The sequence below is a fragment of the Mirounga angustirostris genome, unplaced genomic scaffold (assembly GCF_029215605.1).
Source record: "Mirounga angustirostris isolate CCGP_5_RB_7025 unplaced genomic scaffold, mMirAng1.0.hap1 SCAF_5, whole genome shotgun sequence".
NCBI lineage: Eukaryota > Metazoa > Chordata > Mammalia > Carnivora > Phocidae > Mirounga > Mirounga angustirostris.
Window position 1 is genome coordinate 84,386,250 of NW_026991713.1, and position 144,179 is coordinate 84,530,428.

Here is a 144,179-nt window from a genome sequence, read left to right on the forward strand (position 1 = left end):
GCAGTCTATTACTGAGGATGTGTATTGGGAGGAGGTACATGGAAGAAGGAGCCGTGGGCTCTGACAATCACAACTGCTAGTCTAAAATGGAGACAGAGTATAGTGAGGGATGGGACCACTGGATGGATTTCTAGATTCTCTGCTTACAAGGAAAGGAAATATTTAGGGGAAAAAAAGCTGTTTAGTCAAGATTCTTGGAAAAAGTAGGTGTAGATCAGTGCTCATTTTAGACAAAGGCTATTCTACGTCATAGCTGTAGTTTGGAAAATCAAGTGGACAGCCAGATGGATTTCCTTCTACTGCTTTCTCCTGAGGACTTTTTTTTTTTTTTTTTTTCTTTTTAAGAGAGAGAGTGCACAGGGAAGCGGAGAAAGGGGAAGTGGCTGGGGGGCGGGGGGGGGGGGGAGAGAGGATCTTAAGCAGTCTCTATGCCCAGGTGGGGCCTGACACAGGGCTCCATCCCATGACCCTGAGAACGTGACCTTAGCCCAAACCAAGAGTTAGATGCTAAACCAACTGAGCCACCCAGGCAACCATCTCCTGAGGACTTTTCTTAGGTGTTCTGTGTTGATAGGATTCAGGGTTGAGTAAAGGAGAGTAGAGAATTGTATGGGGAAGTAGAAAAATCGATTTTCACTGTTGACATCAATGTATCATATCACTTTCTAATCCCTTAATTGCATGCCCTTCTGGCTTTCCCAGGTCTCTTTCTGATTCCTGTTCAGAAATTCTCATTCTGATTTCTTCCTGGTAGTTCATCTAGTTTCTGAAGACCTCTAGAAGCAGAAGCTCAGGCTTTTCTGATTTGTCAAATTGACCATCTTGTTTTGTTGTGATAGGAATGTTAAGAATTTTGAAAGCTAGAATCTGACTCATGAATGAGGAAGGTTGCATTTAACTCTGTCTTCTCTGCAGTTATCCCAGAGGGACTAAGAAAAGGCACCTGTTCACAACCATCCCAGGATGATACTAGATAATATGGAGTCTCTACAACCTCTAGTGAAGCGCTGGTTATCTGCTTGTTTACCCAAATAATGGTGTAATTTTACTAGTGTAGGGTGTGCATGTTGCCGGGACTCCAGAGATATTGTGGGAAGGAAGCAAAATAGTTTTGGTCTCCATTTATGTAGATTTCAGTCTACGTACAGTTGGTCTGGTGTGTGTTAGTCTGCATCAGGATGGGTTTTCACTGATTTGGAATTCGGCCTCTGCCAGACTGGGATGGGATTTGGGAGGTGTAGTGCTGGGGGTGGTAGGGTAGGTAGGTGAGTTGGAGGAAGTGGCTGTGTTTCCTCTTGGTCTCATGAGCAGGTTTTTTGAGGGGAGGCATACCTTCAAATTCAAGTCTTGGTTGCACCTAGTAATATTTACTTGCAGAATTAGGATTTCTATCCTCATTGAGAAAACATGAAGCAGGTTCTACCTTGAGGAGGTTTTATTTTAGAAAGGGAGACAAAGGGCTTCTTCCAAGTAACATGCAAACAGAATACAGTACAAAGTAAGATCATAGGTGGGAGGATGCCTGTAAGTGATCCAGTTGGTGAAGTTCTCAGAAGACTCCTGGGAGCTAAGTTAGGATATTTATTTTTCTTTGGTATGAGCTGAATTTGGTTACTTCAGCTTTCTTTTCAACTTTTCAGGGAAACTATCTGACCTTCCCTTTTCTTTCCCCAGGAGAGAAGTTACACATTTATTACTATGGCAGTGGTTTTGCTCTACTGGCCTTTTCTGCACAGACCAAGACTGAGAATTATTGCTATTAATTATTATTAATATTATATCTTAGTATCTACATCTGTATCAATATCTGTAGCATATATTTACCTGGATCTGTCTAGCTGGGCAAACTGTATTTATTAGTTCAAGGTGTGTTGGAGTTTGTGTTCTTGGTGGTAGGGCAGGGAAGGACGGCCTAAAAGAGGCTCTATTTATTGGATCATGGCTCAAGCTGAAGATGTAGCTTGAACTGATGTTTTCCTGGGAAACATTTATACACAATGTCAAGATGGGGTATTTACACCTCTTCCATGCAGACTTCTCAGGCTGACCCACAGTGCATAGAAGATTCTCACTCAGTCTTGCCAACACTGGAAAATGGGGTCCTTCCTACTCTTATCTTCCATCAACTAGGAAGCCATCTGGGATCTTGACATGCCTTTGCCTTGACTGTTCATTTCTGATTGAGGAATACCCTTCTTGGTTCATAGTTCATGTACCTTTATTTATTTTGGCAGGTAGGCAGGTGTTCATGAAATGCCCTTAATTGTAAGTTCCCAGAGAGGGGAATTCTCTGTTTGCCACCATTGTCTTGCACTGTGTGTAACTGAGTGCGTGATGATTCGGGCGTAATAGTGGTGGTGTTGATAATTTAGGGGAAATAAAATGTTGCTTTTGGATGAGTTCTTTTGCACAAAGAATCAGTGTGGTGCCTGAATTTTCTATTTAGAATTTGCCTTTGTATTCATTTATACTTAGTTGAAATCTGAACTTTCATAGATTGAATCCAGTCTTTCTCACTTAGAAACTTTTCGTGGTTCCTACTTGAGGGGCCATCCAATTTCTCACTTTAGACCCAACCCAAAGTATACTGAACCCATCTGTGTGGGAATCTGAAGATGGTAAGGAAAAATGGTAGCAAATAGAGAATTTTTTTTTTCTTCTGGGAGCTTACTGTATAACGGCATTTCTCCAAATAAAGTAAAGCAGTGAAAGTAATAAAACTCTGTGTTGTCTTTTCAGTTGTCACACATCAAGGGGATGATAATGGAGCAAATCATAAATGTCACAGATAATGCACTTTGTCTGAACTGACTTGGGTTACTTCCCTTGTACTTTCACTTTGATGTGGTGAAAGAGACATGGACCTCAGTTCTTGTGCCAGATCTCTGACATCGCCAAACTGGGCTATAAAGCTTGGGGGTACTTCCTTGGCTGTGGCCAGTTAACTCTGTACCTCAGGCTTCAGATGGGGAAGGAAAGGCAAGCTGAAAGTGTCATCAGGCAGAAGCTCTGCTCCTGGACTCCACCTCATCACCTACTACTCCTGCCTTCTTCCCTAACTGCGATTGCTCCCAGTGCAAAGTTCTAGGCCCTGAGTTATGCCTCTGAACATTAATGAGGGGGAGAGCAGGGGACAAGGAGAGCATACTAGAGAGATCAGATATTTCTCTCTCGAGAAAGCTTGGGGGAAGGAGGGTCCTGTTGAACAGGGTTTGGAAAGAGTGTGTTCTAGGCAGAGAGGCTCAGTCCGTTTGAGGGCTGATGTTAATGCCAGCAAGATGTGCATGTGTGGGTAAAGATTTGTCCTGTTGAAGCAGGAGCCATGGAAAAGGTTAATGGTAGGCGTAAGTGGTAGAAGAACAGTGAAAAGAAAGACAGAAATATAATCTTAGAGATTTTGACTGAATAGAGAGCAGGAAACTGCAGGTTGGTTGGGAGTGTGTGTGTACTGGGTGGTGGTGGGGGGGGGTTTGTGTGTGGTTCTTTTTAAGACTTGAGGAAAGTGTCATTTTCCAGAAGGAAGGTAGAGAGCACTCACACTTCAGTTATCTGGGGCAGTGTAGTAGTCAGGAAGAATGTGATTTAGGGCTTTATCCTGCTTCAAGGAAGGTCAGCACTCTCATATGGCTGTTGGGTGAATCTAAGTGAGAGCTGAGAGGATCTCATTGTTCCGAGTTACCAATTTATGGACCGAGAGGGTGGACCAGGAAGGCTGACTGTGGATATGCAGTGTTTGTAAACTGTAGGAACCTACTAGATAGAGGTCTAGTGTGGACACAGTGCTAAGTGTCTAAGTGATTTCATGTCAGTTGAATTGAATTTAGGGCTAGGTTGGCAAACCACAAATATCTGATATCAATGAGTTCAGTTGTAGTTTCTTAGATTTGTTCCAAATTTATATGCAATTTCCCTGAATAAAGTCAGGAACCTTAGAGGCAGCTTTGTCAATCCCTTTTTTTCTGAACATATTTGTTTTTTTTTCCATTTGAAATTAAAACGTAAAGGCAATCCTTTATCTTCTCTGTTGATCTTCCTATAGTAATAGGAAGCATGTTCAGAATACCCATTATTCCTTATCTCATGTCCATATTCATTAATAACTTTAAAAAAATAAGGAGGGGTGCCTTGGTGGCTCAGTCGGTTTAAGTGTCCCAACACTTGATCTCAGCTCACGTCTTGATCTCAGGGTGGTAAGTTCAAGCCCCACGTTGGGCTCCATGCTAGGCATGGAGCCTACTTAAAAAAAATAATAATGAAGAGATCTAAAACAGACCGAGAGGTCTGTACTGATGTCTGATGTCCACTGGCCTTTGTGCTTATATCCATGGGTGATTAATAAATATTAACAATGCTCTAGGTGCCGCAAGCTCTGAGCTAGTCACAGACGAGGGTCACCTTGGGAAACACCAATGCCCATTTTTTTTTTTTTTATATTCTACTAGGCCAGGTCTCTGGTTGTCAACAATAACCAAGCTAGAATGATCAGTCTTACATAGCTGAAGTCCTATTACCAGCATCACTCTGGCATTTTAATCAACTGAGCCACCCAGGCGCCCCACACTCTGGCATTTTAGCTCTGGAAGGGAGTTAATCATATTTTGGATGGCTGGCGAGCTGACATTATTCTGGTACTGGTTTTTCTGGGTTAAGGATATAGAGGACATTGCCATTCTCTGGCAAACATTCCAAGTCTAGGGAGCAAAAGGCCAAGGGAATTAGAAGGCTTAAAAAGATGTTTTGTTGGGGTGCCTGGATGGCTCAGTTGGTTAAGCGTCTGCCTTCAGCTCGGGTCATGATCTCAGGGTCCTAGGATCCAGCCCCACCTCAAGATCCCTGTTCAGTGGAGAGTCTGCTTCTCCCTCTGCCTCTCCCCCCTCCCCCTGCTTGTGCTCTCTCACTTTCTCTCTGTCAAATAAATACATAAAAAATCTTTTTTAAAAAAAGTTTTGTTGAACTATCCTCATTAAGCTGGCACCATCTATCTGCCTTCCTACCCCCCTTTGTCCCAGTTGGGGCTGTCCTTTGTGACAGATGTTTCCTAATAGTATATACAGGCAGCCTTGGTATATAGTATATACTGGAAGCCTTGGATGATGGCTGAGGTTTGGGAAGACCAAACCTGGAGGCATCCACATTGTCAGGGAGATTGCAACCATCTTCCTGCCATTGGGCTCCCATTTTAGAAAATGCCTGCTCCCCATCCCCATCTTTTTTTACACAGTGAGAATCAAGGTTTCATTTTTTAGTCTAGCACTCCTTAAATGCACTGAACATGGGTTTTCATTCTTCTTTTTGGTGCTAGAGATCTTTTATGCTGTATTTACACTAAAAGCCAAGCAAAAGGAAATGGGCTAAAGTTGTGGGCAGGAATTACAATTACATGTAAAATCATATCTGAGAACTATTGGAATAGGTACAGGGATGCTTTGGAATCTTTCTTGGCATCTAAACAGATGGTCTGGAGACATTTAGGCCCAAGATTAGGTTTGGATTCTAGCAGGAAACAGTTTAGATAGAGCTCTCCGATTTAATGATCGCAGTACTTCTAGCTTTGGCCCATCAGTGTCTATTTGGGAGGAAATGGATGACATCGGCAGAAAGTGACCTAGGCACAAATATGAGAACTGGTTCAAATAGTCCTTTATTAGCCATGCCCTATAGTCTTAACTCTTTGTGGAGATAGGGTGCTGCAGGAGAAAGAACATGGTCTTTGAAGAAACAAAGAACCAGGTTGAAATTCCAGCTTTTCTTTGTACTGGCTATGAGCTTGGGGCAGTTGTCTAAGCTCTCAGTCTGTAAAGTGGAATAATACTTATGTCCTTGGGTTGTTATGCAGGTTAATGAAATAACATCTGTGCATTACTTGCGGCTCATCAAATTCTTTTTCACCCCTCTGTCCATGTAGCGCTAAGTCTTGCACATATATATGGTACCCCTATTTGCCAGAAACCATTTTTCTCTGCCTCCAGGCTTTGCACCTGTTCACCTCTTAGAGTTCAGGCCTAGGGCCCTGGTGTATTAGTTTGTGGTAGTCCCACAAAATGACAATAAAAATATGGAGTTGTTATAACCATACTAACATGAGCCAACGTGGTTTCTTTCCAGGCAGTTTTCTTGCTGACAGTTTTGGTTGTAAATCAAAGACAAAGGAGTTCTATCTTCCCACCCACTCCTCTGATCTAATGTTCCTGATTTGGGGCTAGATCATTCTGGGTGGAATTTCGTTCTAACCAAAAGTGATGGCAAGCTTGTTTATAAAGGACATTTAGGGAAGGAGAAACCATAACCTTTACTACTGGGACATTGTTGTTTTCCTCCTACCTTTTTAGGTTGATAAATATCAAACCTACAGAAAGTTTTAAGAATAGTAGTATTAACACTCCTTTATCTTTCAATGAGATTGAGCAGTTGTTACTATTTTGGCACAGTTACTTGCTCTCTCCAATGTATGTGTGTGTGTGTGTGTGTGTGTGTGTATGAAATATGGTCTGATTCAAAGTTTACTAATTCCCTTATTTTTTATCCTAAAATTTTTCTCCCTGATCCAGGTGCAATCCAGGGCTCTGCATTGCATCTCTGTCATTTCTCTTTATTCTCCTTTAATCCACAACAGTTCCTCAGCCTGCCATTCCTGACATTGACAGTTTTGAACAGCACAGGTCAATTGTTTTATAGAAAGTCAGCGTTCTGTGGAAACCTGTTTTGTAGACTGATCATTTTTTTTATTTCAAGTTCTTATTTAAATTCTAGTTAGTTAACACATATGGTAAAATTGGTTTCAGGTGTAGAATTTAGTGATTCATCACTTATATCTAACACCCAGGGCTCATCACAAGAGCCCTCCTTAAAACCCATCATCCCTTTAGCCCATCCCCCACCCACCTCCCTCCAGCAACCTTCAGTTTGTTCTCTACTATTAAGAGTCTCTTATGGTGGGGCGCCTGGGTGGCTCAGTCATTAAGCGTCTGCCTTCAGCTCAGGTCATGATCCCAGGGTCCCGGGATCGAGCCCCTCATCGGGCTCCCTGCTCTGCGGGAGGCCTGCTTCTCCCTCTCCCACTCCCCCTGCTTGTGTTCCCTCTCTCACTATCTCTCTCTCTGTCAAATAAATAAATAAAATCTTAAAAAAAAAAAAAAAGTCTTACAGTTTGCCGCTCTGTTTTCATCTTATTTTATTTTTCCTTCCCTTCCCCTATGTTCATCTGTTTTGTTTGTTAAATCCCACATATGAGTGAAATCACATAAAGTATTTGTCTTTCCTTGGGTTACTTATATCTTATAAGTATAAGGGAGGGAGAAGCAGACCCCCGCGGAGCAGGGAGCCCCATGCGGGGCTCGATCCCGGGACCCTGGATTCATGACCTGAGCCGAAGGCAGACGCTTAACGACTGAGCCATCCAAGTGCCCCAGTATTTGTCTTTCTCTGACTGACTTATTTCCCTTAGCATAATACGCTCTAGTTCCATCCACATTGTTGCAAATGGCAAGATTCCGTTCTTTTTGATGTTGGAGTAATATTCCATTGTGTATATATATACACACATCTTCTTAATCCATTTTTCAGTTGATGGACATTTGGACTCTTTCCATAATTTGGCTATTGTTGATAATACTGCTATAAACATCAGGGTGCATGTTCCCCTTCGAATCAGTATTTTTTTATCCTTTGGTAAATATCTAGTAGTACAATTGCTGGATAGAAGGGTAGTTCTATTGTTAACTTTTTGAGGAACCTCCATACTGTTCTCCAGAGTGGTTGCACCAGTTTGCATTCACACCGACAGTGCAAGAGGGTTCCCCTTTCTCCACATCCTAGGCAACACCGGTTGTTTTCTGTGTAGTTAATTTTAGCCATTCTGACAGGTGTGAGGTGGTATCTGATCGTGGTTTTGATTTGTAATTCACTGATGATGAGTGATGTTGAGCATCATTTCATGTGTCTTTTAGCCAATACTAACCCAGATATCAGATATGTCCTTTGTAAATATCTTCTCCCATTCCGTAGATTGTCTTTTATTTATTTATTTTTTTAATAAAGATTTTATTTATTTAGTTGACACAGAGAGATAGATAACGAGAGAGAGAGAAAGAGCACAAGCAGGGGGAGCGGCAGGCAGAGGGAGAAGCAGGCTTCCTGCATGAGCAGGGAGCCCGATGCGGGGCTCGATTCCAGGACTCTGGAGTCATGACCTGAGCTGAAGGCAGCGGTTTAACCAACTGAGCCACCCAGGCGCCCCTCCGTAGATTGTCTTTTAGTTTTTTTGTTTTTTTTTTAAGTCTTTATTCATTTATTTGAGAGATTGGGGGGGGAGCACACAAGTTGGGCAGGGAGAGGCAGAGGGAGAAACAGACTCTCCACTGAGCAGGGAGACTGATGCAGGACTTGATCCCAGGATGTTGAAATCATGACCAGAGCGGAAGGCAGCCACTTAACCAACTAAGCCACCCAGGCGACCTATGTCTTTTAGTTTTGTTGATTGTTTCCTTTGCTGTGCAGAAACTTTTTAACTTGATGAAGTCCCAATAGTTCATTCTCATTCCAAAAAGCAAAACAAAAAAACCCTTCTTCTAGGAATCTCAAGATATAGTAGCTAATCAATACAGCTATATATTCATTTTCTCTGTCCTAAATGCCTCTTTTGGTTGCTTGCTACAATTATGAGCAGATCCTTGTCCTGTGTAGTGAGGGTTGGAGATGGAAGTGTGGAATCCAGGGACGCCTGGGTGGCTCAGTCTCGGTTAAGCGTCTGCCTTCGGCTCAGGTCATGATCCCAGGGTCCTGGGATTGAGTCCCACCCACATCGGGCTCCTTGCTCAGTGGGGAGCCTGCTTCTCCCTCTGCCTGCCGCTCCCCCCTGCTTGTGTGCGTGCTCTCTCTCTCCCTCTGGCGAATAAATAAATAAAATATTAAAAAAAAAAAAAGGAAGTGTGGAATCCAGAATGAGGAGGCATATAGATCCTGGCCCAGCCTTCCAGAAGCTTTTAGACTATAAAGGAATTTAAGTGACACACCCAAGACACCACCAGATAGAAAGGGAAAATTAGTTTCAGCTGACCATCAGGACAGGCTGTGAATGCTGGTGGGAAGGGGAGGAAGGTTGGAGATGGGGATCAGTCAGGATGGCTTAGGAAAGGCTTCCTAGATGCGGCGGGGGGAAAGGTTGTAGAATAGGGCTGAGAAGAGCTAGAGGGTCAAGACTGCACAGGAGTGAGGAGGGCATCCCTGGCAGGACAGGTAACTTACCCAGGCCAAAGACTCATCCCAGAAAGGGTAAGTCAGGATATGAAGAGCTGAGTTGGGAAGGAGGTGTTGTATCTGAGGGTAGGGGAGAATTAGGGCGGGGCTTTGACAGCTGGGTCAGAGAGTCTGCTGAATATAAACCATTGGAATAATTGCAGATTATTGCACAGAAGAAGGGCATTTCGGGACATGGTGTTTGAGGACAATGTTCTCTTTTTTGTTATAGGCTGGATTTCTGGTAAGCTCTCTCAGGATTCCCAATCATGGATTTGCTTTCTCTTCTATATGTTTGGTTGATGTTCATTTGTTTGTTCTGCCTGCTCCTGTGGAGTCATAAAACATGATTATTTAATTCCCAGATGTTTTGTTTTTGGGTTGCATCTCTGGTATTTTCTTACTTTGTCTGTAGGCCCACTGTCCCTCATCTTCGGTAAAAGTGGAAAGAGCACAAGGACCACCCTGCACAACACAGTTGAGGAAAACAGAAATTATCATGCAACCCTTATCCCACACTGCCGTTCAGATGGTCCTCCTCTGGAATTCCTGCTCAGCGTCCATAGATGGACTTCAGAAGAGTGTATGACATTTTTTTTTTGAGGTGACCAACCTCAGGTGGGTCTGTGACTCAACAAATATGAAGAACCACTGTTGTGTCTTTGTTGAGAGGTGGTTGCTGGGGTGGTTCCCCAGAGAGAGAAACGTGGCAGAAGCATCCTTAGTGCCAACTGCAGGAGCCTCCAGGAAAGTTGAAGGGGCTGGAGAAGAATTGGGAAAAGGGAAATGGGTTCAGAGGGAACTAGTAGGTTCTTTCTTTGTATTCTCCATATCCTGGTGATTACAGGTTTCCGGTTCCCCTTCAACTTAAATCTACTGAGACCTTGTCATTTATCAGGCTCTGTACCAGGTGCTCTCACAACATTATCTCCTGCAATCCTGTGTTGAACCTGCAGTGCACAGAGTGGAGTCAGTCCCTCCCTCAGTCATGGTGTGTTTGCCCCATTGCTTTCTGTCAGGCCCCTTTTCTTTTTCTTTCTTTTTTTTTTTTTTTATCACGTTATGTTAATCACCATACATTACATCATTAGTTTTTGATGTAGTGTTCCATGATTCATTGTTTGCCTATAATACCCAGTGCTCCATGCAGAACGTGCCCTCTTTAATACCCATCACCAGGCTAACCCATCCCCCCCCCCCAGAACCCTCAGTTTGTTTCTCAGAGTCCATAGTCTCTCATGGTTCACCTCCCAGGCCCCTTTTCAATGCATTTTATTTTCCCCTTTCATCCTTATCTCTATTCTCATTTCCCCTCCTCACTGGAGGCACTTACTTCAGTATATTTAACAAATGTTCTTCCAGTCCATGTTCTACATTGGTTTTCGATACATTCACCCATTCAACAACTACAGTGCCCAATTGTGTGTGCATTCTTTTTTTTTTTTTTTTTCTTATTTCTTTATTTGACAGAGAGAGAGACACAGTGAGAAAGGGAACACAAGCAGGGGGAATGGTAGAGGGAGAAGCAGGCTTCCCGCGGAGCAGGGAGCCCGATGCGGGGCTCGATCCCAGGACCCCGGGATCATGACCCGAGCCGAAGGCAGATGCCTAACGACTGAGCCACCCAGGCGCCCCTGTGTGTGCATTCTTAATTCCACAAAGATTGCGCTTCAGGGTGGTCCCCAGTGACGCTCCCACCAGCAGTGTGTGATAGTTTGTCTCTTCTCATTGAATTCTCGTGTTGACCCAGTGAGGGAGGTCAAGTAAGGTTCCCAGTGGAAGAAGAGACTGAGGCTTAGAGAGATTAAGCAAATTACCCAAGTTCATGTAGTCACAAGGAAGGGCCAAGGCTCACATCCAGAATTGCTGACATAGTGTTCATTGATCTTATCTCTAGAGTACCCAGCACTGCCTGTTCCAGATGGGGCATCTGTAGACAAAGATAATAATAATAATAATGATAATAATAATAATAATAATAATAATTATTATTATTATATTGAGCCTTGCATTTCTCGATGCCTGGTCTAACACAGTAAGCCTAGGACCCCCTCATGTGTTAGCACCAGCATGGATGAGAGTGTCTAATTAGAGTCCTTAGCATTTCAAGGTGAATCATATGGAATAAAACTGTTTTCATTGTCTCATGAGAGTTGGCTAACAAGCTCAAGTTTTAATGGATGATTTTGAGCCTGCACATTTATAAAGACTGATTGATTTTCAGTGATTTCAATATTAAGTACTAGGTAGATAATATTAAATCCATATTGTTTGCTACGCTTTGAGCTAAGTGCTGTACAGACATCATTTCCCTTACTCCTCATAGCTGCCCTGTGAGGTATCTACTTTTACTCCCATTTGACTGTTGTGACAACTAAAGCCCCAAGAGGTGAACTAATTTGTCCAGAGTCACCAGGTGGGAGGTTGAGGTGCGATTTGAACCTGAACAGTCTACCTGCAGAGCCTTACTCCTAACTAGTAAACTGTACTGTCTTCCTGTGAAGGAAGCTTTTAGATTCTCTTCCCCTTGAACTTGAGGACAATTTCTTGTCAGTTAGGATGGTTTAGAACAATCATGGGAAGTACAGGGCTAGTGGACAAGAATCTCCAGAGGGAGAGGATCTGAAGTTTGAAAATGTCCCCAGGTGTCTTCATTATGCCTCCCTCTGTCCCCTGAAGTGAGAACCTCCGCCTTAGGACATCCCACCTGGATTATAGGGCTTGAGCACGATGCCTTCAAAAAAGTAGGGATTCTCGAACTGGGCGTGGGTGGTTCATTGCCTGTATTTTTAAACAAGTGTCCTCAAAGGCAAACAATTCTTATCACTTATGTGTGGTTTTTACCTGCCATGAATGATGTATGGTCAAGGTTTTATCACAGTTGGTTTCCCCTTCCCACTATCCATTTTGCTCGCCTTCCACAAGGAAGGTAATGCCACGTATGCCTTTACCTGAGCCAGGTTTATAAAGGTTGCTTGGCTACAAAGTATCTATCTATCTCCATGACCAGTAGATAGGAATTCTGGATTATGGCCTCTTTCAGGTTTCTCTTCTCAGCATGGTCATTTGTTCAACAAATATTTATTGAGCACCTAACTCACAGGCTAATGGAGGAGACAGGCAGCTGACCTGGAATTTGGATACATTAGGATCAGTGGCACATGGCGGAAGCCGGGTGCTAGGAGAGCACATGGGAAGGGCAACATAAGGGTCAGGGGAGGCTTCCTGGGAAAGCAACTGCGGAGCTGGGAACTGAATGAGAAGTGGGGGTAGCTAAGTGAAGGGGCCAAGGGGGCAGTAGAGGCAGGGGAACAGGGTGAATGTTGAATTTCTCAGCTGGAGCAGGAACTGGGCAGGGGATGAGGCTGGAGGAATAAGCACAGGTCAGATTATGAAGGAAGGAAGGAAGGTCTATGAAGGAAGGGCAGTGTGGAACCACGGAAGGGTTTGAAGCCTGGTCATGGGTCGGGGACACCTCAAATAGCGTAGAAAGATTCCATAAGTTAAGAATTCACCCTCCTTATCTTGTGTGCTTGTTGGTAAATCGTAACATTGGAACTGGTGAGTGGCAAATAAGGAATCTAGATGGATTTATAGACAGAAGGTCTGGCCCATAACCCAATGGTTCCTTTTGATCATCTATAGAGTAGACTTTCCAATTTTGACTTGATCTTTCTGTCTTTAAAAACCTCTGACAGCATTTCCTAAAATTTTCTCAAAACCAAAGGCTGAGTAGGAAGGAGAGTGGGGGCTGCATGACTTTGTTCTCTCTGTTGTCCACTTCTCATTTCTGGGCATTACTGTGAATTGTTCATCCAAAGCCTTGTTCCCCTTGTGGAGGGAGCCATTTGAATAGCAGCAGGGAGAAGGGGGAAGATGGAACTGCATGCAGGATTCTTTCATTAAGAAAACATTCAGCAGCAGTTTGAGTTAAAAATAACTCCTTGTGAAAAATTCATAGGGGGGGTCACAAGTGAGTGTTTTAATACAGGCTCACAGAGCAGGGCAGATTCTCCAGGCCCTGGCAGCTGACGTCCCAGATGGCTCAAGGTGTGTAGAGAGCACAGTGTGGCCAGTGAGGAGACTGTCTGCAGAAGTGCGCTCACCTCCTCTCCTGGAACCCAGAGAGGGAGGGGACAGAAGGAATTGTCTTGGTTGTGAACTACTGATCTAGGTGACTCATTTCTTTTCTCCCTACCCATCACACTTTCTCTTCATACCCATCACACTTTCATAAAAAAAGTTAGTGAATTTTTACCTGGTTGCTTTGGGTGAGGTGTACTGAATGTCAAAATTCACAAAATAGCTTTTCTGGCTCCTCTCCCTTCTCAGTCATGGACCCTGGGTTGGCCGCTGCCCCCATTTCTCTAGTGTTTCCTTCCCAGACAGCCTGGTCCTCTCCTTCTTGCAGGTGGTTATGAAGGTCCTGCCCCTTTCTCCCTCCTCTCTGTTCACAGCGCACCTGTGGGCCTAGGTGGGGAAAGGGAAGGGGTGGACTGTACATTCTTGGTTATCTGCACAGCTGAATGGATGATGCAGACTGAGGAAAAAGGGGACCAAATTGCCATCTGACCTTGGGTAGCAGATTTGGGGGCTAAGAGTTTCAAGACTGAGAGACCAATATTTGTATTTTAAACTCTGATGATATATTAAAAAATGGGTCTCTAATTGCAACGAAGCCCTCTAGTCCATGAATGAATGTGTCAAAACTCACGGTCAAGCACTGCACACACATCCTACCTGTGAATTCTTGCACAATACATTCATATCATGTTGTGTCTAACCATCTAATTGGTACATGAAGCTATATGACTTATGAATACAAAAGGGATTATGTCACGTTGTATGGAAAAAAGGGAATGTTGGGGTGCCTGGGTGGCTCAGTCAGTTGAGAGTCAACTCTTGATATCGGCTCAGGTCTTCATATTAGGGTTGTGAGTTAGGGCCCCGTGTTGGGCTCCTTGCTGGGCATTGAGCCTACTGAAAAATAAAATTAAAAGAAAAAATTGAATGTTGGGAGGTATTTGGTACCCTTTTTTTGGGGGGGGGGGAAGCAGGATTGATTTTTCTATGGTGTCTTTTGGTGTCAGTTTCTATGACACTTTGGCTGCAACAAGTTAATGTGACTTTTGAGTTTTGGTTGGTTGGTTGAACACATTGTTCAGTAAATATTTATTTTTTCTCTAGGCATTCTGGAAGGATAGCATTTACCAGATGAAAAATGAAGCAGCAGCTCTGAAGCCTGAGCATTGGACCTCGGCAGCCCCAACCCAACCTGGCTTAACTCAGCCTCACTGAACCAGATCCAACACTCTTGGCTCCCTGGGCTTGCTACAGCTCTCTGATCCTTAGAATCTTCTCAGTTCCAGCTAGAATGCTACATCAGGCACTTTGCAGATTTGGTCGAAAGCTGGTACGCAGACGTCCGCTGGAGAAAAAAGTGAATGAGTTTAAATCTGGCATAAAACTGAGCACTCTGGACTTAGTGGCCCTTGGTGTGGGCCACACAGTGGGTGTTAGTGTGTTTGTCCTGGCTACTGAGGTGGCCAGTAATCAAGCAGGACCATCCATTGTGATCAGCATTTTGGTGGCGGGCCTAACATCGTTGTTGGCTGGGCTGTGCTATGCAGAGTTTGGTGCCTGGCTTCCCCATTCTGGCTCTGCGTATCTCTACACCTATGTCACTATGGGTGAACTCTGGGCTTTCATCACTGGCTGGAACCTTATCCTCTCCCTTGTTGCTGATGCAGTTATTGTGATGAAGGCCTGGATCTTAACTTTTGACAACCTGATTGGGAACTGGTTCTATGCCACCCTGCATGAGAGAATCTCACAGCATGTTCCCCAAGTCTTCATAGACTGTCTAGGCTACTTGGCTATGAACCTTCTGTTTTGGCTCATAGAAATTCCAAGTCTGTTTTATCATGGGTTCTTCAGAGTTTTCAAACTGTTTACATTGGTAAAATTTTTGGTTGTCAGTTTTGTCATCATCTCTGGCTTCATGAAGGGGGACCTGCACAACTGGAACCTCACAGAAGAGGACTACATGCAGGCTGAAGTCAATGACACCTTTAGTTTGGGCCCTCTGGGCTCTGGTGGATTCATGCCTTTTGGCTTTGAGGGGATTCTCCGTGGAGTAGCTACCTGTTTCTATGCTTTTATAGGCTTCGACAGTATTGTTACCAGAGTTGAGGAAACCCAGACTCCCAAGCGTTCCATCCCCAAGAGCATTGTGATTTCACTGCTCATCTGCTTTTTGGTATATTTTGGTGTCTCTGTGGCAGTTACACTCATGGTGCCTTACTACCAGCTTACTACCTTGCCTGAGGTATTTCTCCATATTGGCTGGGCCCCTGCCTATTATGTTGTAGCTTTTGCAACTTTCTGTTGTATTTTTGTCAGCATCTATCAGAGCTTTCTCCTCCCCATACGGTGGGTGATAGACATGATGGCACTGGATGGCGTCCTGTTCCCTGTGCTTGCCAAGAAATGTGCCTGCATACACACCTGCATTTTGTTCTTTGAATTCATTTGTATTGTTTCAGTCATGCTATTATTTTTTGGATTCGCTGATCTCTTGGACCTCAGGTCTATTGTGACGCTGACATCTTATTCCCTGGTAGCTTTTTGTGTTCTCATCGTCAGGTATCAGCCTGAGTGGACGAATGAAGAAAACGAAGCACAGGTGCAGGAGAAGAATGGGGGAAATGAGGCGCAGGTGCAGGAGGAGGATGGATCTGCAGCAGAGAAGCTGACTCTACAGGGACTATTCTTTCCAGGCAGCCCCACCCCCACTCCGCTCTCTGGCCGGGTTGTCGTTGTTTGCTCCTCACTGCTTGTTCTGCTGCTGACTCTTCTCTGCCTGGTGCTGGCCCAGTGGCCAGGTCTGCTCTCTGGAGACCCAGCGCCGATCACAGTGGTTGTGCTGCTCCTGGTGCTCATCACTGGGATCACTGGGGTCATCTGGAGGCAGCCACAGAGCTCCACTCCCCTTCCCTTTAAGGTCCCTGCTGTGCCTCTCCTCCCACTCCTGAGCATCTTTGTGAATGTTTACCTTATGATGCAGATGACAGCTGCCACATGGGCCCAATTTGGTGTCTGGATGCTTATTGGGTTTGCTCTCTACTTCGGGTATGGGCTCTGGCACAGCCTGGGCCCTTAACCCCGCTTAAGGGCCCAAACTGTAGACCTTGAACTCAGCAGTGCCTGTATATATTTGGTTTGACATCATCACACCTGAATGCAGTCTGGTTCCCCTACACAATAATGGGGAGTACTCTTGAGTGTATGGAAATCTAGGTCTCCTTTGAGATATTTTTGGGGGAACACTAATAGAGCTCTGTATTTAAGGTATGGTGAAGGATGTGTCTTTTTGCTCTTTTTCCTTTTTTTTTTACGTTCTACTTTTCAATTGTGTCTATAGCTGCTCGCTGGCTTTTACAAAATCAGTATTAAAAGAAAATTGAAAAAGTATTTTCCTTTTCTTTGGTTAAATATCCACTAGTTAAGGAGGTGCCTAGCTGGCTCAGTCAGTAGAGCATGACTCTTGATATCAGGCTGGTGAGTTTGAGTCCCACATTGGCTGTAGAGATTACCTAAGAAAATACACAGTAGCAGAATTACTGGATCATATGGTTGTCCTGTTTTAAGTTTTTTGAGGAATCGCCATACTGTTTTTCACAATGCATGCGCGGTTGACATTCCCACCAACAGTGCATGAGGATTCCTTTTTCTCCGTATCTTCGCCAACACTTCTATTTCATGTCTTTTTGATTTTAGCCATCCTGACAGGTATAAAGTGATATCTGATTGCAGTTTTAATTTGTATTTCCCTGATGATTAGTGATGTTAAACATTTTTTCATGTGTCTCTTGGCCATCTGTATGTCTTCTGTAGATAAATATTCAGGTCTCTGCCTATCTTTTAATCGGATTGTTTTTCTGGTGTTGAGATACAACTGTAGATTCATGAAAGAATGGGACTCTTGTGAGGGATGTGTGTTTTCACATTTGAAGGGAATTTATGAGCGAGGTTTGTATTGTGTACTGTACCATGGAGTGAGATTCCTGAATCAGGAAGGGATGAGATATGATTCTCAGACAGATAGACTCTTCCTGGGAGACAGTTGTAGCAACTGCTACAGTCATGTAGGTCCTGCTCTTCAAAGTGTGGTCCATGGACCAGCAGCGAGGATGTCACATGGGAGCTTCTTAGAAATACAGAATCTCAGGCCCCAGTGCAGATGTGCTGAATCAGAATCTGCATTTTTAACAGGCTCCCAAGGGATTTGTATGCTCTTTCAGGTTTGAGAAGCACGGGCCTGAGATGATTGAGGATAGGTGTCTGGCCTCAGATGAGCACCACAGAAGGTGTGGAAACTTTGGAATTGGGAGCATAAGAGGAGGGGCTTAGGCTGGGAAGTTGCATTTGGGGAAGAGGGTGAAGTGTGGGGTCTGACTGCCCTCCTGTCCCCAGGCCTCCCTCACCAGTCACTATGGCAGGGTTTAGCACTCTGCCCACTGTGGGAAAAAGCCTGCGGTGCCCTCGCTCAAGTCTGCCTGATCCTCAGGGCCTCCCATGGTGCAAGCATTGGGGGGTGGGGACTGCTGCAAATTCTGTTACCCCTACTTCATATGATAGCCTGAAAGGGACTGGGGAGGTCATATTAGTCATGCCCCGCCTCAGGGCTATACTGTCCCTTAATCAAATGAGTGATAAAGTGATGACACTAATTGAGGAGGCTCTGGGGGTTGGGGGATGAAATAGTTCTTAACTATCTGTCCTGGAAATTAGGATACTTTCATCTTTCAAATGCTTCAGGAGAGACCAGATGTCTACATAAGGGGTTACACCCTGGTAGGGACCAAATTAATGCTTTTTAAGAGATCTTTTGATGATTTTTAATGGGTTAATAACAAACTATATGAGACCTATAACTCCAGAGACCTGGACTGATAGGCACTAGAACGATGTTACCAGGTGGGCATGCAAGAATTTTCTTAGGCTTTCGAGGGTTTGTGTGCCTCATCCCCTATAAAAATGGGTGATAAATAGAGGCCAGTATTAAAGGGAAACAGATGGAGATTGAACATGAGGAAGAATTTTCTGAGATTAGAGCGTGACCAGGGGAGATGGGAGGGCTCAGGCTCTCTGGCCGAGCGCATGGCTGTCTCACTTGGGTGTGGAATGTCTCAGATGGGCTTCTGCACAGAAACAGGGAAATGTACACAATGAACTCTCAAAATCTTTGTTATCCTAAGAATCCTCTAGTCAACTTCTTAAATGAGAGGCTGGGATGGATGTGTGGTGTATGTAAGGTGGTGAGGCATGGGGATGATGAATGACAGAAGAAAAAACACAATCTTATTAGAGCACTGAAATCTATCAATTCTAAATCTGTGGATTTAGGACATTATATTAGACATAGGACTCAAATAGAGTTTTAGGTTTACAGGTCCTTCCTCTCTCCATGTATTTATCTTGTGTCATAGAACCTCATTGAAAGTCATGTGTGTGTGTCTACTATATGGCTATATGTGTTTGAATTTGAGTGGAAATATGCATCAAGGAGTGAGGTATTTTTCTCTCGGTATGTCTACAAACATGGGCATATTTTTTAGACTTACTGGGTATGGTGTGTGTGTGTGTGTGTGTGTATGCATGTGTGTATGCATGTGCGTGTAGACAAATCCTGAAGGAGTTCAGTCAGCACTAAGGAACCAGATGCCTTCCACCCCTGGCCATGCTTGGTGTGTTTGTACCAAACCCAGGTATTTATTTTTCAGCACCTCTCAAGGAAACCTTAATGAGTTTCCTTCTGGGAAGTTCATGGCTAAGATGCTGGGCTGCTGTGGAGCCCTATACATCTGCTGTGATCAGAAGAGGTTTGCAGAGAAAGAGAAACAGCAGCTGCAAGGAAATCCCCTCCTGTTTTCTACCCTCTAACCTAATACACAGCTGCAGTTATATGTACACCACCCACATAACCACTTCCCCTCTCCTAGAACGCCCTCATGGAAGGTACTAAGAGAAGCCATTTTATTTACTTCTTCCCTTCTAAGTGGGACTCTGTATTTGAGCCACCCCAGAAAGAGGAGAATTAAAAATTATACTTATTAAAGAATCTAGAGTGGAGATTGTGAGAAACTGGTAATTTGTGGAACTAATTTCATAAAAATGCAATGACCACTGACAGAAGCAAGGATGGTAAGAGGAGTTGAATGTCTCTGTTACTTCTTTAGAAAACCTGAAGCAAAGCTCCTGGAAGCTGGAGGCAGGATGACCTGTAGGTGACTTGAAGGCAGACACAGCCCAGGAACCCCTCCTCCACCTTCCAATGCCAGTGCTTGGGAGACTATTTTAGGAGGATTTTTTAGAACAAACTTTAGTTTATATGTGACATTTCAGAGCATCTCTTGTCCAGAGAAGGAGAAAATACAGATAATTATTGACACAAAGTATCAAAAGATCTAGGAAAATTGAGTATGGAGATGGAAGGAAGAGGGGTTTCTCTCTTTCCCCAGGTATGCAAATTACCTAACTTAATTTGTGTAGTATATGCTTTTCTGCCCTTTCTGATGCTCTGGGTAAGGAGTTAAGAAATCCTTTCATTCTTATTAAAGAACTCAGTGGGCGGAAAGAGGTGATGAGAGATATTTAGATGGAGGCATAATGGGTATCCTGTCCCATTTGAACCATTACCCCTTCAAGAAGATCGAGTGCAAGAGAAGTGGGGATAAGTGGACCCTGACCTGGGACCCAGGTCCTGGCTCCCGTCTTCTGTATTCAAAGTGTCCAGCTTCTGCAGTTTTATTTTAAATTTCACTGGTCCTTGCATTTCACTCTCTCATGATGAACAGAAGTTTAATATCAAATGATGCCCAAAGTCAAGAACTCCTTCCCAGTAGCTATATCTTTCCTTGGAACTCTGTCCTCCCAATCTCTGACTGCTAAAATCCTACATAAATGTCAAGGTCCACTTTAAATGTTATCTCTGCCTATGCCTTCCTGGATTATCTGCCTCTGAAGAAATTTATTTTCTTTGATCTCCTCTACTCCTTTGTGTCACTCTTACCATGGCTGTCTCTCCGCACACTGTCTTCATTTGTAGTTACCCTGTGTCTTCTCTTTCTCCCTCACTCAAGTGTAAGCTTCTGGAGTGGGGAGACTGTGCCCTGCATATTTTTATGAATTCTCTACACTGTGCTTAACACAGAGCTGAAGAATTGCTAAGTAACTTTCATGTGTGGTATAAAATAGGGTGAAAGAGCCCATGAAGAGAGATGTAGAAGTAGAGGTATTATGCATACTGACAAAGGATATTACTGTGATTGTAGGTCAGCACATGATACTTTCAGGTATGGATCATCTTATTAGGAAATTTTTATCCCACCAGTAGATTTATTCCCATATTATATATTTATTCATCATTCATTCTTTCTCTCATTCAAATAAAAGTTTTTTCCTAGAGGAATATAGATAATAAGCAAGAGAACAAATGTTCAAATAATTCCAGAGTGTGATGAACCCTCAAAGGAAAGAAACAGGGTCTTGTGATCAAGAATAACAGGGAATTTTGTTTAGATAGGGAGGGAGGTTAGGAAAGGCCTTTATGGTCCCTGTCATATATTTACACTACTATGATTATGAGTTAATTCACTTTCTAACAAATAAAATCAGTAACAGAAAGGGAATAAAAACCTTCCCATCAGGGTGTGTGTTTGTCAACCCAAGCATAGGATTGGTTCCTCTTTGGTCCAACTTCCAAACCTCCCTCCTGCCTTGGCAAGAGGGGAAGTCAGGGCCGTCCCCTTGCCTCAGGAGGGACCCTGGCTACTAGGTTGACTGGGGGAGCTCAGGCAGCTTCAAGAGGTCCTCTAAGATCTGCCAAAATGGGGGCATTCAGGCTGGTGTGCAAGGTGATGGGTCAGAGATCTGGGAGCCCTGGCTGAAGAGGGTGTTTATGGTTGGTGGGGTGGGGCACAGTGGCTGGGCTCTTGCGGGTGGGTGTCCTGAGCTGAGCTGGGTAGAGGTGGATGGAGGGGAAGACACCCCCCTCAGCTTAGGGAGGACTCCAGGCTCAGGGCCTGTCTTAGAGCACATTCTCTCCAGGTGGCCCAGAGGGGAAGGGAAGAGAATGGGGAGCAGACACATCAGACCAGTCCAGCCTCATTCCTTCCCCTCTACCCTCCCTCACCTCCCTAAGCCCAGCTTCTCAATGGGCCATTTCATACTTACTACACATCTGCTGTGTGCACAGAGCTCCAAAGTGTTCTCTGGCCATTCTCACCCCAGTAATTGCTACCTTGCAGCCCACGAAGATACTCAGACTCCTCAGCCCCTGGGTTGACCTTCAAGCCCAGAAGGCTGCTCTGAAGCTCGGGATCTGGAACCTAGATATTTGGGACAAAGCATGGAGAAGCTGAAGAAGTGGGGAGAAGGGGAAGGTTGGGAGAGAGCCCCACAATTTCCCGGGACAGTATGATTACTTACAGCAGCAAGAACGATTAAAGCAAGAGGAGAGCAAGAACTTCCCAGGAGCAGACAGTGCTGCTTGTTTTCTGAAGCAGAAATCCTGGGCCTGATACAGGAAGGGACAGCATGAAAAGGCACCCATAGAGGGAGATCCTCTTCCCAGGAGTGTTGGGGTTCAGCAAGGTGTGGCGGGGGAAGGGGAGACCGCTTAGAGCAAACAGAAAACGAGGTGAGACTCTTGGGGGGACATCTTTTGGCTTCCACGTGGAGGTGCGAGTCCCTTCCTACACGCAGGGTCATTGCTAAAGCATGCGCCCTCTGCTGGCCTCTCAGACATCAGTGATCTGTGGGGAGAAAAGATGCAGAGGCTGTGCAGGGTCCGTTCCTGCAAACCTGCTCTAGGAGCTAAGGGGGAGTCTCTCTCCAACGGAGTGGAGGCCGAGGTGGTGGGACGACCCTATGGGGAACAGTCACCATTTGCCTCTTTCCTCTCTTGAGTTGGAGTGGCTTTGGGGTGACCAGGTCATCAGACCAGCCAGAGGTCCCAGGGCTGCCAAGGGTCCCTTCGGACCTGGGGCATAGCCAAGCTGTGGGGGACCCGGCTCCGCCGCCCCCCACCCCCAGTCAGGAGGGGCGTGGCTTGCCATGGTGCGCGGGGCTTCCCCCAGGTGGGAATGAAGTGCCTGGCAGGTTTCCCCTGGTCAACCTGTTCCTCTGTGCACCTCTGCGCATCACTTTGCTGATGGGGAGATGTCTCTTCAGCTCTCTTAACACCGGATCTTACCGGGTCTGCGCGCAGGAAGAGAGGGGAGAAGGCAGGCAGAGGGCAGGAGGAGAGAGAAAGGGGCAAATGTCCTTCCTTTCACTGGGCTGTGAGACCTGCTCTAGTCCCTAGATTCTGAAGGGTTGGAGAGGTGTGAAAACATGTAGAAATGACTCGAAATGGGGCAAAGTGGTAGGATGCAGCAGGCTGGAGAGATGGAGGTAATGGAAGGTGGAGCCCACTGGGAGGTGGGGTTGTCTGTGGAGGTGAGTCAGGAGGGGAGGGAGGCAGGCTGGGGAAGGTAGAAGGTTGTCCAGGTGGGAGGGGACGGAGTGGGAGGTGGGCAGTGGAGGGGTCAGAGGGATGGGGGTGGGCAGGGGGGGAGGTGGAGGCACCAGGATGGGGCAATTCCCGATGGAAACTCAGAGATGGTCAGGGCGACCAGTTGTCTGGAAGGAGGACTGGAGAAGGATCCCACTGGGAGGAGGGGAAGCAGACAGCTGTTCAGCAGCTGTCAGAGCCTGGGAGGATGTAGGGAGTCAAGGCTGTGGCAGGGAAACAAGGGTGTTTGTGGGTCCTTGGAGGGTCCCAGGAAGGTGAAGGTAAGACCTCCAGAGCCACTTCCCACTCAGGCTGAGGCCTGACCCTGGAGGGGAGCTGAGGAGGCCACCTGAGCAGCAGGGATTGATGCGAACCCATCTCTCCCTTAGCCCAAGGCACTTGCAGAGGGTGCCCATCTGGGAGGGAGCAGGCTGGGTGCCTTCCCAGCTCTGACCTCAGAATCTAGTGGGGTTTCTTTGGAGCGATTGTTTAGTAATCATGGGGTGACTCAATCTCCCACACCTGCCTAGCAATCCCTGTCATATAACTGTCTCCCACATTGTCCATTGAAGAATGTTTTAAAATTGGTGTAATTCAAAGAAGTAAAGTAGGACTTTCCATGGGACAGCTCTGTGGAGGCTGATTAACCCTTCATGGCCATCTTATGCGCAGATACAGTGCCCCATCAGGAACATTTAGGCTCTGGTCAAATAACATTAAAGGTTATTACGGCAAATGAACCCTGTAAAGGGGCAAGAGGCATGATGGAATGGGAGGGGAGAGATCAGTTTTAGGGCAGGGGAGTAGAATGGAGCTGGCCAAGTCTGAGATCAAGTTTCCCCAGGTTTGGGCACCTGGGGTCTGATGCTGAAGGAGATGGGGTTTCCATATCAGGGACAGCGGGACTGGAAGGGTGTTGGGGAGATGCTCACCACAGGGGCTGGACAATGGAGTGGGGTGGCTGTCCATGGTGGCCACATTGCTGATGGAAGGTTTACCTGTCTTAATCTCACACTTTAGGCAAATTTTATTAATCCCACTTTACAGGTGATAAAACTGAGGCTCATAGAGATAAGTTAAGAGCCCCAAGATAACAGAGGTTATTAAGAGGCAAAGCAGAATTTGAATTCAGGTCATTGATTCCTGAGCTCTTAATCTTTTCGACCACATTGTTGGGTAGAAGGTCCCACCTGGTGGGGGGTGGCAGGTAGATGCTCAAAAGTGTTTGTTGCGTGAAGGACTGAGTCATCTCTGCAGGTTGCATCCCCACAGCGTGGGCCACAGTCCTAGAGACCCTGGTAGCAGGAAGGGGGAATAGAGCGGAGGAGCTCCAGTGTGGGCCAGGAAAGTGGAAATAGGTTTCCTGTGGGTTTCCCTGCCTTCCCAAGACATTTAGATCTCTAGAATCTAGAGGACTGGGCTCCGCATCCATAGAAGAAACAAATAGAGTGGTGTGTATGTGTGCACAGGTGTGCCTGATGTGTGTGAGAGTGTGTAAGTCTGGGTGTGCATGCCTGTCTGTAAATGTATGAGTTTTAAGTGTATGAGCCTGCAGACTAATAGCTAAAGATGTCTTTGACTTGTGCACATTTCCAGCAGGTTCCAGGCTGTGCTATGGGGTGGGGGAGGGAGGAGGCCAGGAGAGGAAGGCTGTTAGTGCTGGGGTGTGGGGGATGGGAGCCTGAGCAGTGGGGGTCTCTGTCCTGCCAGGCACAGGGGGATGGCATCAGGGTCCTGGGTCTGAGGTTGGGTGGAGACTGGGTCCTGAGGCCTGTGCTCAGGGCTGCACGGGAAGAGCTCAGAGGCCCTGCTCTGACCAGGGAGGGCCATAAAGATGGGGGGCTAGGATAGGAGGGAGGCCAGACAGGGGAGGGTTCAGCCCTGCTCTCTCTCCACTCCCACCCCTGGATTTGGGAATGATGGAACCAGGCTGCAGTCCCTAACTCTAGACCACCCATTCTGCCTGAGGGCCTTAGAATCCCTAGAAGTCCTTGCATGCCACCTTCTGAGGCTGGGATGACCTGAATCACACTGGAAATTTCTGTCTCTACTCAGTACTACCCAGACAGGTCCAGAACAAGTCCTTGTCTCTTGGAGGCCTCTAGTGAGGCCCTGTGTGCATTCTTACTGAATGTCACACAAGCTGAGGCTTTCAGACCCATTGTGCTGGGAAGTTCTAACTCAAATCCTACTGTGGCACTTCATGCTCTATAACCCCAGGCTGAGTTTTTGATATTTGAACCCACATCCCCACCCCCAAGCATGGAAGTAGTTTCTTCTGGACAGGGAAGAGGGTCAGAGTGTGTGGATACTGAGAGGATGTGGGGTAAAGCCTGGTGGATCACAGATGGTCAGACCTTTCCTGGGCAGGAGGGCGACGATCAGCAGAGCAGATTCAGAGAAGAGAACTCAGAGACCTCCAGTTACAACACTCCTACTTTAGAGACAGGAGCCAGAGGCCCTCGGGGTGCGAACACTCAGTATCCCTTGCTCCGTGATGGCTGCCTCTGGAAATCCCAGGCCCCTGATTACCTGGTCTAGGAGTCCTTCTTGTGCCCCATTTGGAGGCCCGTAGACTCTGTTCCTATTTTCTTCGCTTTATGGGATGGCAAGAGGGGGAGGAATACTTCAGCTAGACTGGGGTGCTGTCCCCCTTCCTCTATTGACTCCTTTCCAGCCTTCCCAGCTGGGCTTCAGGGCCTCCCATCCACTGACACCTGTTCCTGGTCCTTTCCGCCCTCCCTCCACAGGCTCCCTGGATCTGGTCTCTCAGCTCCACCTGGGCAGACAGCCCAGTATTCAGCCTCCTGGCCCGCTCCTAGCCTCCTAGTCTGTCCCCAGTCTGACCCATCTTCTCTCCTCCTCTCCCTGCAAACTAGCCTCTCAATCCCTTGCAAAATTATCCCGTACTCTCCTCCTCTGGGAAGTCTTCCATGATTAATTCTCCTGGTTCTAGATCCTACACTATTTCTTTCTAAACCACTGCCAAGGTACCTGCAGGCCTGTCCTTGTTCTTCTGTCTTCTCTTTCCTGTCTGTGTGCCTTGTCCCTGCTCCCCGCTTTGATCGCCTCGTCCCAACATGGAGCTGTGCCCCCCACAGGCAAGGCTGGGTTTTCTCCTCACTCTCAGGACTCCCCAGGACCCTCACCAGGAGGGTGAGGACTGCACTGGAGAATTGCCTGAGCCCCTCCTCATTTCCTGTATTCTGGGAATAGCAGAGATAATGGTGTCCGACTGGGTCTCATCCCGAGGAGGGAGGTGGCAGTGCGGACCCTCCCCTGTCTCTATCCTAGTGTTTTATTCAGGTTTAGGCCTCAACCCAGCCCCCTGTCCTCCTCCTGTTCCTGGTGGCCTCTGACCCAGTGCCCAGGCCTCTGGAGACAGCTGCCCTGGAGCCCCTGGGCCTGGTTGGGGAGCGGCAGGCAGTCCACCGAGATTTCTCAACTTGGGCTTCACACCCTGACCACCTGCTTCCTGGTTGGGTCTCTGCACATCTGTTTTCTCTCGCAGGCTCCTCTCCCCCCTCCCTTTCCTTCCTCCACTCCCTCCTCACACAGCCCATCTCTCCCCACAGCCTGAGTTCTTTTGGCAAGCTCTGCCTTTCCTGAGATCCTTGGGGTTGGCGTCCTGGGTGGGGAAAATGTTGGGTGGGTGGAGATGTGGGTGGAGAGGGTCCTGGCTCTGGGGAGGCACCAGGTCTAGCTCTGGACCCGGCTATGCATTGGCCGCCACCTTGTGGCCATCCAAAGAACTGCAGGGTTGGGTTCTGCTGAGAGCGGGGGAAGGAGGGGAATGCCCCCCTGGGTGTGCTTTAGGAGGGGAGCAGGCCTCACTGACACTGGAGCCTTCCTCAGAGAGCCTTTGAATTCCTAACTGACAGGGAAATAGAAACCTGGGGGAAAATCCAAGTAGGAAGGACAGGTCTAGAGGGAGAGAGATCACTGAAACTCTGTTCTCAAGTCTCAAACCTACTAGTCAAATTTTCCCTCCCCAAAAGAGCCCTAAAAGGGAATCAATCTGAAACTAAAGCAGGAGGAGTTGACATCTGACCCGAGAAGAACTTCCCAAGCAATCCCGAATCTAATCTAATGTCTGCCTCAATAACACAGATAAATCTTGTATAAAACTTTCACATAATACATTTTAGCCCCATGTGGATTTTTGAAAGTTTATCAACAGTTTTGGATTATCTGTGCTGTTGTTCTCCATTTCCAGTGGTCACAGAATATAGGAATTTACAATCTGGGGTAGAAGTGGAATCTTACAGAGATTTATCCTGCATTATGGTCTTGGGCTATTTCTTATCCCATCTAGGGGGTTTGACAGTTTAGAGGAAGCTAGGGGTAGATTTTTCCATTCATTACTGTCTGGGGATACAGATCTACTCTCCGCTCTCTGCAGTGACCGTGTAGTTGTCCCTACACAGAGAGGTCCTGGCTTAAGTTTCCTAGAGCCATTTTAGACCAGACCTTAAGAAAGTTCTCAACCTGCTGCAGATAGGTTTAGTGAACCTAAAGCAAGAGCCTGGCATTTGGCCTCTCTCTTTGGGCACACATAGCAGGAGTGAGCTGTCCTACAGTGTTTGCTCCTATTGTTTTTTATGGGGTGAGTTCTCCAAGGATATTTAGTGGATGCATGTTTTGACGGAGAGATGTAAATAAACTCTTGTGGGTTTCTTGTCTTCAAAGTTCCTCACTTGGCAAAGAATACCCAGAGTGCTGAGTTTAGAAGGGGCTCAGAGATTTGACAATGTGGCTTGGGGCTTTTACAGTCAGTTTCTGGGGTACGTAAATGAAGAAGGGTCTTTCTTTTCTCCTTTTCCAAATAACAGGAAAAGAGATCTTTTAAAGCCGGATGTGCTGAGGTTAAACTTAGTAAAGCGCTTCCTGACAGCACAACATGGCCAACTCATTTAGTTTAGAGGCCATTCTGGCCTTCCTCCCTGGCCTTCATTTCTGCTGCCCTGCATCGGGTGTGAAGGCCAAGTGTCATTATGGCATCTCTTACTGCATCAACTTCCAGAGTTGACTATCTCCCTCTCCCTTCAAGTCCATCCCTCTTGCAGCTGTATCCTCAGGAAAAAAGAAAAAAAGGGGGGAAGTCCTTTTCTTTGGTTAGATAGAAGCAGTCTTCCCAAGCTCCAAACAAGTTCCCTTCGGGTTTTTTGTGCTTCTTCTTCTTCTTTTTAAAATATATTTATCTGAGAGAGAGAGAGAGAGAGAGAGCGCTCAAGTGAGAGTGAGCAGGAGGAGGGGCAGAGGAAGAGGGAGAGACTCCCAGATTCATCTTGAACCCAAACACGACATTCTAAACGAAGTTGTTCTCAATAGACTGTTTAATTTTTAAAATCTTGAAGATCAAAGTTAGTTAAACAGAATAAGAAACTCAGAGCGTGGCAGATAAAGCAAAAACAAAAAGACCATCATGGCCATTAAAAAAGACAGGACCCACATGCTTGGGCAGATATGTAAATACAAAAATTCTTAAGATCGACAAAACGGTAGAAAAGTGGAAATGTTATAATGAAAGAAATGTTAACAAATAGCAATGCTAACCTTAGAAATAAGATAGGCCCGGAGAACTCTGTGGTAGGCAGAAAGATGCTAAAATAATAAAACAAGCTACAAAGCACAATAGACAACATTAAGGAAAGAAATCGTTTAACTGAACACAAAGTGGCATTTTACTACTGCGGAAACAGGTGGTAGAAAAGTGAAGTCGTTTCAAGGACTTTTTGGAAAGCTGTTTCCAGGGGTGGCAAAAGGAAAATAATAAAAATATTTAAGTATACGCATTATTTATAAAAAATTCAAAACCTAGAACAGGTGGCATTTAAAATACCGTCTCCCAAAGAAACGGCCAGTAACTTGTAGAGGACCCCCGGTCTGTCATATGCACAAACGTTCGCAGAAGTGAACCACGGGCACCGCGCATCAAACTTTCTCTTGGGGCCACCTGCAGGAACAACGCGCCCATGTAACTGGGAGTGAGAGCTGCGCGACCCTGGTTCAAGACAGACGCTCACAAGGCTTCCCCCTCCCCAGATCCCACCGACCTCCTCCTCCCAGGCCAGGTCTGCCACTGCAAATCCAGCTCCCGCCCCCTCAAGGCAGCCCTCCGCGTCCCGCATCCCTAGCTCAGTCCCGCGGGCCGCCGCCCCCAACGCGAAGCTTCATTCGTTGATGACCGGGTCAGTGGGGCGGGCGAGACGAGCTCGAGCAACGAGGATCCAGGCGGGGATCCCGGGGCGAGCTTAGTCTGGGCGTCTGTTAAGGAGATCATGGCTGCAGTAGTGAGGGCAGCGGCGACAGCACCTCGGGGCGCCCAGGGCGTGAACCAAAGTCCGGAGTTTTTTGTTTTTTTTTATTCATGAGAGACAGAGAGAGGCAGAGGGAGAAGCAGGCTCCCAAGGAGCAGGGAGCCCGATGCGGGACTCGATCCCAGGACCCCGGGATCATGACTGAGCCGAAGGCAGTCGCCCAACCAACTGAGCCACCCAGGCGCCCCCAAAGTCCGGAGTTTTAAGAAGCCGGGGAACAGCCCCGGCGAGAGCCCACGGGTTTTCCCGAAACAGGCTCCGCCCCCAGCTTCAAAACCGCTTCCCATTGGCTAAGCCCGCCCCCAATATTGCCCACTCACCCGCAGTCGTTCGGGGACGCACATCGTGGCCACGCCCCTCCGCCAATTAGAGAAGCGTGTTACTTGCGGTTGGTTGAGGAGACCTACCCCGCGCGCCGCGGGAGGAAAGGAGAGGCTGGTGGCGGGAAGTTTTCATTGGCGAGCGGCTGGAAAGTGTAAGTAGTTGTCTCGATGGCCGGCGCTCCGAGGTCAGAGAGAGAGGCGGCTGGGCTGGGCTGGGGTGAAGGGGTTCTTTAACCCCCTGGGGAGAGGTTCTGGGGTAAATCTGCTTTGAAAGGCTAATGTTTTCTTCTCCTTCCTGAGGGTGAGGCCGGCCTATCGCGGATCACTTCCGTTCACCAGTATATCGGCAGGAGAGAACCGGGCGTTAATCGTCGCCCATCTCTGATGGAGCTTGGTCCTTTAGGGCCCGTCGGACTGCCTACCCCTCTCTTTTATCTCCAGCCTTTTCTATGCAGGAAGCTTGGTTACCAGAGTCTGTAGATAGGCAGTCACCATCGGGGGACGCATAAGCATAGTGGAGGGTAGTATTACATTGCTGTTGTTTTCTAAACGCAGGTGGTGGGGAGAGGGGGACGCGTGTCTGATTTAGCCTGTGGTACCTCAGTGGCATGTACTCCAGTGGGAATGACTGGCTGTGACTTCGTGGCATATTTGCTGTGGATGCTGTGAAAAGTTCAGAAATAGCAGAAGGAAAGCCATAGAATCACCGAAGTAGTAATTAGTAAAAGTCTGTTGTGCACCCACCAAAGAACAGCTGGGGAAGCAGGTGCACTCAAGCCAGAAGAGGGAATGAGGATCAGGGGTATGTTGTTACAAAGCAGCTTAGAGAGTAAGAAGTCAGTGACTGTTTCTTCACAGTGATTAGAATATTAACGTTTTCTTAGGCGATAGGGAATTGGTTAGTGGTTACCTCGTATCAACTTTGGGAAGCTGTTTTTGCTGATGTTTTCCAGAGGTATACACAAGTAATTATCCAGGTGAAGTTAGTCTTACAAAATAAGCTAAAGTAAGCTTTGTATGACTAAAGTGGTTTTCTCTGCTCAGGGAATTTTTAAGGCTGGTCTTTCTTAGTTTTTTTTTTTTTTTTAAACAATTCTCCCCTTTTGAACATTATCTCAGCAGGGTGAGAGAATGACCAAGCAGTATAGTATTATTTTTCAGTTTCCATCATTGATGTAGTCAGGCTGAAGAATCACATATTTGCTGTTGCCATTAGTTGAATCATCATGCTGAGGGCCATGTAGTCACCTTCTTCATCATTTATGTGGTTATTGTTGATTTCATCCACTTGTCTGATCCTGATGGATACCATTTGGCATATGAGTGGCTGCTGACAGGCCTTTAAAACCCTTAGGGTTAGACAACGTATTAGTAAATAAGATGACTGAAGTTAAATAGCCTAGGACTTAAAAATTCCCAGAGCAGATTCCCAGGTGCCAAGATTTAACCCACTAAATAAATCAAATGGATTTCAGTTTTTAAAAAGTTATTTACAGGGTGCCTGGGTGGCTCAGTTGGTTAAGTAACTGCCTTCGGCTCAGGTCATGATCCTGGAGTCCCGGGATCGAGTCCCGCATCGGGCTCCCTGCTCAGCAGGGAGTCTGCTTCTCCCTCTGACCCTCCCACCTCTCAAGTGTGCTCTCTCTCTCTCTCTCATTCTCTCTCTCAAATAAATAAATAAAATCTTTAAAAAAATAAAATAAATAAAAAGTTATTTATATTAGCGTAACATGATGTTTTAACAATCACTTCCTCATGATGACTTAGGACTGGTTGAAGGTGAGATTGATTTATTTTAGGAGGTCGTGTGACAGGTGAACTTCCACCCAAATTAGGCCTCCATATGGTGTGAGCAGTGAGGTAATTTAATGAGAGGCGTTTCTATGGAAACAAAAAGGTTAATAGTTCAAGCAAATTATAAATTCACTGAGTTTGGAGATCAGCTAGTTGAGATAATTTCTAAATATTGGGCTTAAAACATCTTCAGATGGAGTGAGGGCAAGAATGGCAATCTGACAGATTTTCCCAGTTTGCAGTTTGGATGTCTCGTGATCTTGCTGCATGGCCACAGAGCAACAGACACAAAGATTGCCCTCACATGGGTTGTTTTGGTGGTTTCTCAAGTTTATGTCAAGTTGTCCAGTTTTAGCTTGCATGGCTTTGGGAGAAGCGCAGTTTTATTTTCATAGTGATTCCAACTCAGAAGAGTGGGAGAAAATTGGAGATGTTAGTTCAGAGAATTCTAGCCAAATATTGGAAGAAGCTAGAATTCAGAATCCAGTCCAGTTTGTGGGTAGAAAACAAAACCTCAAGGACAGTTAACAGCAGTAGAATCTGATATCCACAAGGGTGTATTACTGAAACTTCATTTTTTTCTTTGGAATTGTCCCTGTTTTTATCAAAGAGGACCGCAGTCAGACTAACTTGTTTGTAAATTAAGTCTAGTTTCAAAAATTTGGCCTGATTATTTACATAAGTGCAGCAAGAATAGTGATTGACCAAATAGGTGCTTTTAAATCTGCTGTGCTGGAATTTGTGTCCTATTAAAAGGAGAACAGATCGAGCTTATGTAAATACATATATTGTCATGAAAAATAAGTATATTCAAAAAGAATTTCTGAATTCTGGAGGGATCAAGTAAGGAGAAAAAAATACTTGTTTCAACCTTTGTTTACAAAAGTGTATTTTACTGAAGTGCTGTAAGCTGTAGATAGCTTAAAACAGAGGAGAAAATAGGGCCCTTTAAATCTGGAAAACAAAACATTAAAGAACTAGCAATGTTTTAAATGAAGTCATAAAATTATAATCATCTTTAGTTCAGTCTCCTGTAATTCTTGTTTTGCTTCAACTTGGGTTAGCAACATTATGAATCAGTTTTCCGTTAGACTTTTAGAAATCCTTACCCGTTCAGTGTTATGATCTTAAAGTTATCAGAAACTTGTAGTTGTCAGTCTTTTCCATGACTTTCCTTACAGGTGAAGCACTTTTGTAGGAACACTTTTATGAAAATAACAGTAAAACAGTAACTGCCAATGAGTGAAAAAAAATTTAAAAATAGCCATGGTTAAAGATCTTGTGAGAGTTCACACAAACACACACACGCACACACAAATGGAATTGACAAATAAAATTGGTTATTTTTGTGATCTGTAGTATTTTAAGATAATAGCTGGAATTATGACTAGATAATATACCAGGACATGTCAAATTTTTAGGAATTTCATATAATCTTTGAATTAGTTATTTAATAATATACCCCATATAAATTATGATCTAAGATAAAACATTATTTTTGACAGTGTTTCCCATGCAAATTAATATATCAAATAAGTCTACATAAATTAACATATCTCTTTTTACTTCATTCAAAAGTTGATTTGGGGGCACCTGGGTGGCTCAGTCGGTAAGCGTCTGCCTTCGGCTCAGGTCATGATCCCAGGGTCCTGGGATCGAGTCCCACATCGGGCTCCCTGCTCGGCAGGAAGCCTGCTTCTCGCTCTCCCACTCCCCCTGCTTGTGTTCCTGCTCTCGCTATCTCTCTCTCTGTCAAATAAATAAATAAAATCTTAAAAAAAACCAAAAAACAAAAGTTGATTTGGGGAAGTTTGTTGAAAATGTCAAAAGATTTAAAACATTTGGTCAAATAGAATCATAGGTCACTCTTAAATAATACTTAGTTACCCATTCAACCAGAATGACAAAAGATTTCAAAGGCAGAGATTCCTGTGGTGCTCTCTGTAAGTAGTGCTCTCAGTGAGTGGCTGGAGTTGAAGAGAACCTGAGTGAGGAGGTCCTGGAGTCCTGCGCATTATGGTGTCCTAGCATGTTATCTGGAGCCAACGTGGTACAGGTCTGGATTATTCCAGGGTGCTTTGTGCCTGATGACTTTGGCAAGATGGCTGTTGCTGTAGCGAGCACTGACCAGGGGTGTTACAGCGTGCACTGCATTGGGGCTGTCTTGGTAGGTTGGCTTGGGATGATGTGGGTTAGGGAACCAGCGCTCACTGAGGCAGTAGGCCAGCTAGGGTGCCTGGACTGTGCTCCCATCCATGCTATGAAGGTAGAGGGGAATGTAGAATCTGGTACTCACCAGGCCCTCCAATCCAGAGAAATTTCCAGCAGCTTCCTTACCATTTGGTGGAGTTCTAGGGCTAGATACTATATTCTAGTTGCTCTTTTAAACTGTAGCTTTTTTTCTGTGCCCTGGGGGGTCCAAGTTTGATGTGGCTTAGAGGCCCAGGGCTCACTGAGGCAGCAGGCCAGCTGTGGCATCCATAACCTGCTCCTGTCTGTGCTGTCAAGATGTACTGGAAACAAACCATGGCACTTGCCAGCCTCTCAGATATGGAGAGAGTTCTAGTTGCTGTCCTGCCATTTGATAGGGTCCTAAGGCTGGTTCCTTTATATTCTAGTTTCCGTCTCAAAACTTTGGCTTTTTTTCTGTGTCCCAGGGCAGATGAATCTGCTCACAGCCCCTCAGTGCTATCCCTCCCACTGCAGTTCCACAGCATTCGGGGTGGTGGTGGGGGTTTCCTTTGTTAGAGTATGTCTGTCTGTCTTGTTTTCTTTATGTGATCTTTGTATCTTTTGTTGTGCTGAAGCTGTTCAGTCCATCCCCAGTTCTTCTTTAGGAGGAATTGCTCTAATAATAGGTGTAGATTTGTTGTGTCTGTGGAGGAGATGAGTTCAGGCTCTTCCTGTGTTGCCATCTTGAATCGGAAGCTCTCTGTCAGGTAGGGCTTGATCAGAGAAGCAGAGGCACTGTGAGTGATATAAGGGATTTACTTGAGGGATTTAACCTTATGTGATTATGTGAGGTGGTCGAGCTCTTCCCTTGCGTATGTTTGCCTGTGTGTCTGGCTCTGGGCCTGAAGTCAGCAGAGCCAGCAGTCAGGAAGAGAAGGCAGATACACAGTGGGGAATGCAAACACAAACTGCAGCCTGTGAAGATGAATCCTGTTTCTTAACAGAACCTGCATTAGTCTCATTGCCTCAAAGTCTCCAATTTGAACAATGCAAGAGACCTGTCAAAAAGCTGGTTGCATACTGCTCGGGTGAGGATTTAGAGAAGCTGAAGGAGAACCCACAGGGTCTGGAGCAGCTGCAAACTCTGCTGTTTCCCTGAGGATATATGGCAGCAGTCAGAGTTGCAGTTATTTGTTTGGAAAATAAGCCCACTGTTTCACTTCTGCCCTCCAAATCTCTGGCTGCCCAAGGAAGCACAACTGTCCCTTGTACAACCAAATATAAATTAATCCTCTCCCCAAAGGAGGGCACATGTTCTTGTTATACATCTTTGGATGCTGCTCATTCCTCTTCTTACTGAATCACATTCTTTTTGATAATCCTCTAACTTAAATCCTGAGATATGAAGTCAGCTATTATTAACATTTTATTTTAGATGTTGGAAGAATAGGAAAAGGGACCCAAATACATAGATATATACATACATACCCACCACCACCAACAACAAAATAAGTTAGAAATACTTATAGTTATTATAGTCCTGTTTCTCATCTGGTCATGTGGTTATTAGGTGTTATTTTATAACTATCTTCTTCAGTTTCCCATTCCTTCTTCCTTTGCTCTCAGCAGGCACCTCATCGAGTCACAAATGTCTGGTGTGTGGACTTGCCTTAGCAGTTTGCTTGTATTTGGCTTTTGAGTTTTCCGCTAACTTCAGTCACAGGACATGGGAATACCAGAAGGTATCCTAGGGGATCCCCTACATTTCAGACCTACTCCTCCGTACTTTAGTAGTGTCACAGCAATCCTATTTCTCTTGAATAGTCAGAATCACTCACCCCAGCCAGTACAGTAACCTGCTTCTTTGCCTGTTGATTCATTGGCATGAGGAGCTCAAAGTGGTCAAGAGGCAGTCCACTTCCATTTAAATGGAACCATTGCTTTTTCCCCTGGCGGAAGCATTCCTTCCTTGCTGAGACCTCTAAACCAGCAAAGTTCAAAAGTTTCAGGGAGGGAAAGCAACATTTCACTAGAGGATCACTAGAGGGTACAAATAAGAGGAGCCACTCCCATTTCCACCCCGATTCCTAGGCCCAAGAATCCTTCTGTGGGACAAACAGCCTATTTTGGTAGGTAAGGGCAGTTATACTGGCTTCCACTTGGTCTTTCTTACCATTATAGTCCTGACTTAATAGGCCAGGGGACCAATATGTGCATTTGGTTAGTTGCTGACTTTATCTGTTCTAATAATACAACCTGGAACTGGGGAAATAATCACAGAGTGGGTTAGAGAACCTTCTGAGCCCACTGTGTGATGGACTGAGCAAAACTGCCCTGATCACGTGACTTGCATAAATCCAGTCCCTGTTCTGACTGGTAGAGCACCATGGCATTTTAATCATCCAGGAACTGTCAGTTCTGAGTTAATGTCCAATAATTTCTGAGAAGTTATTTTCCTTTCCCAAATACACAATTACCCTGATAAGTTGCTCTGGAGAACACTAGTGTGAAGATTTCCTACATAATTTTTTAGTTGTGTAATAGAGGCCTTCCTCAAAGGGCCCCAACCTCCACTTTATTCAAGGGACTCTGGGTCTATAAATTGGCTCATTTCTGGGAACTGATTGAAGGACTATGACACTTGTAGTGATTCAAGTCAAACTTATGTGTACTGGAATCAGGGCTTTGTATTCTGCATTTTTAAATCAAGTAATCTGTTTCAGAGTCATCATGATCAACTAGCCAATGCCAGAATTCTCTTTGGATCAGACTATCCTGATTACTGTGTTGCTCTGTTGCATATTATAGCAACCACATGTACCTTTTCTTTGGTTGTAAACTGAATTGCTACCATTTAGCCCCCATACCTTGGAATCCATCATTCTCATTGATTCAGGTAGTTTAGTTCAAAGACAGTACTTCCCATTGTCATTCTTAGCTTACAGAAAACAGCCACTAAGAGCTCTTCAGGGATGCTGGGGCTCCCTCCTCTGGATCTTCCCTGGGGACAGCAAGAGAGTAGATGATCCGGTAGACTGAGACTCTGGCATTCCCATCTCCCTAAGCCTCTGGATTCCTCCTTTAGGGCATAGCCAGGGAGTTCTAGCCCTTCAATGTCTTTGGAATCTACCCCTGTGTCATTCCAGCCCAACTTTCTGATATTCATTTTTGGAGCCAGGTTTCTAGCAAGCAGCTAAATAAATTATTAGAGCCACTCCTGGCCACTATATTTAACACAATAAACCAGAATTTCATATTGAGTCCATATCAGTAAATTTAGGTTCATTCAAGATTTTATTCTGTTCACTCTGGCTTAGTACCCTTAGGATCTCTTCCCACAATTATGCCTTACTTTTTTGGTGATACAGGCATACCTCAGAGATCTTACAGTTTTGTTTCCAGCCACTACAATAAAGCCAGTATCACAGCAAAGCAAGCCAAAGAGTTATTTGGTTTCCCAGTACGTATAAAGATTATATTTACACTAAACTATGGTTTATTAAGTATGCATTAGAATGTCTTAACAATGTTTATACCTTAATTAAAACCATGTTATTGCTGAAGAATGCTAGCTATCATCTGAGCTTTCAGTGAGTGTGATGGTTTTTTTTTTTTTTTTTGAGTGTGATGTTTTTTGCTGCTGAAGAGTTGTGCCTTGATGTTGATGGCTGCTAGCTAATCAGGGTGGCGGTTGCTGAAAGTTGGGGTGGCTGTGGCAATTTCTTAAAACAATAAAGTTTGCCACATCATAAACTTTTCCTCCCATGATTTTTCTGTACATGTGATAGCATTTTGCCCACAGTGGAACTTCTTTCAAAATTGGAGCCAATCCATTCAAAGCCTGCTGCTGCTTTATCAACTAAGTTTATGTAATATTCTGAATCCCTTTTTGTCCTTTCAGCAATCTTCACAGCATCTTAGGAAACCACTTTCTTCACTCATCCATAAGATGACTCCTCTCTATTAAAGTTTTATCATGAGGTTGCAGCAATTAACTTCAGGCTCCACTTCTCATTCTGGTTCTCTTGCTATTTCTACCATATCTGCAGTGACTTCCTTCACTGAAATCTTGAACCTCAAGGTCATCCATGAGAGTTGCAATCAACTTCTTCTGAATGCCTGTTAATGTTGATGTTTTGACCTCTTCCCATGAATCACAAATTTTCTGAATGGCATCTAGAGTGGCAAGCCCTTTCCAGAAGGTTTTCAGTTGACTTTGCCCAGATCCATCAGAGCAATCCCTATCTGTGGCAGCTGTAGCCTTATGAAATGTATTTTGTAAATAATAAGACTTGAAAGTCAAAAATTACTTATTGACCCATGGGTTGCAGATGGATGTTGTGTTATCAGGCATGAAAATAAGATGAATCTCTTTGGACATCTCCATCAGAGCTCTTGGATGACTCGATGGATTGTCAATGAAAAAAAATATATATATATTTTTTCTGAACACTAGGTCTCAACAGTGGGCTTAAAGTATATAGTAAACACATTTAAATAGATGTGCTACCATCGAGGTTTACAGAACACAATTTAGCATAATTCTTGCCCCTGTGATTTTTGGAATGGTAAGTGAACATTGGCTCCATTACTTTGTAACGAGAGTGAGCCTATTCTTTGAAGCTTTGCAACCAGGCATTGACTTCCCCTCTCTAGCTATTAAAGTCCTAGGTGGCATCTTTCTTCCAATATAAGACTATTTTGTCTACAGTGAAAATCTGTTTAGGGTAACCACTTTCATTCATTATCTTAGCTAGATCTTCCAGATAGCTTGCTAAGCTTCTATATCAACACTTGCTTCACTTTACACTTTTATGTTATAGAGATGATTTCTTTCCTTAACCTCATGAACCAACCTCTTTTAGCTTCATACTTTTCTTCTGCACCTTCCTCACCTTTCTGAGCCTTCATAGAATTGAAGAGAGTTGAGGCCTTGCTCTGGATTAGGCTTTGGCTTAGGGGAATGTTGTGTCTGGTTTGATTTTCTATCCAGACTACTAAACCTCTCTCCATATCAGCATTACGACTGTTTCTCTTTCTTATCATTCATATGTTCACTGGCACTTCTAATTTCCTTTCAGAACTTTGCCCTTGCATTCACAACTTGGCTAACTGGCTCAAGAAGCCTAGCTTTCAGCCTGTCTTGGCTTTTGACATGGCCTCCTCACTAAGCTTAATCACTTCTAGATTTTTATTTAAAGTGAGAGATGTACAACTCTTTCTTTCATTTGAACAGTTAGAGGCCATTGTAGGGTAACTAACTGGCCTAATTCCAGTATAGAAGTGTCTAAGGGAATAGGAAAGGCCATGGGAGAGAGACTGGGGAATGGCTGGTTGGTAGAGCAATTAGAATACGTACACCATTTATTAAGATTTCCGTCCTATATGGGTGTGGTTTGTGGTTCCCCAAAGCAATTATAATAATAGTATCAAAGAGCACTGATTACAGATTACCATCACAATTGTAATAATAAAAAACCTTCAAATATTATAAGAATTACGAAATGTAATAGACATGAAGTAAGCAAAGGGTGTTAGAAAAATGGTGCCCATAGACCAGCTCAACACAGGTTGCCACAAACTCAATTTCTTAAAAAGCTCAATTTCTGCGAAACAGTAAAGCAAAGCACAATAAAATGAGGAATGCTTATATATATTGGCAAGTGCAACTCTTGGTGTGTTTCATGTCTCTTCATGTGTCACTCATTTGTACATCATTCTCTAGGGCTTCCTATTCTTGAAGTGCTGATAGGTGGCAGGGCAGATTCTTAGTGGAGTTTAGCGATCCCTTGTGAGGCAACTCTCTCAGGAAAGACCATCACAGGCATTCAGACAGGGGAAAGCTGTCTGAGGAAGAGGAGGAAGGGCAAGAGAGACTCGGCAGAATTTAGTGGTTTAAGGTCCCCGGCCTGCTTCATTGGAATCTGCCCAGATGTTCCCTTCCCAATTGCAGAGTCTCACTTCTTTCTAATCAGTGCCCTTAACTTTAACATAAGAGTCTGTGCAAGGCTGGGAGTTCAGTTTGCATTGTAATTCAGCCACTTGCAGAATGTTGGTATTCAGTGATCTTGGCCCGGTAGCTACAGGAGATAAGGGGTTCTTTTAGGACAGTTATAGAGACTTTGAGGTCCCTTTATGCAGATCCTGCATTTCTTCAGCTTCTTCAGCATATTTAGGAGCAGATAATCAACCCCATTATTCTCACAAAATTGTTCTGTGACAGCAAACACTTGGTCACCCAGAGCCTTTTCCTCTCTAGATACTTAATTATTAGTGTCTGGATTATAATTTACATAACTTTGTCTACTGCATGCCATGGAATACCACTGTCCCTGTTACCACTGCAGGCAAGGGTCATTAATGCCTTTAAATCTTTAAATCAGAGACTATTCTAGGTGGCATAGAAGCAATTTAGAGAACCTACTTTTAACTTTCTTTTCCTCTGGAACAACATTTGGTGTTGGTTAGGGTGCAGAGAAGCTGAATCATTATGAGTGATATAAGGGATAGATTATAGGAATTAGCTCCTACGTGATCACAGGACGTGGTTAATCAGTCCATTACTGGTCCTGAAGTCAGCAGTGCCAGCAGTAGGGACAGGAAGATGGAGTGTGAGTGTGGGAGGGTAAAGAAGAGCTGAAACCAATGAGGACAAAGTGGAACCTGTCTGTCTCTCGCTTGCACTCATGTCGGCGTGTCATTGCCTCCAAGGCTCTGACTGTCAGGATGCTGGTGCCCTGCAGAAGGGCTGGTGCGCTTGCCATAGAAAATTACAGAACATGGCCCAACAATTCAGAGAAGCTGAGGAAGCTGTGGGCCAAGCTGCTGCCCCAAAGAGATTCAGCAGGAGCTGGAGGAACTGGCTTCTGCCCGATGCCAAGAAGGTGAATGAGCCCCAACAGCACCTGACATTACACCAGCCATCTGAACGTAAAGCTGCTGCTGTTTCATTTCTGCCTTCCAAGTCTGAAGTGGAGTTCACTTGTGGCCAGTCCTAACCCAGAATCCTGGAAGGAAGTGAATGCTGGTAGTTGGTACAATACACAGCCACCATAACATCCTATTTTAAGTCATAACCATGAGGTTTCATCTTATGAAAATTTCAGGATTAAAGCCGGACACTGATTAATGCAGGCAGATGTTTTAGAAAGCACCAAGGACATCTTTAAAAATTTTTTTAGTTTCCATTGGTGTGGTGTCAAAACAAATCTCACTTTGGCTTTAATACTCAGATTGATTAGAATCATACATTAAGGCTGCTTTATAAATTAGTTATGATGGAATTGTAATGTCAATTCCAGTTCTCTTTTTATTGTTACGTCAGCTTGTTTATAATCATCAGCTCCTCATCATGCCAACATATGAACCCAAATATAAGTGTTTTTGTGAAATAATAGCTAAGTAGTTAAGGGAATTACTTTTAAATAGCATTCTTGGGGCACATGGGTTGCTCACTTGGTTAAGCATCTGACTCTTGATATTTGCTTAGGTCATGATCTCAGGGTTGTGAGATCGGGCCCCGTGTTGGGCTCTGCACTGAGCGTGGAGCCTGCTTACGGTCTTTCTCTCCTTCTTCCTCTGCCACTCCCCGCTCACACTCTCCCTCTCTGCCTCTCTAAAAAAAAAAAAAAAATTAGCTTTCTTTTGCTTTAAAGTCTGGTCACTTTACTTAAATGACTTAGGACCACTCCCTACAACACAATAAAAAATAATAATGATCATTTATTAAATGCATAACTTTGTTCCAGGTACTATGTTAAGAACTTTCCATATATTATCTCACTTAATTCTTTAAAACAGTACTATGAAAGCTAGGTATTATCGCCTTTTACAGATGGGGAAATTGAGGCTCAGTTAAGTACTTAGCCTGAGCTGGGATGAGGACCTAAGATATAACTCAGGTCGTGTGACTCCAGCACACCTGCCCTTAACCACCCTGCTCAACTACTAAGTTTGTAATTTCAATGGTGAGGAATATCCAAAAATCAGTAGGGAAACTTAAAACTAGTCATTGTATCTTTTTTTCCTTTCTTATAGCTTTGAGGAATTGGATTCTATAACCAATGAGCTACATGCAGTAGACCTTCAAATTCAGGAACTTCTGGAAAAGCAACAAGAGCTCATTCAGAAAAAGAACATCCTAACAAACCGAATAAAGCAGCATTTACAGGCTTCTGATGCTGGGAAAAGCAGTGAATGGGATTCTTCACCTGCTGCTTGGAATAAAGGTTTATTCTGTTTTTCTTTGCAAGTTTTGTTTCTGCTTGTTTCTTTACGCGGGAGTTTAATCATTGTTCCTGGATCAATGCTTTCCAGCGGCTTAGAGGGAAAATTGGCCACTCTTCAAGTGGCATGGGAAACCCGTAGGCAAACCATTCTTACCCATGTTCTTTTTAAATGAAGCTTTTCTTATTCACACTTCATAATTTTTTCCAAATATGGTTCTAGCAGCGTCAGTCAATGCTTGGAAAAAGAAGATTCTTACCTAACTTTTCTAAGTTTTAACTAGAGAAAAATTAAACAAGAAAAAAAGATTCAAACTTCTTGCCAAAGTCTGGTTTATTTTCCTGCCCTAGTGAACACACCTTTCTTGATTCAAGATCTTGCTAAGCATCATGTTTATCACTGGCTGTCACATTATAATGGAATACTATGACTCTAAAATTGCAATGCTTTTGTGGGCCTTGCTTTCCAGGGATTCACTTCTAAACAAGATATTTACATAAATTCTACATAATTGTTAACTTGATGATATTTGAGATTTTTATGGTATTTTGAATTCCCTTATCAACATTCAGACTGTTTTTTGAATACTTATCAAGCACCTTCCTCTTCTTTGTAGGTTAACTCTCAACTGGCAAATATTTATTTTTTTTGACATACTGTTTCTTATCATATATCATTAAATGCATTTTTGCTTAGCTTTATTAAACTAATTTTGAAATTGTTATTTCTGCTCTAATGTTTATTATTTCCCTTCTTCTGGCTTTAGGCCTTATTTGCTGTTCCTTCTCTAGCTCCTTTAGGTGTGAGGTTAGGTTATATATTTGAGACTTCTTGCCTCTTGAATTAGGCTTGTTTGTATTAGAATATACTTCCCCCTTAGGACTGCCTTTGCTGCAATCCAAAGATTTTGGACTGTCGTGTTTTCATTTTCACTTGTTTCCATATACTTTTATTTCTTCTTAAATTTCCTGGTTAACCCACTCATTCTTTAGTAGGATGTTCTTTTTTTTTTTTTTTTTAAAGATTTTATTTATTTATTTGCGAGAGAGAGAATGAGAGACAGAGAGCATGAGAGGGGGTAGGGTCAGAGGGAGAAGCAGGCTCCCCGCTGAGCGGGGAGCCCAGTGCGGGACTCGATCCCGGGACTCCAGGATCATGACCTGAGCCAAAGGCAGTTGCTCAACCACCTGAGCCACCCAGGCGCCCTAGTAGGATGTTCTTTAACCTCCATGTATTTGTGGTCTTTCCAAATTTTTTCTTGTGGTTGACTTCAATATTCATAGTGTTGTGGTCTGAAAATATGCATAGTATGATCTTGATCTTTTTGGACTTGTTAAAGGGTGATTTGTGACCCACTATGTGATGCATTCTGGAGGATGTTCCATGTGCACTTGAAAAGAATGTGTATTCTGCTGCTTTAGGATCAAATGTTCTGAATATATCTGTTAACTCCCTCTGGCCCAGTATGTCATTCAAAGCCATTGTTTCCTTGTTGATTTTCTGCTTACATGATCAGTCCATTACTGCAAGCAGGGTGCTAAAGTTCTTTAGTATTATTATGTTATTATCAATGAGTTTCTTTATATTTGTTAATAAGTGCTTTACATATTTTGGTGCTGCCAAGTTGGGGGCATAAATATTTACAATTGTTAGATCTTCTTGATGGATATACTACTTAATTATGATATAATGGCCTTCTTCATGTCTTGTTTCAGTCTTCAGTCTAAAATGTAGTTTATCAAGGGGTGCCTGGGTGGCTCAGTTGGTCAGGCATCTGCCTTCAGCTTGGGTCATGATCCCAGGGTACTGGGATCGAGCCCCACATCAGGCTCCCTGCTGAGCAGGGAGCCTCCTCTCCCTCTGCCACTCTCCCTGCTTGTGCACTCTCTCTCTCAAATAAATAAAACCTTTAAATAAAATAAAATAAAACCTAGTTTGTCTAGGGGTGCCTGGATGGCTCAGTCAAACATCTGACTCTTTTTCTTCTAATTTTTTATTGTTATGTTAATCACCATACATTACATCATTAGTTTTAGATGTAGTGTTCCATGATTCATTGTTTGTGCATAACACCCAGTGTTCCATGCAGAATGTGCCCTCTTTAATACCCATCACCAGGCTAACCCATCCTCCCACCCCCAGTCCCCTCTAGAACCCTCAGTTTGTTTTTCAGAGTCCATCGTCTCTCATGGTTCGTCTCCCCCTCTGATTTCCCCCTTTATTCTTCCCCTCTTGCTATCTTCTTTTTTTTTTCTTAACGTATATTGCATTGTTTGTTTCAGAGGTACAGATCTGAGATTCAACAGTCTTGCACAATTCACAGCACTCACCATAGCACATACCCTCCCCACTGTCTATCACCCAGTCACCCCATCCCTCCCACCCCACCCCCACTCCAGCAACCCTCAGTTTGTTTCCTGAGATTAAGAATTCTTCATATCAGTGAGGTCATATGATACATGTCTTTCTCTGTTTGACTTATTTCGCTCAGCATAATACCCTCCAGTTCCATCCGCGTCGTTGCAAATGGCAAGGTCTCATTCCTTTTGTTGGCTGCATAATATTCCATTGTATATATATACCACATCTTCTTTATCCATTCATCTGTCAATGGACATCTTGGCTCTTTCCACAGTTTGGCTATTGTGGACATTGCTGCTATAAACATCGGGGTGCACATACCCCTTTGGATCCCTACATTTGTATCTTTGGGGTAAATACCCAGTAGTGCAATTGCTGGATTGTATAGTAGCTCTATTTTCAACTTTTTGAGGAACCTCCATACTGTTTTCCAGAGTGGCTGCACCAGCTTGCATTCCCACCAACAGTGTAGGAGGGCTCCCCTTTCTCCGCATCCCCGCCAACATCTGTCATTTCCTGACTTGTTAATTTTAGCCATTCTGACTGGTGTGAGGTGGTATCTCATTGAGGTTTTGATTTGGATTTCCCTGATGCTGAGCGATGTTGAGCACTTTTTCATGTGTCTGTTGGCCATTTGGATGTCTTCTTTGGAAAAATGTCTGTTCATGTCTTCTGCCCATTTCTTGATTGGATTCTTTGTTCTTTGGGTGTTGAGTTTGATAAGTTCTTTATAGATTTTGGATACTAGCCCTTTATCTGATATGTCATTTGCAAATATCTTCTCCCATTCTGTCAGTTGTCTTTTGGTTTTGTTGACTGTTTCTTTTGCTGTGCAAAAGCTTCTTATCTTGATGAGGTCCCAATAGTTCATTTTTGCACTTGCTTCCCTTGCCTTTGGCGATGTTTCTAGGAAGAAGTTGCTGTGGCTGAGGTGAAAGAGGTTGCTGCCTGTGTTCTCCTTTAGGATTTTGAGGGACTCCTGTCTCACATTGAGGTCTTTCAACCATTTGGAGTCTATTTTTGTGTGCGGTGTAAGGAAATGGTCCAGTTTCATTCTTCTGCATGTGGCTGTTCAGTTTTCCCAACACCATTTGTTGAAGAGACTGTCTTTTTTCCATTGGACATTCTTTCCTGCTTTGTCAAAGATTAGTTGACCATAGAGTTGAGGGTCCATTTCTGGGCTCTCTATTCTGTTCCATTGATCTATGTGTCTGTTTTTGTGCCAGTACCATACTGTCTTGATGATGACAGCTTTGTAATAGAGCTGGAAGTCCGGAATTGTGATGCTGCCAGCTTTGCTTTTCTTTTTCAACATTCCTCTGGCTATTCGGGGTCTTTTCTGGTTCCATACAAATTTTAGGATTATTTGTTCCATTTCTTTGAAAAAAGTGGATGGTATTTTGATGGGGATTGCATTGAATGTGTAGATTGCTCTAGGTAGCTTTGACATCTTCACAGTATTTGTTGTTCCAATCCATGAGCATGGAACATTTTTCCATTTCTTTGTGTCTTCCTCAATTTCTTTCATGAGTATATTATAGTTTTCTGAGTACAGATCCTTTGCCTCTTTGGTTAGATTTATTCCTAGGTATTTTATAGCTTTGGGTGCAGTTGTAAATGGGATGGACTCCTTAATTTCTCTTTCTCCTGTCTTGTTGTTGGTGTATAGGAATGCCACTGATTTCTGTGCATTGATTTTATATCCTGCCACTTTACTGAATTCCTGTATGAGTTCTAGCAGTTTTGGGGTGGAGTTTGGGTTTTCCACATAAAGTATCATATCATCTGCAAAGAGTGAGAGTTTGACTTCTTCTTTGCCAATTTGGATGCCTTTTATTTCTTTTTGTTGTCTGATTGCTGTGGCTAGGACTTCTAGTACTATGTTGAATAGCAGTGGTGATAGTGGACATCCCTGCTGTGTTCCTGACCTTAGGGGGAAAGCTCTCAGTTTTTCCCCATTGAGAATGATATTCGTTGTGGGTTTTTCATAGATGGCTTTTATGATATTGAGATAAAACATCTGACTCTTGATTTCAGCTCAGGTCGTGATCTCAGGGTCTTGAGATCCAGCCGCATATCAGGCTCCACACTCAGTAGGGAGTCTGCTGAGATTCTCTCACTTCCTCTGCCCCTCCCCCCACGCACGCTCTCTCCCCTCTCTCTCTCTCTAAAATAAATATTTTTTAAAAAGTCTAGTTTGTCTGATATAAGTATGGCTACCTCAGCTTTCTTTTGATATCTATTAGCATGATAGATGGTTCTCTATCCCCTCACTTTCAATCTGTAGGTGTTGTTAGGTCTGAAATGAGTCTCTTGTAGGCAGCATACTAATGGGTCTTGTTTTTTTTATATCCATTCTGATTCCCTGTATCTTTTGATTGGAGCATTTAGTCCATTTACATTCTGAGTGATTATTGAAAGATACGAGTTTAGTGCCATTGTGTTACCCATAAAGTTGGTGTTTCTGGTGGTGGCCTATGTACTTTCTAGTCTTTATTGCTTGGTTTTTTATATTTTTGAATGATTAAAAAAACCAAAAGAAGAAGCATACTTTGTGAAGTGTGTAAATTATATGAAATTTAGATTTCAGTGTCCATAAAGTTTTATTGGAACACAGCCATGCTTGTTCATTTACGTGTTGTCTACCACTGTTTTCACACAATAATGGCTGAGTAGTTGTGATATTGTATGGCCCACAAAGCCTAATATTTACTATCTGGCACTTTACAGTAAACATTAGCTGACTTGTTTTATATTATCTATTAGAAAATAGTAAGCAAGAATTTCTAATTATGCAAGATAAGTAAATATAAACAGTATATTACTAACAAGGTACCCTTTCTCTGTGGAATTTCATCTGTTTGAGAATGGACTCTCTTACCTTCATCTGTTGAATAAGCATTTCCTAGCTATTCTTTTTTTAAAAAGATATTATTGAAATTTCCAAAAGTATAGAAAAGTAGAATTGTAATAAAACTGCCAAGTATCCATTAACCACTTTTAACAATTATCAACATATGACCAATCCTTTTTCATTTATATGCCCGGAATTTTCCCTCCCTCCTCCCTCTTGGTTTGTTTATTTGAAACAATTCTCAGACATCATATCATTTCAGTTGTAACTCCTTCAGTATGTATCAGAAAAATATAATGACATCATCACACCTAAAAAATTTAATATTGATTCATTAAAATAATCAAGTAAAAATATTCACATTTCTCTGTCTCATCAAAACTTAGTTTTCTTTTTTTAAATTGTGGTCCAGAATAGATTCATGGTTTATGTTGTATTTTGGTGATATTTCTGTAGGTTTCCCTTATTTCCTGTTTGTTTCCCATGTAAATTTAAATTATTTCTTGAAGAAATCAGGGTCTTTGACTTATAGTTTGCTATATCCTAGTTTTTCTGATAACTTCCTTGTGATGTTGTTCATTTTGTTCCTTTTAGTTAGATTTAGAAGCTTGACTGTATTTGGCCTTTTTCTTTTTTTTTTTCAAGAGTATATTTCCCATGGCATGATTCAGGAGGTACATCATAACCTGGTTATTTTGTGTGATGTTAAGCTCGGACAGTGGGTTCGGGTGATATCTGCCTATTCTATTATTGTCAAGTTCTCTGTCACCTTTTCGTCTAATGGCTTTAGAGCTGCTGATGATTATTGCCTGCCTTAAATAATGGCTTTAATTAGGGGCTTCCAAAGTGATGATTTCTCGTTCTGTCACTCCTTATATCAGCTAGACTTTTTCTATAAAGAACTTGTTCCTTGTTAACTCTTTGCAGATCAAAAATTCTTTCCCTTTCTTTACTGTTTTTCAGAAAGAGATGCTTTCCTGACATTTCTAACTGGGGTCAATAAGGTCTTTTTTTTTTTTTTAATACCATTATAAACTTATGGATATTTAACATATTTGATGGATTTTAATCCATATTATTCTTTGTTATGCTGAAATAGTCCTGTCTTTGGGCAGTGAGCATCTCTTCAGGTTGGCTCCTGAATCTTTTTTCTTCACCCCATAGTTTTTGACTCCTTGCTTGCTTTTAGGAGAAGTTACTCCCTGCTCATTTTGCATATTTTCCTCTGGACCTGGTGTCAGCCAAATCTCCAGGTAGCCGTGGTTCCTTTAGTTTTTCCCATCTATTTCTGTTTTATTTAAATTCTCATGTCTGAACTGCTCTCCTATTCAACAGGACGAATATGGAGAACATTTTTTTTCTACTACTGTACTTCCTTAACCCTGAAAAAGAGAGTAGTAATAATAGAAAGTAGCTAGAAGTTGCAGATAATTAGACGTTCATGCCACATCACTGCTGTTTGAAAAATTGGAGATAGAAAAAAGAGAAGGGATGGGTCAAGGTCAAGTCCAGTTTTCTGTTTGCTTTCACTAGCAGTTCATAGGATGTGAATATAACTTTTTTTTTTTTCCACCTCTCCATTTCTGAGGAAATAGCCTTATATTTGCTTCCCTAAGATTTCTGGGGCATTTAAGGACCAGTTGAAATATTTAATACACTTTAGCCATTTCTTAATAAACTTAAGGATATCTCAAGGAATTTGCTGGGACAATGAAAGCAGTTTGAACATTGTCTATCACATCCACAGTTGTTTCTTTATACTTGTTTTGTTCCTAATTAGGTTAGAAAGAAAAATATGACCCCTAATGTGCTAAATATTTTACGAAATAGAGCACTAAGAACCCAATAATTGTGAGCTTTTAAGATGTATTTTTATTATATGAGTGTATATTTTATATTACAAAATCTTAATGAATAGGCTGCTTTACAAAACCTAAAGAGATTGAGTAGATTTGATAGCATCATTAAAGTAACTAGCTAATCAAGAATAAATTTTGTTCAGGTATATGAAGTGATCACAAATACAATGTTAAAATTAATAAAACCCAACTTTACAATCATCCCTGTTGCATTTAGTTCATATTTTGGCATTTATTATGAACAATTTAGAATTATGTCTTCATAGAGTAAATACTTGGAGTGTTTTCATTTTTATTTTTATTTTTATTTTTTTTTTTTGTCAAATGAGATTATTCTTTTATCAACATTTGGGTACAAGTAAACAACTAAAATGCTATTTACAGTTGCCCTAAATTTAGTACTGGCACGTGGTCTGTTTTAATGAACTCAACATCTGCTAAAACAGTCCAAGGCTGTGGCTTGAGTAACGAGTATCTTCATTTACTGCTTAGTATCCCAGTCTACTAGCTTAGTTCCATCATTGTGTCTGTTTTTGCTTTCAATAGGAGCATGTGAAATGGGTTCATGCTGAAATGGTAAATAAAAACTCCAAGCTAAAGCTAATTTATGTGACCCCAGAGAAAATCGCAAAAAGCAAAATGTTCATGTCGAGACTAGAGAAAGCCTATGAAGCCAGGAGATTTACCCGGATTGCTGTGGATGAAGTTCATTGCTGTAGCCACTGGGGACATGATTTCAGACCCGGTATGTATGATGTATCTAGAACACTCCTTGATACTAGGGACTATTTTCTTACTCACATACATGATGGAAATCCTTGCTTTCATTAAAATTATTTCCTCAGCCAGTTATTACTCATTTTCTCTTGCCTTAATATAAGGAGAACCAAGAGGCAGAGTCTTGAATGTCTTTACTCCCTCCCCAGGTAACGCTTAGTATGATTGCCTTTATCCCTTGAAATGCATGTTTCTCAGCAACATGATTCTCTCCCACTTTTAGCCATAAAGGTTTACTGGCACCGGGTTCTCCCTCGCATCCATTGGGGAATTCGTATCTGCTTTGGAGGTGTCTTCTTTAGTCGTCAGTCAGGGTCTCTGGCATCCACTTCCAGGTCTATACCTAACTATCACCACTGGGTTACAGTGCTGTGGGGTATTTTAGTAACCCCGTTCTTTACTCCTCCAACCTAATCCTGCAGTCATAGCCGGAAGCAGATCACCCCAGACTTGCTCTGTGCAAAACAACCTTAAATTTAAGAAATCCTGCTCATGATTTCAACCACAGTTCTTTTTGAACCTGCTTTCACACACATATGGACCCCTAGGGTCCCCTTTAATCCCTCCATGTATTTGTCCACGGCTCTAAATGCCACCTGATGGTCACTCTCTCCTCCTTCCAGACTCTGCTGTTGCCACTTCTGTTTCTCGTGGATTGCCTGGCATTTTACCTGCCTCAGGCTCTGTGCCAGACTGAGCTGCTGGACCGCTCCCGGCTTCTGCTTCCCCCATTCATGCTGTTTCAGTACTAAACGCTGCCGGGAAAAAATTGCACAGCTGCATTCATTTCCACCTCAGGTCGCTGTCGTCAGACCCCGCTGTGCTTTTACTTGTTCCTGATGCGTCTCCTGTAAGCATTTCTCCCAGCAAGCTTTTCGTGCCTTTAACTTCCCTTTAGGTCCTACCTCCTACTTAGTGGACGCCTCCTGGTCCCCAGGAAATAGGTGCCAGCAGGTCTGGAGGTCTCCTCTTTCTCTTTCCATACATTAGTAATCTTGTTTTCTCTTCTTAAGGTAAAAGAGACCATTTCTTGTAAGGGTTACCATGACTCCTCCCACTTCATCCTCTCCTGCCTTCTTAAGCTCTCACTCTGTCAAAGTCTTCACTCCTGCATTGTTTTTTAAAATTTTTTAAATTTAAAAATTTTTTTTAAAAAAGAGTGATTTATTTATTGAGAGAGAAAGAGTGAGTGAGAGAGAGAGAGAGAGAGAAAACACAAGTGGGGGGAGGGGCAGAGGGAGAAGCAGGCTCCCCGCTGAGCAGGGAGCCCGATGGGGGCTCGATCCCAGGACCCTGGGATCATGACCTGAGCCGAAGGCAGACGCTTAACTGACTGAGCCTCCCAGACACCCCATCTTTTTTTTTTTTTAAGATTTTATTTATTTATTTAACTTGAGAGAGGGAGAGAGTGAGTGAGCAAGTGAGTGGGAGGGGGAGGAGCAGAGGGAGAAGGAAAAGCCAACTCTGCCCTGAGCCCGGAGTGCATCACTGAGCTCCATCTCACAACCTGAGATCATGACTTGAGCTGAAATCAAGAGTCAGACACTCAACTGAGCCCCCAGGTGTCACTCCTGAATCTTAAGACTCTCTAAAAACAAAGAAACTGAAATAGCCTTCGACCTTTCCCACCCCTTTATGGTGGTGTCCTATTTCTGCTCTTCCTTTCGCCTCATCCTCTAAACTCACCATCTGTTTCTCACCTTCCTTCCTTTCTGAATTCACTGAGTCACTGCTGCCTCACAGGTGACCGTGGCCCCCCACTCCTCACTGGCTTAATCCAGGGGGCTCGTCTGCATTGCTCTTCCCGATGAACTTCCGGAGCAGGAGGCGCGTTTCCTGGTTCACCTGTCTCCTTGCCCCTTGCCCCCGTGGTTCCTGTGGTTACTGTGACAGAGGCTTTGACGTGGTTCCTCTGCATTCTCACTGCCTTTGTTGTCCTTCCTTTGCTGCCACCCTGAATGTTAGTGTTCCCTGTGGTTCTGATCTCTTCTCACCTTTTCTTACACTTCCCCAGACATGGTGGACTCGTGGCCTGAAGACACACAGTTCTCTACCTTCAGAATTATTGGGGGCACAGTTATTTTTTTTAATTTTGATTTAAATGCCTTAGGCAGTATATATATTGTCCTTTAAACTGGAGACCCCACCATGTTAATCAGACTACTCCGAAGAGTTGTTATCTGTAGCTACTGAAAACACCAGGTTTCTCACCTTTGCCCTGTTTTTCCAGCCTCAGTGGTCTGATCACTTCGGATGAGAACCCTTGCTTGTGTGTTACTTGCATTGTCTCTGCAGATAAGCTGCCACCTGTCATCAGTTGTTCCCGTATCTAGTCCTCTTCCTCTTCAGCTGCAGATTTATGTTCCTAATTGTTTATTGGAAATGTGTACCCATCTTAAAAAAATTTTGAGATATTATTGATATGTAACATTGTTTTAATTGTATAAGGTAGGTAGGTATTTGATGTGTGTATATATTGGGATGTGATTATTACAGTATGATCACTTATATCCTTCACCACACATAGTTACAAAATATTTTGTCCTCATGAGAACGTTTTAGATTTATTCCCTTAGCATCTTACAAAAATATAGTACAGTATTGTAACTATAGTCAGTAGGTTGCACATTACATCCCCAAGCCTCCTTGTATATTTAGAAGTTTGAATCTTTTGATCCCCTTCACCCATTTTGCCCACCCCCATCCCTCACCTCTGGCAACCATGAGGGTGTTCTCTGTATCTTTGAGTTTTTTTTAAGATTCCACATATAAGTGATATCATACAGTGTTTGTCTTTCTCTGACTTATATCACTTAGCATAATGCTCTCAGGGTCCATCCATGCTGTTGCAAATGGCAGAATTTTCTTATTTTTTATGGCCAAATAATATTCCATCGTGTGTGTATGTATATATACATACCATATTTTCTTTATCCATGTATCAGTGCACACTTAGATTGTTTCTGTCTTGGCTATTATAAATAATGCTGTAGTGAACATAGAGGTGTAGATGTCTTTTTCAAGATAGTGATTTTGTTTCCTTTGGATAATACCCAGAAGTGGAATTGTTGGATCATATGATAGTTTTAGTTTTAATTTTTTGAGGAACCTCCGCACTGTCTTCCATAGTGGCTGTACCAATTTATATTGCTACCAACAGTGCACCAGGGTTCTCTTTTCTCCCACGCTTGTTATTTCTTGTGTTTTTGACGATAGCCATTCTAATAGGTGTGAGGTGATATTTCATTGTGGTTTTGATTTGCATTTTACTGATGATTAGTGATACTGAACACGTTTTCATGCACCTGTTGGCTATTTGTATGTCTCTCTGGAATAAAATGTGTTCCCAGATCCTCTGCCTATTTTTCACTCATATTTTTTTGAGGTTTTTTGCTATTGAGTTGAATGAGTTCTTTGTATAGTTTTTATGTTAACCCTTTATCAGATAATTGCAAATATTTACTCCTAGTCCATAGGTTGCCTTTTCATTATGTTGATGGTTTCCTTTGCCATACAGAATCATTTTCTAGTTTGACGTAATCCCACTTATTTTTGCTTTTGTTGCCTTTGCTTTTGATGTCAAATCCAGTAAATGATTGCCAAGATCAGTGTCGGGAACTTATCCCCTATGTTTTCTTCTAGTAGTGTTATGGTTCCAGGTCTTATGTTTAAGACTTTAATCCTTTTTAAGTTTATTTTTGTATATGGTGTAAGGGTCCAGTTTCATTCTTTTGTATGTGGCTGGCTAGTTTTCCCAACACCATTTATTGAAGAGTCTTGCTTCCCCATTGTATAGTCTTGACTCCTTTATCATAAATTAATTGACCATATATGTGTGGGTTTATTTCTGGGTTGTCTGCTCTGTTTTGTTGATCCATGTTTCTGTTTTTATGCTAATACCATACTGTTTTGATTACTATAGCTTTGTAATATAGTTTGAAATCAGGAAGTTCAATGCCTCCAGCTTTTTCTTCTTTCTCAGGATTGCTTTGACTACTGGGGCCTTTTGTGGTTTTAGGATGGTTGTTTCTAGTTCTGTGAAAATGCCTTTGGATTCTTGATAGGGATTACATTGAATCTATAGAATCTATAGACTGCTCTAGGTATATGGAAATTTTAACAGTGTTAAATCTTCCAGTTCATGGACACAGAATATCTTTCCATTTATTTGTGTTATCTTCAGTTTCTTTTATCAGTGTCTTATAGTTTTTAATGTATAGGTCTTTTACCTCCTTGGTTAAATTTACCCCTCGATATTTTATTCTTCTTCATGTAATTGTAAATGGAATTGTTTTCTTTTCTCTAATGGTTTGTTATTAGTATATAGAAACCCAACTGATTTTTGTATAGTGATTTTGTGTTCTGTTACTTTAGTGAATTTTAGTTCTAATGAGTTTTTGGCGGAATCAAGATTTCCTGTGTATAATTTCATGTCATCTGCAAATAGTGATGGTTTTATTTATTCTGTTTCAATTTGGTGCCTCTTATTTCTTTTTCTTGCCTAATTTCCATGGCCAGGACTTCCAAAGGTATGTTAAATAACACTGGTGAGAGTGGGCATCCTTGTCTTGTTCCTGAACAGGAAGACAAGGTTGGAAGTAATAAGCTTGAGAGGAGGGTCTTTGTGGAGCTGAAACTCTGACCTCTGAGGAGGCACAGCACCCTGGTGCTGGTGTCTCTTAGTGCGGGGGAACCTGTGATGAAGTGGGTTCCCCAAAGCTTGGAAAAATGGTCAACTGTATTCAGCTGCTCCTATGAAGACATAGTGCTGCAGTAGGGATGAAGAAACCTTCTGGGGTGATGTTCTTGAGAACACAAGCAAGCCCACATGAAGCAAAAAGGAAGGAGCAAGACCCTTCTTCCTCCCCCAGGCTTGTACTCTGTCTTTCTAGGGCCAGCTGGCAAAGCAAAAATGGAGTGTGCAGATTCCCCACTCTAGCACCACAGAGCAGGGTACAGAACGGTGGATGGAGTTGGAGCTGAGAACAAATAATAGCTCAAACTCTGGTACTTCTCTTCCTAAACTACCTGGCAGATCTTCTTCTTCTTTTTTTTTTTTTTTTAAAGATTTTATTTATTCATCAGAGAGAGAAAGAGAGAGACAGCACACACAAGCAGGGGGAGCGGCAGGCAGAGGTAGAAGCAGGTTCCCGCTGAGTAAGGAGCCTGACGTGGGGCTCAATCCCAGAACCCTGGGATCATGACCTGAGCCAAAGGCAGACGCTTAACTGACTGAACCACCCAGGCAATCCCATAGATCTTTGTACTTAGAATAAATTTCATATTCTTAACTGGGGTCCGTAAGGCAATATGTGGTCTGTCCCTGTTTGTCTCTACCCAATTTCCTATTCTTCCTTCCTCTCTGGTCGTACTCCCACTACACTGGGCTTACCACTATGAGCCCTTCTCACTCTTGGATAATAACGTACTTATTAGTTTACTCTTTGTTTTGTCTGGTTTCTTTGCTTGAATTGTACTTCCATTTGCATAGCATCTCTGTCTTGTTCACCACTTAATCTTCAGTGCCTGGACAGTAAAGTCGACAAAACCAAAAGACAACTGGCAGAATGGGAGAAGATATTTCCAAATGTCTTATCAGATAAAGGGCTAGTATCCAAGATGTATAAAGAACTTCTCAAACTCAACACCCAAAGAACAGATAATCCAGTCAAGAAATGGACAGAAGACCTGAACATTTCTCCAGAGAAGACAGCCAAATGGCCAAAAGACACATGAAAAAATGCTCCACATCACTCAGCATCAGGGAAATACAAATCAAAACCACAACAAGATACCACCTCACACCAGTCAGAATGGCTAAAATTAGCAAGTCAGGAAATGACAGATGTTGGCGAGGATGTGGAGAAAGGGGAACCCTCCTACACTGTTGGTGGGAATGCAAGCTGGTGCAGCCACTCTGGACAACAGTATGGAGGTTCCTCAAAAAGTTGAAAATAAAGCTACTCTATGGCCCAGCAATTGCACTACTGGGTATTTACCCCAAAGATACAAAAGTAGTGAAACAAAGGGGCGCCTGCACCCCAATTTTTATAACAGCAGTGTCCACGGTAGCCAAACTATGGAAAGAGCCCAGATATCCATCAACAGATGAATGGATAAAGAAGATGTGGTATATATACACAATGGAATCCTACTCTGCCGTCAAAAAAATGAAATCTTGCCGTTTGCAATGACGTGGATGGAACTAGAGGGTATTATGCTAAGTGAAACAAGTCAGTCAGAGAAAGACAACTATCATATGATATCACTTATATGTGGAATTTAAGAAACAAAACAGGATCATAGGGGAAGAGGGGAAAAAATAAAGATGAAATCAGAGAGGGAGACAAACCATAAGAGACTCTTAATCACAGGAAACAAACTGAGGGTTGCTGGAGGGGAAGGAGGTGAGGGGATGGGATAACTGGGTGATAGACATTAAGGAGGGCACGTGACGTAATGAGCACTGGGTATTTTTTTTTTTTTAAAGATTTTATTTATTTATTTGACAGAGAGATAGGGAGAGAGGGAACACAAGCAGGGGGAGTGGAAGAGGGAGAAGCAGGCCTCCCGTGGAGCAGGGAGCCCGATGCGGGGCTCGATCCCAGGACCCTGGGATCATGACCTGAGCCGAAGGCAGACACTTAACGACTGAGCCACCCAGGCGCCCCGAGCACTGGGTATTATATAAGACTGATGAATCACTGACCTCTACCTCAGAAACCAATAATACATTACATGTTAATTCATTGAATTTAAATTAAAAAAATGAAAAAAAATCTTTAGTGCCTGGAGACATGCTTGACAGGAATAGATGAATCTTGGACTCTTTCCTTCCCCCTGCTCCCCACTCTGCCTCCTTTAGGCCCATATCCCAATTGTCACCAAGACTTATTGGGCTCTGGTTCTTGGGTTTCTATTCAGTCTCTTCCTTCTGCTCTATCCTCATTGTCATGCCTTGTTTCCTATTCTTACTGGGTCTCTGGTCTGCTGCTGCCATCTTTGAACTAATCTTCCTTTCTTTAGTCTTTGCCTCTTCCAGCCCATACTTTGCACTGCCACCAAAAGATGAATCTTTATATCCCTTGTGCGCTTTAAAAATTACATGGTGACTCATTTCCTATAGAATAAAGTCCTAGCTCCTTAGAGTCAATGGACCATGTTGTTCCCAGTCTTACTTAAGCCTGCCTTTTTATGCTCTTCAGGGTAACGGTATCAGTCAAGGTGCAGGCAGGGAAGCAGAGCTACTGTGAATGGCAGGTGATCAGGGATTTATGTTAGGAAGCAGACCCCGTACAATGCTGTGAGGAGCAGGGGATGTGAAGGATGGAGGATCAGAGAAAAGTCCCTGGTTTCCTGAAGCACTGGTGTGGGAGATCAACTGGAGCTTGTAGGGGAGTCCACCTGGCATGGCCAGTGCCAGAGGGAGCCACAAAGGGAGGCTCCTGAGATGTCTCTGGTAAGTGCTGTCCTCTGAGTAGCTATCAGCACTGTGGGTCTGCTGCCAAGCATCTAGTGGGGCCCGTTGGTGGGCAAGGCCTACAGTTGGGAAGAAGAACTGAAGGAAGAGTGGAAAAAAACCAGGACAAGCTAGAACTGGCTGGGCACCTCTGCATCTGTCCCTCATCCCATCTGCCTGGAGAGGTCTTCAGAGAGTCATGGCAGCTGGTTCACTTCTGCTTGCCCTACCTTGCACAAGGTCCTCTTTTGGGCCAGCCCTCACCTGGAGCCATACAGGGAACGTGGTTCCCAGCTTCCTAGAGTTGACAGTAGATGCACCCAGCTCGACACCCTGTGAGTTAGCCCGACGGACCTGCTGGCTGTTGTCTGACTATGACAGGTCATTTCATGCTGGTGTCTTTGCAGTGTATGTGCGTGTCTCTGCCTGGTGGTTTCTTCTGCCCTTCCTAGTGAGCTTGTGTCCTTCCAGACCCAATTCAAATGTTACCTCCTTGAAACCTTCACGACTTCCCCAACAGCAACCTTCTCTGTTTTTATAGTAGTCCTCTAGCTTTGCATTTAGCAGTTTTGACCACAGTTCCTTTCCACTTTCTCCAAGTAGTTCAAGTACTTAAGGACAGCTCTTCTAGTGATGGAAACGTTCATGACAAATATGAGCCCAGAATGGTTTTCCGGAAATAAGTTCTATAAAACCCAGCGCATTCACCAAAAGCTTTCTGGTGTGATTTTGCCACACGTGGAGGATAGTGGTGGTAGCAGGGGTTCGGCTGATGGCCTCTTTTACCTCTTGTCAGTTGTAAGAGATTCCGCACGCTACGGCCACTCCCACTGCCTCTTGGAGCCCCTGGTCAGAGGGTGCAGACCAGCGCGCAGCTTACTGGAAATAGTATTAGTGTTAGTATTCCCTCTCTTCAACAGCGAGTTCGCCTGCGGGCCAGAACAGTGTTTCTGAAGAACCAGTTAGAAGTAGCCTGCCTACTCCGAAAGGCTGGGCAGCCACGGCAGATTAGATATCTCGAGCGGGGAAAGGAAATCCAGCAACCATTGCTTAACTGCTTACTGGTAAGATGTCACTTACTCCTTACAGGTAGGAAGTGAGCCACTTGGCGTTTTCTCTTTTCCAGATTACAAGGCACTTGGTATCTTGAAGCGGCAGTTCCCTAACACCGCACTAGTAGGGCTGACTGCAACTGCGACAAGCCATGTTCTGAAGGATGCCCAGAAAATACTGTGTGTGGACAAGTGTTTTACTTTCACGGCTTCTTTTAATCGGCCGAATCTTTATTATGAGGTAACTTCTATGTCAGTTTATTACTTTCGTGAAGGATTGCAGCTGGGGTTGCCTTTTCATTATGTTTATTTACATGAGTAACAGTTAACTCTGTTTAAAAGTTTTTAAAATCAGGAGGTGATTATAAGCAGATCAGTAATTAATGCTTTCTTCATGTATCTCTGTTGCTGCATAATCCTTTGCTGGGTTAAATAAAAGACATCGCCTTGTGAAATTGATGCACATTCTTGTGCAGGTATGGAGGGAAGGTGAAGATTGATACCAAGGACCCTAATGACATCTCTATTGAAGTCATTTAAAAATAACTCAACTTGGGGCGCCTGGGTGGCTCAGTCTTTAAGCGGCTGCCTTCGGCTCAGGTCATGATCCCAGGGTGCTGGGATCGAGCCCCACATCAGGCTCCCTTCTTGGCGGAGAGTCTGCTTCTTCCTCTCCCTCTGTCTGCCGCTCTGCCTACTTGTGTTCTCTATCTCTCTGTCAAATAAATAAATAAAATATTTTTAAAAAATACCACATTAATACACCATTAAAGATTTGCTAATATTCTATTTAGATTATATAACTTAACAGCTGTTTTTTCATTGTTTCTCATCCTTTTAAGAATAGACAATATTTTTCTGAGTTTTCACTGAAGTTATTAATGCCATGTTTTATGTTTTTATAAAAATAGCATCAGAAAATAAAAATGTCTCCATCTTTTTAAGTTGTTCACTGCTTCTGTGCCTCCTCATCCCTGGCAAATTCACAACCAAGGATCAAGAAGAGCCTGGGAGGTGGCAGGGTCAGAGGAGGTGAATATAAGAGTAAGAGAAAAAGCACTGTGCCCGTAAAAGCATGGCACCCTGAAAGTTGTAAGCAAATGGCTACATGGATGGTCCTATTAATATACTGTGTAACAAGTTAGCTTTTTCTTAGATTCGGCAGAAGCCCTCCAACACTGAAGTTTTTATAGAGGGTATTGTAAAGGTCATTAATGGGAGATACAAAGGGCAGTGAGGTAATATGAAAACAAACCAACTTTGAAGACTCAGAACTTTTGAAAAGTAACCAATATTACACTAATCTACCAATGAATGATTAGCAGCCAAAAATATTAGTATATGGCAGAAGATACTTGAAAATGGTATGATAAAATGAATTTGCTTGGTGATCTTAGAAATTGGGTGTGTCATTTGCTCATGGGACAGATTATAAGAGTCACACTGATTTATTTTTGTTTATTTACACCTAATTGCTTTAAGTAGTGGACCTAATGACATAATGCTAATTATCAACAGCACATGTTTAGTAAGTATCCACTGTGTATAAGATAGAAGGTTAAACGGTGATTTTCTGAAAGAATGTAAAAAACAGACCTTTAATAGCAAAGGACACATTAAGGAATAAATAGTACATATTGAATGAATTAACTGTAGATGGAGTTGAGAGTATTTGTCTATGTGTTCCAGGATTAATGCATAGACAGGTGTTACTGAAGCACAGAGTTTGTGTAAAAGTAGCATTTCAAAGCTCTTCTACAGATTTTCAGGAGATATTAATGGTGTACTGGGTGAAAGGAGCTCCGGGGTCAAATTTGAGAAAGACTGCAGCTTTTTATTCCACCTGGAGCTTCAGAGGGTATATCAGTCAGCACATGAGAAGTTTAGGCCAGCCCTGCAAATAGAGAAATCTGTTACCTGTGTTCAGTGCAGGTCCCCAGTCACTTGCACAGGAAACTTTTCACATCATACTCGAGAGAAAAACTAGGTAATGGGAACCAACACTGGTGGCCCAGGGCTTATTTGTGCTTTAGAGCAAGCTGCTGATCAAATCTTGAATTATACCAGAAAGTCATATATGTTCAGGACCTTGGAATCTTTTCTAAATCTTTTCCCCCCATGCATTGTATTAATCAGTATCTTGAATGTATGTTAAAAAATTATATATATCTAACAGTTGGACGTATTTTACTACAGGAATATATTGCTTTTCTTAGACTCCAAGCAAGTTACAGTTAGTTTACAGAAGCTGGGAATTCACGCAGGAGCGTACCATGCCAATATGGAACCAGAAGATAAGACCAATGTTCATCGAAGATGGTCAGCCAGTGAAATTCAGGTTAAGTATATATCTTCAATAGAAGTCTAATTAACATTTTAAAATATTTTAACTTGATTTAATTAACATATAATGTTAAACATTTTAATTACTAGTGGCAACAGTAAACAGGTTGCATTTGGTATGGGAATTGATATAGCAGATGTGAGGTTTGTTATTCATCATTCAATGAGTAAATCTATTGAAAATTATTACCAAGAGCGTGGATGTGCAGGTATGTATAACTCCTATCCGGAAGTAACTTTTAACAAAGCTTTTCTAGAAAACACACTGTAGATGAGGTTTAACGATTCTGTTTTTATTAGCTAGTATTTTTAGAACAATGAAGTCTTTTTTTGCAGTTTTATACTTATTTGTACTTATGTATTTAAATGCTTATCTTACTTATATGGGAGTGTTATGAATTGTTTCCTGTGTTTGCTAAGATAATTTGATGTTCATCTTTGCCTTCTGAATTTCTAATTAGTGGTTTCAAATTTATAACTTCAATAACTAGATTATTTATGCACATATTTTTTAAGCTGATTGTTGATGTCTCTGTAGTCATTTTTTTCTTTTTAAAATTTGAGGGCAGTTGCTACAAATTACCTTGCACATCTCTGAAATTTCTAGATGTGATATATTTAGACTATAAAGTGTTGCCAGCTGATTTTATATATATTATTTTTGCATATTTTGAAATTTTCAAGTAATTATGCAATCTCAAGATTTCTCACACTATAGGTCGAGATGACATGAAAGCGGACTGTATTTTGTATTATGGCTTTGGAGATATATTCAGAATAAGTTCAGTGATGATGATGGAAAATATGGGACAACAGAAGCTTTTATGAGATGGTATCATACTGTCAAAACATAAGCAAGTAAGCCACATACATTTTTATAACTTGTTATTTAAACATAAGCACTATATGAAAGTCTATGAAATTACTTTGAATACTTGCTCAGTAAGTAAATACACTGGTAGAATATCAAGTACAAACCTGTAAAAGCAAATGTCTGAAGGGTGGGAACCAGTACATGAACCCTCAGATCTGCCTTAATTCAAGAAGAGATGCTCTCTCTCCCTGATAATCCTCCAAAACTATTTTTTATTGTTCTTTCTTTTTTATTTAAGTAAAACAAGCATTTTGTTTTTTAAAGATTTTATTTATTTGAGAGAGAGAGAATGAGAGAGAAAGAACACATGAGAGGGGATAGGGTCAGAGGGCGAAGCAGACTCCCTGCCAAGCAGGGAGCCCGATGCGGGACTCAATCCAGGGACTCCAGGATCATGACCTGAGCCGAAGGCAGTCGCTTAACCAACTGAGCCACCCAGGCGCCGCAGTAAAACAAGCATATTGGGATGATTTTTTTAAATTGAAGAATAATTGACATACAATATTGTATTAGTTTCAGGTATACAACATAGTGAATCAGTATTCATATACATTTTGAAATGGTCACCACAGTGAGTCTAGGGACCCTCTGTCACCTTACAGAGTTGTTACAATATAATGGACTGTATTCCCTCTGCTGTATATTTTATCCCCTGATTATTTTATAATTGGAAGATTGTACCTCTTAATCCCCTTCACCTATTTCACCCATCCCCCTTTTATTGAAAGTTTTGATCTAAATTGACAGTGAGTCCAAGCCTTTTCTCTCTGGCTCTGGCATACAGCTACATGCTTTACTAATTTTGGAAAGGTATATACGGTTGGCATTTTGAGAGCTGAGCTTGGCTCGGTAACAGGTACCATCTCACCAGCTGATGGGTTGATGAAATAGTTGAGAGCAGGGTTAAGTTTTTCCTTAAGAAATAAATTTAGGGGTGTCTGGGTGGCTCAGTTGGTTAAGCATTTGCCTTTGGCTCAGGTCAGTGCCTCAGGCTCCCTGCTCAGCAGGGAGTCTGCGTCTCCCTTTCCCTCTGCCCCTCCCCCCACCCCACCTATGCCCGCTTATGCTCTCTGGCTCTCAAATAAAATCTTCAAAAAAAAAAAAAAAAGAGAGAGAAAGAGATTTAAATCTATTTAGGGTGGTTTTAGACCTTTAGGTCCCTTTTCAGTAGTAGTTATCTTTATACTCTTATTGCCATCCTAAAAAGGATTCAAAAATTTTGAACTGATAAGCAGTTACTGGACAGTGACAGAAAATGTCATTTCTTTTCTATAGGTGGTGCAACAATCTAGATAATAAGAAAATGAAAATTTCCTTAGATATCCAATAAACTCTCAAGAAGCTTATTTTGGGATTTAGAGTCAAACTGATACTGTAAAATATAAGAAAATGCTTTAATATCAGGAAGAGTCTCTTAATAGCTGCAAAATACTGAATCTCAAAGTGAATCCCAGACAACTTCTAAAAGCAATGTTTATCAGGTACATATGGAAAAAATTGTAAGTAGTAGACAGAAGAATAGTTCCCCAAAGCTGTCTACATCCAAATTCCTGGAAACTGTAATTTACCTTGATGGCAAAAGAGAATTAAGATTGCAAATGTGAATTAAGGTTGCTAATCAGCTGAGCTTAAAATTGGGATATAACCCTGGGTTGTTTGGATGGGTCCAGTATAATCATAAGGGTCCTTAAATGTGGAAGGAAGCAGGGAAGGTCAGAATGATACTCACTGGCTTTGAAGATGGAGGAAAGGGAGGCATGGCCAAGGAATTCACGCATTCTCTAGAAACTGGAAGGGACAAGGAAACAGATTCTCCCTTAGAGCCTCCAGAAGAAATCCATCCCTGCTGACACCTTGATTTTAAGCCAGAGAGACCCATGTCAGACTCCTATAGAAATTTAAGATAATAAATCTGTGTTGTTTTAAGCCACTAAGCTTGTGGTAATGTTATGACAGCATTAGGAAACTAATATAGTCTATAACTCTGTGTTTTGAAATAGGCATTCTTAAAACTTCTTAGGTCATTTAATAATTTGTATCTCTCAATGTGTTTGCAGGTGTCGCCGTGTATTGATAGCTCAGCATTTTGATGAAGTGTGGAATTCAGAAGCATGCAACAGAATGTGTGATAATTGTTGTGAAGACGTTGGTGAGTTCACAGTTTTTCTAACTGAAGTAGTGTTACGTTAGTGTCAGGTGTACAACGTAGTGATTCCGTAAGTCTGCGCACTGTGCTGCCCACAGGTACAGCTACCGTCCGTCACCGTGCGGTGCTGTTACAGTACCTCTGACTCTATATTCCCTGTGCTGTACCTCTCACCGCATGACTTACTCATTCCATAACTGTAAGCCCGCACTCCCACTGCCCTCCAGCCATTTGACCCATCCCCCCACCTCCCTCCCCTCTGGCAAACGTCGGTTTGTTTTCTGTATTTGTGGGTCAGTTTCTGCTTTCTGCTTATTCCTTTGTTTTGTTTCTTAGATTCTACATATAAGTGAAATCCTATGGTATTGTCTTTGTCTGACTTATTTCACTTAGCATAATACCCTCTGTCCATTCGTATTGTTGCAAATGGCAAGATCTCATTCTTCTTTATGGCTGAGTAACATTCCATTGTATATACATACCACATCTTCTTTATCCATCCGTCAATGGACACTTGGGTTGCTTCCATATCTTGGCTATAAACATAGGAGTACATATATCTTTTAAATTAGTGTTTTCAATTTCTTTGGGTAAATACCCAGTGGAATTACTGGATCACATGGTAATTCTATTTTTAATTTTTTGAGGAACCACCATACTGGTTTCCACAGTGGCTGCACCAGTTGTATTCCCACCAATGATGCAAAAGGGTTCCCTTTTCTCCCCATCCTCATCAGCCCTTGTTGTTTCTTGTCTTTTGGATTTTAACCCTTCTGACAGGTGTGAAGTGATACCTCACTGTGGTTTTCATTTGTATTTCCCTGATGTTTAGTGATAGTGAGCATCTTTTCATGTTTCTATTGGCTATTTGTATGTCTTCTTTGGAAAAATGTCTATTCAGGTCCTTTGCCCATTTTTTAATTGGATTATTTGGGGCTTTTTTTGGTGTTGAGTTAGTAAGTTCTTTATCTATTTTGGATACTAACCCTTTATTGAATATGTCATTTGCAAATATCTTCTCCCATTCAGTAGGTTATTAGTTTTGTTGATGATTTTCTTCATTGTGTAAAAGCTTGATGATTTTCTTCATTGTGCAAAAGCCTTTTATTCTGGTGTGATCCCAGTAATTTATTTTTGCTTTTGTTTCTCTTGTGTTAGGAGACATATCTAGAAAAATGTTGCTATGACCAATGTCAAAGAAATTATTGTCTATGTCCTTTTCTGACATTGTATGGTTTGAGGTTTCATGTTTAGGTCTTTAATCCATTTTGAGTTTGGTTTTGTATATGGTATAAGAAAGTTGTCCAGTTTCATTGTTTTGCATGTAGCTGTCCAGTTTTCCCAGCACCATTTATTGAAGAGACCATCTTTTTCTTTATTGTATTTTCTTGCATCCTTTGTCATAGATTAACTGACCATAGAAGTGTGGGTTTATTTCTGGGCCGTCTATTCTGTTCCATTGATCTGTGTCTATTTTTGTGCCAGTAACATACTGTTTTGATTATTACACTGGTGGTATATCTTGAAATGTGGGATTTGAAATCCAGCTGTGTTCTTCTTAAGATTTCTTTGGCTGTTTGAGGTCTTTTGTGGTTCCACACAAATTTTAGGATCATTTGTTCTAGTTCTGTGAAAAATGCTGTTGGTATTTTGATGGAGATTGCACTGCATCTGTAGATTGCTTTGTGGAGTAGGTATTTTACCAGTATTCTTCCAACCCATGAGCATTGTCTTTCCATTTGCTTCTGTAATCTTCAATTTCTTTCATCAGTGTTTTATAGTTCTCAGAGTACACGTTCTTTTGCCTCCTTGGTTAAGTTTATTCCTGGGTATTTTATTATGTTTGGCACAGTTGTAAATGGAATTGTGTTTTTAATTTATTTTTCTGCTACTTCATTAGTGTATAGAAATGTAGCTGATTTCTATATATTAATTTTGTATCCTGTAACTTTACTGAATTCATTTATTCTAATACTTTTTGGTGTAGTCTTTAGGGTTTTCTTTGTATAGTATTATGTCACCTGTAAATGGTGGCATTTTAACTTCTTCCTTACCAATATGGGTTTCTTTTATTTCTTATTGCTGTGGCTAGGACTTCCAGTACTATGTTGAATAAAAGTGATGACAGTGGAATCCTTGTTTTGCTCCTGATCATAGAGCAAAAGTTGCCACTTTTTCACCATTGAATGTAGGCTGCAAAATCTTCAAGTATGGCCTTTATTATGTTGAGGTATGTTCCCTCTAAACTCACTTTGTTGAGTTTTTATCATGAACAGATGTTGAATTTTGTTAAATACTTTTTCTGCATCTATTGAGATCATATGGTTTTTATCCTTCCTCTTATAAATGTGTAATTGATTTGCAAATATTGAACTATCCATGTATCCACAGAATCACTTCTACTTGATTGTGATGAATAATCCTTTTAATGTATTGCTAAAAGTGGTTTGCTAATATTTTGTTGAGGATTTTTGCATCTATGTGCATTGTGGATACTGGCTTGTAGTTTTCTTTTTGTCTGTTGTCTTTGTCTGGTTTTGCTATCAGGCTAAGTCTGGCCTCATGGAATGTATTTGGAAGCCTTACTTCCACTTCTATTTTTTTGGTATAGTTTGAGGAGAATAGATACTAACTCTTTTTTGAGTGTTTGGTAGCATGTACCTAAGAATCCATCTGGTCTTGGACTTTGTTGGTAATTTTTTGATTATCACTTCCATCTTGTTACTAGTAATTGGTCTGTTCAGACTTCTATTTCTCCCTTATTCAGTTTTGGAAAATTCTATGTTTCTAGGAATTTATCCATTTATTCTAGGTTGTCCAATTTGTTGGCATATGATTTTTCATAATACTCTCTTACAGTCCTTTGTATTTCTGTGGTGTCAATTGTTACCTCTCTTTCATTTCTGATTTTATTTGGCTCCTCTCATTTTTTCTTGGTGAGTCTGGGTAAAAGTTCATCAATTTCATTTATCTTTTCAAAGAACCAGCTCTTGGTTTCCTTGATCATCTTTTTTTCTTTAGTCTCTCTTTCATTTACTTCTGCTTTGATCTTCATTATATCCTTACTACTTATGTTGGGTTTCGTTCTCTGTTTCCTTTGGGTATGAGGTTAGATTGTTTACTTGAGATTTTTCTTGTTGCTTGAGGTAGGTTTATATTGCTATAAATTTACCTGTCATAGAACTGCTTCTGCTGTGTCCCAAAGATTTTGGACCATTGTGTTTTCATTTTCATTTGTCTCCATGTATTTTTTAAATGTCTTCTTTGTTGACCCATTGGTTGTGTAGTAGTGTGTTTTTTAGCCTCCATGTGTTTGTGTTTTTTCCAGTTTTTTTTCTTGTGATTGATTTCTAGTTTCATACTGTTGTGGTCGGAAAAGATGCATCAGTCTTCTTAAATTTATTGAGACTTATTTTGTTCCCTAATGTGATCTGTTCTAGAGAATGCTCCATGTGCACTTGAATGTGTAATCTGCTATTTTTGGATGGAATATTTGTATATATCTGTTATGTTCATGTAGTCTAACATGTCATTCAAAGACAGTATCCTTTATGACTTTCTGCTTGGATGATGTATCCATTGATGTAAATGAAGTGTTTAAGTTCCCTATCATTATTGTGTTACCATCCATTTCTCCCTCTATCTGGTTGTGTTTACTTTGTGTATTTTTTTCTTAGCATTTTTTAAATTTTTATTTATTTAAGTAATCTCTACATCCAGTGTGGGGCTCAGACTAACTGACCCCAAGACCAAGAGTCACATATTCTTCCTACTGAGTCAGCCAGGCGCTCCTGCTTGATATATTTAGATGCTCCTATGTTGGGTGCATAGGTATTTACAATCCTTATATCCTCTTGTTGGATTGGTACCTTTATCATTATGTAATGTTCTTCTTTGATTCTTGATACAGTCTTAGTTTTGTTTGTTTGTTTTTTAAAGATTTTATTTATTTGACAGAGAAAGAGCACACAAGCAGGGCGAGCAGCAGAGGGAGAGGAAGAAGCAGACTCTCCGCTGAGCAGGGAGTCTGACGCGGGGCTCGATCCCAGGACCCTGAGCCGAAGGCAGACGCTTAACTGGCTGAGCCACCCAGGTGCCCAATACAGTCTTAGTTTTAAAGTCTATTTTGTCTGATGTATGTACTGCTACTCCGGTTTTTCCTTTTTGCTTCCATTTGCATGTGTTTTTCCATTCCTTCACTTTCAGTCTGTATGTGTCTTTAGGCCTGAAGTAAGTCTCTTGTAGGCAGCATATACATCTGTCTTTGTTTTTTTAATCCATTCCATCACCCTGTGTCTTTTGAGTGGAACATTTAGACCATTTACATTTAAAGTAATTATTGATAGTTACGTACTTACTGCCATTTTGTTGATTGTTCTTTGGTTGTTTTTGTAGTTCTTCTGTTCCTTCCCTGGTTCTCTTTGTGATTGCTGACTTTCTGTAGTATTTTGTTTCACCTTCTCTTTTATTATTATTCTTTTTCATTTCTTTTTACTTTTTTTAGTTGACACACAATATTATATTAGTTTCGGATGTACAACATAATGATTCAGCAACTCTATACATTATGCTGTGCCCATCACAAGTGTAGCTACCATGTGTCACCATGCAACACTGTTACAGTACCATTGACTATATTCTGTATACTGTACTCTCCCTCCCCCCCCCTTTTTTTTTTTTTTTTTTTACCTATTCTAGGTTTGGTGTTTGTGGTTATATATGAACTTTGGGTTCATATATAACATCCTAAGTATAAAGCAGTCTATATTGAGTTGATGGTCATTTAAGTTTGAACACATTCTAAAGGAACTTCTTTTTTATTCCCCCCTCCATGGTTTATATATATATGTTGCCATGTTTTATATCTTTTTATTCATAATTTCCTTTAGCACTTCTTGTAATGCCAGTTTAATAGTGATGAATTCCTTTAACTTTTGTTTCGGAACTCTTTATCTCTTCTTCAATTCCAAGTAATAATCTTGCTGGGTATTTTTTTTTTTTTTTTTAAGATTTTATTTATTTGACAGAGAGAGCGAGAACAAGCCAGAGAGAGGCAGAGGGAGAGGGAGAAGCAGACTCCCTGCTGAGCAGGGAGCCTGACACAGGGCTCGATCCCAGGACTCTGAGATCATGACCTGAGCTGAAGGCAGCAGCTTAACCAACTGAGCCACCCAGGTGCCCCTTTGTGCAATTCTTGATTGCAGGGGTTTTTGTTTTGTTTTGTTTTTTTCCCTTCAGGCCTGCAGTTTCTGCTGAAAAATCAGTTGATAGCCTTGTGGAGTTTCTCTTGAACATAACTTTTTGTTTCTCTCTCACTGCTTTTACAATTATCTCTTTAGCCTTTGACATTTTAATTATGTGTTGTGGTGTTGAGCTTCTTGAGTTTATCTTCTCAAGGGGCTCTACGTGCTTCATGAATCTGAATGTCTGTTTCCTTCCCTAGGTTAGGGAAGTTTCCAGCTATAATTCTTCAAATAAATTTTCTACCACCTTCTCTCTTCTCCTTCTGGGACCTCTATAATATGAATGCTTATTCACTTGATGCTGTCCAACAGATCACTTAACGTAACCTCATTTTAAAAAATTCTTTATTTTGGGGGGGCACCTGGCTGGCTCAGATGAAGGAGGATGTGACTCTTGATCTCCGGGTCGTGAGTTCAAGCCCCATGTTGGGCATAGAGTTTACTTAATAAAAAGAAATAAAAATTAAAATATTTATGTCTGCTGTCAGCTTGGGTGCTTTCCATTACCCCATCTTCCAGATCATTCTTCTGCATTCATTAGTCTATTTGTGATTCCTTCTAGTGTTTTTTCTTTTCAGTTGTATTCTTCAGCTCTGGTTTTTTATATTTTCCAGGTCTTTGTTGAAGTTCTCACTGAGTTCTACTCTTCTCTCCAACCCAGTGCCCATCTTTATGATCATTACTTTAAATTCTTCATCAGGCACATTGCTTATCTCTGTTTCATTTATTTCTTTTTCTGAGGTTTTGTCTTGTTCTTTCATTTGGGGCATATTCCTTTCCCCATTTTGCTTGACTTTGTGTCTTTCTATGAATTAGGCAGAACAGCTACTTTTCCTAAACTTGAAGGAACGGTCTTGGTATGTGGTTGTCCCCTATGTGAACTGTATATGCCTGGTGACTTGCTGGCTGGCTGGAGCTGTAGCTGGCATGGGTTGGGGATTGCAGGGTGCTCCATACTGGGGCTGCCCTGGTGGGATGGTTGGAGATTAAGTGGGTGTGGGCTGGGGGTGGGTCCTGAGGCTTTTTGCAGAGGGTGCCCTGGCAGGACAGCTGAAGGTAAATGTGTTCAAGCTGGTGGCTCTCCACACAGAGGATGCTCTGGCAGGACAGCTAGTGCTGAAGTGGGTGCCAGCTAGTGTGGTCCCTGGGCTCTATGCACAGTGGCACCCTGCAGGACACCTGAAGCTGAAGTGGTTGTAAGCTGTGGGTGGTCCCAGGGTTCTCTGTGCAGAGGACACCCTAGCAGAATGGCTGAAACTCAAGTGGGGGTAAGCTGGGGTGCTCTGAAGTGTGTGGAAGGTGCCCTGGTGGGGGCAGTCATAGCTGAAGTGGTTGCTGGCTGGTGGGTCCCTAGGTGCTTTGTGCAGGGCGCCAACTGGCAAGGATAATTATAGCTGAAATGGGCATGGACTGGGATTGCCCTAGGGTTCTCTAGACGGTGCACTGGAAGGACAGCTGAAGCAGGTGTAAGCCAGGTTGTCCTGGCCAGGCAGCTGGATCTGAAGAAAGGCATCAGCCAGGGGTGCCCTAGAAAGCCATCTGAAGCCAAAGCAGTGCAGGCCTGCAGTGTTCCAGGGTGCTTTGTGCCTGCCTCAGTGTGGCAAGACAGCTGCAGCTGTAGTGAGCACTGACCAGGGCTGTCTTCGTGTGCACCACCATGGGGCTGCCTTGGTGGGACAGCTGGGGCTGGTGTGCTTTGGGGGCCCAGGGCTCACTGAGGTGGTAGGCTGATAGGGTGCCTGGACCCTGCTCCCATCTATGCTGTCAAGGTGGTGGGGGAACATAAACTGTGGTACTCACTGGACCCTCCAACCCAGAGATAGTTAGCAGGGTTCAAGAACTATTTCCTTTATATTCTGGTTGCTCTTTTAAACCATGGCTTTTATTTTCTGTGGCCCAGGTAGACAAATCTGCTCCTGGACCTCGTTACTATCCTCTGCACTGCAGTTTGCAGCATCAGGGGTGGGGTCACCCTTTGTTACCACCTCTCAGTCTCTCTTGCTGTTCTCTAGGTGGTCTGTGTTGTTGTACAGAAGCTGTTCAGTGAGCCCTCAGTTGTTCTTCAGGAGGAATTGCCTATAAATAGGTGTAGATTTGGTGTGCCCATGGAGGGGAGTTCAGGATCTTCCTGTGTCACCATCTTAGACTGGAACACTCCCTAGTTCATTGTTTTTAAATTTTTATAGGCTAATATATATAGCTAGGACTACATGGGGGCAATATTAGACCCCAAAATGGATTAAGCAAGCTGTGAATAGCATTTTCTAGGTTCAAAAGTAACTCAAAGTTTTAAAACAAGGTAAATAAAAGGAAAAGTGATATGTGTATGCATCTATTTTATATTGCTATACTAAGGGCATGTTTTTAAGAATTGAAGGGAGAGGTGTAAATTCCTCTGAACAGAAATACTGTTTATACAAAAAAAGGCTAATCTCTAATACTTTATAGTCCCTGATTGGGAAGAGAAATTTAATGCAAAAGAGAGATTAGAGTCAATCATTTTTGAACCAGATAATGGCTAACCACTCATAAGACACTAATTTAGCAGTATTTTGGTGCTGCATTTTAACTTTTTTCATCCTGTGTGTATGTTGTGTCTGAAAAGCTGGACTAACCAGTTACCCCCTCACAGAGTTCTGATGCCTTGGTGGGTGAAGGTCATTACAATTTTAACTTTGCAACTAGAGAAACTTGTATATGCGTTTATTATACTGCATTATACTGACCACATTAACGAGAGTCTGATATATATAAATTAGGATGCTAGAATCAATAATTAGGAATATCTGACCAGGACATTCTTGTCTCTAAATCAGAGTACCGAGGAAGCCATAGTTTTCAGACTATTGCTCAATGAGCACAAATCCAGTAAATATGAAAATAGCAGGAGGGGAAGAATGAAGGGGCGGAAATCAGAGGGGGAGGCGAACCATGAGAGACTATGGACTCTGAGAAACAAACTGAGGGTTCTAGAGGGGAGGGGGGTGGGAGGATGGGTTAGCCTGGTGGTGGGTATTAAAGAGGGCACATTCTGCATGGAGCACTGGGTGTTATACGCAAACAAGAATCATGGAACACTACATCAAAAACTAATGATGTGATGTATGGTGACTAACATAACAAAAAAGACTGAAAAAAAAAAAGAATAGACTGATTCTCTTCTAACTCTCAGTCATGTCTGGCAGACACCCTGGTTCACAGAGCATACCCCAAGACCTTCTGGTAACCAGCTTATAACTTAGTGATTGACTTGAGGAATAGCCTAGTTTGGGTTCAGAACAAATTAAATCAGTGTTCAGGGTGGCGCATGTTGATGGCTCATTTTAAGCCAGTTTAACCACTTAGACTAGCCTGTCCTTAATTTTAAATCCCAGTCGCCTGTCTCATTACAGCAGGTGAAAGAATATAACAGCACACTGCAGAGATCTAATCAAGATCCTGAAGGAGGCAAAGGATCTGAATGAAAAGCTTACTCCACTGAAACTGATTGAGAGTGGTAGGTGTTGCTCCTCCTAAACTTCTCATAAAGACCTGGTGAAAATTACTGCACACCTTCTTCTATAGCAGTAGCTTAAGTATATACAATCCATTTCTTGTCCTTTCGTGTTGTCTTTATAACTGCAACAGAACAAGTGGTTTTCCAGTTGTTTCATGTAAACTTTTAAATGCCATATAAAATTTACAAATACAATTTATAGAAAGTATTTGTTTTGTGCAAGTTTTATATCAGTATATTAAAATTATTGCAGTTATTTTTTTTATAATTTCTTAAAACCTTTCTGTTGGCCTACACCTTCCACAGAGACTTCATATTTGAAAATAGGATCTAAAGCTAATCTGAATAGTGATGCACATCTTATCACCTTGCAAGTAAAGAAGCCCATGCAGAGCTGTTTCAGGGTAACTGGCTATTAATTTCTATATAGTGAAAAAACACATTAAAGCTTATGGGATAGTACTGTCCTGGGTCCAGAACATACCTTTGTTTTCTGTAGAGATATTAGGGAACAGAATTTAAACTAGTCAATTTTAATATAGACAAGGGTTTCCAACCTTTCAGAAGAGGAAAAATCCATTTTAGTGTTGTCTAATTTGCGATGCACCCTGCCCTCACAACATTGGTTGAGAAGTAGGCCTGAGCAGCAGAGGTCGAGAACCAACGACTCTCCCACACTCAATACTCTCAAGCCTGCAAAAGCATGCCACGTACCGCTGTGTCTCTGACAGCATGTCCCTTCAGGATAGGGCTCATATTTGAGTAGATACTTGGAAGATACAAAACAAGACCACTAGACACTTAACTGAAGAGCTGATATAGAAGAACCAGTGGTATTATTAATCTGAAGAGAAAATGGAACCACTGAGTTTTGACCAGAATGTTTGCTTTGTTTTTATTTGTAGATTCATTTTGAAGGAGCTGATAAAAAGAGGGAAGAAAAAAATCCAGGTAACTTTCAGAAGTCTGCAAACATGCTTTAGCAATCTAAGAATAAATTGATGATGCATGAGATAGGTGTTTATTTTCCAAGAAAACAGTTTAAGACAATTTTATTAATATTTTATACATATGGAACTTATCTCTGAAGTACTGGACTTAATTCTCATTTCATACTATCAGTTATTTGAACTTGAGTATTTCACATCAAAAATTATCTTAAACTCTTATGCCTTGATATGTTTATTTTCTTTTCATATAACCAACATTTGATAGCGAAGTTATCATATGGAATATTTTACAAAGGCTTATTACAGACAGGGAGTTATTTCAGCTCATAACACCTGTAGAATCCAAACATAAACACAATAAGGTATTAATATAAATCTGAAACCATAACCGTCTCTGAGATTTCACAATCAGAATGACTCTGGCATGCCAGACCAAGTTGTTGGCTAAGTAGATAACAACTTAGCTAAATCAGAAATGAGTAACTTAAATCCTTACATTTACATAAGTGGTCAGTTTTGTGTTGTAAAGTTCAAATAATTTACATATATTTTCCCACTGAAATCATTATCACTTCTGTATTCTTCATTTAATCAGTGCATTTACCTTATTGTGACTTTGTGTTATTTGGAACTTTCTGTAGTTCTTGAAATGCCTTTTTTTAGTCAAAATAATCTTCTAAATCAATATTTGGATCTAGCAGATCTTCTCCATATGATGAAAGATCGGTCTGATTTAAAATTAAGTTTTCAAATGTTTCTTCTAAGTCAGTTTCACCAATTAAGACAGCTCCCATCATTCGCCCATTCTGCATGACAACTTTGACGTACTCTTGTCCTTTGGTACATCTCAGCATTAATTCATGATCTGAGCCTAAGCCCTGTGCGTTGTATTTTCCCAGCAATACAACCTATAGGTGGGGATAAAAACATGATTCTAGTGAGTACCAAAAAGGAAACACTATATGCAGTTATACTATGTTGTTACTCTAGAAATCTACTCACAAAAATGAGTGGCACTGCATTTGTTGTACAGATGACACCACCACAATCTCTGAACATTAAAAATATCTAGGATCTGGACTGCATCAGCTTAGAGTCATGAAGAATATGCGAGGCAAAGCACTGGGTTCATCCCTGAGTATGACAGCTATTGGTTCCCCCCACAAAGCAAGAATGCATCTCAAAATGTACTCAAACAGGAAATAAGCCTAGAAGAGACTTTCCCGCCTTAACTATGAAACAGTATAGCACAGGAAGGTAGGTAATGATTAGGAATTAAGACCAGCAATAATACCAGGTACTGATTTCCAAGAAATTTTGTAAAATAATAATTATTTACATGGTTTTATTTATAAGACTAACAAGCAGAAAAAGGCACTAATTTGCTTATCTATCTTACCTTATAGTTAAAAAATTTTGTTACATGAGCAAAAAGTTCAAAGCTGAAGTCCATGTCAGTAGATTCTCCTAAACTAGCTGCAGCCATGCACTTTGCTGCATACCATCCCATCTGTCTAGCCTGCGTCCACAGCCTCATCTGAAAGAAAAAAATGTTATGACATAAAAGTTTTCATTGTTCTACTTTAACAATACCTTACAAAATTTCTTAAAGGGGTTCACTGTTGACAGTCCTTGAGATTGGCTAGATCTAGCAAGCTAGAGGACTAGTTCGATTGTCTTTGCCATAGAAGCAGTTACCACCAATCCACACTAACCAAACTTGATTTTGCTATTTGATATTACTGCCTTTAAAATTAAAGGATGATACCAAATCTGTATGTTTCAATAAACGATTACATATAAATACAACATTTCAGGGTATACCAGGTAAGAATACTACTAATTAACCAGTCTCTTTTTTCAGAGTAAGTTCATCATCAGAAGTAGAGATGACAAATTATCACTGAAAAATTCATTCCTCTTCCTAATCCTTACATTGTGGTGCTAAATCAATATATTAGTTGGTTGTCCAGCCTCAGGAAATCTTATCAGATTTCAGCAACTGATGCTGGGAATTTTAAATTCTTCCCTTACATTAATTTCTCCTTTACTGTATGTTTATTTCTACAAAGTTTTAGAAATCCCTGATAGAACACTGGCTGTGAAAGTCAAGACATTGACTCTTCTACATATTTATTTTATTAACAGCCTTAACTTCTTCACCTGAAACAAATGTACACCATCATCTATTCCATGGCTATTGAGAGAAATAAGCTAACCTACACCCCTGTAACTAATGTCCTTTTTTTGTGCAAAAATACTACCCCAATCATTTCTAGTAGAATGGATAGACTTTTTAATTCCGTCTCCTGTGTATAAACAAGATCGGTTTGATGAAGTGAAAGGGGGTCTGTGGGAAGGGAGCAGAGCAAACTGAGCACAACACTCAAGAACGGCTAATGGAGGCGGCCGGCAGTGTTACACTGTTGGACCATTATTAATGTCTACCAGCCTCTGAGTCCCTCCAGTTTGGGTCTTGGATCATGTAAAACTAATTAGTGTACTTATTGCTTCTACAAATTAAGACATGAGGTCTATTAGATTCACTCAGAACAAGAGACCTCTGTTTTGTTTTCGGATATTGCCTGTAGCAGAGTATGACATAATAAGGATATAATTTATCCTCTTAGAGGGTTTAAAGTGTTCAAAAAAATCCCACAAATGCCAATTCCTGAGAGTTGAAGACATATATGCCACAGAATGATTACAGAAAAAAACTGAAAAGAAGCTAGCACTTTAGAAACAGGCCAAAAGCACTCTTCCTATGACTATTATCTCTGTAAAAATGAAGTATTGAAGGTGCCTCTTAGAATGCATCTGGCCCTTCCGCTACTTCACACTCCAGAGTTAATCTGAAGGAGAATCTCACCAAGTGTTGCCTGGTTCTTTTATCTGTAACATCTACCTGTGTCTCTACTCCTCCTAAGACCACCTCGCCTATGGCTGAGGTCTGAATATCTTCCTCAAGGATTTCTGCTCCACCGTGAGGAGGCGGGCAGCACCGTGAGGGCAGGAGGACACAGACATCCAGTTGGACGGAGTTGTGCGGCTGAGGAAGAATGGTCGCTTGAGGGAATTTTTTCAGTCATAATTCCCACAGAGACAGAACTGGGTCATCAGGATCGCAAGGGGTCATCATCTATACGGTTTATACCTCAGGATGTTATTTCTTCATCTAAAGCTGCTCTGTCCAGTCTGGTAGCCACTAGACACAGGGAGCTATTTAAACTTAAATGTAAATGAAATTCAGTTCCTCGGTCTCACTCAGCACATCTTAAGTGCCAACAGAGACATGTAGGCTGGTGACTACCTGACTGGACACTGCAAACGTAGAGAACGTTTCTGTCATCACAGAGTTCCACTGGACAGTGCTGGTAAGTATTTGAAGATGAAAAAGTCATAGCCCATAATTCTTTTTCAATTACAAGACATACCAGTGTGTTCCATCACTATATAATAACTTACCAAAAGGGAAACATTCTTTTTTTTTTTAAATGTCTAGGATAGCCTCCTACTTAAAGTAGCAAAGTGGGAAAACCAGAAATTTGGATTTGCTGGTAGTGACTCACTCCTTTACTGTCAGATGGAATCTGATACAAGGTGTGATGGGGGATGCCGGCTTACCTGCTGCCACACCGGGCTGGGCCTCCAGGATGCGGTGCACATGTCACCCGCAGCATAGACATCAGAAAGAGACGTGTGCATGTGAGCATCCACCTTCAGGCCTCCGTCTTCTCCTAGATCAAACTAAACAGGGTTCCTGATAAGCGTATGTGGGAAGAAAAATGAAAGACGTCTTTTCTGTTCTAAAGTAAAAGAACAAGTCAAATTTTTACACCTCGGTATGCTGATCTTCGGTGAGAGAGTAAAAAACAGCTGCCAAGTTTAGACAACTCAGCTGAATTTCCAGAGAATCAAAATCCTACTAGGACAGCCCAGCTAAAAAATTCTTCGACTTTCAACATTAAGAATACTCAGTAACCGTGGGACTACCCCACTCGTAATTACAATATTCCTCAGTTTTCTGAGCTTCAAATGCTAAAAAGGCAGAAAATACAAGATAGTTTCTCTAGTAGAATCATCAACCTTTAGACAAATGAATTGTGCATTATGTCCTATTTATGAAGACACTTACGCTGGGACGTTTACTGCTTAAGGACTTTAGGCAATACGAAATACTGTAAATAAAACATGAATGTAAACTAAATTGTTTTCAACTTCCTTAAGTTACGGGTTTTACACTAAAACAATGAATAGTTATTTATGCTTGAGAATTAGAAATCTCATACTACTTTAAAAATATTCATAGCAGGACAAAATAGTTCACCTTACATTGTTGCCACAGAGGAAAGGTTCTGTATTTGGTGTAACTCCTGTAGCACTGACAATGAAATCACAGCCGTATATCTTTTCATTAGTCAATTCCACATATACAGGCCATACCTCTTTAAAACAAACAAACAAACCACCTTCACTCTCAAATGTAATCACCAGCTGTCATTAGCATTATGTGAATATAATGCCTAGAACAAACAGTGAAAGAAAAAAGCAGGAGAGGACTTTAAAATGTACCCCTTAAGGGCGCCTGGGTGGCTCAGTTGGTTAAGCGACTGCCTTCGGCTCAGGTCATGATCCTGGAGTCCCGGGATTGAGTCCCGCATCGGGCTCCCTGCTTGGCAGGGAGCCTGCTTCTCCCTCTGACCCTCCCCCCTCTCATGTGCTCTCTGTCTCTCTCATTCTCTCGGTCTCAAATAAATAAATAAAATCTTTAAAAAAAAAAATAAAAATGTACCCCTTAATTTTATAAGGCACATCTGCTTAAACAATTATAATGCAATCAGCACTATCTCCTTGTTTTCAGTACAGTTACAAAATTACGGCATTCTAAACATTTTTCCTTCAAATTTAGACAAAGAACTTCCAACAAAATGATTTTAAACTGACAATCACTTTATAAATTATTTCTTTAAAACTATTAAGCTACTATACTCCACTGAGAATGTAGTCCAAATAGACTACTCTTCAGTGTTTTCCCTTACTATTCATATTCCAACTCTAACACTACCTTTTCCCATGGAAAGATTCAAAGAATTCAAAGACCGTGGAATGTCTTATATGCTAGTTCTCACAGGAAGTGTGAAATAGGGATTAGATCTGTTTCTTAATCCCAAATTTATAGATTTTCAATTTGTTTGATTTTGGGGAAGTCACTTCATCTTCTGAGAGTATCAAAGTTTTTTTAGTTGATAACTGTTTTGATCTGCAAGATATTCTGATTGATGCACAGAATTCTGGTGGTCAAAGCACCAGGAGCCCCATGTAAAATGTAAAGCTGAATACAAACTATTAGGAAACTTGAAGACTAAGTAATGAAAACAAAATGACTTACGTTATTAAGTAATTGTTTCATTTTTACTTTTTATGTTCAAATTTCATATGGAAATTAAAGTTTTTTAATATAGTAAGATTAAGTAAGGTTTTTTCCTTTTAAATTACTGGTTATTGTATTTTTTTCCTTATTTTATTACTTACCTTTATCAGTTGTCACTGACTGATTAGAATGGTCTCTGGGAAAAGGCAAGGACTTTTTCTTAGAAATTGTAAATTCTTCCTGAAGGTAGATTTTCTTTACTTCACACATAGTTTCAATATGAATCTTATGAGAAAACTAAAGAAATACTGGTCACCATACAATTCCCAAAAAACGACTTAGGTTGCTAATGATTATAAAAAATTACAATACACTTATAGAAACATACAGAAAAAATAATTCTTTTAATATAAATGGAAACACACTGGGTGCCCCAAAGTAAGCCTCTCAATCTGTGTGTGTGAAGGGAGTGAGCAGAAATCCATTCAGAACCTAAGAAAACAACCAGTTGCACTGGCAGGGCATGCTTTTAAGTATAAGCCTCAGTGATAATCACAAATATAGTTGTTAAAAAATTACACTGCTAGAGACTATAAAAACCTCTTGAGGGCAAGTCCATGCCGACTTACTGTGATATCCGAGAACCTTAGTAAAGTGCCAAGTACAAAGGAGATAATGTTTAGTGAACCAAACTGCTGAAGTTCTCAGGTTAAAAATACTATTAATCTTTGGATCTGAAGATGCAGGAAGAAGTGATTTTGTATAATTTCTATCACAAAAATTAGATATGCCATGAAGCCAGCTCCTCTCCAAACTACCCAAGGCTGAAAAGAAATCATACACAATAATAAGGACTCCATGTATGCTTCTTACAGTATTTAAATATCACAGCCTTTTAACTATTTAAAAATAAATATCTAATAAATAAAATGAGTAAAAACAAGTCATCTGTTTATCCAATTAGGGTGTTAAATATGTATTTTATTTAGAATTCATCTAATAATCTTCAAAATATTATAATGCATGTGAAGTGACCTTTGAGAAAAGATTAATTTAAAATAGGACAGTTATATTCACTGTAGTCCGAGCCTGGAAATCTCTCTGCCTGGGGAACTAAAAAGAAGGGCACGAATCAGTTTTAGATGAATGAATACTCACCTGTGGTAAGGAATCGGGCCAAGTGCCATTGGTCCTGTCTGTCCTAGCACTTTGGATTTTAAGTAAAGTGACCTAGCAGTTTGACTTATTTGTGACCAGTCTTTAACGAATGGTTTAAGAATTTAAAATTGCATCTTAGGTTTAATTAGTATATGAACACATACCTCTTTTGTACCTTTAAGATTCAAGCCTTCATGCCAATCAGGTCCCAAGGCACTGCCCATATTACCAGCACCAGTTTTGGTTTGTTTTCTTCCTGAAGAGATAAACTCAACTCAAAATTCAAATGACCTAAAAACTGCCAGGCAGAGATGTGTACTTGTGTTCTCAAGCTTTTAGGCAATGTTATGATTCTCATACGTACATATATACAGCATGACTGAACTAAGTTACCTGTATTACTTTATTATTTTAATTATTTTGTGATATAGAGCTATAAAATGGATAATCCTTCAACCAAGTGTTGAGTATAAACACAGCGTGTTTTGGGGATGTTATATATATATATATATATCCCCAAATGTATGTTAATATGAAGGGTAAGATCTGATAAAAGGTTGATATCCAAAATACATAAAGAACTCCTACAGGGGCGCCTGGGTGGCTCAGTCGTCGTTGGGTGTCTGCCTTTGGCTCCGGTCATGATCCCAGGGTCCTGGGATCGAGCCCCGCATTGGGCTCCTTGCTCCGTGGGAAGCCTGCTTCTCCCTCTCCCACTCCCCTTGCTTGTGTTCCCTCTCTCACTGTGTCTCTGTCAAAAAATAAATAAAATCTGGGCGCCTGGGTGGCTCAGTTGGTTAAGCGACTGCCTTCAGCTCAGGTCATGATCCTGGAGTCCCGGGATCGAGTCCCACATCGGGCTCCCTGCTCAGCAGGGAGTCTGCTTCTCCCTCTGACCCTCCTCCCTTCATGCTCTCTCTCATTCTCTCTCTCGCAAATAAATAAAATCTTTAAAAAATAAATAAATAAATAAATAAATAAATAAATAAATAAATAAATAAATAAAATCTTTAAAAAAACCCCAAAAACTCCTACAACTTTGTAACGAAAATACAACCAAAATAAAAAATGGGCAGAGGACCCGAACAGACAGGTTTCCAGAGACATACAGCTGGCTAACAGGGACATGAAAAGATGCTCAACATCACTAATCATCAGAGAAGTGCAAATCAAAACCACAATGAGGTATCACCTTACACTTGTAGAATGGCTAGAATCAAAAAAAGACAAGAAATAACGAATCTTGGTGAAAATGTGGAGAAATAAGTTCCCTCATGCACTGTTGGTGGGAATGCAAATTGGTACAGCCACTGTAAAAAACAGTATGGAGTTTCCTCAAAAATCCAAAGAAAACAAAAACACTAATTTGAAAAGATATGTGTAGCCCTATGTTAACTACAGCATTATTTACAACAAGCAAAATATGGAAGCAATCCCAAGTGTCCATCAACTGACAAATGGATAAAGAAGATGTGGGGTATATGTGCGATGGAGTATTACTCAGCCATAAAAAAGGATGAGAGCTTGCTATGTGCAACAACATGGATGAACCTAGAGGGTATAACGCTAAGTGAAATAAGTCAAAGACAAAGACAAATGCCATATGATTTCACTCATATGTGGAATTTAAGAAACAAAATAAACAATAAAGAGACAAACCAAAAACCGGACTCTAAATGGTTGCCAGAGGGGAGGTGGATGGGGGTATGGATGAAATATAGGGGATTAAGAGTATACTTACCATGAGGAACACTGAGAAATGTATAGAATTGTTGAATCATTTTATTGTACACCTGAAACTAATATAACACTGTATGTTAACTACAGTAAAATTGTTTTAAATAAACACATGCAAGTTAAACTAGGAAAAATATTTTTATTATTCAGTTGTATACCTAGTTCTTTTATGTGCAATTCTAGCCTCTGGTTTTTATTATTTTTATTATTATATTTTATAAAATATATTTTAAAACAACAAAATAAACAAAGCAGAAACAGGCTCAGATATAGAGAACTGGTGGTTGCCACAGGGGAGGCACTGGTGCGCAGGCAAAATAGGTGAAGAGTAAAGTAGTAAGAAGTACAAACTTCCAGTTATAAATAAGTCATGGGCTGTAAAATACAGCACAGGAAATAAAGTCAATGGTACTGTAACAAGTTTGCACAGTGACAGGGTAACTAAACCTACTGAGTGGACCAAGTCATAATGTATAAAAATACTGAATCACTACTGTTGTATACCTGAAACTAATATACTATAGTCTGTTACAATTCAATAAAAAAATTAGCCATTCTGTTTTTAAACATTTTGTCAATTTTTAGCACCCTCAAGACTTAACAGAATTCTTTTCGAACTATGTAAGCCAAAAGTTAAAAAAAAAGCTCTTAAAAAACTAGGTTTGTTGTATTTTTTCTAAAGATTTTATTTATTTGCTAGAGAGAGAGAGAGAGCGTGCGCGTGCGCATGCACACACACACACACACACACACACAAGCTGAGGGGAGGGGGAAAGGGAGAAGGAGAAGCAGGCTCCCCGCTGAGCAGGGAGCCCTGATGCAAGGCTCTATCTATCCCAGGACCCTGAGATCATGACCTGAGCCAAAGGCAGATACTTACTGACTGAGCCACCCAGGCGCCCCTGTATTTCTTTTTTAATTCATTGCATTTTTTGTAAAATTATCTTAGCTCCTGTCCAGTTGTATCATCTGTTTGCAAAGACGCAGATGGGCTGGTTCATTTAATTCACTTTAAATTTCCAGTATTAATTATACATATTTGTCATTTAAAAAAATCCTGGAAAATCTAAGTCATAAGATATAGAAATAAATATTATCTATATTTCTATCTCTCAACTATATTTTGCTCAATGTTCTTATAGCCTTATTCTATATGGCTAAAAAGTTAAACAGTTTCATCTGTGAATTCATGAAAAAGATGCTGTATTTACCTTCAGTTGTATACCTAGTTCTTTTATGTGCAATTCTGTCCTCTGGTTTTTCAGCAATGAGCTTTGAAGTCAAGAATTCTGCTGCTCCTGCATCGAAGAAAGTATTCCCAATAGCTTTATCTTTAATGGCCCAAATGATTTCACAACCTTCAATTTCATACCTAAAAGGAATATTAAAGTTACTCAGAGCAATTCTGAAAGTCTGAATAGAAATCTCTGTATTTGCAAATAACAATTATTTTACAACAAACTGAGCAAGAATGATTATAAGGAGCAATGTAATACTCCATCAGGATCAACAGTTAAAGTAGAATAAGTAATAAAAGAAATTCAACCAGTTTATTGAAAGAACATAAAAATGACAAACATATGTAACTGAGTATCAGGTAAAATTTCATTACAGTGAGCATCACCTCTTAAGTGTTCAATTTCCCCAACATAGTTATTGTATGAATGTTCCCCAGGGTTCCATAAATGAGCAGTGCTTTTTTGACGTGGGTATAGTGTAATCAATAATGGATGGATGGATGGTATACAGTTATAATACTGAAAATACCTCAGTTCTTTGGTAACAAGTATTTTGTGTACTCAAAGCACAACATTATGGAAGGAGATAGAAAAAGGAGAGAATCAGAGTTATCAACTAAAACTTTAATTCTGTTATAAAGGAACCACTACTCTGCAGTCCTCTCCCCTTTGCCTCAGAAATTTCCAAGCCATTCAGCCAAAGAAAGATCCGGTTCACAGAAAAATCAAGGAAAAAGAAATGGTCGTGGTATATACAGGCCAACACCACTCATGAGGAGGCCGGAGCTCCTGCACAGTTTTATCTCTAGGTTTGGTCACCGAGAATGTGGTTTGCTTAGTATTCATTTCACCAAGTCCCTGAAGTCCATTAGATTTTTCTGCTATTAATACTTATTTTGGTACAACTGATGAACTGGGACAATCCTAGACAAACAGGATATACGGTCATCCTAACTATACTAGGATTTTCTTTGAACCTGTAGTGATACTAAGAGTATCGTGTACTAAGAACTGTTAATGCTGACTTATGGTCAAAGTATCACCATCTTTATGTCACAGATGCTATAACATAACATGTGGACTTTTCAAACTAATCAATAAGTAGATGATACAAAAAAGAAGGTTTAGTGTACATCTGACTTCAGGTCACCTGATGTTCATGCTTTCTGACAATATGGTCAAGGATCCCCCTGCCCCATCTAATGAGCCTTTATTTTTCCTGCTCCCCTATGGCAGAAACAAATATTTATAGTTACTAAATTTCACATTCTTTGGAGAATATTCTATTTTATCCTGCTCAGGTCATATAGGATTGCTGACCAGCAGAAGGTAGAATATACATTCAGTAATAAATTTCATATCTTAATTTACATATAGGCACATCATTATTATGAAATACTTTCTTTTGCTGTTATAAATTAGAAATTCCTCTACCATTTTTTAAAAATTTTTAAGTAATGTAACAGTATAATGCATATCAGTATAGCTTAAAATACTGACGCTTGACTAGTAGGCCACAGTAATAAGTAACCATGAGAACTCCTGTACATGCCCTACCTCACAGGACACCCTGTACTCCCCTCAGCCTATGAACTATGCCCTCAGCAAGATGCATCACCACACAGGTATCCTCACACATAGCGGAACTACTTTCATTTTTAAAACCACTCTTAAAAAAACAAACAGTGAAATACGGTTTTGTGAAATTATTTTTTTTTTAAAAAAAAAGTCCTTTTAAAAAGGAAAGGATTAACCTACACTAAGTAAAGAAGAAAAATACACTGAAGAAAATGAGCATTTGCCTTGGGGGAACATGAGGGCTATTGAAGAGCAGAAAGGGTTTGTGTGTGTCATTTCTCCTGAGATGACAAACACCTGATCATCAGTGGACCTAAGCTGAGATAACAGCATTATATGCGGCCTTTCTTTAGGAGTTTTATTGAATTATATAGTGTATCTCCAACCTAAAGAAAATGAGGAATAGGATTAAATGTTCTAAGACTATGAAGATTTCTGAATGTAGGAAAATTTTCCAATGTAAAGAATAATAGTATTAAGTTATACTTTCGGTGATCGCTACTGGAGAAAATTTGTCATGTGCGTCCTCCTTTCTCTTGCCCGTTTGGTTTTGACTTGTCCAGTTTTTGTTTGTTTTTCTCTGCAGTTCTCCATAGTGCCACAAACTTCATAATTATAAGAATGACTGCCGGCCCCTAGTACTCAGGCAATTTAGGAACTCTTATAAGCTTCCACTGGGATCTACCACCCTGTCCGAAAAAGGAGCAAAAACCTAGTCCAAGAGTTAGAATGGACAGGGCTTTGGCAAATTCATCATTTTGATACAAATTTGTCCTCTTTGTAGTTGGGCTCAACTTTCTGGCCTGAAAATGTCCAGACTATTCCATGTCAGCCATCCGTTGGAAGATAAAATCACAAAGACAATCTATGCTCTGTAGACCATAGCAGGAAATTGATTCCTCAATGTTCTCTGAACTTGAAATATCATCTTAAGATAGTATTTTATATTAATTTATGTGTTCACCGTTTTCCAACTTCCAAAAAACCAAGAGCTGAGAGTACCACAGATCTTGAAATAGGGAGTCATGGGACAGACAGGTACCTATATAAATGAGTGAAGCAGGATGGGTATAAACAATAAAAAGTGGTGGGGGCTGTGATTAGAAATCTCTAAAACTGTGCACATTTAAATTGTTTTTCAAGATAGTCCATGCTTACCAAACACCTCTATGGGTCACACCTCTCCAGTCACCTGTGTGTGACCCCTTGAGACAGAAAACATTCCCTAAACTCATGTTTGGCAATGACATTTCTACAACTATGAATTCCATGAAAGCCAAAAATATAAAGTGGACATTTTCCTTGAAAATATATGAAAACCAATTACATTTATCTTTGAATTTCAGAATACCAAGATGTTTCTAGTCTGCCAATAATCACAGGAATCACAGAGCAGTGTTTAAATAGGATTTAAAATATATACTTACACCAGTTCAAGTGCAATGCCGCCATTCCCTATGATCATTATTCTTTGAGCTTTAGTAAGCTGTTTCTGAAATTCCTGTATTAAAAAGAAAAGGAGAGTGTTCTGTAAATAGTGGGCAAAACTTGAAGCAAGAAGCTTCAGTGATAATATTCTTAAAATGTAGAAATTTTATCTGATTTACAAAGGAACAAAATAAATCTCTTTCCCATTCTGCCAGGATGCACCCTCCCAATATTACAAATGCTCTCTGTTTCACCCAAGCTGTCTTCATAGCAATGCCTCTGCTGATTTTCCTTGCCTTTTAGGTCAGTACATTTAGAGTAGTTCAGAATTCCAGCAAGCGGCACGACCTCTAGTTTAACACATTCCTAACTCCTTGATCAAATCAATTTACTAACAGGACAATGGTCTGTATCCTATATACAGAGTTATTCCTTTTCGTCTAGTCCTTCAGTTGACACTTTCCCTGGAGTCACCCAACACTCAAAACTTGCATGAATGAGCAGCACAACAGCTTGGTGGTTAAGAGTCCTTGGTTCTAGGAGTTTAGTAACTGCCTGCAGTTATTAACTTAGGCAAGTTGCTTAACCCCTCTGTGCCTCTGGTTCTTCAACTATAAATGGAAACAAGAAGTGACTCTATCTCATTAGGCCTCTGCAAGCATTAAGATAATGTAAATAAAGCTGTTAGGAGCAGGCACAATAATGTCTAACATCAGAAAAAAATGTTACGTTCTTATCATTACAAGACAACTAATTGATGCCTCTACCACCTTCCTCCTCTGCCCCCTAAAAAAGCTCACAATGAGCTTACTACTGAAATTGACTTGTTTAAAATGCTACAAAAAAAAAAAAGTTAATTTTAGTTTGTCCTTCACTGAGGACAGTAAATAATTTAAGAAAGATCTGTTAAAAACACTGGACATGGAGATAAGTGGCATGAGTTTAAATTGTATTTCTGGGGGCGCCTGGGTGGCTCAGTCGTTAAGCATCTGCCTTTGGCTCAGGTCATGATCCCGGGGTCCTGGGATCGAGCCCCACATTGGGCTCCCTGCTCAGCGGGAAGCCTGCTTCTCCCTCTCCCACTCCCCCTCTGATTGTGTTCTCTTTCTATGTCTCTCTCTGTCAAATAAGTAAATAAAATCTTTAAAAAAATAAATAAATAAAAATACATTGTACTTCTGATAGACTTAATAACTACTTTGGTATAGGTAAAAACTTAATTTCTCCATCAGAGTTTCCTATTTGTAAAATGGGAGTAATACTGTCACACAGGATTATCATAAGCAGTTAGGTCATGTATGTAGAGGGCCTAGCTGGAACATACTTACGAACTCAGTCTTTGATAATAGGAACCTGAAATGTTTACAATTATAATTAAGTTATAATTTATAATTAAGTTTTCTAGTTTTCTCTAAATTCCTATTAAGAACAGGCTGAAAGAAAACATCAATTTTCAAGAATATAAAATATCAATAAATGTAAAATTATCACCCTATGGGACAGAACTACAACAGTGAGCTTGAGGTAAGACAGAATATTATGATCAGAGACCAGGAAGGGCTTCTTGGCAAAAAGGGTCACTGAACCCCGAAGCCCAGAAATCCATTACCAGAAAAAGTTGTAGAAGGTTCCACAGAGTTTCACCTTATTGGGATAGTTTATTAGAGCTCCTGAGTACAACAATAAACCAAATGATTTTTTCAGTTCTGGGATTGTCATGATTCTGTACTACAAAGATCTTCTGAATATTAATTTCTTTGCTAAGGGGTACGTTCAGTAAGTTTGGGATATGCTTTACTTTTTTGGAAAAAGATCATTCACTATTTAAGACTGCAAATCACATATTCCCAATCAAAGTACAGTAATGAATGTGTGTATAAGTTATAACCTTCAGCTTAGTTGTTGTATCTGGGATACAATGCACAATGGAAAGAACACAGAACACCAGCAAGAACTAAAAAAACAAAAATTATCAACCAAAGCCAAACTGAAACTGCCAATAACATTATAACTACTTTCTGGTTTATGGATCATAAAACAAACCTCTTCTATAATTTAGGAATTAACATTGTAAGTGGAATACTTTGATTCAAATATAGAAAAGTCTAAGAAATATTCACATTCCTTTCCCACGAACCAACCTCAAAATGTTACCTGAGCACTGTCTGTATCACGGATTCCTAATACGTAAGGATTTTCTTCACATATCAACTTTGGTTTAGCTCCAGCACACAAACAGAGTTTCTTATACACATACTGACTGCCATCTCCTGTTAAAATGCACTGTAAAAACACAGAGCAAGGAAGGGGAGAGGAGAAACATATTCATCTATGGGTACAATTTCATTTTAAATCAAAAATTTGGGGCGCCTCGGTGGCTCAGTCAGTTAAGTGTCTGCCTTTGGCTCAGGTCATGATCCCTGGGTCCCTGGATTGAGCCCCGCATCGGGCTCCCTGCTCAATGGGGAGTAAATATTTTTAAAAAATTAAAAATTCAGTAAGAGGAAATCAAAAAAATACATTAAGGTTGCCTCTTGGTGGCACTCAATACTTTTGTTACAGCAACTGCAAATCAAAGTAAACATGAGAATGCATTCAGTCCAGTCATTCACCATCATTTTAGGGCCATGAACCATTCTGGGAATCTGTGAAAACTAGTCTTTCTCCCCTGGGAAAAGAAGGTACAGTCACACCAGATTTTGCATAAAACTTAAGGAATCGCATGATATTCAGGGAGGTATGCTGACCTCAAGTTAAAAACTAAACATTCAGAAATTTTAAAATTGAGCATTCTGGTATTATACCTGGGGCAGGCCTTAATGAATATTTCTGATCTCAGTGGAAGTTACTGTAGGAAGATCTAGTAATTCTAATGGTATCAGACCTTAATAGGTGGTATGGGTACAGGGGGGGTACAGTGTGGTAGGAGAGGGTACATCATCTAAAAACATTAGAAGTACTAAAAACACAGTATTTATATACTTAAGTATAAATAACAATCACTTCACCAGCAAGCATGCTCTTTGGGGATATTTTCATATATATTTCATGTATTTTCACATGAAAAATGTGTTAACCTTAAATCCTAGCATGTACTGGCTTTAAAGTGATTTAAATTAATTTTTAATGACATCATTGAGTCTAAAACTACATATTTGAGATCCACTGTTTTTGTTCCTTAATATTGAATGAAAACCTACATCTAAGTAGTAGCCTTTAGAAGGTACATATCTATAAGTACATATGACTGAGAGATGCCAGACTTTGTCAGAGTGGTTTAGAGCTTAACATTGTGCCATGTGTTTGATTTATAAAACATGGCAAATCATAACTGTAGCACTTGATACCCACTGAGACATTTGTTACCCGTTGTAACTCTTCAGCGGCTTAACAAAAACATAAAGCCAATAATTCCACACAGTATAATGCATACAGGAATTCTACACAAGTCTTCCTGAAGATAATATGGTTAGAATTTTATCTGGCAAACAGTAGTTATAGACCCTGACCAAATCTAAAAATAATTTGCATTTAGCTACTGTAAAAACACACACAAGAACTCTTTTCATTGGCTACTGTTAAATTTTTGGAAGTAGACATGAAGATAAAACACATAATCTCTAATTCATTAAAGAATATAAAGGACAGATAATGCAGACATGATCTCATTTAGGACACTTCAACATGGCAATGGGCGGCACTGATTTATTCAAATGCCCGAATATAAATTCCCTCACAATTAGTACACATTTGAGCACACTTCTATTTGCAAATTAACTGACATGGATGTTATATTAAATACTAGAAATTTATCCTGGTTTTAGGATTCAGATTTTTTTCTCATAAAATTCAGTACTTATTTTTTCCTGTCAAATTATTTGTGTTCTGAATGTATTATAAGTGTGTTTTCTCCCTAAGGGAGAACTCACAAATGAGAGCTGCTCTAGGCAAACAACGGCAAACTCCACTTCCCATCTTGCCTGAAGCTCATCTGAGGATATTGCTGATCATCTGACAACACCCTTTTCTGAGCCCGCCTTATTCAGTCCCATGTCCAGTGGGTTACTGGGTCCTGCTGCGTTTACAGTAGAAATCTCACTCATATCTGGGCCGTTCTTTCCACTACCCTGTCCCTGTCTTAGTTCAGGCCTTCTACCATTCTGGATGATTGCAACCACCTTCTGATTTGGTTGCTGGCCACCAGCCCCTCACTCCACCCCACTTCATCCTCAACACTGCTGTCAGATCTACCTTCCTAAAAGAGTATCCATGGTATCACCCTGCCTCCACCTAAAATCTCTTCATTTCTCCACTGATTACAAAATAAATTTCTTGGTATGACGTAAACAGCTCTTCACACTCTTATTTCTTTGGCCTCGTCTGCCAATCTTCTTTCCTTGTCCCCACTGCAGTCCCTCTGACAGTGTCACTCTTCCATGTGCCCCTTTCCTTTTCTATGGGCCTTTGAATAAGCCACCACCTTTTCCTACATGCCCCTAATTAAGAACTCTTAATTCTTTAAGACTTAAACCCCATTCAAATATTACTTCCTCTGTGAAGTCCACATAAATCTCTAATATCAGAGCTTAGATAAGAGTTCAGTGACTGTGCTTTTCACGTCCCTATAGTTATACGTGTGCATGTGTATATTCGCTCTGACACTGGGCGCTCCCAGGGCAGGTTCACTGTAATATTCCTGTTGTCTCCCAGCACTTACCGTGGTGCCCAGAACACAGCAGACATTGTAAGTGTTAATGCTCATGTAAAATGTAAAACGTAAAACGCAAACTAATTATAGAATCATAATAAACTCACAACAAGTATAAATTTTCCCAGTAATAATATAAATCACTAAACTTTATATGCTAAGGACCTTAGTGGTGGTGGCGGTACAGACGGGGTCAAAAGAAAGCAGGCAAAAGCTCATCGAGATTGAACAGTGGGCTGACATTAAGAAAGAAATCCTCGGGCGCCCAGGTGGCTCAGTCGGTTAAGCATCTGCCTTCAGCTCAGGTCATGATCCTGGAGTCCTGGGATTGAGTCCCACATCGGGCTCCCTGCTCCTCGGGGAGCTTGCTTCTCCCTCTCCCCACTCCTCCCCTCCCCACTCATGCTCTTTCTCGCTCGCTCTCTCTCAAATAAAATCTTAAAAAAAAAAAAAGAAAGAAAGAAAGAAAGAAATCCTCTTACGTGTTCTTTACTCTTTAGTTGTTTTACCCCGGATTCTATAATCTTAATGTTGGGAAAGCGATTTTCTAACATGGTTTTCGGTTGCTCTTCAACATCAAACTCCTCCAATACTTTAGAAACCTGTATTAGATCAGAAAGGTAAAAATATATGTTTAAAAAATATTTCAAAAATTTTAAATAATAAAAATACTTTCATTTGTTTTTATACACTACTTCATATTCATAAAACAAAGTCGGCCAATTGCACTATATACAGTGTAAAGAGGGCTAACTCCACATTTTAAGACTTGAACTCAAATATTAGTCCTACCTCTCGGGCAAGTCAGCCAGGTCACTGCGCCTTAGTCTCCTAGCCTGGAAAATGAGGGCTGACTCTACTCACTTCTGCATTCTTTTACCACAGCTTGTTGATTCCCTTATCCTTACAGTTTTCTCTGTCCACTTACTAGCCAACTTTATTGTGATCTAGCCTTTAGATTCTTTCCTGTTGTCTAAACCCCAGAGCATCCTCTTGGACTCACTTCTCTTCCTGTGCAGCCATGACTCCACTGTAGATCATTTCATGTTTTGCCCAAACTTTTACTTTCTTGCCTTCTTTTCTTTAACCATTAATTACCCTGAAAACCCCCCACCACAGACTGAACTGCCTGCTTTTTCCAGTCCTATACCCAGTCTGCTGTGGAAGGACCACACCTTGCAGACTGGCATTTGACCTCAGGTGCCCCCTAAATACTACTGGGAAATCCTACTATATGGCCCTAGTGGTTCTCAAACTGTTTAGTCTCAAGACCCCTTTATACACTTACAGATGACTGAGGACCCCGAAGAACTTTTGTCCATGTGAGTTAAACCCAGTGATATCTGCTACATTAGATATGAAAACTGAGAAAAATGTAAAATATTTAATTTAATTAGAAGTATAATAAATCCGGGGCGCCTGGGTGGCTCAGTCGGTTAAGTGTCTGCCTTCAGCTCAGGTCATGATCTCAGGTCCTGGGATCGAGCCCCACGTCAGACTCCCTGCTCAGTGGGGAGTCTGCTTCTCCCTCTCCCTCTGCCTGCCACTCTCCCTGCTTGTGCTCACTCTCTCTGTGTCAAATAAATAAATAAAATCTTAAAAAAAAAAGAAGTATAATAAATCCAAAACATGTTAAACAGATATATCCTTTTAATAAAAAATAACTTTTTTTTTCCAAAACAAAAGAAATTAAGTGAGAAGAATGGCACTGTTTCACATTTTTGCAAATATCTTTAATGGTCTGGTCTTAATAGAAGATGTGCTTCTCCATTCAAACTATTACAATATGTTAATCTGGTTGACGTATATGCAGCCTTTTCAGAGAATGTATATTCTTCTTTGACGTTACACTAAAACTCAACAAGCGTGATTTCTTAAAGGTTAGTTGCAATGGAGAATTTGAAACCATATCAAAGAATTTTTCATCCTCTGTTCCTGTGAAATCCACTGGTCTATCCTGCACTTTGAATGGATCTTGTAACATCACATTCGTCATCTGGCTAACAGTGGTTCCCTAAGTTACGGAGATCTGCCCAATGTTAACACATTTTATATCACTACAATACCAAAAGATCACATTATTATCACCAACAATCTCATCAGAAACGTCTTTAAGTACCACGAGGCTCACAGTGAGGAAATGAGTTTCCCAAAGTTCTAATTCTGGCTAGAAAGCTCTAATTTTGTCCTGTTGCCAACAAGTACTATCACCTGTGTTCCTTGAAGTGACAGGCTCACTTCACTCATTTTCCAAATATGAATTACTACAGTGTGTCAGTTGTTCTTTCAAGTAAAGCTGGTGTCCGTAAAAGAGCAATTAGCTCCTCTTGCAACTCAGCAACAGCACAACTGCTTTTCCTTGAGACAACACTACTCCTGTATGTAGAACAGGTGCTTTATGCCTACAACCCATTTCATCATACAGAGTATTAAAAACACGTACGCTTATGAGTCAGGACTTAATAAAACATTTTTTACTGGCTCTAATTTATTTAACTGAGTGCGTGCAGTGAAGAATACAATGACCACCAGCCCAGTTTAGCCACCATTGCTCTTATACCATCGGGGCTCAAGTGTCAATTTAGTGAGAAGAGTAACATCAAGTAACATCTTCCATCCCTCAGTAATTTTTTCAAAAGTTCATCATTCTAATGTTTCACAAACACATTCCACCCTCTGCATTCCCAGCAAATCACCTTACCTCTAGGCTTAAAGAGACTACTAAGAACTCTTACTACTTCTTTCCCACCATCTATACATTTCTCAGCTATAGTCTGCCTTCCTTGACCCATTTCTATTTTCAAGGTGAATCCAGTAATCTGTGCTCTATATCCCATCATCTCTCACCTTCTCAGGACTTTTATTATGTATTCCTTATTTTTCTTTATCTTCATTCCTACTGGCTTCTTAATCTCAACAGGTAAACATGCTAAAGTGTTTTCCACCTTAAAAGACTAAAACTCAACTTAATGCTAGTCCTCATGTCCTCTATTTGCTGCCACCCCATCTTTTTTCCTTTTGCAGCTAAATTTCAAAAGAGAAAAGTTTATGGTTACTGTCATTTTAGAGTTACCCCCTACTAATTTCTGAAGATAGTGTAAACTGTCTCAAAGTCACCAATGATTTACTAGATATGGGCACTTTTGAGTCCTTGTCTTGTCTGACTATTCCCTTGGATCGGACGTCTTTGACCACTCCTCTTTTTTTTTTTTTTTAAATAAAGATTTTATTTTATTTATTTGTCAGAGGAGAAAGAGAGAGATCGTGCACAAGCAGGGGGAGCTGCAGGCAGAGGGAGAAGCAGGGAGCCCAATGCGGGACTCGATCCCAGGACCCTGGGATCATGACCCGAGCTGAAGGCAGATGCTTAACCGACTGAGCCACTCAGGCGTCCTGTGACCACTCCTCTTAATTAAACGTTTGCCTTCCATGGCTTCAGGGATACTTCTTTTTCATAGTTTTCCTCTTCAATCTAGACTAATAAGGCTGGCCATTTTCAGGTCTTCCGTTCTCTCTGATCTTCCTTTAAATGTCAGTGTTCCACAGGACACTGCTGCTGGGCTCTTTCACTGTATGTATTTTTCCTGGGAGACTGCATCCCATGCGTATGACTCAGCTGACACCGAGACGATGATGAATACTAAATTTCTATCTCCAATTCAGTGTTCTCACCTGCTGAAAATGCTCCAAAGCTTTGGCATCATCTAAATTTGGATAAAATACAATTCCGTACCATAGCATACAAGCCCATCATGGTCTGGCCCCTGCCTACTGGTTCGACCTCACACTTTACACTCCAGCAGCACTGAATTGGTACCTGTTAGAGCATATTACATAGCAATATACTTTCATGCACTTTGGCACATGCCTGCCTCTACTAAACCTCTTACAAACATGGGAAAACCTACTATTCTTTCAGTCTCAGTTTCAATGCACCCTCCTATGTAAAGCCTTCTGGATTCTCAAAGGCAGGCTTTGGCACTCATTCATAATATATTTATAAAAATAATTATGCATATATTGCAATATGACCTCAGTTTTGATTTTTTTGTCACTATCAGTATAATTACCATATTGTATGATAACTATGTCTTGTAGATTTGTTGCCCCAATAGAAAGGAATTATTCTGAGAAAGTGCTACTCATTAACCATGAGGGCTATAGAGCCAAAGGGCCTGTATTCAAAACCTATCTATACACATCTCAGAAATTTACCCAACCTCACTGTGACTCATTTACCTCATCTGTAAGTGGGGATAATATATGAATCTACTTCACAGAGTTACTTAAGGATTAAATTAATACATTTAAAACATTTAGAAGAGTGTCTGGTGCATAGTAAATACTCCAGAAGTAATGTGAGTTATTATTAGTAATCTTTTTTCTCTTTAGAAATTACAGAAGCCACAAAAACATGTCCTTTAACATTAAACAAACAATACCTAATATAAAATAAAATGTGCCTCTTTACCGTTCTCTGAATCTCACACTACCCCACCATTACTGCTGTCCCCTGACTCCAGAGATAACCAATAGTAATTTTTTGTGTATGTTCTATACTTTCAATCTCTGTAACTGGGTACCTAGCATACTGGTTGATATATAATATAAATGCTCAATAAATGATAAAAAGGATGCAATTTCCTACTTCTGAATTTTAAGAACTGACATTTGCATAGTATTTGTTACTCTAATGTACTTTCACATATATTAGTATGTCTTAAACTCCCAACATATACAACCTTAGTACTTCCTAAGCAAGGAAGGTATTATCTTAATATTACAAGTGAAGCAACTGAGATACAGAGATTTGCCAAGGCTATGCAGCTAGGTAAATAAATTAGGCCTAGAACCCAAGATTTTTTTTCTTCTATTGTACAAAATTTACAAAATTAGCAAAACTGAACTCAAGTCTTACAACTGTGGAATAGTTACACCAAATTCAGTCTTCTGGAAAAACACTTATAAGACCCAGCTATACATCTTTGTATTATGTATGTGCTCTTAGCCTATAACTGAATATATATATTTTTTCTTTTACGAGATTAATAGCCATAATTTATTATCTGGTTCTCTCAATCCCATAAGTCCTTCGGCTGTACCTAGGTAGTAAGATATCTTACGTATCTCTAAGTAGGTTATAAACAAGCAACATATTACACTAAATTACCCTTGGTCTTAGCAGCTTACAACATGAGAAAGTTTTATTTTATTATCAGGATGTAAGGGAAAACTTGTATTAAAGACTATGGTAGTATTCTTCACCGAAGTATGGGAACAAAAGATTTACTTAATTATTTTGCATAGGCATTATAACATAATTATAGCACTACAGTATAGGCATAATTTATAATATGTAAATATACACATATTAGGACATAAATCAAAACTTTTTTGATGTGAGGTACCACTTTAAAAATGTTTAGAGATCACTCTTCTATGATACTATGATCCAAATGATTTCAGACTCCTAATGTAATGTTATGATGTGTGTCATGTAAATTCATGGAACTACAAAGTGTTCTGAGATGCTTATTACACATCTGAAACATTAATTATCTGCAAGTGTAAACTTGGCCAAGAAGCACTTTTCTGATTTGCAAACACACATTTATTCACGCACAACTGTATACAACTGTATACATACAGCTGTGTATATACACATATATATATATAAAATGATATCCAAATATATTTGTATTCATATTTATATTTGTATACATTTTTCCTTAAAAGAACTTTAAAATTTTCTGAAAAGTAATTCTGAGTGGGAGGAAAAGATGGGAAGAAAATAAAGGTCTAAAAATTAAACATCATTTGGGTGCTTTCAGTATTCAAAATAATTCTAAACTTTGAGCTTTGATTTTAAAATGACTATCAAAAGAACATTTGTCATTTTAAACATTTAAAAACTATAATTACACTACTAGGCAAGTTACTGAAATTTAAAAACATTAATACTAAGAAAGTTATACAAAAGTTCTTACCTGCTTGAAATTTGTAACCGCTTTAATAACAGGAGAAGCTGTTACCAGGAGAATATCTTCTGATGGAAACTGAATAGCCAACTTATTAAAAAAAAAAAAGTTGGGAGAAAATACATGATAAATAACTTTAGGTACTTTAGGTATTAATATATATGCCATGGAGGGTGAGACAGGGATAATGCAATTTTAATAATGTTATTAACCTAGGAAACCATAAACTCACTTTTCCTCATCTAAAGGTCTCCATTATTCTGTGTCTTCTTATTTATGGGGTAGTGGTGAGTAATGTCCAACTCTGATACTGATAAAACAAGTAATACATTTACACTAAACACTAACAAAGCCTCCTGAACAAGAAAAATGATACAAAGAGGTATTCCTTATTTACTTAAACTACATTATATACCAATTTAAAGTTGTCATGCAGAGAATGAGAAGAAAATATTTTCCTAAATAACAGTTAAACAAACTCCTATTTATTTTAAAATAATATTTTCACTTCCCTGCCGTAGGATTATATTAGAGCAAATCCTTACTAATAAATACTCAGAATCTTAGCCTGACTTTTCCCAAGTGTTCTGGCATTGCTATTCTGCCTCTTCCAAATGCCCAACCAGTATACACTCTGGGAAAACAAAACCATTTTAGTAGTAGCTTCAACAGAATTTAGAGGCTTAACTTGCTCTTTTTTTCATGATTTTCCTCCGGCATACAACCTTTCTCTCACTTTAAACTTCAAAGAATTTTTTTTTTAAGATTTTATTTATTTATTTGACAGAGGGAGAGTGAGAGCATAAGGCAGGAGACAGAGGGAGAGGGAGAAGCAGGCTCCCCGCTGAGCAGGGAGCCTGATGCAGGGCTCTCCTGGGATCATGACCTGAGCCGAAGGCAGACGCTTAACCAACTGAGCCACTCAGGTGCCACTTGAAAGAATTTTCTTAAACCATACTCTGGTTCCTCAACTCCACCAAGTTCTATTTCTTTCCCTACTACACCATTAAAACTGAGCACATTCAGCCAAAAAACTATCAGAATAAACAAACGAATTCAGTAAAATTTCAGGATACAAAATTGATGCACAAAAAGTGGTCGAGTTTCTATACACTAATAATGAGCTATCAGAAAGAGAAATTAAGAAAATAATCCCATTTACAACTGAATCAAAAAGAATAAAATACCTAGGAATAAATTTAAGCAAAGAAGTGAAAGACCTACATTCTGAAAACTATAAGCCACTGACAAAAGAAATTTAGGAAGACATAAATAAATGGAAAGATCTATCATGCTCATGAATTTAATATTGTTAAAATGTCCATACTACCCAAAGCAATCTACAGATTCAATGCAATCCCCATCAAAATACCAGTGGCATTTTTCACAGAACTGGAAGGAAGAATTCTAAAATTTGTGTGGAACTGCAGAAGACCCCAAATAGCAAAGCAATCTTGAGAAAGAACAAAGCTGGAGGTATTATGCTCCCTGATTTCAAACCCCTACTACAAAGCTGTAGTGATCAAAACAGTATGGCACTGGCACAAAAACGGACACACAGATCGATGGAATGGAACAGAAAGCCCATATATAAGCCCACACATAGATGGTCAATTAATCTCTGATAAAGGAGGTAAGAATACACAATGGGGGAAAAAAGTCTCTTCATAAATAATGTTGGGAAAACTGGACAGCTTACATGCCAAAGAATGAAACTGGACCACTGTCTTACGCAGTATACAAAAATAAATTCAAAATGGATTAAAGACTTGAATATAAGACATGAAACCATAAAACTCCTAGAAGAAAACATAAGCAGTAAGCTCTTTGACACCAATCTTAGCAATATTTTTTGAACCATTTTCTTCAGGCAAGGTAAAACAAAAGGCTAAAAAGCTAAAACAAATGAAATTAAATCAAACTAAAAAGCTTTTGCAGAGAAAAGGAAACCATCAACAAAACAAAAGGACAACCTACTGAATGGGAGACAATATTTGCTAGTCACATATCCAATTGGGGTTAATATCAAAAATACAATAAAAAATTAAACAACTTAATATAAAAAAATTTAAAAATGGGCAGAACTTGAAAAGACATTTTTCCAAAGAAGACATACAGATGGCCAATAAACACATGAAAACATGCTCAATGTCACTAATCATCAGGGAAATGCAAATCAAAACCACAATGAGCTATCACCTCACAACTGTCCAATTGGCTATTATCAAAAAGGTAAGAAATAACAAGTGTTCTTGAGGATGTGGAAAAAAGGGAAAGATTGTACACTGTTGTTGGGAATGTAAAATAGTGCATCGCCTATGGAAAACAGTATGGAGGTTCCTCAAAAAATTAAAAATAGAACTACCATATGATTCAGCAATTCCACTTCTAGGTATTTACGAGAAGAAAACCGAAACACCAGTTTAAAGAGATATATGCACTCCTATGTTCACTGCAGCATTATTTACAACAGCCAAGATATGGAAGCAACCTAATTGTCCACTAATAGATGAACAGATAAAAAAGATGTGGTATAAATATATTCAATGAAATATTATTCAGCTATAAAAGAAATCTTGTCCTTTGTGACAATATGAATGGACCCAGAGAGTATTATATTAAGTGAAATAAGTCAGAGAAAGACAAATACTATATGATTTCACTTATTTGTGGAAACTAAACAACAAAACAAACAAAGCAAAAGAGACTCATAAATACAGGAAACAAACTGTTGATTACCAGAGTGGAAAGGGGTTAGGGGTGGAGGGGAGTTGGGCAAAATATATTAAGGGATTAAAAGGAACAAACCTCCAGTTATAAAATAAGTAAGTCGTAGGGATGTAATGTACACCATAGAGAATATAGTCAATAATATTGTAATAACTTTGTATAGTGACAGAGGGTAATTATGCCTATTGAGGTGCCCATTTCATAATGTATATCCAATCACTATGACATACACCTAAGACAATATTGAATGTCAATAATCCAATAAGGAAAAAAAGAACATCTTCAATTCACCTATACATCCTTAAAACCCATCAGATTCTTCTTAACATCACCTTATTTGAACTTTCTATAATACTTGATAATATTACCAATCTCTCCACCTTTCTTTTCTTTGTATATTCTGTAATTTCTTTCCCCACTTTGTTTGCATTGCTACACCTGGCCCTCAAAATTTCTTTATAGTACTAAATTCACCTTCCAATTGGCCTTCCAGTCTCATTTTAACCAGCTGCCCTTGCCCCAAACACTTTGGAACAAATCACCTCTCAAAATATTTCATTTGACCACATTAGGCCACTACTCCAAATCATCTTACTACCTGCAAGTTCTTGTTAAATTCTTATCAAGACTTATATGACCCTTTACGATCTGGTCTCTGCCAACCTTCCTACCTTCATCTCTGGTCACCTCCCCCAAACACCACCTACTTTGAGCTTTGCTGCTCTCAGGTAATGCCATGCTCTTCCACATGAGATTATATCCTTGCCTCCCTTAGCACCCTCTGGTTTTTGTCTACCTTGTGAACTTTTACTCAATCTTCTATACTGAGACAAAAGGACTCCCCCTCCCCAATTTACACCCTGCCAACTCCACAGGCACCCCTAAATTGGAATGATTGATTTACATGTCTCTTCCACTAGATCGTGAGTTTTAAAAAAGGAGGTAGCATGCTTTGTTTATACATAACTAATCAGCCCTTAGTACAATGCCTGGATCATAGGTGTTTACTTGGTGAAAAAATGGAAAAAACACACCTAAAAATTAAAAGTTTGTAAAAAAAAAAAAAACAACTCTTGAATTTCTTGCACTTCTTCTGTGACTTCAATAATTGCTTCTGCTTACTTTATAACAACAAAATAATCTAGTCCTTTTTGGAGAGAGAGAGAGAGAGAAAGAGAGAGAGAGTGTATGTGGGGGGGTCTGATTATTCATTAGAAAAAGAAAAGCACTCCCCACCTACATTTAATAACTTGCTCGTTGTTTTACAAAACATTACTAGAGATGAAATCTCTTCTACCTTGTATAGGATAGAAATATAGGAGAAAGTGTAGGAGAAAACGTAAGAGTTTATCAGTTATTTACGATGAACGATGAACTAAGGACCTGGCATTTACCTGGAAGCTGAATTCCATCAGCTAATTAAGAAAGGGGGCTGAATTTTCTGAACAAGTACCTATTAGTTTTAAGCCCTCTTGCTGTTTATGATTTTTAAAATTTATTTGACAGAGGGAGAGGGAACACAAGCAGGGGGAGTGGAGAGGGAGAAGAAGGCTTCCCGCTGAGCAGGGAGCCCGATGCGGGGCTCGATCTCAGGACCCTGGGACCATGACCTGAGCCCAAGGCAGACGCCCAACGAATGTGCCACCCAGGCGCCCCGCCCTTTTGCTGCTCTGACATAACTAGGACCAGAGTCTGGTTCAGTCAGCTTTGGGGTTCCCCTCCCAAAACCTTGCTCCCACTCCTCCCTATGCCCAAGGCTAAGCTTGACAGGTACTAAGAACCTCGTCCAAGGGCCACCACGCAGTCTCTAACATTTGAAAGCAAGGAGTGCGGGGGGGGGGGGGGGGAAGGAAGCGGCTAATGAGGGACATGGGCGAAGGGCAGGAGGGTGCCGCCTCCGGGGTCGGGGAAGCCAGCCTACCTGCTCAGCACAGGTGACACCCGCGATGCCACCACCGACCACCACAAACTTCCCCGTCGTCGAGGGAGGGCGCGCTGCCTCCATACTCTCGAACTCCTAGTGCGTTACTGACAACCAGTGGGCGAACCCCAGGAGCTCATACTCCGGGAGCGGAAGTCAAACAGGCCGGCTACTTCCGGTGCCGGTGCCTGAACCGGAGAATCTGAGCTACGGGTGCCCAGCAGCTCATACTTAGTGCTCTTGCGTATTGTCTTCGGACGGGGATTCCGAAGTACAAAGATGTCTCTGTTTCCAGGGTTTTGTTTTACTGCCACTACACCTGAATGTGGTTTTTCCACGTAGATTTGATAAAGAGAAGACAAGCAAAACAAAATAAAACAAAAAGGATGGGTCGCCAAGAGAAGCTTGGCAAATTGTCGAAACACAGACCAGAGTTCTCACAGGACAGAGCATTCTCAGAATAAATGAACCACCCTGAAGTTTTCAATATTCATTTTTGCGAGGAGTTTAACATAGCTTTAGCTTTTAAACTCCTATGCCGGGCGCCTGGGTGGCTCAGTTGGTTAAGTGAATGCCTTCGGCTCAGGTCATAATCCCAGGGTCCTGGGATTGAGCCCTGCCTGGGGCGGCTCCCTGCTCAGCGGGGAGCCTGCTTCTCTCTTTTCTGCTCCCCCTGCTTGTGCTCTCTTTCTCACTCTGTCAAACAAATAAATTAAATCTTAAAAAAAAACCCAAAACCCTCTTATGCGTGGACAATATCATCCTTCCCTACTTTTTGCCCAGCAATCCAAGATTTTATATTTTGGAAGCACATTCTTCATGGCATATTAAAGCAAAGCAAAGCAATACTACTGAATTGTTCTCTGAGAAGTTATTTCCATTTACAATTTTGACCTCAGCTAAAATTTCCAGTAGTATAGAGAATTGCTGGCCATTTTGTCAAAATAAATGAACCTTCCTCCCAAGTGTCTAGTAAATAGTATGTGTGAAGGCTGAATTAAATATTCCCAATCTTAATTTTACTGCTAATACCTTTCTTTGTGATATTCATTTGTTTTGAGAAATGGCTAAATTAAAAAAAAATTTTTTTTACTATATTCACATTAGAACAGTATACACTATTTTCATTATTTTGTTATTTGCTATTGCCTTTACTGTCTCATATAATATTTTCCCTTAGTGTTTTACTATAATATTAAGGAGGTACAATTTCTCTAAATGGCTCACGCTAAAACTGGTAATTACAACCCCCTCTCCTTTAATTCTTTAAACTCTGGAAATAACCATTCTATATAAATAAGAAAACCTACCATATAATTACAGATATTTACTGATATCCTAGTAATTGTTGTGTTTTAATAAATAGCAGGGAGTTCAATAGTGATTCTAATTCCTATTACCAGCTTAGAAAACCAAACAAAACATTTCTTGGAGGAGGATATGGTACTTTAAGCCCATTGAAATTTAGTCTTGTTTACTTCTGTAGCTTCTTATTTTCACATGATCTCACTCACACCGTGCTCTATCTGGATTGAACCACACTGTCAGCATCCAGGATATGGCATGTTCTTTCTTTTCTGAGCATTTCCACATAACTTTGTCTATGATGCTCTTCTTCCAACTAATTTTCCCGAGCTAAATCCTCACTGACCTTTGGTTTCAACCAGCCATTACCTTCCCCAAGAAGCTTTATTGAATGTCCTTAAGACTGAGCTAATTGTCCTTTCTATACGTTCCAATAGCACCTTGTCATCCCCTGAATTTAGACTTACATCACCTTATTTTAAAACTACCTACTATCCCACCTGACTCTCACTGGCCACCACCATAAACTCCTTAATCTCAGGGATTATTACTAGGTTCCCTTTATATCCCCAATCTTCAATTAGTAGTGAGTGCTCACTGTAGATGTCCTGAATGAATTAGTAATTAGGTGGAGCACAAGACTGCCCGGAAGCCCTCTAAAGACCTTTAGATTCATTTTCCAGGGTCAAGATTATCCTGTATATTATGAAAGCTAGTTCCTCTTTAGGAAGGGCAAAGAGAAGAACAGCCTGGAACTCAGAGGAAATGGAGAAAGGCCACTGGAATGGAATTATTGTTTACTTATCTTGATACTTAACTATTTTCCATTTTAGTGTATAAGGCAATATTTTAACATCAGCTACACTGAAGATAAGAGAAATTCAGATTGTTTTCTGATAAATAAGTAAAATATTTCCCACAGCTAGTTATTATACTAAAGGAAGAGAAATGAACGACACTTTGTATTATTACTTTTTGTTTTTTGAAATTGTAGTTCCCATAAAATAAATGGAAGTATAAAGACGATAAAGCATATTTCCTTCCAAATGAGAAAAATGTTAAATTATGGAATTAAATGGATGTGGCTTATTTTAGTTGATATAAAATACTGGCATTAGAAATAGTTGTATCAAAGAATTTTATCTGTTTTAAAAAGAAAAAAATTATGTTTCAAATAACACTGCAAATACTACATTATCTTCTCTATTAATTTTGTTTTTAAGTTCACATTAACCCAAGACAGATTTATATGAAAGTTTAAGCAAATTTCTCCTTTTTAGTGGTTTTTTTTTTTTAAAGATTTTATTTATTTATTTGACAGAGAGAGAGCGCAAGAGCAAGAACACAAGCAGGGGGAGCGGGAGAGGGAGAAGCAGGCCCCCTGCAGAGCAGGGAGCCCAATGCGGGGCTCAATCCCAGGACCCTGGGATCATGACCTGAGCCGAAGACAGACACTTAACAACTGAGCCACCCAGGCGCCCTCCTTTTTAGTGTTGAAACTAAACATGAGACTTTGGAATTTTAGCCATCAAAATGATCTTCAATCAAAACACATTTGCTAGCAACAATGATTCGCATTCAACATGCAAGGAAATTCACATGTCATCATTAGATTTGGGAGACACAAGTTTAATCAATTTCTGATTTGGTTCAGATGAGGTTATTTATCATATGGATCACATTTTGAAGAACAGCTGTTTAAAAAAAAAACACTGTATAACACCAAAAAAAGTTGTTATTATTGTGGCTATGAAATGGCGTTCATAGAGGGAAAAGTTTTTCTTCAGGAGGATGAAACATGTGTTTAAAGAGACACATCAGCTGGCTATGCAATAATTTCCTTTTTGACATGTTGAAGTAATCTAATGTATTACCACTTATAGAATTGTTACAGCATCTGGTGTTTGTAGAAAATTGGACACCCATTTATTTCCTCCTTTCTTTAGCCCCAGACATCTGCCCCAGGAACCTACACTATCTTTTTTTTGTATTTATCAATGCTCCATTTGAAAAGGAATGTTAATGTCAATTATCAGATAGCCATGACTTATGGAATCATAATGTAATGATCTTCCTCATATTTAAAAGTAATTTAGAAATGCGCCATAACATTATGCAAACCTAATAATATTGCAAAACTTGGATAACTCTTTTAACAATATTCCTATTTTCCTTTTAAATCTCTAGGTCCTTTTGCTCTCTGTCCTATGATGATCCATTTTCTTTCACCTGCCCCCAAAAGCACTTGTTTCTCAAAGTTTTATTATCTCTGAAGTTCTCTTCCCTCTCTCTACAGCCTTTATAACGCATCTGCTCCTTGTTGGTTACTGAATATACATTCTTCTCCCTCTTCCTTACTAACAGAACCCTAACTTTGTTTAAACTGACAATGTGCTACCAAGAAATATCTATCTTTCCGTACCTTTTTTGCTGGTGAGGTGGCCACGGGACACAGTTCTGGCCATGGAGTAAATAGAAATCAGCCAGGGATTTAGGAAACCTTTGTTCTCCTGATACAGGTACTGCTAGTTCCTCCTTTTCTCTTTCTCCTTCTTCCTGTCTGGAATGTGGATGTGAGATTAGGGGTAGAGCAACCCTCTTGCAACCATGAGATCAGAAGTATGAAGATGAAGATCTATTTGCTAATGATACGCAGGGGAGAGATGGAAAGACCCTTCTCTAAGACTTAATTGAGACTCTTTTAAGGCTCTGGATTGCCTACCTCCAGGCCTCTTGTTGCCTGAGACAAATAAATCTCTGTATGTTTAAGCCACTATTAGTTTTCTGTGCTTATTGCTGAACATAATCCTAACCTAGCCCCCTTTTATTTAGTTAACTAAGGACAAAAACATTTGATTCACTCCTGTTATATCATAACTTCAAGCTGTATTTATTCCTATTACTCATCTCTGATTACCACACAATGTGGCATTTGAAAGTGTACAAAACTGAAGGCAATATTTTATATCATTTGCAAAGTCAGACAAATTGCTTTTAGTTCAAAGGTCTGAGATTTATTGTGGCATTTCTCACTGTGATTTATCTGCAACATTTTGCTGTAGGTATGACATGATTTATAATTTGGGGACCCGGGCGCCTGGGTGGCTCAGTCATTAAGCGTCTGCCTTCGGCTCAGGTCATGATCCCAGGGTCCTGGGATCGAGTCCCACATCAGGCTCCCTGCTCGGCGGGAGGCCTGCTTCTCCCTCTCCCACTCCCCCTGCTTGTGTTCCCTCTCTCACTGTCTCTCTCTCTCTCTGTCAAATAAATAAATAAAATCTTTAAAAAAAAAATAATTTGGGGACCCTGCAGATGGTTGATTTCCTTATGCCATTTCTGACCACAATTGATGTCAATTCATGTAAATCATTCCTGCAAATCCAGTTCAAATTAATCTTTTTGTAAATTTACTTTGTGAAAAGGTATGTCATATTTTATTAGACACAGATTTCAATTTCCTACTCTTCCTATATTGAGGTTGCTTAGCAGTGAGCAAGCAGTAGGCCACTGTGAAGACTAACTTATAATTAATAATGTACATATCTCTATGGATATTCACATCTAGATCTATATCTGCATATCTATATATATTTTAAGGTTTATTTATTTATTATATACATAGAGAGAGAACGAGTGGGGGGGCAGAGGGAGAGAATCTCTAAGCAGCTTCCCCACTGAGCATGGTGTGGGACAGGGGCTCAATCCCATGAGATCATGACCTGGGCCAAAACCAAGAGTCGGATGCTTAATCAACTGAGCCACTCAGGTACCCCTGCATATTTATAATTATGTCTAGATCTGACTGAGATATCAAGTAGTTAACTTAAATACAACTGTTTCTAAGGAAATGGCTTTGTTTTCCTCCCAATCATCATGGATTCTACTTATTTTCATGTAGTAAATTTCTAAGTCTAAATATATTCCTTCAGTTTCATAAAAGTTTGTATTAATCAAAATTAGGCAAATATGCTCAAAAAAGTCAATAATTTTTACTTTTGTAATGAAGAACATAAAATCAATTAATAAGTGAACATTTGGGTTATCAACACAATCATTCTAATGTTATTTAAAAGGTTAAAAATCATCACATTTTCACTGACTTATTCATTCAAGAAATATTTACTGAGCATCTGCTATGAGCCAGACATTATTCTGGGCACTTGGAATATATTTGTGAATAAAACAAACAAAAATTTCTGCCCTACCAGGGGAAGACAGACAATAAAATAAATAAACTATACAGGGTTGTATGTTTAAAAGTGCTAAATGTATGGAAAACAATTAGAACAAGAAAAGTGGGATCACTAATATGTGTGGAGGTGTGCTGTTACAATTTTCATCAAAGTCACAACGGAGGTCTCATTGAAAAGGTGACGTTTGAGCTAAGACATGAAGGCAATGAAAAAGCCATGCAGATGTCTGAGAGAAGAGCATTATAAGTGGTGGGGCAAGGACAGTGTGGTGGGCAATAAGTGTAAAGGCCTCTAAATGGGAACATATCTGGCATGAACAAGGCATTGCCAGGAGGCCAATCTGGGTAGAACAGAGCCCTGAGGGGGAAAGAGTAAAATATGAGGTGAGAAAGGATCAGGGAAGAGGTAGACAGAGTAAGTAGAGCTTTGTAGACCATGTGAGAATTTTGCCACTTATTTAATGAAATGAGGAATCATTGCAGGATTTTGAACATGTGTGACATGCTCTGAAGGCAAGGTCAAAAGCAAAGAGAAAAAAACGCAGCAGGTAAGAGAAGATAGTGGCTTGTATCAGGAAGAAGTATTTGGATTCTGAATATATTTTGAAGAAAGAATCAACAGGACTTGGGGAGGTTGACTATATACTTTTTATCATGTATACTAGACATTTCTAAAACTGAAAAGGGATGCCATTAAGAATTCCGCCAAGACAAGAGACATAAACCAGAACTGTCCTGGACAAAAATGGACATAAAATCATTAGTCATTAGTGACCTTGAAAGAGCTTCCCCTCCTCACCATTTGCAGAACAATTTCTTCTCTTCTTTCCTCTCCAGTCAAACTTTGGCCCATAATCCACAAAATTTAATCCATTTTGCAATTGTTTATCCTGGGTCAGAAAAAAGTACTCTGGGAAAAATCAGCATTGAATTCTGGGAGAGAAATGTAGGAAGATAAAGAGAAGCAAATATTGCTCCAGAGTTTTTTACTTAAGTAGCCAGAAAGATGATGGGATGATATGCCATCCACTGAGATGGGGAAACCTGAAGGTGGAAAAGGGTCTTTTTTTTTTTTTTTTGAGAGAAGGCAGAAGGGGAAAATTTATTCTGTTTTGTATATGTTAAGTTTGATATGTCTATTATTTCAGAAGTTTGTTAGTAATATCCAGGCTGTTTGGGAATGGTCAGCCTGTAGGGAGTATTTATAAGCCATTAAACTAGATGAGCTAACTGAGGAAGTAAATATAGATGAAATAGAGAAGACAACCAAAGACTGAGCCATGAGGTATTCCAGTGTTAGAAGATCATGCAGAAGAAGGGGGTCCATCAGATGAGACAGAAATAAATCACCTATAAGTTAGGAGGAAAACCAAGAAATGTGGTGTCCTGGAAGCCAAATGAAGAGAGTTTACAGGAGAAAGGAATGTTAGACTTGTCAAATGCCTCTGATAAGTCAAATAAGAGAAGACTGAAAGGTGTCCATTAGATTTCGTGATGGAAGGTCATTGGTAGGTTAACCATATGTTATCATTAAAACTTGACTTTTAATGATAAGAGAGTAGGTATTAATGATGACGCAAACACAATAAATTATGATGCGAAGACAATAAACATAAGTCAGAACTGATCTGGGCAAGACTGGACATAAGTTCACCCTAATCATTTGTGACCTCTTTAAAGAAATACTACTTCTTTTCTCCTTTTCTCTTAAATCTGCTCCAGTCAGGCTCTCGCACCCACATTCTATAGAAACTGATCAGTTTTGCAATTATTTATCTGAGATCAAAAACAAATGCCTTCAGACAAAAGCAGCACTGAATGATTGAATGCTAGAATTATATCACATTTCATCTCCTGCTAGATTTTGGTCAGCATATATATATACATAAATTTACTTCAGTGTGCAGGTTGATCTGATTTATCTAGATCAAAGTTCAGCAAACTTTCCTTGTAAAGGGCCAGATAATAAATATTTTGGCTTTGCAGAACTTATGGTCTCTCTCATAACTACTCAACTCTGTCACTGAAGTATGAAAGCAGCCATAGACAATAAGTAAACAAATTAGCATGACTATTTTCCCATACAACTTTATTTATGAACACTGAAATTTGAATTATATGTAACAGTTTCATGCTTTTTAAAATTATGCATTTTATATTGAGATAGTGGAAGATACACTACAGAAAGATCCATGTACCCTTTACTCAGTTTCCCCCAAAGGTAATATTTTGAAAAGAGTACAGTATCACAACCATTTAGAACATTTCCATCACCACAAGGATCACTCATGCTTCCTTTTTACAGCCACATTCTCCTCTACCACCCTCATCTACTCCTTAATCCCTGGTTAACCATTAATCTGTTCTCTACTTCTATAATTTCATTATTTAAAGAATGTTCTATAAATGGATTAAGACAATAAGTAAACTTTTAGGGTTGGCTTTTTTTCACTCAGCATAATTCTCTGGAGAATCATCCAGGTTGTTGCATGTATCAATAGTTAAATGCTCTGTTTTAAGTGGAAACTCCCTTACCTCTTTAAATCTTTATAAAATAACCATTCTATATTCTGTGCCTGAAATTTCCAGTATCTGCTGTTCTCAGTTGTCTGCTTCTGTTTGTTATTTCTTCTGATTCTCACTCAAAGAGATCCGCCTTCCCATTGTTTGTATAGCTAATTATTTTATCTTAATCATAAAACTAAATTGAGATACATTTTTTTCTCCAGGTAGGATTTCCTCCTTCAGTTGGCACCCGGGGGCAGCACTGACTTGGAACCTTCATCTAGAATTTTGGCTCAATGAAGGAGACTCATATTTAGCTTCCTTCTGTTGCTTTTGGACTAAGGTGTAACATTCCAATACTAGTATTGCTCTTGTCTTCATCCTTAGAGCAACCTAGGTGCAGGGTGGGAGTGGGAGTGGGGTCATAAAGTTTTGCCATTCTTATAGACCTCCCCTATTTCTGTGGGGATCCATGCCATGTTGAAAAAAAATGTTTTCTTTCCAGAAGCTGGAGGTGTTCTGGAGAAGATATTGTGTAGTGAGAAAGTCTCTCAGCACTCTTATCTGACATAAGGCTAGAAGCAAAGCTCAACATTCTATTCTATAAGTTTGTTGATTAAATTTCAATATGTGCATTGTACTTTTCTAAAATGTGTATGCTTCCATTATCCTCCCAAATGATTCAGGAAATTTAGCATGATTTAACTTCTCTTTGATATGCACCAATTCCCATCTTTACACATAGTTTAGGTCATTGAGTAAGTATACCAGTTCATATAGTTTTTATTTTTTTATATTTTGTTTAAATTTTTTAATGAATTGTTTTAATAAATTATTTTAATGAATTGTTTTTATAAGTATCAAAATTATGCATGTATAGATGTCAATAATTTTTTAAAAACTTGCAACAAAAATAATAGTATTTGTCACTTTTCCCCATTTCCAAATAACCCATCATCAAAGAAAACTATGTTCAGTATTTTTTATTTTTTGTTTTTTTTTCTGGCATCACTTTTTTTTATCTAAGTAACTGGCTTTATGCTTTTTATCTATTTCTTCCTGTGGAAGATGTAACTCTCAAATAATCCATTATACATACAACTACCCATACAATACTCCTTTTGATAGCATCCCGATATAGTCTGCCAGAGTCCAGCTCCAGCCGGGGTGGGTCTCTCATAGGAAAGGACGGCACCGGCGAATGAGGAGACACAGACACAGGATCAGGTTGCAAGCATCTACTCCTGACAGTCTCGGAGGAACTTTATTTATATGTTAGGATTTTTTTGTTTTTCCATACTTTCGTAACATGTGATTATGTTTTTTTTACAATTTATCGAGATAATCTTAGATCATTTCCTGGATTACAGACATAGCCTTCTTTCATTTTTCCTTTGTAATGATTAACATAACCTTTATTGATTTCCACTTATTGACTTTCGCTAAAACTAAAAAACAATAGGCAAAGAGAAAGGTGCTAGACAGAGCGTGACCATCTTGTTATTTTGTTCTATAGCGCAGGAAATATAGTGAACTGTGGAACAGCTTGAGCTGTTCCTTTCTTAGAATCTTGCCGCTTCTGAGGCACCTGGGGGGCCTCGTGGAATTAGTTTCATTATGATTGCTTAGATAGGCATAACTAAGATGAGTAGTCACTTTATCATGAAACCCCAGAAATATTCCCACAATTACAAAGATTGCCATAAACAAAATGAAAGAGAGTAGCAGGAGCCAGCTGTGGAGTCTCCTGTTTTTCAGGATCGTCCCCCATACTTGGACCTTGTCAAACAGCATGAGTAGCTTGGCTCGTGCCAATAGTCAATTATAATTTTGGTTAAATATGTATTCAATGTTTATATAGTTATGACTGTATAAATATTCAAAGCTGCTATTACACTATGATTACACTTCTTGTCTTGTACAACCTTTTTGTTTTTCCTGGAGTTCATAGTTGCCTTGCTTTTTTATTTGCTTAGTTTTCTTTGTTCCTATTTCTACTTTCTTCCCAAACTGTCCAAACAATGAAGATATGACAGGAATATACAAAATTAACATATTAAGTACCTAATATGTGCTACTTACTGCCTTCATGAAGTTAACATTCTAGATCAGTAAGTTCAAACACTTAATATTCTAAATCACTAAGTACAAACACTTAATATTCCAGCTCAATAGTTTCAAAGACATTAGTAATGTACTGGTTTTTGTTTTTCCTTAGAATTTTCCCTCCTTGAGCCACTCATTTCCCCTGATCCAGCTGAACTGAATTAATAAGAAACTTAGTAAAAGGGAGACAAACTGAAATAATGAATGAAGATGGTAGAAGCAGGTCCAAGTATATTAGGTGAAGTATATTAGGTAGTAGCAGGTCTAAGTAATTAAAAGAACTACACTTAGACTGAACTCACCAGTTAAAAGACACAGATTGATCAATAGGGCAAATAATCTGAATGTACAGTCTTCACAAAAGAAACACCAAATATAAGGACAGGCAAAGATCAAAAGTAAAAATATGAAAAAAATTTTATCAGGCAAATGTTAGCCAAGATGAAGTTGGTATAGTTATTTATATCAGATAAAACAAACTTCAAGATAAAAAATAACTATTAAGAATAGAATTGGGTGCCTGGGTGGCTCAGTTGGCTGTGTCTGACTCTTGATTTCCACTCAGATCATGATCTCAGAGCTACGAGATCAAGCCCTGTGTTGGGCTCCTCACTGGGCACAGAGCCTGCTTAAGATTCTCTCTCTCCCTTTCCCTCCGTCCCCCACCTCAAAAAAAGAATGGGATAAATCATCACATAATGATAAAGATTTCAATACATTTGGAAAATATAGAAATTTTAAACCTTAAAATAACATGAATCACAATTAATAGACATTAGAGACATTGATATATCCACTATTGTACTGTCAAATGATAAAACTAAAACAATTTAGTGACAAGAGATGCCCTTTATTTAAGGAAAAGCAATTCATGGGTTGAGGGATTACAGTGCCTCACAAGCAGTGGAACACTGTTCCCAAGGGATTTGGAGTAAGAGGGAGTTTTGTAGAACTTTAGAAGGGGCAACTTGGAAACAGGGCATGATTGGCTGGGAATTTAGGGTAGCAGGTTCTATTTTCTAGGGTAAGGTAACCTACTAAAGCTAAGTTGGAGGAATTGGTGTATTTTAGGATTCTTTGAGAGGTGTTTTCTGTGAGTGCAGGCTGATTTAGGTTTACATTTGTGATATTGGCCAGGTCACTGAGGTGACCTCCATTTTGTGGGGCCTGACATACAAATTAACTTTAAAAGTACTGAATGTCAGTACACTCTTCTGATTATTGATAAGTCAAACATATAGAAGGTTAGAAAGATTTAAAATATCTGAACAATACTATTAACAAGCTAGAGTGAATTAGAAGTTAGAAGTTAACAACAAAATATAAATACAAAATCCCTACATTTGGAAATTTAAAAAAATGCTACCAAATAAGTCATAGGTTAGAAAAAAACATAACAAAAATTAAAAATGGGGTAGAACTGAATGGTAAAAAAATACTATTTATCAAAATATGTGGAACTTCAAGATAAATTTATAACTTTAAGAACTCACATTAGAAAAGAAGAAAGCATCACAATCAATAAACTAAGTATCTACAGTACTGACGATAAGTATGACTTACTTATCTTAAATAAGTCATAAGACATTTTTCCTGGCACATTCAAGGACTGAAGTCCAAGAGTACAAGTCACAGCACTGTAACATGGTAGAATCTTGGTCTTTATCCCTAATCCTTTGCCATGGCATTCATTAATGGGAAAGCACCAGCCCTCAAGGGCTGAGATCCAAACCTCACAGAACTTGGGGTCTGAGTCTTCACCTTAAAACTCTACCAAGAATGATTGCCTAAGGACTAAAAAGTAGCTGGTTTCCAGTGGAGCTTTGCAGGGCCTAGGCTACAGAGAATTAGTTTTAGATAAATTAACTCTTGCTTCTTAAAGAGTGAGAAAGTCCAAAGTTGGTTCTCTTAGAAAACTAACAAAACAAATTCATAAATGTAACTCATTAACAGATTAAGAGAGAAAAACATATTATCATTTGATTAATGGTTGAAAAAATCCAACAGGTAATCATGGTAAATATTTCAAATAACTTAGGAATAGAAGGAAAAGGACCTTAAACTTATAAAATTATCTATGAAATGGTTAAATTTAACAAAATATATTTGTTATATTTATAAGAATTATGAAACTTTATTTAGAAATATTTTTAAAATTCCAGATAGATATACAATGATCATAGATAGGGCTAAATATCATACTGATGGAATTTCCCCACAAAATTGATCCATAGATTTAATACAATTCATAGATATGAAACTTGATGATTATTCTGATTTTATATGGCCAAATAAAAGGTCACAAGCAGGGTGCTTCTAAGGAAAGTCTGTGAGGAATAAGACTTAGTTTATTATTCTAATAATTATTATAAAGACATGGTAATAAACACAGTGTAGTAATAGTGCAGAAATAAATTGACAAATAGAATAAAATGAGAGCCTAGAAAGAGACCCAAATGTGTTTGGAATTTTGGCATATGACTGTGATGTCATGAGAAATCAATGGGGAAATGAGAAATTGTCCAATAAATATATTGGATTACTATCTCATATCATATAGAAAAATCAACCCTAGATACATTAAAGATCTACATATCAAAAACAAAATTTTAAAGCATCATTTGAAAAAATTTAGTTTTTTAAAAAATGTATTTTTGGGAACTTGGAGTTAGGATGGCTGAGGAGTAGGGAACCCTAATTTCGTCTGGTTCCTGGAATTCAGCTAGATAGTTATCAAATCATTCTGAACACCTACAAAATCAACCTTAGATCTGAGAAAAGAATTGCTACAATTCTACAAATAGAAGAGTGACTACTTTTTGCAAGGTAGGAGGTGTGGAGATGTGAAACCAAGGTGATACATTAGAAGATAAACTGTGGGGGAGGGAGCCTCTGTAAGCCAGCTACTGGAAAGTGATATATCAGTGGAGCACAAAATCAGAACTTTTAGAAGTCTGCTGTGGTGGGGAACATCCCTGCCTGGAAGGCTCAGATGGTGAAGAGAGGTGGAATCCCAGGTGTGACAGCATGGTCTCAGGATCCCTGGGATCACAAAAAGAACAGGGGTGCTTGAGTGTAGCAGAGATCCCAGGCATTGGAGCAGAGACAATGCAGTGAGCCCAGGTGCCATCTTTTTGTTCGGTGTTGCCATAAACTGTGAACTGCTGCATGGTTGGGTAACCACTCTCCAAGCAGGGGCCCAGCAAGAGGCAGAAGCATGGCGAGACCCTCTTCCCTGCCCCAGGAAGAGCAGCATGGATGGGCACCACAGTAGTCTGTAAAGTGTGGCAACTTGAAGCAGGGTCACATGCCTGAGATAAAAATACATGGTCACAGCTGGGTGAACATAGAGTTCAGAGGGAAACCAGGGAGATGAGCGATTGACTGCTTTTCTGGGAGGATGCACTGAAGAGTGAGGGGTTTGAACTTTCAGCTCTGGGGTTAAAGATCGAGGCACTGACATTTATGTCCCTCAAATCAGTGCTGAAATCCTTCAGGGAACAAAAACCAAAGAGAGCAATCTGGAACCGCTTACTTAGCCTGGCCCCCTGGAAAAGGTGGTGCAATTCCAACCAGGGCAAAGACACCTGAGAATCAGAGCTACAAGCCCCTACCCCAGAAGACCAGCAGGAACATCCAGCTAACACCAAGTTTACCGATCATAGAGAACTGCAAGACTCCAGTGCTAGGGGAAAATAGTATATAGCATTTGTGGTTTTTTCTTATGATTCTTTTGTCTTTCAGTTTCAATTTTTTTTCCTTTCCAGCTATTTTCTTATTCTATCAATTCTTTTTTTAAGTCTTTTTTAATTTTAATTTTTATATTTACATCATATATATATTTTTCATTTTTGGTTTCCATTCATTATAGTCAATTTTATTTTTGTATAAATATATATATACGTTTTTCTTTCTTTCCTATTTTGGGATCTAGTTTCTTCTAACAGAGCTGGATCTAGTTTATTGTTCTGTTCACCTTCTGTTTGACTTTATTCTCAGTATTTTTTCCTCTCTCTCTCTTTTTTTTTGTTTCTGTTCTTTTCTGATTTGTTTAGTGTATATCTTTCTGGTGTCATTGTTACTATTTTTGTATTTTTTCTCTTTCATCTATTCTTTTCTGGACATAATGACAAGATGGGAGAACTCACCACAAAAAAGAGAATAAGAAGCAGTACTTACTGCCAGAGATTTAATCAATATGGATATAAGTAAGGTGTTGGAATTAGAATTAAAAAAAAAACTATTATAAAATTACTAGCTGGGTTTGAGAAAAGCATAGAAGACTCTAGAGAATCCCTTACCAGAGAAAGAAAAGAACTAAAATCTAATCAGTTTGAAATGGAAAAGAGTATTATTGAGATGCAATAAAAAAATGGAGGCTCTTACTGCTAGAAGTAAAAGGCAGAAGAGAGAGACAGTGATATAGAAGACAAAATGATGGAGAATAAGGAAGCTGAAAAAAAGAGAGATAAACAACTACTGGATCATGAGGGGAGGATTCAAGAGATCAGTGATACCATAAAGTGAAACAATATTAGAATAATTAGGGTCCCAGAGGAAGAGGAAAGAGAGAGAGAGAGGGAGAGAGAGAAAGGCAGGTTTATTTGAACGAATTATAGCTGAGAACTTCCCTAATCTGGGGAAGGAAATAGGCATTCAAGTCCAGGAGGCACAGAGAAGACCCCGTGAAATCAATAAAAATAGGTCAACATCCTGACATATAATAGTGAAGCTCACAAATTTTGGAGATAAAGAGAAAATCCTGAAAGCAGCAGCAGCTCAGAACAAGAGGTCCTTAACATACAAAGGTAGAAATAAGGCTGGCAGCAGACGTGTCCACAGAGACCTGGCAGGCCAGAAAGGACTGTCATGATATAGTCAAGGTGCTAAATGAGAAAAATATGCAGCCAAGAATATTTTATCCAGCTAGGATGTCATTCAAAATAGAAGAAGTGATAAAAAGCTTCCAGGACAAAAAGAAACTTAAAGAATTTGTGATCACTAAACCAGCCCTGCAAGAAATATTAAAGGGGATCCTTTAAGTGAAGACAGAGCCTAAAAGTAACAATGACCAGAAAGGAACAGAGATAATATACAGAAACAGAATATACAAGTAATACAATGGCACTGAATTCATGTCTTTCAATAATTACTCTGAATATAAATGGGCTAACTTATCCAATTAAAAGACACAGGGTATCAGATTGGATAAAAAAAAAAAAAGACCCATCAATAACTTATCAACAAGAGACTCATTTTAGACCCAAAGACATTTCCAGATTGAAAGTGAGGGGGTGGAGAATCATGTCATGCTAATGGACATCAAAAGAAACCTGGGTAGCAATCATTATATCAGACCAATAAGATTTTAAACCAAAGACTGTAATAAGAGATGAAGAGGGACACTATATCATAATTAAAGGGTTTATCCAACAAGAAGATCTAACAATTGTAAATATTTATGCCCCTAACTTGGGAGCAGCCAATTATATAAGCCAATTAATAACAAAATTAAAGAAACACATTGATAATAATATAATAATAGTAGGGGACTTTAATACCCCACTCACAGCAATGCACAGATCATCTAAGCAGAAGATTGACAAGGAAACAAGGACTGTGAATGACACACTAGACCAAATGGACTTCACAGATATATTCAGAGTATTTCATCCTAAACCAACAGAATACACATTCTTTTTGAGTGAACATGGAACATTCTTCAGAATAGATCATGTTCTGGGTCACAAATCAGGTCTCACTGGTACAAAAAGATTAAGATCATACTATGCCTATTTTCAGACCACAGTACTTTAAAACTTGAACTCAATCACAAAAGAAAATTTGGAAGGAACACAAACACTTGGAGGTTAAAGAGCATTCTAGTAAAGAATGAATGAGTCAACCAGGAAATTAAAGAAAAATTTTAAAAAATCCATGAAAACAAATGAAAATGAAAACACTACTCTACAAAACCTTTGGGATGCAGCAAAAACAGTCATTAAAGTGAAGTGTATAGCAATACAAGTCTTTCTCAAGAAACAAGAAAGGTCTCAAATACACAAGCTAAACTTACACCTACAGGAGCTGGAGAAAGAACAGCAAATAAAGCCTAAATCTGGCAGGAGAAGAGAAATAATAAAGATCAGGGAAGAAATCAATGATACAGAAACCAAATGAACAGTGGAACAGATCAATGAAACTAGGAGCTGGTTCTCTGAAAGAATTAGTAAGATCAATACACTCCTAGCCAGACTTATAAAAAAGAAAAAAGAAAGGACCCAAATAAATGAAATTATGAAGGAAAGAGGAGAGATCAGAACCAACACCATAGAAATACAAACAATTATAACATGAGCAACTATATGCCAACAAATTAGGCAATCTGGAAGAAACGGATGCATTCCTAGAAACATATAAACTACCAAAACTGAAACAGGAAGAAATAGAAAACCTGAACAGACCCATAACCAGCAAAGAAACTGAAGCAGTAATCAAAAATATCACAACAAACAAGAGCCCAGGACCAAATGACCTCCCTGTGGAATTCTACCAAACATTTAAAGAATAATTAATTCTTATTCTTTTGAAGTTGTTTCAAAAAATAGAAATGGAAGGAAAACTTCCAAACTCTTTCTATGAGGCCAGCATTACCTTGATCCCAAAACCAGACAAAGACCCTATCAAAAAGGAGAATTACAGACCAATATCCCTGATGAAATGGATGCAAAAATTCTCACCAAGATCTCCAATTGGATCCAACAGTACATTAAAATGATTATTCACCATGACCAAGTGGGATTTATTCCTGGACTGCAAGGGTGGTTCAACATCTGCAAATCAATCACTGTGATACACTACATTAATAAAAGAAAGGACAAGAACCATATGATCCTCTCAATTGATGGAGAAAAAGCATTTGACAAAATATAGCATCCTTTCTTGACTAAAACTCTCCACAGTGTAGGGATAGAAGAAACATACCTCAATTTCTTAAAAGCCATATGTGAAAAGCCCACAGCAAATATCATTCTCAATGGGGAAACCCTGAGAGCTTTTCCCCTAAGGTAAGGAACACGACAGGGATGCCCACTCTCACCACTGTTGTTCAACATAGTACCTGAAGGCGTAGCCTCAGCAATCAGACAACAAAAAGAAACAAAAAGCATCCAAATTGACAAAGAAGAAATCAAACTCTCACTCTTCACAGATGACATGATACTCTATGTGGAAAACCCTAAGGACTCCACCCAAAATTTGCTAGAACTCATACAGGAATTCAGCAAAGTGGCAGGATATAAAATCAATGTGCAGAAATCAGTTACATTTCTATTCACTAACAATGAGACAGAAGAAAGAGAAATTAAGGAATCAATCCCATTTATAATTGTACCAAAGCTAGCATAAAATACCTAGAAATAAACCTAACCAAAGAGGTAAAGGATATGCACTCTGAAAACTACAGAACACTTAGGAATGAAACTGAGGAAGACACAAAGAGATGGAAAACATTCCATACTCATGGATTGGAAGAATAAATATTGTTAAAATGTGTAGAGCCATCTACACATTGAATGCGATCCCTATCAAAATAGCATCGTCATTTTTCACAGAGCTTAGAACAATAATCTTAAAATATGTATAGAACCAGAAAAGATCCTGAATAGTCAGAGGAATGTTGAAAAAGAAAACCAAAGCTGGGGGCATTAAATGCCAGACTTCAAACTGTATTACAAAACTGTAATCATCAAGACAGTATTGTACTGGCACAAAAACTGACACAGATCAATGGAACAGAATAGAGAGCCCAGAAATGGACCCTCAACTCTATGGACAACTATTCTTTGTCAAAGCAGGAAAGAATATCCAATGTAAAAAAGACAGTCTCTTCAACAAATGGTGTTGGGAAAATTGGACAGCCACATATAGAAGAATGGAACTAGACCATTTTCTTACACCATACACAAAAATAAACTCAAGATGGATGAAAGACCTAAACGTGAGACAGGAGTCCATCAAAATCCTAGAGAAGAACACCTCTTTGAACTCAGCTGCAGCAACTTCTTGATAGACACATCTCCTAAGGCAAGAGAAACAAAGCAAAAATGAACTATTGGGACTCAAGATAAAATGCTTTTTGGTCAACAAAACCAAAAGAGAATAGACAGAATGGGAGAAGATATTTGCAAATATCTTATCAGATAAAGGGCTAGTATCCAAAATCTATAAAGAACTTCTCAAACTCAACACCCAAAAAACAAATAATCCAGTCAAGAAATAGGCAGAAGACATAAACAGACATCTCTGTAAAGAAAACATACAAATGGCCAACGGACACATGAAAAATGCTCAACATCACTTGGCACCAAGGAAATAGAAATCAAAACCACAATGAGATACCACCTCACACCAGGCAGAATGGCTAAAATTAACAAGACAGGAAACAAAAAATGTTGGCGAGGATGTGGAGAAAGGAGAACCCTCTTACACTGTTGGGACAAGCTGGTACAGCCACTCTGGAAACAGTATGGAGGTTCCTAAAAGGTTGAAAGTAGAGTTACCCTAGGACCCAGCAGTTTCACTACTGGGTATTTACCCAAAGGTTACAAAAATAGTGATCTGAAGGGGTACCTGCACCCCAGTGTTTACAGCAGCAATGTCCACAATAGCAAAACTACGGGAAGAGCCCAGGTGTCCACTGACAGATAAATGTATAAAGAACAAGTGGTATATATATATATATGAAGGAATATTACTCAGTCAGATCTTACCATTTGCAATGATGTGGATGGAACTAGAGGGTATTATGTTAAGTGAAATAAGTCAATCAGAGAAAGACAATTATCATATTATCATATGCTTTCACTCATATGTGGAATTTAAGAAACAAAACAGGGATGCCTGAGTGGCTCAGTTGGTTAAGCGTCTGCCTTTGGCTCAGGTCAAGTCCCGCATCAGGCTCCTTGCTCAGCGGGGAGTCTGCCTCTCCCTCTCCCTCTATTCCTCCCCTTGCTTGTACTCTCTCTCTCTCTGTCAAATAAATAAATAAAATCTTTTTTTTTTAAGAGTCTCTTATGGTTTGTCTCCTGCTCTGATTTCATCTTATTTTATTTTTCCTTCCCTTCCCTTATGATCCTCTGTTTTGTTTCTTTTTATTTTTAAGATTTTATTTATTTATTTGTCAGAGAGAGAGAGAGAGAGAGAGCACAAGCAGGGGGAGTGGCAGGCAGAGGAAGAAGCAGGCTCCCCGCTGAGCAGGGAGCCCAACGTGGGGCTTGATCCCAGGACCCTGGGGTCATGACCAGAGCTGAAGGCAGACACTTAACTGACCGAGCCACCCAGGCACCCTGAGACTCTTAATCATAGGAAACAAACTGAGGGTTGTTGGAGGGGAGTTTGGGGGGGTTGGGGTAACTGGGTGATGGGCATTAAGGAGGGCATGTGATGTAATGAGCACTGCATGTTATAGGCAGCTGATGAATCACTGAACTCTACCTCTGAAACTAATAATATGTTAATTAATTGAATTTAAATAAAAAATATTTTGGACAGGGTTTTCTTGTCACAAATAGGCATTGGCAATACATTTTTAAAAACTGAAAAATTTGACTAGGAGCCATCCCAGGAGCTCACCCAGAGATGCCTCAATAGAATATCCAGGAACCCTGTATCAGGGAAGGGGTCAAAAACAAATATTAGAACAAGATACTCTTAGTTCTCTTATCACTTAGGAAATTACAAGGGTTTTGGGAGCTTGTGTCAGGGACAGGGAGCAGAGACCAATATATATTTTCCATGATCTCACAAACCCACATGTTCTTAATGGGAAAGTAGATGACTTAACTGTGGTACATCCACCCAATGGAGTTTTATTTGGCAATAAAAACGAATTAACTATAATGATATTATATCCAACAAAATGAATGAATCATAGCAATAGGTGAAAAAAATGGGTCCCCTCAAATTATACACAGCCTGAAACTTTCTTTATAAAGTTTAAAACAATTAAACATATGCATGCATGCATGGATGTGCACACACACACACATACTCTCTCTTTAGGAATATACATAAATGCATATGCATATGCAAATGCAATACATAAAAATGAAAACAAAGGAATGATGGATGAAAGATTCACGATGAACACAAGATTCAAGTGGATGGTTACCTTGAACTGGGTGAGACAGGAGATGGGTTGGTGGGGAAAATCAGACAGTTAGATGCAGTTTATTGATAAGATCTTAGGTTTTGCAAATAAAAGCACCCATGCATGGACAAAGATGGGAACAAGTAAACCAAGAGGTGTGATTAAAGCAATTCTGTGTTCCTGAGGTCCCATAAAATATATTTTTTGTATAAATGAATGATTTCCTGAGTTACTTTCCACTTTTTAAAAACAGAGCACAGAAAAAAATATTATGAGGGATGCATGTATCCCTTTTAATTAGTTTTTTTTTATTCTTTGGGTAAATACATAACAGTGAAATTCCTGGATCATAAGGTAGTTCTATTTTTAATGGTTTGAGGAACCTCTGTACTGTTTTCCAGAGTGGCTGCACCAGTTTGCATTCCACCAACAGTGCAAGAGAGTTACCCTTTCTCCACATCCTTGCCAACACCTGTTGTTTCTTGTGTTGTTGATTTTAGCCATTCTGACTGGTGTGAGGTGATATCTCATTGTGGTTTTGATTTGTATTTCCCTGATGATGAGTGATGTTGAGCATCTTTTCATGTGTCTGTTGGCCATGTGTATGTCTTCTTCAGAAAAATGTCTATTCATGTCTTCTGCCCATTTTTAAATTGGATTATTTGGTTTTTGGGTGTTGAATTGTATAAGTTTTTAAAATATTTTTGGTACTAACCTTTTATCAGAGAAGTCATTTGCAAATATCTTCCCCCATTTCTAAAACCTTTCAGTTTTAGTGATTGTTTCCTTTACTGTACAGAAACTTTTTATTTTGATGAAGTCCCAATAGTTTTTCGTGGGGTTTTTTTTGTTGTTTTTTGGGTTTTTTTGCCTTTGTTTCCCTTACCCCAGGAGACATATCTAGTAAGAAGTTGCTATGGCCATGAATGGATAAAGAAGATGTGGTATATACATATAATAGAATATTACTCAGTCATAAAGAAGATTGAAGTCTTGTCATTGCAATGATGCAGATGGAGCTAATGGGTAAGTGAAGTAGGTCAGTGAGAGAAAGACAAATATCATGTAATTTCACACATATGTGGAATTCAAGAAACAAAACAATCACAGGGGAGGAAAAGAGAGACAAACCAAAAAACAGACTTTTAACTAGAGAGAACAAACTGATGGTTACCAGAGGGGAGGTGGGTGGGGGGATGGGTTAAATAAGTGATGGGGAGTAAGGAGTGCATTTGTGATGAGCAGTGGGTGTTATGTAAGTGTTGAATCACTAAATTGTACACCTGAAACTAAAGTTACACTGTAGATTAACTAAATAAAACTTGAAAAAATAAATAAATACTATTTAAATAGATTTTAAAAAGTTATGAGGGAGCTCCCTGAATAACCAGTGCTCACTGAGGGGAAAGAATGTGTGCAATGGAGTGAAGAGAACACACATAATGTGTTTGAAGTTCAGAGAGAGATAGCAGGATGTGCAGACTCTGAAGGAAGCTTCTGAACCTTAGAACTCAGCGATATAACAACGATCTCAAAGGTTATTTGAGGCAAGGATGGTAATGGGTCACTAGCCACACATGGATTCATTCCAACACTTCACATTGGTATCTGGATAGCTGTAAGTCCCAATTTTTATCAGAACTTCTGCTAACATGACTCCACACTGGCCTTGCTGCTACCAGAAGCATTATTCTATACTAGGGGTCAGCAAACTTGTTTCTATAAAGGGCTAAACATTAAGCATTTTAGGCTTCACAGGCTATAAGATCACTGTCGCAACTATTCAATGCTTTCATTGATAGCAGCCAGGGATAAAATTTGAATGGTTGAGTGTGGCTGTGTTCCAATAAAACTTTGATTACAAAAGTAAGTGGCAGGCCAGATTTGGCCCCAAAGCATAGTTTTCTGAACCCTGTTCAATCTTATCCATCCAATGGTTAGTCTGTATATTTTATGGTGGGGGAACAGGCATCAATACAGCATGTTTGCCAGGGTGGTGAGATGGTATTTAGGCCAGAACTTAGGCTTTAATGTGTTATGCCTCAATGGTTCCCACAACTTGGAATATGAGAAGAAACACAATCCTACGATCCAGACTATAGGATCTTTATAGTGGAATTATTGCCAAAGAACACTATGTGCAGAGCTACAAATATGAGGTGAGGACTTGAGGGAAGTAAACAGTAAAAGGAGTTTAAAAGAAGCTTCTCAGTTATTTTTGGATGCCTCTTCTTTGAACAAATATCTACATCAGCAGCTATGAAACACAAAGTCCTTTAAACTGTCACTATCAACCCTGCCTCTGCTTCCAAGATTTACTTTGATTCTTTAACAATGTTTAGTACTATTTTACCGTATGCTGTGTTGCACCCAAAGACCTGTGCATAAGCTCCTCTGCACTTGGCTAGTGAGTCCACTAAAAAAGCTATTCACTAAAGGAGTATCCCAGTCCCTTCCCTGCAGATGAAAATCCAGCATGGTCAGTATCATGTAGAAGATGCTGGTCCTATAAGTTGCCAAGTAAAAGTCCTAGGCAGGCAGGCATATGAGTCAGGAAAACAGGCTACCCTTTTAGTGCGTGTGTGTGTGTGTGTGTGTGTGTGTGTGATTGAGGGGGTGCTTACAGACAAGACAGAACATAGTCACTGCAAAAGGTGAACTTCTTATTCACTTTAAAAATGAGGATTGAAAAAAATATGTCTGAAGATCCCCACAGCTATCTTAAAACAACTTCTGCATGGCCGATAGGATAAAGCTTACTTTATTTCTAAACAGCTTCAAACTTAAAAGTACACAGGCAATTGAAGTGTAGACAGAGTTTGTAGATTAGTCTTGGAAAGACATCTCAGTTCTGAAAACAATGATAAGTCCCATCTTGATCCTGCCTCTGTCCAAGCCCCTGAGAGTTTTTAAAATATATTTATTAAATAGGCCTAGTGAGGGCGCCCGGGTGGCTCAGTCATCAGGCGTCAGCCTTCGGCTCAGGTCATGATCTCAGGGTCCTGGGATCGAGTCCCACATCGGGCTCCCTGCTCTGCGGGAAGCCTGCTTCTCCCTCTCCCACTCTCCCCGCTTGTGTTCCTGCTCTCGCTATGTCTCTCTCTGTCAAAAAAATAAATAAAATCTTAAAGTAAATAAATAAAGAAAGAAAGAAAGAAAGAAAGAAAGAAATAGGCCTAGTGAGGGGAAAATATTCCCTCTTAATCTTATTATGTTGACTTGTTTATTATCTTCCTTCAATCAGAACAAAGGTCTATGAAGTAGAGATCTAGACTTCTTACCACCTGGGATAGTATTTGGCATAGAATAGGCGCTCAGCAAATATTTGTTTAATGAAAGAATGATCATCTCAGCCATTATTTGATGTGGATGCCATAATCACCCCTTAGCATAGGTCAGAAAACTGAGGATAATGAACTTGTTCAAGATCACAACTTGTAGTTCTGGAGCTGGTTTAGCCGGTTCTTGTAAGCATTCCATAGCATGTGTAGCATGTTAATCCAACCATCCTTTCATCTTTTATCCTTTTTACCTGAATATGACCACCTCAGCACATGACATAGCCCCTAATCTTTCACTCATCCAATCTGGGTAGCAAGTTACCAATGGAATAATTGGTAAACATTGGTTTTCTCCCTTCAGTCTACTGTTCAGAAATGTTGGTGGCACCCTATAGAAATGAATGTTCCTGTCCACAGCACTGTTCCAAGTTTATTTCTTCCAAGTTTATTCCTATTTCGGTATCATCTTTTTTTGTTTGTTTTTAAATATTTATTTATTTGTCAGAGAGAGAGAGAACACAAGCAGGGGAAGTGGCAGGCAGAGGGAGAAGCAGGCTCCCAGCCAAGCAAGGAGCTCGATGTGGTACTCAATCCCAGGACCCTGGGACCATGACCCAAGCCAAAGGCAGACACTTAACCGACTGAGCCACCCAGGCGCCCCGGTGTCATTTTTTTCTTAGGTTAGCCAGTCACCCAGAAAATTGAACTAATGCTTAACATGTTAGCATTTTGTTTAATAAATGAGTAAATCAGTAAGTAATTCTTGGATTTACAAAAGACTTTTTAAGGCACAAAAGAAAAATACTGAAGGCTTAGCAAGTTAAAAACTTATTAACTAATTACTTACTCACTCACTGAGTTTTTCTTTACTGTTTTAACAGGATGTTATAGTCAGAGCCACAGCCACGTAAGGGTTAACTGTTAAGAAGAAACAACAAGGGAGGAGCCTCTGGCTCCAAGTGACTAATCTTTTCTATAACCTGTTTTAGGTAACCCTCAGAGCCAAAGAAATTTTATCAGAGGATTAAAACTTATATAAACAAAGATCCCTTTATTTATATAACTCTGGTTCTCTGCAGGGCAAGAAGCGTCACTCACGTTACATGTGTGCAGAGATTTATACATATTGGTGACTCAATGTGTAATTTTTTAAAAATCTGATGATCTTACAGTATAGAAGCAGCAGTGAATGAAGAGGATGGTCAATGATAAGGTAAAGGGAGTTCATTTATTTGGGTTGTGGTGAGTTGCAATTCACTTATTTTTTGCTTTGAAAAAAAATGTAAGGTAAAGTTAATACTAAGAAATATATGACTCTTTGGGTTTTCTAATTACCTTGTCTATAATTTCCCGATAGTGACAAAAATTCTATGTAATGTTAGATCATGTAATAGTAATAATATTGCTTGTTCACACACAAATAGATGGATATGTATTTTGACTTTTTTCAAGTATGTAGTTACAAGTGGTTTAGAGCATTTGAAGTGAGTCAAAGTGATTCCAGATAATATTTCTTTCCTCCTGCTTTGCCCATGGTCTGAAAGACCCCTCTTTGTTTATCTAATTCCTCCAAACCCATCCTTCTCATTCTGATCAAGCCCCATGTTCTCCATATCCCCTTTTCTCTCTCCCTTGAAATCCTAGAGCATTAGTTGTCTGTATGATACACACACACAACACACACTTATTGGTGTTTTCTTTCAAAGTTCAAAAATGATAGAGGCACCTGGGTGGTCAGTTGGTTAAGCATCCAACTCTTGGTTTCAACTCAGGTCATGATCTTGCAGTCATGAGATCAAGCCCTGCACGGTCTGTGCTGAGTGTGGAACCTGCTTAAGATTCTCTCTCTCCCTCTCTCTCTCCCCCTCCACCACTGATTGTAATGCACGCTCTCTCTCTCTCTCTAAAAAAAAAAAAAATGAGAAAGTTATTTTTTAAAACCCCCAAATGACACAAAAATATAAAAAGTCAATTTGGTATATATCATTTATATTTCTTTCCATACACACATAAAAATATATATGACATATATAATTATATACGTTATATACATATGTTCCACCTACTTTTATTCATATGGATAGGATCACCATTATATATGTGACTTACCTTGTTGCTATGTTTATTTAACTATATACCATAAACATTCATCTAGGTCAGCACATAAATCTAAATCATTCATGACCTCTATCCCCTCAGAAAGAAATATATCCACCTCTATAGATTTCCAAAAGTGACATCACAGAAAAAAATGTGTACTGTAATTCACAACTTCACCATTTTTATACTCTATTCCACTAAATGTTATGAATTTTAAAAAATTTTGTTAATTTGTTATATAAAAAAAATGAGGGTATTGTGTGTTGTTTTGAGTTGCATATCCTTAGCTGCTAGTGAGATCTGACATCTTTTACAAGAAGTTTTTAAAAAACTTTTTGGTCCATTTGCATTTCCTCTTTTATGAATCCTAGCTTGTACCCATGTTTGTTTCTTTTCTTATTGAGTTTTAAGAGTTCTTTTTTCACATTAGAGATATAAACCTCTGCCTCTTTATATATTTCAAAACTTTTCTCCATCTTTCTCTCTCTCTTTTTATCTTACTTATGATATTGTTTTGCCTTTGTGTAATTTGTATTATTATGAAGTCAACGCTGTAAACTTTTTCCATTATAGTTTTTTTTTTTTTAAGATTTATTTATTTATTTTGGAGGGAGGGCAGTAGGGGCAGAGGGAGAGAATCTTCGAGCAGACTCCCCGTTGAGTGTGGAGCTCATGATCTACCAGAGCCAAAATCAAGGGACAGGCACTTAACTGACTGAGCCACCCAGGTGCCCCTTGCTTTTTTTTTGTTTGGGGTTTTTTGAAGAGTTTTTTTCCCTGACCCTCACACTTTCCTATTTTTAAAAAATATTTTTATTTTTTACATTAAATCTTTAATCCATTGCTCTTTTCATTTTTGAACATGACATTGGGGAGGGCTAACACTTTCTTTCTTTCCAGATGAAGATCTAGTTATGATACTGATATCATTTATTAAATAAACTGCATTTTTCCTGTGACCTATTATTGAGGTATTTATTATATATTACATTTTCATTTTTACTGGGTGTAGTAATGGACTGTTTTGTACCAGTGACTTGTTTGCCTACTTCTTTTGCTTGTGACTTTCTGCTTTAATCAGATTAGTGTTATAGAAGGTTTTATCATCTCTCTGGCAGATGCCTACCATCTTTTTCAATTCCAGGGCAGTGTGGGGTGTTCTTTTGCCTGACCTCAAGCCTAGTGAGCATGACTTTCAGAAGTTTGCTCAAAGTGCTTTATATTTGTCCTCTGCAGTTTGGATGACACAGGAACTGGTGTCTGACTCATGCTAAAAAGGTCTAGAAGGCAAGGCTGTGGGTGGAACCTCTTGCCAGGAGGTGGAAGGCAGCAAGGGCTACATTTGAAAAGCAACAACATCCCAGTAAATGGTGGATCAACAGGCATTAGTTTGGGTCTGTCTTACATCTGGACTGATTGGATTATATGGAGCAATAATGAGACCTTAGCAGAAAGGCTAAAAGTGCATGGTGCCCGTAAAAATTTGAAGAACTTGTGTGTGACTGTCAAAGGAAGTGCATTTACCCTGCCGAGGACACAGCAGATTAGTGATCACGAATGAAGGGGAGCACCTCCAAAGACCCATGGAAAGGCCAGGAGAGTATGTTTTAAATAACTCTGCAGAGAAAGCAAGGATGACATTTCCTGCCTGTTAACATCCTTCCTGTAAGTGTCAACTCTGGAGGACAAAGAAGCACCGTTGTCCAACTGTGGGGGGAGGGCTGAAGTGGGGTTGGAGAGAGAGGCCAGGGGAAGTTGGCACAGAACAGAGAGAAACAACCAGGACCCTTTTTCCCAGCCGTAGGATTTGGATATGTTGTAGTGGGAGGAAAGAAGCTGCAATTTAAACGAAGTTCAAATTCATTTCTGTGGGACTAACATGACCAGAGGGCCTTTTTTTCTTTTGAAATTCAACAGAAAGTAGTACAACCTGTCTGAGTTCCATTTAGTATCAGTGGAGGGAGAAGAGTAAAGCTTTTTTGTCTGATATCATAAATCCCATTTGCTCAAGGGGCTTGTACTTGTGATCTATTTCTGTGTGTAAATGTAAATACTGCTCAGGAGCACAAGAGTGGATTACTTCAACTTTAAAGTCTTTTATCAATAACACATCCCTTTCAGTAAACATGGATTTTCTCAGAAAGACACCAGGATTATATATTTGCCTTCCTTCAACCCTCCCTTTACTTCAGTATACTGTGGCCAGTTCTACTTAAGAATTTTCTACATGTACATAACATTTTATCATTTAGTCTGAAGACAACTTTATGAATCATGGGAATAGATTTAGATTTAAAAGTATGTCATCTATGTCAGGATAGGGGTTGGTAAGGACAGTCAAAACACGTGAGTCAAATTTGGGCCACTTTATAAAGGGAGATTTTTTTTTAAGTAGAATTTATCATTTATAATAATGATGTTAATTTCAGAAATTTACATAGTATTTTAAATCTTTAAAATAGCTATTTACTTCTTAAAAGACAGGATGTAAATAGGATAACATGTCCTATCTCTGAAATGAGGACAGAAAGTAGAAAATGTCTTGAGTTACTTAACAGAGGGGCACCTGGCTGGCTCCGTCAGAAGAGCATGTGACTCTTGATCTCGGGGTCATGCGTTTGAGCCCCACATTGGTGTAGAGATTCCTTAAGGAAAAAAAAAAAAAAGAGTTACCTAATACAGCTATTTAGAGGCAGAACAAGGATAAGATGAAGTTCAAGCTTGACAACTTTTTTTTTTTATTATTATGTTATGTTAACCACCATACATTACATCATTAGTTTTTGATGTAGTGTTCCATGATTCATTGTTTGCGTATAACACCCAGTGCTCCATTCAATACGTGCCCTCTTTAATACCCATCACCAGGCTAACCTATCCCTCCACCCCCCTCCCCTCTAGAACCCTCAGTTTGTTTCCAGGAGTCCAGTCTCTCATGGTTGGTCTCTCCCTCCGATTTCCCCCCCTTCATTTTTCCCTTCCTGCTATCTTCTTCTTCTTTTTTTTTTAAACATATAATTTATTATTTGTTTCAGAGGTACAGGTCTGTGATTCCTCAGTCTTACACAATTCACAGTGCTCACCATAGCACATACCCTCCCCAATGTCTATCACCCAGCCTCCCCATCCCTCCCACCCCCAACACTCCAGCAACCTTCAGTTTGTTTCCAGAGATTAAGAATTTTTAGTTATTTTATCTAGCAATAGGGGCAGCAAAAGCTACCAATGATTGAAACTTATGTCAGGTTTTCTCAGAGGTACTTTATGTCATTTATCTCATTTTTCATTACATGCCATGTAGATATCTAATCTTTTTGGATCCAGTAAGAAGATTTAGATATCTCCTGTTTGAGCCAATTCTAGAAATCCTGACAAGATCTAACTAGATGGTCCCTTGGCAGTCCCGAAAAATCAGAGGTATTTAGGTTACTTGGGTTTAAAAGTTAGAATTAATTCAGATGTGGCAGCAGGACTCTGGGTGTTCCAAAATGTCGCTGAAATATGTGATGTAAACTGTATTGTGTTGCTAATGTAGAAAAAGAATGGGATAATGTAGACCAGGTTCCACATTGGTTCGGCTTGCCAACATTTTTGTCTTACAAATTAGAAATCTTTCTGGCAGTAACAATCTGTAATTTCATCTACTTTATAAAAATATAATATGATGATCCAGTGAAACTGTATAAATTTATTCACATTCTCAAATGGAAAAACAGCCAGTGAAATAGGACTATGAAAAGCCCATAGGAGGCACCTCATTTTGAAGACATCTTGGTTTCTTTTCCTATCCATCTTCTTTTATTTCAGTGTGGGTGTGATTTTTTTTCTTCATTTGCTAGTGATACTTATGTCATTTGTGGTTTATGCACTCCTGTTCTTCATGCTGTGAATCTTGGTGTTAAAACCCATACTAAATGGGGCTAATTGGTAGGACTATTTAATATCTAAATTTGGTATGAACTACAATATCAGAAATATACACTTGAGTAGTGAACATATCTTTGATTTTGCTATACCATCTTTTGCCTTTATCTGGGAGAACAAATTGCTTATATACACAAGGAAAAGGTGGAGAGTAGACTGTATTCCCCGTTTCTGTTTTCCAGCTGGGCCACTGATCATTTGCTAACCCCGTAGATTAGATATTGGATCTTAACTTGTTAATAATCTCATTTGTACCTGGAACTTATGGTCACATTTGTGTATATTTATATAGGCTAAATTATTTTTTAAAGATTTATTTATTTAATTGAGAGAGAGAGAGAAAGAGAGAGAGAAAATGAGAGTGGGGGGGCAGAAGGAGAAAGAGAGAATTCTCAAGCAGACTCTCTGCTGAGCGTGGAGCTGGAACTGGGGCTTGATTTCATGACCCTGAGATCATGACCTGAGCCAAAATCGAGTCGGACGCTTAACCGACTGAGCCACCCAGGTGCCTGTATATAGGCTAAGTTTAAGCTATAAACGGGCATTCCTAGAAAAGGCTAAAAAGAAAGGTGTATAGGTGGCAATAATACCTAAGCTTTTCTGAGGCAAAGTTCCAAATATAACTGTACGGTTATAACTATTTTTTAGATATGTAAACATTATATCCTGATGCTTTCCTATATTATAGATGGAAAAATAATTTACTTCAGATTACTGATCACAGTGACTAAGCTCATTTTTGGTGGTAAAGCAACACATTATCCATTGTAGATGACTCAGCTCCTAAACTCAAATATACCAAAAGAGGAACATGTACTAGAGTTGGGAGAGACTTCAAGGATAGTGAAGAGCCTCAGCACATTATGTCTGAAAATAGCCACATTTAAGCATTTGTTAGATTGTTGTATTATGGTGTTCATGATAATGAAGAACAAAAAGGTCTTCTCTACATTCAAACAGGCTCTAGAGGACCAATCCTACACTTGCAGCATTCTACCAATTGTAGTTATTAGAATCTCCTGAACATCTTGACCTGGGTTTACTTTTTTCTTATTTTTACTCAGAGTTCTTAGAATCAAGGTGCAGCCAGATGTGAAAGTAATGAAGTTAAGTTTTTAATACCTCATGCTCTGGTCAAGGCCGTATCCTGGAACTGAGTTAAAAATAATCACAGAGGCACTTTGGTGGCTCAGTCAGTTAAGCCTCCAGCTTCGTCCAGCTCTGGTCATGATCTCAGGGTCTGGGATCAAGAGTCTTCTTGAGATTCTCTCTCTCTCCTTTTCCCTCTACCCATCCCCCTGCTTGTGCTTTCTCTCTCTCAAATAAATAAAAATAATTAAAAAATAATAATAATCATAACTAAAAGTTGTTAAATGTAGTATAGCCAGGTGTAATTATATACTAAGTGCTTTTCATGTGTTATCTCCATTCTTTTATCTCTGCAGAAGAGATATTACCTTTTTCATATATAAATGAGGAAACTGAGGCCAAAAGAAATTATGAAATGTATATAAAGTTTGGAAAAGAGCCTGGATCCTAACAAAAGTCAGCTGGATTCCAAAACCCATCCTTCCCACCACACCAGCAGCCTTACCGTGGTAGCTTCCAGTATCCTGTTGATTTGTTGCTCTTCACCATGACAACAGGACATCCTTGAAATGCTTGATTTTACTTTTCTATTACAGAAGTTGAACACACTTAAACAATATCTCCTGGGTATAGACAGATACTAATTATAAACTCAAATTCAAAGAAAGCTCCAGAAACTGACTTTGAATATCTTGGTACTCAAAAAATGTGGTTCTGTTTCAGAGCCTCTTTCCAGTTCCATTTCCGTAGGCAGGGAACTCTGGACAAAAGGGTTCCTAAGGCTCCAATACTGTCTGAGGAAGCCTGAGGAAGCTTCAGAGAAACAAATGGTTTCCATTGTCTTGCTCTTTTCCCTGTTTTCTCCTGCCAGCCTTCTGTATCCTACTGACCCAGGCTACATTTAGGATCTTTATAACCCGAGTAGAATTGGTGTTTTGAACACTGTCATGACTAACTATGTGCAAAAAATGGTTACAAATGAACGTAGGCCCCAAAGCCCGAACAGAGAAACGGTAAGATAACCAGGGCCCCTTTATGTTTTCCCTCTTGCTCCTTCTCCCTTCTCTTCCTTGCAGCCTGAGTACTGCCTCCCCCCACCCACACGCACACCCCTCTTTTCTTGTCTTCAGGTACCTTTTCCATTCTCCAAGTGTTTGTTCTTAGGTAGCTGTTAACATGCTTCAACTAGGGTACTAGTTAATAGTAAGGATTTCCCTGTCAGGAGGGATTTGTCTTTTATTAAGGGACTTTTTTTTTTTTAAGATTTTTATTTATTCATTTGACAGAGAGAGATAGAGCGAGATGGGAGTGGGAGAGGGAGAAGCAGGCTCCCCACTGAGCAGGGAGCCCGATGCGGGACTCGATCCCAGGACCCTGGGATCATGACCTGAGCCAAAGGCAGTCGCTTAATGATTGAGCCACCCAGGCGCCCCTACTGAGGGACTTTTGAACTAAAAAGGCTTTAAGATGCATAACAGATTTCAAATCACAGGAAGTTATAGGGGTTAATTGGGATTGGAGTTTTGCTCAAGCAAAACTTGTTGCTTATTCAGATCATTCACATTTCTGGAAATGGAGGTGTGTATTCAATAAAATAAAGTCAATTATCACAAACAGTTTTATCACAACTATATGTGTGTAGGGCCACGGGCTCCTAGCTTTCAGGTGAGCTCAACTAAGTATTTCAGCATGTCAGTTACATAGGCCCCATGTTCACATGTTTATAGGATAATCAAAAGGAAGATGAAAAAGAGATTTTTTTTATTTAAGTCTACAATTTTTTGATAAAATTAATTTTCCTTTTTGTAATGCTTGTCCTTGATTTCAACTTTAAAAGTCCTGAATTTATTAATATATAGTGTTTTTACATATGTGGTAATATTTCTGGCTACTTAAATTCCTTCCTTTAAAAATTTTAGAATTTGTTTTTACTCTTCTAATCTACTTCCAACCCAGGTAAATTCTACCAGATGTGCTTTTTCTATATTGTCTGCCTTTTCCTTGTAAGGATTTGTGTGCCACTTCTTACTGATCATGATCTTTGTTCTAGATAACAAAAGGAATGTTTCTCACAGCAAAGAGGGTCAATTCTTGGAGACTGCATCTTTTATGGTTCTGTCAAAATTTTGTAATTCTAGGGCGCCTGGGTGGCTCAGTTAGTTAAGCAACTGCCTTCGGCTCAGGTCATGATCCTGGAGTCCCTGGATCGAGTCCCGCATCGGGCTCCCTGCTCGGCAGGGAGCCTGCTTCTCCCTCTGACCCTCCCCCCTCTCATGTGCTCTCTGTCTCTCTCATTCTCTCTCTCAAATAAATAAATAAAATCTTTAAAAAAAAATTTTGTAATTCTAGATGTGGTTGTGCAGGACAAAGTGCCTTTGCATCATTTGTTATTGGAGCAGAAAAGGTATCTTGTGATACAAATCCTGTTTAGGATTTGGGTAGATTATTGTCATTATTCTATTTCCCTTTTTGTTTCTTTGAACACTTCTCCTCATTGTTCTGAGCCTGCTTTTGTTACCTACCTTTATCTTTTTTCTCCCTCCACCCCCCCCCCCCCCCGCCTCTTTTAAAATCCTTTTTGTTTGCTATCAATAACAAAAGCCCCCACTATAATACCATATTGTTCCTTTGTTTGTGTACTGTTACCATGGCTATAAAGTTATCACTCACTGATTGAACACCCAAGATGGGTGAGGTACAATGCATATTTTATTCCTACTCTTTAATAAAACCCTACAATTATTATCCCCTGTTTCCAGAGGGTGTAAGTTGTCATACTCAATCAACTTTATCACACATATCATAAATTTATATTATTTTCACTCACTCATTCATTTGTTCGTTTTTCATAGAGAACATTTACTTAAACAATATATATTGAGTGCCTGTTATGTTTGAGTAATAGGCTTAAATACTGTAGGGATTATAGAGATGACATACGTCCTTGTCCCCAGGTAGTTTACAGGCTACATGAGGAAATAACGCCCGTGCATATATAACCAAAATACAAGATAGAAACTATGAACATCATCAAGATGTTCTCAAAATTCTGACCACTAAAGTATTATCAAATACCAAAGCGAGATGTATAAACACTTATTGAGTGACTGAATAAACTGGTATCAGGAGAGTAATACAGGTAAGAGTGTGTAAATCCAGGGAAGAGCTAAAAGGATCTTAAGAGATTCCCTGGAGAATGAGGTATTTGAGCAGAACCTGGAGGTAGATTCCCAGGGGGCAAGGTAAGCAAATTAGATGACCAACATTGTGGAGTGTGTGAACTATATAGAGGTTAATACACAAGATAAGTGCTAGCAGGGGCGCCTGGGTGGCTCAGTTGTTAAGCGTCTGCCTTCAGCTCAGGTCATGATCCCAGGGTCCTGGGATCCAGACCCGCATCTGCTTCCTGCTCGGCGGGAAGCCTGCTTCTCCCTCTCCCTCTGCCTCTCCCCCTGCTTGTGTTCTCTCTCTCACTGTGTCTCTCTCTGTCAAATAAATAAATAAAATCTTTAAAAAAAGAGAGAGAGAAGTGCTAGCAAAGCAGATAAAAATAAAGTCTGAACTCTCATGGGAAAGACCTTAGTGGAGTAGCTCTAAAATGAGGGCCTGTTCACTCAGCAGAGTTTTTGTTACACCATAAAAGAAAATTTTCTTAATTGTATACAGAACAAAGAAATAAAAGTCTCAATAGAAAACTCAATATGAAAATGTAAGTTGATTTTGGTGAGGGGTGGGAACCAGGATAAGCTACGAGCAATCTTTCAGTATTAATAACTATTTAATAAGTGTATTTGATTTTTCAAACTTTCAGTTGAAACCTTAAAAAGCCAAAATAAAACAAGGGAAAACTATCTCATACTGAGTAAAGGTTGTTATTCTCAACATCAAACAAGTTCTTCATATTTTGAAAAGATATTTTTGTCCCTTTATTCTTTTGCCTGACCTGTTTATCCAGTTCCAAGACAAACAGATTTGGCAGCGTTCTACATAAAATAAACCACAGGACACAGTGGAAGTAGAATAAAAATATTTTTCTTTGGACAGTTAGATTAGAGAATTTGTCTGGACTTTGGAGTCTGATAAACCTGGGTTCCACTATTGGAATGACCCTTATTAACTGTGTGATCTTGGACAAGTTGCTTAATTTTCTTTAAAGATATAATCCCTTTATTTTGAAATATGCATCTGTTTTGAGAGCGCAAAGAAATCCCTATGGCTTTTATCTACTTTTGCAGAATGAAATTTTTATGTCAGCTCAGTTTTTGCTCCTTAGTTTTTAATCAGTAAATGGTATAACAATACCTGCCTCACAGAGTTTTGTGAAAATTAACAATAATATATATATATATATATATTTATGTGTGTGAGTGCATATACATATATATACACGTATAGATGATACTTTAACAATAGAGACTTTTTTCTCCTAATTCTGTCTGGACAGAATTTTGGTTTCCTCAAAATTTTTGTGATTTAGTCTGTTAAGCTATGAAAGGAAGATGAAAGATATTACAAATTAGGAAAGATTAAGGGGAATTGAGTTTGGGGGGAAGCAGTATAACATAGTGGCTAAGAGCACAGCTCTTGTACCCACTACCCCAAAACTGTGATGCCAATTCCATGAGGATCTGGATTATTGATGCATCCCAAGCAGTTTTCAGAGTGCTTGACATATAATAGGTGTTCAGCAAACATGTGGAATGAAGAATATTCGGGTTAATATCTTGGCTCTGCCATGGGACTTGGATTGTATTTGGTACAAACTGAAGCAGAAGAAGGTGAAATGACTTTCTCAAGGTCAAACAGCCTCAGTTTATTCATTTGCAAAAGAGCGATAATAATTGTATTTCTCATTGAGATATTATTGATGCATAACATCATATTAGTTTCAAGTGTACAATATGATGATCAATATATGTATATATTGAGAAATGATCACCACCATATGTCTAGTTGATATCCATCACCACACTTGGTCACAAATGTTTTTTCTTATTATGAGAACTTTCTTTTTTTTATTTTATTTTATTATGTTATGTTAATCACCATACATTACACCATTAGTTTTTGATGTAATGTTCCGTGAGTCATTGTTTGCATATAACACCCAGTGCTCCATTCAATACGTGCCCTCTTTAATACCCATCACCAGGCTAACCCATCCCTCCACCCCCCTCCCCTCTAGAACCCTCACTTTGTTTCTCAGAGTCCACAGTCTCTCATGGTTGGTGTCCCCCTCCGATTCCCCCCTTCATTTTTCCCTTCCTACTGTGATGAGAACTTTCAAGATCTACTCTTCTGGCACTTTTCAAACATACAATACAGTATTATTAACTATAGTCACCATATCATACATTACATCTCCAGGAGTTATCTACTTTACAACTGGAAATAATATTTATTTCATAGGATTTTATGAGGATTAAATCTGATAATACATCTGAACAAACTTAAAATAGCATCTGGAACGTAGTAAGCATGCCATAAATGTAGCTCTAAATGGGAAGGCAATGAGTGCTTAGCAATTAATGGGTACCAATTACATTTTACCAAGCACAAGCTGAGATGGATAAACAGGGACATTCAGATGTAGGATGGAGTATCTGTTATTAAAAACAAAACAAAACAAAAACCAAAACAAAACATGTTATATGCTTCTTCAAGCACCCTCCTTAGCTCTACAGTGGGCAGGTATCTCGCCCTTACAAAGTGTAGCCCAATATCATTCTGCTGTGGCAAGGTGGCCTTTGTAGGAAATGCTTTGTAGGGAGAGAGGAAGCTTCTTCTTGGGGAAAGGAAGAAAACCAGCGTTTATTGCAGGACAGATTTGTAGCCAAAATCCTAGCTATTTTCGTTAATGACACAATCTCTTTTATCTTCATAGCCAATACTGAGTTAGTTATTGTTCTTTTCATGTCACATATAAAGAAAGGGAGGTTCAGAGTAACTTGATCATAGTCACACAAGTCTACATGACTCCAGATTGCATAGCTTTCCTACTGTAAGGCACTAATGAGGACACAAACTCATCAGCTCTCCCTGTCATTTCAAGGGGTGTTACTGTGGGACAAATGCAAATCTCCTATCTTCAGCTGCATGGTGATCAGCAGCAAAATGGTGGTTCCCTCCTCTGAGAAAGATGAGGGCTTCCTATGCCCCATGGTAAGAGGAATGTGTATTTTTTATCTTTTCCAAGATCTACACAAAAGATTTCAGATCAATAATGATACATCAAAATTCAAATCTCTGGTCTATATTGTAGCTTATTTTTTCACCTCATAAGCATTTCTACACCGTCATTGTGAAGAAATAGCAGATCTGAAATCAGCAAGGATACTATTGATACCTCCTAAGCAAGAGAAGAGGTGAAGAATTTGATAGCAATTTTTATTTTTTTATTTTTATTTATTTTATTTTTATTTGACAGAGAGAGAGACAGTGAGAGAGGGAACACAAGCAGGGGGAGTGGGAGAGGGAGAAGCAGGCTTCCCGCCGAGCAGAGAGCCCCATGTGGGACTCGATCCCAGGACCCTGGGATCATGACCTGAGCTGAAGGCAGACACTTAACGACTGGGCCACCCAGGCACCCAACAGCAATTTTTAAAGAATCAGCCATTACTTACCCAACATAGGCATATTTCACGCCATTTGTAGATAACCAAGGGACCTTTGAAGCACCATGGACTTTTCCACTGGACCTTGTTACCCAGTGATTTCTTTAGCAATTGAAAAATGACACTGTATTATAAAGCCTTCCTTCCTAGGTATATGATAAGCCCCTTTAAATAATTATCAGATAAGCAGTAGCATTTTACAGGTGTCCAAAAGCATATATTGGCTTTTTCCCAAAACTCTACTATGGAGTTTTACCAATAGATTTGCCTTTTTAGATTCATTCAATTACTTAACTAAAGAGTAATACCTGATCCCACCCACCACAAAAAGTTTGTGATCCACCTTGTAATCTGTAAAGCATATATTTGTATTCTTATTATCACCTGATCTTCTTATAGAATTCTAACTGAAAGTACTTAGATAGCAGAGCATGGCAGCCAGCTAAAATATTAGCTGCATTATTAATACCTGCCATAGTATAATTTAATTTTTAAAGAAATCATTGAGAGTTGTCCTAATCCCAGACAATATAAAGTGTAAAAATTTATATCCTTAAGGATATTAATTATAAGCCAAATGATATAGCTATTTTGCTAATTCACATGTTGCCTCAAACACACAAAAAAATTTGGCTGCAATATGTAAAACTTTAGCTCCTGTTTGGCTTCTAAATTGACAAATCTTAGCACAGATACTTAATTCATTTCTCCCTGATTGACTAACTCTCAGGATAGATTATCAAGAAATGTCTGAGCATCATGGATGGATTTCTAATGTGCTTTGTGTCTTAATTTCTTCTGTTGAAAATGCTACAGGACTATGACTCACTGTGTTCTTTAATATATTGTTATGCACTATCAATAAGTGTTTCAAAGTAGAGACATTTCAGCTAGTACAAATATTTTCCAAATAATGTAGGTTAAAGAACCACATGATTAAGAATGACCAATATATGCTACGTTCTCACAAAAGTGATAAAAAATTAAATGATTTTCAAAGTTTAAGCAATAGGCCAAGATTTAAATTTTGTTTATGAAATTTGTTTATTGGGGCACCTGGGTGGCTCAGTTGTTAAGCGTCTGCCTTTGGCTCAGGTCATGATCCCAGCGTCCTGGGATCGAGCCCTACATCGGGCTCCCTGCTCAGCGGGGAGTCTGCTTCTCCCTCTCCCTCTGCCGTTCCTCCTGCTTGTGCTCTCTCTCTCTCTCGATGTCAAATAAATAAATAAAATCTTTAAAAAAAAAGAAATTTGTTTATGAATTCAATGTATAGTCTAAATGAATAATAAGGGGAAAGAGAAGGGTGCTAGCATATTTTATCATTTTTCAAATGGAAGGGCATTTTTCCTATAATAAATTGAGAAACATGAGTATTTGTTCCTGCCCCACTCCACCAGAAAACCCACTTTCAATGGAAGTTACTTAATCCCACTTAATATGGAAATTTAGGATTTTATTTCAATAATTATTTTATGGAATTTAAATATTTAATTGTGTAATATTCTGTTTACCTTATTGGGTGATGGAATTCATTTCCTAAGGGTTTAGTAACTCAATTCAAGGCAAGAAAACCATAATTAATATGTTCTGGTATATGTGAAGCACATTCCATACCCAAAGATGCTGGTGGTAAATGTCAAGTCATTTTCAGAAGACAAACTGTTAAGCTCTATGCCAGTATAATATCAAGGACAGAAAACAGAAACTGCTCAAGTAGCTTACCTTTCTCCAGAATGTGTAAATAGGCTTAAGCTCCTTGATTGTAAAACAGAAAATACGTGGAATGAAGAATATTTGAGTCCTAGTTTCTGCCCTTAGGAACCTAGCATTGTGGGAGAGAAATGTGTTAGTCACACAAATAACACAGCAACAACATAACAATATAGTATTTTTAATACAAATAAAATGGTCATACTATAATACTCAAATTATGTATTTCTTTTGAATCTAAAATATATCCTCAAAGTGTGATGACAGCTCAGTGGGTGGAGAAATCATATTCAGGAAGGGAATGATGAAAGATCTTGACTTTGTTATTAGAAGATTTCAAAAGGCTGCACTGGGGACAGTTGTTCAGCTTGGGGGGAAGGGAGGGAAGAGACAGAGACTGGAAAAGAAGAGGACAGGTGATAATGGAAGAACAGCGAAAACAACCAAAGAGTTTGTCAGGGAATAAATGTATAAAGTGAGATGGTGTGCAGTAAAGCTGGAAGATTGGGGTTAATTTATGGTGGGACTTGAATGTCAGGCTAAAGAATTTGATGGATTTTAGTAGGTTAAGAACAAGCCTTTTAAAAATTCTGTGTAGAAGCCTGATGCAGTAAGAAATGTGCTTTAGGAACCTTATTCTGGTAATGGTGTACAGAATGGCAGAAAATCCTGGAGGTTGGAGAACTATCTGCAGGTTGCTGTAGGGTCCTGGCTTATAGTAAAGAGTCTGGAGTTACATTATTGGCAATGGAAGAAGAAAGAAGAAACATACCTTAATAGCAAGGAGGCTTTCAAGTATATGTGACCTGGTAACTGACTTGAACATGTCGAGTGAGGATTTGAGCAATTGGTGATAATTCCAAGATGTCAAGCCTGAACTAAGTGGGAGAATGATTATGATATTATTAAGTTCAATGGAGTTGACAGGAGAAGCAGCTTTGTTAGGTAGGGTGAAAGTTTGACTTTGGCTATTGTCTTATGGTAGGTTATAGATAAAAGTCACAAAAGTTTATTTCTTGATCATACTCCATGTCCAAGACAGATTGGTAGGAACGTTCGCCCTGAAGTCACTCAGGGCTCCAGCCTGATGGAGGCCTCCTCATCAGGAACTGCTGCAGAAGAGGAAAGAGAAAGATTGAAAAATATAGGCCTTTCACCTACTAGATCAGTCTGAAAATGACACACATCACTTCTTCTAATATTTCACTGGCCAGAATTAGCCACATGGCTTCACCTGAATGCAAGAGGGCTGAGACTATAATCTCTTATATGCTCAGGAAAGAGAGGATATTGGTGAGCACTAATAATGTCTACTACAAATGCACTGAGTGGAAGATGAATCTTTCCATAGCTTTGGATAGTGTGTATGTGAAAAGGAAAATAGTTGGTAGAAAAAGAGTACTTTCTAATTTATATGAAAAACTTGTTTTGTACTCAAAGGAGCTTTGGACTCACAGGCTCTTCGACTTTGATCAAAAGATATTCTGCATAATATTGCTAATGATATTCAGGCTTCAGAGAAGTGAGAGGTTCACTGCATAATGTTCTCTCAAAATGCTCAAGAGAATTTCCAGAAGTTTTAAATGTAGCGTTACTAAATAAATTTTATGTCTGACTCTGTATTGCAACATGGAAGATAGAGGAATCATTTGTACTTTTAGTTGTTTAGTGAAATATAATTTGTGGCATGCATATTAGTATTTGGAGGCTTAACTCACTTCTAGATTATTTGAGAGTACCTATGATTTCAGGTATCATAGACACAAAGAGAAAGGTTGGGACAAATGTAGCCACCAAAACACTGTTGACATTTCCAATTACATCAGTTGAGTTTTACTCATTATTTTCACAAGGTAATTATAAAAAAACAGGGAAAGTATTTGGTAAGCCTCATGCAATAAGGCATTCCCAACTTTTATATATTTAGATTCCTCCTGGCCTACCAACTAAGAAAATGATACTGAATTTGTTCAAATGTTTCACTTTGATAATAAATTTAATGACTAAGTTTTAGAACATCTACTGTTAATATCTCTCATATCAATATAATAACCTCTTTTCTTCAAAATCTCCCAGCTGGACTAAGTTACATAGCCACCCTAACTACATTTCACTCCTTAGCACCAGAGGTTGTTAGGTTACTATAACTACACATACTTCTTGTCTTATTCCTGATAATTGTTTGCTACAAAATACACTGTCCTTGAATGCCATATGCACTCATTAAAATTTTTATAACTCTTGAAAAATAGATTGAGAAGTTGATATAGAGGTGATATGTAATGGAATTTTATTTAAAGTAGACTATTATAGGAAAAATTTAAATAAGTAAGTTTAAGAAATTGTAACTTAATCACACTCAGTTTAAAATGTTGAGCTCAAATCCACTTTGAAAGAAGGACTGACAACTGGTTATCACAAATAGGAATTTATATATTCATTTATTTATTTCAGCATGCAACTTATGACATAAAATCATTATAAATATCATATCCTGTTTCGATACACTCATACACACACACAACTATAATATGGTAATCTAGGGCACACTTCATAATGTATAAATCAAGTCAATGAGTCAGATTCCCACTAAGATTGAGATACTTCTTTTTTCTGTTTTTTTTTTTAAAGATTTTATTTATTTATTTGAGAGAGAGAGAGCACATGAGAGGGGGGGAGGGTCAGATGGAGAAGCAGACTCCCCGCTGAGCAGGGAGCCCGATGCGGGACTCGATCCCAGGACTCCAGGATCATGACCTGACCCGAAGGCAGTCGCTTAACCAACTGAGCCACCCAGGCGCCCTGTTTTTTTTTTTTAATACAACTTTAGCGCCTCTAGAAATGGCATAATACAACACAATAGCAGCTTATCTGAGTTAATGCTACTTCCAAAAGTAACTAACTCATGGTCAGGGGACAGCAGATACCCCTGTAAGAATCAGACTTAGAGGGAAACATTATATTTCATGTCCAATTCAACAGCTTCCTTCAAGAAAAGTGTATCATACACATGTAACCTCTGCCAGAAATGTCCAATTAGTTTAACAAACAAAATCAGTTACCATACAACATATAGTTTCCAGAAGTCTATGGTCTTTTAATTGAGGACATACATGATTAATAGGAACACAAGTTGCTTTTGCAATACCCTGCATCAAAATATGACTGAAATTTGCTGAAAGCCATTTGAACAGAATAAAGGACATATATGTTTAATAAAAGCTCATCAATGATAACACACAATGGAACCCTCATAAACACAAATTGCTTTTACTTTTTAAATAACCTCTAGTACAAAAAAGAATATAATTTCAAAAAATATTTTGACTGAGTCAAGAGCAAAAATTAATTTTTTTAAATAGCATTTTATCTCATTTCAGAAATCTAATGCAAAAAGGAATTGCTTTCTCTTTCTTCTGTCTTGTTGTTGGTGTATAGGTATGCCACTGATTTCTGTGCATTGATTTTATGTCCTGCCACTTTACTGAATTCCTGTATGAGTTCTAGCGGTTTTAGGGTGGAGTCTTTTAGGTTTTCCACATAAAGTATCATATCATCTGCAAAGAGTGAGAGTTTGACTTCTTCCTTGCCAATTCGGATGCCTTTTATTTCTTTTTGTTGTCTGATTGCTGTGGCTAGAACTTCTAATACTATGTTGAATAGCAGTGGTGATAGTGGACATCCCTGCCATGTTCCTGACCTTAGGGGGAAAGCTCTCAGTTTTTCCCCATTGAGAATGATATTCGCTGTGGGTTTTTCATAGATGGCTTTTATGATATTGAGGTATGTGCCCTCTATCCCTATACTCTGAAGAGTTTTGATCAAGAAAGGATGCTATACTTTGTCAAATGCTTTTTCTGCTTCTATTGAGAGGATCATATGGTTCTTGTTCTTTCTTTAATTAATGTATTGATTGATTTGCGGATGTTGAACCAACCTTGCAGCCCAGGGATAAATCCCACTTGGTCGTGGTGATTAATGCTTTTAATGTACTGTTGGATCCCATTGGCTAGTATTTTGGTGAGAATTTTTGCATCCATATTCATCAAGGATATTGGTCTGTAATTCTTTTTGATGGGGTCTTTGGTTTGGGGATCAAGGTAATGGTGGCCTCATAAAACAAGTTTGGAAGTTTACCTTCCATTTCTATTTTTTGGAACAGTTTCAGAAGAATAGGTATTAATTCTTCTTTAAATGTTTGGTAGAATTCCCCTGGGAAGCCATCTGTCCCTCAGCTCTTGTTTGTTGGGAGATTTTTGATGAATGCTTCAATTTCCTTAGTGGTTATAGGTCTATTCAGGTTTTTTATTTCTTC

General features: G+C 39.7%; 3 protein-coding genes across 12 annotated transcripts in view; 2 read left to right on the forward strand and 1 right to left on the reverse strand.

The window, feature by feature from the left end:
• Positions 1–17,149, forward strand: part of LOC135364454 (cationic amino acid transporter 3-like) — a 23,787-nt gene extending 6,638 nt beyond the window's left edge. The window contains exons 2-3 of one of the 2 annotated variants that reach the window (XM_064591511.1): positions 9,650–9,852; positions 14,422–17,149. In XM_064591511.1, coding sequence (XP_064447581.1) covers positions 14,609–16,396 — 1,788 coding nt within the window. In that variant the 5' untranslated portion in view covers positions 9,650–9,852; positions 14,422–14,608 and the 3' untranslated portion in view covers positions 16,397–17,149. The remainder of the gene's footprint in view (positions 1–9,649; positions 9,853–14,421) is intronic. The other variant, XM_064591512.1, reaches the window with a different exon arrangement.
• A 12,322-nt stretch (positions 17,150–29,471) lies between these two features.
• Positions 29,472–76,667, forward strand: LOC135364455 (ATP-dependent DNA helicase Q1-like). 5 transcript variants are annotated; one of them, XR_010411597.1, is made up of 12 exons: positions 29,472–29,587; positions 41,439–41,629; positions 49,248–49,446; positions 58,064–58,230; positions 60,186–60,327; positions 61,051–61,190; positions 63,264–63,355; positions 67,310–67,445; positions 71,988–72,091; positions 72,398–72,495; positions 72,997–73,042; positions 76,010–76,667. XR_010411597.1 is itself a non-coding variant. In XM_064591517.1 (5 exons), exons 2-5 carry the CDS (start codon positions 41,579–41,581, stop codon positions 59,224–59,226), a joined length of 498 nt encoding a protein of 165 aa, XP_064447587.1. In that variant the 5' UTR covers positions 29,472–29,587; positions 41,439–41,578; the 3' UTR covers positions 59,227–59,539. The 5 variants fall into 5 exon arrangements, 1 of the variants encoding a protein (XP_064447587.1); XR_010411598.1 differs by lacking the exon at positions 72,398–72,495; XR_010411595.1 differs by lacking the exon at positions 76,010–76,667 and having other exon boundaries at positions 72,997–73,780.
• On the reverse strand, positions 73,090–101,057 carry LOC123839847 (pyridine nucleotide-disulfide oxidoreductase domain-containing protein 1). 5 transcript variants are annotated; one of them, XR_010411594.1, is made up of 13 exons: positions 100,889–101,057; positions 96,247–96,327; positions 90,742–90,861; positions 87,706–87,834; positions 85,551–85,624; positions 82,519–82,679; positions 79,735–79,826; positions 78,574–78,709; positions 77,374–77,486; positions 76,666–76,788; positions 74,441–74,578; positions 73,646–73,949; positions 73,090–73,374 (listed from the first exon to the last, which is right to left on the reverse strand). XR_010411594.1 is itself a non-coding variant. In XM_064591513.1 (12 exons), the coding sequence occupies exons 1-12, from the start codon at positions 100,970–100,972 to the stop codon at positions 73,701–73,703; spliced, it is 1,500 nt and encodes a 499-aa protein (XP_064447583.1). In that variant the 5' UTR covers positions 100,973–101,057; the 3' UTR covers positions 73,090–73,700. The 5 variants fall into 5 exon arrangements, 4 of the variants coding, with proteins under 4 accessions (XP_064447583.1, XP_064447584.1, XP_064447585.1 ...); XM_064591513.1 differs by having other exon boundaries at positions 73,090–73,949; XM_064591514.1 differs by lacking the exon at positions 87,706–87,834 and having other exon boundaries at positions 73,090–73,949.
• Positions 101,058–144,179: the final 43,122 nt, after the last annotated feature.

Bases quoted from the DNA above. Each gene is read 5' to 3' on its own strand.
- LOC135364455 (XM_064591517.1), top strand. From the start codon at position 41,579: ATGCTGGGAAAAGCAGTGAATGGGATTCTTCACCTGCTGCTTGGAATA. The intron at 41,630-49,247 runs GTTTATTCTGTT...TGCTTTCAATAG, and splicing joins ACCTGCTGCTTGGAATAAAG to GAGCATGTGAAATGGGTTCA. The intron at 49,447-58,063 runs GTATGTATGATG...TCTCTTTTCCAG, and splicing joins GGGACATGATTTCAGACCCG to ATTACAAGGCACTTGGTATC.
- LOC123839847 (XM_064591513.1), bottom strand. From the start codon at position 100,972: ATGGAGGCAGCGCGCCCTCCCTCGACGACGGGGAAGTTTGTGGTGGTC. The intron at 78,710-79,734 runs GTATGTGTTCAT...GTATTTCTTTAG, and splicing joins ATCTTAAAGGTACAAAAGAG to TTTTCTCATAAGATTCATAT. The intron at 77,487-78,573 runs GTAAGTAATAAA...TTTGTTTTAAAG, and splicing joins GTCAGTGACAACTGATAAAG to AGGTATGGCCTGTATATGTG.